The 113,962-nt window shown below is 42.4% G+C and overlaps 2 protein-coding genes across 3 annotated transcripts; one reads left to right on the forward strand and one right to left on the reverse strand.

Moving 5' to 3' along the window:
• The first annotated feature begins 22,095 nt into the window (after positions 1-22,095).
• Positions 22,096-55,955, forward strand: ASB2 (ankyrin repeat and SOCS box containing 2). Of its 2 annotated transcripts, XM_085317511.1 has the most exons (10): positions 22,097-22,441; positions 29,313-29,671; positions 31,268-31,372; positions 35,854-36,020; positions 36,704-36,859; positions 38,863-39,108; positions 41,528-41,699; positions 46,642-47,203; positions 49,966-50,119; positions 51,391-55,955. In XM_085317511.1, the coding sequence occupies exons 2-10, from the start codon at positions 29,427-29,429 to the stop codon at positions 51,525-51,527; spliced, it is 1,944 nt and encodes a 647-aa protein (XP_085173637.1). In that variant the 5' UTR covers positions 22,097-22,441; positions 29,313-29,426; the 3' UTR covers positions 51,528-55,955. The 2 variants fall into 2 exon arrangements, with proteins under 2 accessions (XP_085173638.1, XP_085173637.1); XM_085317512.1 differs by lacking the exon at positions 31,268-31,372 and having other exon boundaries at positions 22,096-22,441.
• A 2,247-nt stretch (positions 55,956-58,202) lies between these two features.
• Positions 58,203-59,078, reverse strand: FAM181A (family with sequence similarity 181 member A). The gene has a single exon (XM_085317652.1). It carries the CDS (start codon positions 59,076-59,078, stop codon positions 58,203-58,205), a length of 876 nt encoding a protein of 291 aa, XP_085173778.1.
• Between the last annotated feature and the right edge of the window lie 54,884 nt (positions 59,079-113,962).

Raw genomic sequence — 113,962 nt, forward strand, 5'->3', positions numbered from 1 at the left:
AAAAAAAAAAAAAAAAGATTAGGACTTACACTGGCAATGTTGTGAAAGGTGTTAGTGATTAATTTTGGTAGCACAATGCCAAAAACTCACRGGATTTGCATTAAAAAGATGCATTCCTGTACCTTATCCAGAAGGACAGCAGAGAGAGCCCACTTACCTGGTATCTGAAATTACCTTTCTCCTTGATTACTTCCAGCTGTTTGTTTTTCTTCTGTAATCTGCTGCGCTTCATCTAAAGCTCAGAAAGTTCATTCCTCAGCATCTGGACAAACAACACAGAAAATTTGGGCAAAACTGTGCTTCTCGCTTGCAGAAAGAAGGCCACCTGTAATAGCTTCTAGCTACAAAATGGCTTTTCAAGTCATTACAAGTGTCTTTGCAAATTACCCAAGACTCCTGCTTTCCTGGAGGAAAGCTCCTGGGATTGTGCCAGGACAGGCACAAGCTAGACTTGTTCATGAACACTGAGACTCTGTGATGGACTTTGCAGCCCCTTGTTAGGCCACGTTCTTCTCATTTATGCTGAGGTATCTCAGGCAACTCTAGTAACTCTACTCAGTGAGTACTGAGAGAAAGGGTGGTAAGAGGCACCTCGAGGAATACCTCCAAGGTGCAGTGCATTCTGGTGGGTGCCCCTTGAGCTGTGGCAGCCTTCTTGGGCAGTGATCTGGAGTATCAGATCCAGCTTGATCTAAGGAGACACGCTTTTGTGGGACAGCTTTYTCCTCTGAGTAAGGACACTGTTTCTTGATTTATCTCAATTAAAAAAAGAATAGCTAATTTACACAAAATACTGGGAGAAACCAGCTTCAGTAGCAACATTTTACAAACATGGCTCAAAATTAAGCTTCAGTCACTAGAACTGTGTATCACTGCAATCTGGATTGCACTTGGTCCCCTTCCAGGAACCCGCTTGATATCCATGGGAGATTTCCAGCAGGGAGCGAATCCAGGCTATACAATGGTCACTGACACTGCTCATTTGACAATACGGATTTTTCCAGCGTGTTTAAATGAGAGGGACTATATTTTATATTTATGATCAGTAATAATTGGAGAAACTTTCTCCTGTTCAGCTGTTACAAATGAATCTTATTCTAAGGCTTTCTTACAAGAGAATGACATTCAGCACCACAAAGAATTTGCTTTTTAGGTGGTGTAATGCTCTTGGCCTACATACTGCCCTATAAACTATAAATAACATGCTTAATAACATTACAGTTTTTGTGGTATCATGTTCCCATAGCAAGGCTTCAAGGTCATGGTGGCTTTTTTTGTAGTCATCTGACAGGATGACTAGATTATTTATCAAGTTCTGATTTGTAGCTGAGTGAGTCTCATGCTTCCTGATGATAGCTCTTACCATAGAGTCCTCAACATAATCCAAATAATCTGTAGGTCATAAGGAAAGTGGCTCACAAAGTGGWTACAGACGCAACCTATCACACACAATTTATTGTCTTCTCTTTGCATGTTATGGGCCAAGTCCATATATATACAGATATACAGATTTCCTCCTGAAGGATATGTTATTCTGACAGCTCACAGACCTCTGAAGAAGTACCTGCACCTTACAAAATCTATGAAGGACTAAGTCCTCTGCATGACAAACTAAGCTCACTGTTTTGGAAAATGATTCAAGATGACTAGTTAAAAGCGCTCATATCTTGGCACTCAACTTGTTCCCCTCTACCACATATTAGCAATAATGAATTTCAAAAATAGAAATTGGGAGTTCTTTTTACTCCTAAACATAGGAGCTTCACATTTTCATGATTATTTTTTCCTGCAGCTTTGAAGAGGCTTGAAACAGACTGCTTAGAAAACAAATACAAAAGAATCCAATATCTCCCCCCTACCTCAACAGTGGAGACTGCTACCTAATCTGCTGAGTCTAAACCATCAGCCAGTATGAGATATGAAAAAAATATGGAAATTGCTTCTGCTGATGGAGCTCTCACAAAAGGTAAACAACTCTGTTTATCTCAGAGAACGTGAAAAGGTAAGAAAACAAGCCAGCTGCAGTGATTTCATTCCAAGAATTCGTCTGGGCATGTTGGACTTCATACCTCTACAACTGAGGAACATTAAGCTTCCACACCCGTAACTTTTTTCATTGAGTAAAATACCCAAACTGTAAATCAATGAATGTGGAATGAGAACAGCTGATCTGAGGTGAGCCAAAGAGAAAGTTAATCTAATGTAAGATTTTATACCGAAGAGTGAAATAGTTTTTTAAGAGTCTGGTTGGAAAAAGAAAAAAAAAAAAAAAAAAAAAAAAAAAAAAAAAAAAAAAAAAAAAAAAAAAAAAAAAAAAAAAAAAAAAGAAGAAGAAGAAGAAGAAGAAAGAAAAAGTCTATGTGGAGAGTCTGTGTCCTCTAAGCAAGCTATTCCTTCAAGCAGACTTGACCACATTGTGAAAGAAAATCAGTGACTTTTCATGGCTCAAGGTCTAAATGTTGCCAAGAGATAAACTATTTATAGGCTAAACACCTGACTAGGTGTTAAATAGCTCTTAGTGATAAACCTTCTAGTGCAGAATTATCACTTCAGACAGACTGGACTAAAAAATCAAGACCTGGAATGCTTCAAATGATTCAGATAGGCTTAAGATGCACTTAAGAGAGTGTATTTTATGCATCTTCTGTAAGGAATGTGTAAATCAGCAGGATTAGAGACTTTGGAAATGTAATCTGTTACACAGCTAGGTCCTTTACCTGTATGCGAATAACACATCAGTAAATTCACTTAAACTCATCTAAGCATTCAAATAGAACACTAAAAAAAAACAAATGGATTTATCTATACCAAATACCTCTGCTGCAAGCTGTGCCTATGTTTTACAGCCTTCAGTGGGTGGTGGCCCCTTGGCTCTAACACAAATATTTACTTGACCCCAGTATATTTATTAAAAAAACAAGAGGAAGAAGCATCAAAGCTTGCTGGACTGACTTACTTGTTTGGAGAAGCTGACAGAGCATACTTGACCTTAGACATATCAGGGGGGAGTCAGGGTGCAGGACTGTATTCATTTTATAGTGTAATAAATGTTTCAACATATCRCAACCTCTTGGTTGCCTTTCATGATAGGGGTCACAACCAATTTGTTGAAAAACACGGAGCAATAAAACAGACTGGAGCCTCTCCTACTGCAACTCTAATCCTCTAATGAGTAAGTGGAGAGAAACAGGTTGTGTCATTCACAAGAAGGTTGATGCCTGAGTTCAGAGCTGTCTACCATCAAGCTGTTCCCATGCAAACATGTGCTCTGGTCCTGATTGGGCAAGCACTGCAGTCACCTGGAGATAAGTGCTATGGGCTAACTGTGTGTTTGTGTCTTCTGGAGAGAGAAGAGCTAATAAGGTCAATGGGCTACAACTTGTTCAGGAAGGTTTCTCAGGGTTGGTGCTACTTAGGCATGGTGTGGTTGTGTGGAGTCTCAAGCACAGCAGCGCTAATGGCCAGAGAAACAGGTGGGGCATGAGGCTCAGGGGGCTCATACAAGCTTTCAGTCCAGACCATACTTGTAGTAATGGTGTGGCAGGAGCCGTGCAAGCATCACTGCCCCCTTCCTCAGTTAGAGTAGCCCTGTTAATTGCAGTACATGGCTTATGTCTGGCAGATCTAGGAGCTCCCTGTGTAAGAGGACCATCTTAGACCCTTCCTTCAATAGCAAACAAGCTGAGCAAGGCAGAAATGAAATACACGTATGTTGAAACCCTCCAGCAGTGTAACATCTTGTCCTGAACGGACATTGTCATCAATAAATTGCTACAATGCCRGGCAGCTGCATTTTACTATCCCAGCTTATTTCATCCACAGGCACAGATTTACAGGTAAGTTTAAGAGGATTTTAGCCCCTAGCACTGGTATTACCTAATGAAGTGTGTTTTTCTGTTTCACAGCCATGTGGCTGTGTGGATCTCACAGTAAAATTGGGCTGCATTTAGCTTTATAGCTACTCTATAAAAGAAGTCCCTCTCCCTCATCTTATGTCTAGAGCTTGGTATTGCTGACTAGACAAACAGGCTTAGCCTGCTAAAGTGGGTTTGACTTACTCTCTGCTGTTCCCCAGGCAGATCAGTATCTGTCTGTGTGGAGAGGTGTGTTGGGAGTGTAACTGGCAGATATTTGGAGGCATGCTTGTTACTGATGGCTGCATTTACTGGCCCAAGGCTCAGGAGCAAAGGGAGTAAGTGACGGTTGCTGTTACTACAGCAAGAGAGCCAGCAGATGCATTAGAATAACGCTTAGTGTCAGGCAGCTTGTCGGTGGTTTTCAGTAGGAAATCATCATATACTTTATACTTAGCAACTTTCTTCTCTAACTTTTGCTGCCTGCAAAGAGAATGAAGAAATAAACTCGACTATTTTAAGTGAGTTAGTTCAAACAAATGAGAATGAAATATGTTGTTAAAAGGATTCTTCGATGTCAGAGGTGCTTTTAGTCATGTTCTACCACACAAAGGATTTCCACGATGTTGGCAGACTGTATAAAAATGAATATTTGAGGGGCAAATCTAGTAGTTCTTTGAGGAGGCAAATCAGCTTAGCCTCCTCCCAATGGCCTCCTGTAATAATAATAGTTACTATTATTCTACTATTATGCAGGAGAAGGATTTCCAGTATAGGTGGAGAAATATTAATGCCCTGTGATACTAGGAATTAATGAAATTTCATCCCAAATATTGTGTATAATGTTCATGAAAGGGGAACTCTGACCAAACAGGTGCAGGGAAGGATAGTTAAGTAGAGCAGGGGAACTGAGAGCTTGTCTGGGGACTAGAGGAACTTGGCTGGCTTAGCACTAGCATGAAAGTATCCAAGAGTGGATACCATTACTTTCTATAAATAAAGCAAGGGCATAACACCAGGGAGAAAGAAGAGCCAGTTAAGCTGAAGGACAGAGTTGGCAGCAAAAGAAGGGCCATGAATCAGGAGAACGTTTCCAATCAGAGAAGAGAGGTCCTGAACAATACATCATGGGTGTTGTGGAAGCCAGGGGCTAGAGCCGTGTTGGACACCATCCCTTTGTGCACCATCACTGCAAACTATAGCTTCTTGGATGCCCTCTAATGCTGGAGTGCCTGAATCACATAACACTCTCCTTGAAAGTTTCCTAGGCACTGTGAGATCAGCTTCCTCACATGCCCCGTGCTGCTCAGGCTGAGTGGATTTGCAGTGGGTTGCCAGGACTGACCCTCTGGCAATATTCAAGAGCCACTTCATTTTAAATACGGCAGAGGAGGGAGAGGCACTGCTCTACCACCCACATTTGTTTATAATGTCTTTATTAACAACCAGTGTACATAATGATGGCTAGCGCAGTTCTCCAGGAGCTGGAAGACCTGAGACTGTCTCCATTTTAGCTTATTACAGTACTCAGGTCACCAGCTCACCTCTGCCTGCCCCCACCAATTGTRGAAGAAATCTGAGCTCCCAAATCTCAAGTCTCCTTCGGCTGCTGATGCCTGCAGATCAAGATTTGCATTGCTTAACTCAGCAGTGCTGCAGCCCTATATTGTGTCTAGCCCAGTCTTCCTCACTCATTTAGACAGGTTTTGACATGTGTTGAACAGTGGCTACATATATCGTTTATTAACAGCAGGGGACAAGATTTAAAAATGCAGTGGGTCATTTTYAGAACCCTGCTGCTATTGTTAATAACATACTATCATGCTAATGTGTTTTATTAAGTGAATAATTGGAGCAAGGGAGACGCATGAAGTTGGACAGAGACAGTCTRGTGTGACACAATCTGATGTTGTAGCAAGGAGGCCCTTAACCCTTCCAGCCTTGTTGGGACTGCATCTCCATTTAGCCAGTAGTATATATGATATAGTAGCAGCAAACTGAGTTGCTGCCACTGCTAGTCTCTGTACTTGGAGGGGGTAAAACTTTAKAGAAGCCTCAGAGATTAGAACCAAAGCCAAAACCAGGTAACCATCAAAATGAGGTTAGGTAAAATGAAAACAGCAGTTGTTTGTAAATCATGTTGGAAGAGGAGTTCCCCGAGCTGTCTGTCACATACGTGACTCATTTTTTAAAGCTCTGCCACTGGCTTATTTATCTCTCTCTCTCTTTCATTTCATTCAGTGCTAGTTCTGCTTGCTACTYTTGGAATGCTTGTCTCCTCTGCACATCACTAGCCTTAAAAAACTTATCAAACCCAGTAGGGCATCTGGATAAACKGGAAAACAGATTAACTTGTACCCTGGGTATTTGTTTCTAGCAAATCTACAAGGTCTCAAACAGTTGAAGTGTCCACAATGAGAACAGAGCATGGGGAAAGATGCCCATGTGATAATTGGCCTCTGTGTCATTGCTGAATCCAATCCCAAGAACTTTACAGCCCGAACAGAAAGTTCCACTTCACTCTGTGGAGGTTGCAGCACTGACTCACAGGTCATGACAAAATGTGAAAATCACTCCTGCCACTGTATGCAGAATGTGTACTTGTGAGAGMGTACACACTATTAGCACTAGAAGAAAGACTATCATTTGCAGTTCTCTCTTTGCTACAGTAGACATAATCTGCTGCTCAAATGTCCCACTGATTGCACCATGCATGAAAGTGCAAATGCTCCACATGAACAGCCAGAGCAGTGACTGAGGGATGAACAAGGACCACACGCAGTCACTGGGACTCTGCTATCCGAGCGCAGAGCAAGAAAGGTGCTCACATCTTGTTGCTTGGAGGCTAGCTCTACTCTCTGCTAGGACACAGCTTCCATCTGCTCTTTAACTTGCATTCTGGCAATAAGCTTTGCAGTGACACGATCGACTTTGACTTCTCTCTTTAGAAGCAGAGTCTTCTGGAACATGTCTGTGCTGCTTTCCAGAGTCTTGCTGGGGTCCTACCAATGGAATTGGCTTTTCAAGTCAGAAAAGGCTTTCAGTGAATCCCCTTGAGCCTGCATAAAGCCATGGCAGAGTACAATAATATTTTATCTTAAAGCTGGGCAAAATCTCAAGTTCCACCTTCTTTACCACTACAGTACAGACATACATTTTAAGTGGTGGTGATTCCAAACCAGGACAGAAATGTGATAGTTTTAAGAGAAACTTCTCATATTGTCGAAGTAAACCATGCAACTTCCTTGGACTATWCTAGGAGTATCCATGACCCAGGGCTCTGTCCTGTCACAGCTCCCCCAGAAGCAAAAGCCGGGGAAACACTCATCAGTCAAGGAGCAGTTAAGCAGCAGTAAAGGGGATGACGGTTGTCTGGCCAGTACCCACCCTGTCATAACTGGTCAGGCTACCGAGACAGTTCCAGGTAACAGTCAAAACGAGACCAGGCAAAATAGAAACAGAATCCCTTGGAGTAACTGTCATCAGTGGTGCTGGCTGAAGAGTAGGAGGAGAGTCTTGCTGTTGGACACGTTGGGAAATGTCTGAACTGCAACCAACCTTTACTCATTGCTATCTGTAGTGGTTTTGGTGTGCACTGATTTAAATGACTAGTGAGTGATGAGTCCCTGACTCCTGTGGGACAAACTAGGTTAGAGAGGGACTTAACCTCTAGAAAAATCTAGTCTTGAGGTTTTCTTCTTTGGTTTCATTCCTAGTTTGTTACCATATTTTCATCACAAATAACTGCTTCTGGTTAGCTGTGTGTATACCAAAGTGCACATTTTTTAATGTATACTTTTTTTGTGAGTGAGGTGCATCTAYAAAAATGTGGCTCGGCTCAAATTTGAAACAGATAAATGTACTATTGAATCTACTATTTACTGTGGCTTCCTTCACTCATGGCACTGTCTCACCTCAGCCTTTAATACACAGTACTGAGATAATTTTCCTGAAGAGAGCCATGCTCTCACTTCTCTTGGGGCCTGAACTTGGTTCCATATGGTAACAGACAAATGGATAGAAATGTCTGATGTGAGCTTGGCTGACACATGTACTGTATAYTGGGAGAGCAGTATTTAGTTTTAAAGAGTGAAGATGTTGCTCTCATTTAAGGAGAGGATGAAGTTCCCTGAGAATCTCTGMCACACATGGGAATAGGTAACAAGATTTGCCCAACCTCACTGGTGATGGGGATGTAWATGAGACCTTCATCCTCTTCCTCTCTGGGAAAATACACCACAGTCAGTCAAGAGAAACATTTTTGTCCATCTAGACCAGGACTGCACAATGCAAGGAATGTTGTACTTGCACCAAAGCATTACCCAAACCCCGAGTTTCTTACTCAGCCATCACTTGTTCCTGATCTAATGAAATGGCCTGTGGCTTCAGCAAGCATTCTGTGTAAGGGAATATTTCATGAACTGAGCTGCTCTCTGTAAAGGTGCTTAAGAACAGCCTCAAGGCTTGCCCTGGCAAATATTTCTTCTGCRTGCCACTATGCAGAGCACTGCCAAGTTATGTTAACACCCTTCTTTGGGAATCCAAGGATATGCAGAAAAATCTGAATGTCAAGCAGGACTGCCAACCTTTCTGGTCTCATACTCACAGCTTTGGAGAGTCAGGAGTGCAAGAGCTCTCCTTCATTCCTTGGAGAGTACAGGCTGGAGATGACCATTTCTCCTTCCCTTCCCTGGGGACCAGAGAAAGGGACCAACCGGGTGTTAGTATTGTTCACAGTGTACAGATACAGGTCCCCTTGGTAATCTGAATTCCAGACCATGGCTCTCTCTGCTGGCTGCTGAGAACACCAATAAGGGGCAAGGTCATGGTGTCAGCCAGGAAATTAGTGAATAGCCATATTTTAAAAAGACCTATGTTACTTATTTGCCAGCAGAGATCAGGCAACAGCTTTCATCAGATTCTTCTAATAATATTTATAATTACTGAATTTTTGTTGAGATACAATTATTTACTTCTTTGGCCAAGTCATAAGCTCCGCAATGCTGATGTAAATTGAAGGGGAATCCATCACATTCAATGCATGTAAATTAGAGGAACCGAAGGCAGGGTGCATCTCCTTTTCTGTACTAGATTTATCATCAAAATAGTGAATGCAGTGACAGTTTGAAAAGTTCTTTATGAATTTATGAATTGATAACGAGAAAAGTTTAAATTCTGATTTTTGTAATGCTTGGTTGATTTCAAAGGAATTGCACTATATGGAAAACTTTATTGTATAATGCAAGGTCATTTCAGTGGGTATTTTTATTTTGACTTTTCTTTTAGATTCAAGATTAAGGTGAATGGAAACGAAATTGGAAATCTAATAGTTTTTATTAGATTTTGCTTACTTAAGAAAGACTGTGCTGCATGTTTATGAACAGATCAAGAATTTGTTCCTGGAATTAGGAACAATAATTAGGGGCATATCAGCTTGCAGTGATGAGAGCTTCTCCTAATATATTTCTTAACCCTGGTAAGGGTAATTATATGTGGTGCATTGTTATGGTATGTAATCACACAGCTCTGCTCGATAGCACATGATAGCAAAGATGAGAAAAGAGTAGAGAGAAAGAAAAAGGTCATTTTCGTTGTGTCAGCATCAGCACTTTCAATGCCAAAGGGATTTCGGTCTTCTCGGTGTTTCCAGAGATGACTGTACTTTGAAATGTTATGTGTACAGCATGCTCGGATGTCTTTGTATGCATGAGCAGGGCTCCCTGTGAGGACACAGTGGCCTAAAAACAGTAAGAGAATATGTAGCAGGCCTGTCTAGCTTCTTAACAAATGGACTGCAAAGATTATACTTCAGCATTTTACTTGGGGGCCAGGCAGCAAATGAACTGTATAATACTATATGATGGAGAAAGACATTTAGGAGGCAGACAGGTTTTCCAACAGGAAAGTTCCACCTACAAGGCACAAACAGAACAGCTTTTATATCATGCTTCCCTTTTAAGTTTAAAGTTCACACTTAAATCCTCAGATCTGATATTTTATAAATCCATGAGTTCAGATCCTAACAGGTGAGATCCACATATATTCATCAGTATAATCCGGAGTGTGATGCTCTGTTGAATGATTCCTTCTGTACGGGCAGATGCTAAAGAGCTCCTGAGGATTTCCTTCAGATAAAATTTTTCTTCAGATGAATCTCTGCAGAGATTAATATAGTGCTCATAACTGCCAGAGCTCTGGGGAAAGAACCTGAATAATTTTATATGTTTTACAGATGGGAAWATGAGACATAGACCCGGTTACCGATTTTCCAGTGTCCACAGAATAAAGCTGGTGGATACAAGATGAAAAAATGAGGTTTCTGTTGCAGGATTAGTCCCATTCAAAAGGTCTTAAGTGCTTTTATCCATTTGATTTGTTTATGGTTGTAAATTTTGGAAGTCCAGAGTCTCTTATTACAAGACTTTGAGGTCTTTGAGGGCAGGCTGCAAGAGAATGGTCTTGAAATGTGCAAAACTAGTGGGCATGTCCAGTATGTTGCTAATTCTTTTGAAGAGGTATTCTGTTAGGAAGAAATGCTGCCAAAATACACGAGAAGGACTGCACCTCTTTGATCTTTTGTGCCTTATTGAGAAAGCCCAAAGGCAAGTCATTTGGATATACAGCAGCTAGGTAGGTAGGTTTGGACAGTAGTTTAGATAAAGCAGATCGATGCATAGATGTGGTATGTAAATAGACAGCACAACGTTACAAATGTGATAGATGGATTAGATAGACTCACACATGAACAGCAGCTGCAAGTACTCAGTTTCCCTGATCTGTCCTAYRCTTTTTGGAGGGTTAGTCAACCAGYTGTGCACGTGTCACATTATGCATTGACTCCATATTATCTGCTATAAATTCTCCTTTTGAAATGATGAATCATCTCACTGCCTTCTACAGAYTCCCTTCCCCATTTTGCAAGAYRAATTTAAATTCAGCCAGGATGAGCTATCTATAAAAATGTAACAAACACGTAATATATTGTCAGCACCTACTAGCATTGTCTCAGTTCATTTTTATTTTCTRGGATGCCATACTTCAATTCACTGCCCTAAGAGAGAGCTGTTTTGTATGTATAAGAAAGTGACTACAAAGTCATTCCTCTTCTTATGTGAAATTCTTTAGAAACACTTCAGTTTCTGAGAATCCCCAACAAGCACATTTCCCATAAAGATTTCCTCTTAAGACTTTAAATTCAATGATATACTACAGGATTTGAAATCCTGTATTCACCCAACAGGGTCATAAAAACATTTCTTGCTGTTCTTCAACTGCAGTAAATATCTGGAATCATCATTTAAGATTGCTGGAGACCCCAATYTCTCCTGAGTTGGGAGCACAGTAGGAGTCTTTCCCTATATGCAGTGCTTTACACCCTAGGCCACATGTATTTCAATGACTCCTTCCTCAAAGAGTGGAAGCAGAGTCTGGAGAGAAGAGTTTCGGCAGGCCTTTGTCTGCAACAGCACTATCCAAAATATGACAGTTTGGTTAGATAGAAATTTCAAGGCAGATTGCAAATCTTCTGCAGATCTCCACTGCACAGCGAGGGAGCAGGGAGGTGAGCTTTGCATTGCTGCAGTGACCTTCCTGTCCACAGCTGCTGCCAGCATTCCCCTAGCAACCTTGGGCCGTGTCCGGGAAGGGGCAGCAGGACCGTCGATCACGGGCCTCAAGGCTTGCCCTGGCAAATATTTCTTCTGCATGCCACTATGCAGAGCGCTGCCAAGTTATGTTAACACCCTTCTTTGGGCACATTCTCCCTTCCTTGCTGCACATAACATCCCAAGATAAAATTTCAGACTGAAAGCCTCAAAATCAACTTCAAACTTTAATAATCCGTTCCCAAGATACCTTCAAGATACAAATGAGGCAAATAGAATTTGAGAGTTAGAGTTAGATTTCTTTGATTTTTCAGAAGCTGTTCAACTTGCCTTGTGTTGTCCTTCTCACACACTTCCAAGTCCCCTTTTCATGTCTGTGTGTATGTGTGTGTATATCCTGTTCTGTGTATGCAGAAAAATACAAACTATCTTCCTCAAACTATAATGCTCTCAACACAACTGTGATTGATTTGTATACCAAAGCTTTGTTTTCCTCTACAAAGTAAGCAAAACCTCCATCTAGTTATAAGTAGTTGTACTTGTAGTTTTAACTTATTTTGGTTCTCTGCTAAGGAAATCTTTATCATGATTTTTGTCCTGAGGATGTTTAGCCAATACAGAGCTGTGACCTGTCAATCTGTGATGACAAGAATATTCACCTCCTAAGACAAATTCTTTTTCTGCTCATGACAATTCAACCTAACAATTTGCATAATGCATACCTAATTTCTCTATGTCCCTGATGCTGTGCTCAGAAAGAGTAATGGACTCTATGCACAAATACGTCATTAAATCCTTTCCGGATCCGCTTACATCTATGACTGTCATTGTGATCAGCATACTGCCCTCACTTATACCAGATCAGTGGAGAGCTTTTTGCTGGTCTCCAAAGAGCCTGAAATCACATTGCATTTGTCTTTTACCAGACCTAGGATATTATTCTGAAGCTTAAAAAGAAAAAACATTCATATGGCAAGAAAAGACCTTCATATGGCAAGTCAATGTATGCAATTTGCATGCCRTATTATTTTTTTAAGTTAGGAGAGAGTTTCCAAAATCTTGATGGAACCTACATGCCCGCTCTGAAGTGCTATCTCTGAAGTACTTCTTGTGCTTTTAGATCTGAGCTGGGTCTCCTTTGGAAATAAATAGGCAGAGTTTCAGTAAAATTAGCAGGGATAGGCTAATTTCTAACAACTAAATGTCTGCTCATGCTTTACATAAATACAAATGAAAGACTGCATTTCCTGGTCTGGTCAGTTCATATTACACCATAAAGTAAAGAACCTAAGGATGGATTGAAAGTATGTGGAAGTAGAGTTTTTTTCTGTGTAGAGGAATACTTTGTCAGAAGAAAGCTGGCAGAAAGCCTGCAGCTTCTGTGATATTCACCCCAGCTACTCCCTTGGCACACTAATATATACCAGTAATGGATATGTCAGGTAAAGGACTTCCCCCTCTTCACCTGAACATAGTGGATTTCCTATAAGAGATCTGTATATGTGCACATGTACATGTGAACAGAGAGGATGTTTGTTTGTTTGTGTGTGTGTGTGTGTTGTATGATGATAGAGTCAAACGAGATGGTAATAGTTTGTTATAAATAATAATATGTAATTAAACTAGAGAAAAAAAGACCAGGTAATGCCTGGTTGATCAATTCTTTCTTTGAATATCTGTGTGTTTTATTTCAGTGTATTATGAGATCTTAGTGGTTTTTTCTGATTCTTTTGTCTTTGCTTCTTCTAGCGTAACACCATCAGCTCCTYTTATCCTGGACGAATATACCTGAGCATACCACTAAATGATATTGGCTGTCATGCTTTGTTATACAGATGTGATGCAGAGCAGAAAAAAACTGATACTGTGGCCAAACATGCGGTATGGATTATGGTTACAAAGATCAGTGATGAGCATAGCACCCTCCAATTACTCCATCAGTTTCTGCTAAATCTTTCTTTTCTTTTCTCTTCCCCTTCTCCTTTTTGGTTACGTTAAAAGAAAATAACATGGTTATGAAACACTCCACTCCTATTCACATCATAAGCACTGCACCAATAGCCAGAGATATTTCTTAATGTTGAAGTAAATTTATATAGACTGACTGCTTTTTTATGGCACAAGTGTTTTGACTCTAGGCAGACAAAAATGTGTCTAAGGCTCTGCTGGTGTCATGTGCTGCACAGCCTGCCCCAGCGAGTGTRCTGATATATTTATCAGAATTGCTCTCTGCAAACATGAAACTTTGATGCAGGTTATGAGATACGGGATTTTTTTCTTTCACTATTTTTTAAAGTTAACCACAAAGTTCCCTGTACAACTTGAACTCAGTATTTGAATGTTATTTCCTTGTTACTCAAAGCATGAAAAGCCAGTTTAGTATGTGCAGCCTTGCTGTCTTCTAATGACTGGCTCACAGTCATTGCTCCTGATGTTCAAAGCTGCATGTGTGGTTTTCTGCTGGTACACAGTAAGATGTTGTTAGAAGTTTGACAAGCCCAGAAATGTGCTATTTGGAGTTTGGGAAATTGTTGCTTCAAAATGTCATGGAAATAAAGAATTTAGCAAGATTCAAATTTGGGTTCAACATTACATGACAACAGGACTGTTCAGAAGTAATCAGAAAAATATTTGGAAAGGTTACAAAGTGCCAAGCTGTGAAGATTTAAACCAGTCATTTTCTGAGCTGGCAGGACTTCTCCAAGGGGAACAATTTATCCTGCCAGAAGTTTCTTGCAAATGCTCCTAAACCACCCACTGTCAGAGTCAGCCTATGGGGTCTACCTAAGCTAACCACTGGCCTGATTGATATTTACCTATTGAACAGCAGAAAATAAAAATAGGTCAGAGTTTAATCCATTATATGTAATTGTGAACATATCTAATGTAAATTAAATGCCATGTACAATCTCATTACTGAAAACAAAACCACTGTCATGAAAAATAGAATATGCCAAACAAGAAATGACTCATTCTTAGCAGCATTTTAATAACAATATCTGTGAAGCGCTGCATGCACTTACCTACACTTGCATATAGTGTGAGTAGTATAAGATGTCTGAACTTGTCTCACAATCGCAGGTTAAAAGCACCTCACTCATTAAGAGGAAAAAAATTGTGCTTTTAATGAGATTTAAGCATTTGTGAAAGATGCTCTGCAGTCATGCCCTGCTAGCAAAGAGTTTTTGTATCTGGAGAATAAGCACAAAGAGAACAGAACGACTTCCCTACACTGTGCCTCACTGTGGTCTCAAAAGACTGTCCCCTTCTGATGGTGGGAGAAGGTTATTTGGCTGAGGAAATAGTGCAGTGCCAGCTGCACTGTCCCTCATGTGATTATGCTGCCACCCAGACCTGGACTGAGACCACTTGCTTTCTCATCCACTATTGCACAACTGCCGTGCATCACCTCTTTCACTTGGGCTGGGCTAGTTTTGGCCTAGTGACCTAGGGAGCCAATTATATCCAGTTTCTAATCCCTTGAAACAAAACCCCTTCCTTTCTCAGCTGCTGCACCAAAGGAGTGAACCAAATTCCCCGCACTCCTACACTACTTGCTCTGTGAAAACTCAGAGTGCCTTGTGTGYTGTTAGCATATTTAATAATAGGTAGATTTGAACATTACTGTTGTTGGGTCCCCTCATGCAGAAGCATGGAGAGATGCTTAATGAAGAGCAGCATTCAGCATTTTCTATCTTGTCCTGGAGAGCCTTCCTCCACTGGTGGCCAGCAACATCGGCTCTGGTGACATGGGTTGACACAGGCCACTTGTACCAGCTGAAGATCTGTCATGATGTTTTCAGTATTGAGGAGTCACTGACACTGCTCCTGGCCACTTGGCGTGGTGTTGACTTGAAGGGCAGAAGGACAGAAGAGTTCAGAGCAGTGCTTCAGGAAGACCAGGAAGGAGAGCTCTGCACTGACAGCTCTTGCCCACGTGCAGCCAGGCACATCCAGAACTCATTCTTCAAGGCCTGCTGAAAACACCCTGCGCTTTCCTTTTGTGAAGAGTGGGACAAGATAAATGCCAAGGAATAAAACCTTGTCAGTAGCTCAAGCAGAGAAAATGTCATATTTATCATTACAGATCTGATTAACGTCAAGACAGTTTGACTGAAATTCAGCTCCTTACTCCAGCCTTCATTTGTGCTGTTGTGCTTGTTCTCACCTGTAAAGGTTTTAAACAGATTTTCTGTTTAACTTTGGGTTTTTTTTCACTTGTATAACAGTTTTTTTTTTTCTGTGTTTAGATTTTCCCTGGAGTTATGATCTCTAAACATGGATCAAGAAGCTAAACATGTTTAGTTTGGAGATAAATTTCTCCTTGCCTTGGCTATGCTCAGTGGTGTCACCTAGCCCTATTGTAATTAAGGAAACCACAAATGTAGCAAGCTATTTCTTAGTTGTGAAAGAACTTGTCTTTTTCTAGGCTTAGAGTAGGAATTTTAGCAGTCATTGAATTCAATTCGTGATGAAATCAGAGATCTTTCACTTCAATGGAAAAAACCCTCCACAAATCTTTTCACAGTTCCAATCTAATTTGCCTACTCATGTCCTTTTTTTAGGATGATCTATATTCTCATACATAAATGGTTAAGGGACAATAATTATTACTTAATACAACAAAAAATGAATACAGAAAAGAAAATGWTTTTTTCTGTCTTTCTGCTTTTAGTGGTGTCTCTTCCTTCAATATACTTGTGACTTCTATTATTGCGCTGTCTGCTTATCAGTTCAGTAAATAGAGTGGACAAATCTGCTGAATTAGTTAAGTATACAGCTATTTTTAACTGAGTTAAACATTACATGTTCATATGGCACGTTGTACAACAGATATATGCTAGTGTCATATGACATTCTGTCCAGACACTTGTCCTAAATTTAGCGTTAAATTTATCCTGAGAGATGTAGGGCAAACAGTCAAATGTCAGCCCTGCAAAACAAACCTATTGCATTATGATTTGAATTTAAAGGAGGCACACATATTCTGGTCCTCCCTCATGCATGCTCAAATCAGTTGGTCCAGGAAAACCAAGCTTTCCAGGTGCCTATATGAAGGATAGTTAATCTGATCAGCTCTTCAAATATTGTATTTATCACATTTGAATTTGATCACACTGCCAAAGCTGCATTGGGTAAATAGAGATAGTGGTGCAGTGTCCTTTAGCTCAGTCTGTCTAGTTCTTTCACTGATCTCATTTGCACAGTAACTGATCACCTGCCCATAGCTGAGACAGGATAGTGTCTCCAGTGCACAGCATAGTAGGCATCAATGTGGGTGACAGGATGTCCTCCTGCCTTTAGTTTCAGAGTCTGGTGGCAGTGAACCCTGCTGGGATAACTGGAGGCTGCTTCAGCCTTAGTTCCATGCCAGGCTTGAACACCTCTCTGGAATCAAAACCACCCTACCCACCTCTTCTCCCTGAAGCCTGTGCACAGGAAGGTCCTACTCTACCTCTCACTTACAGGTCAGTCCATAAAGCCTGTCAGCATTAGTTTAACTCTCAACTTGTGGAAATTCACAGCTGAGTTCCTTGAACACTCTTGTGCTTAAAGATATGAAAGTTTTTGCGAGGTGCTGAATTTAGATACAGATATCTCTTGGTTTTTGAGGCATATTTATCTGAGGGAACAGTAGAGCAAGGACAGATCGGTATTTAGAAGGCCTGCTGTTCTTGGTCATTAAGGGAAGGGAAGGACGACAATACAGCAGACCATATCGTGTACAACGCACACGATGGTTGGAAATGAGTGACAATCTTAAAAGAATTACAGAGGGTACCAGAGGAGCGCATCAAAAATCRTGAAGTAGGAGGTTGTTCAGAATTTAAATCAGCCTATGGGATTGAATGGAAAGATATATTCCCATTGTAGTTTTTTACAGACTACTTTAAAAAACTCTGTAGAAATGTTATTTCCCATCAAAATCTGTTTGACTTTTCCATCACTGCTGCTCTGAAATCACTATTTTTGCCAGTACCTTTGCTATTCACAGCAGACTGTCTCATGTTGGCGTTCTTATCCTCCTTCCCTCCCCAGAGCAACAGGGCTGCAGCAATATCTCTGAATTTTGTGTATTTTGTAAAGGTCAAGAAAAAGAACAAGCCTTTCGTTACAATTCTTACTAACACATTATAACAAAAAATAAATGATATTTGCACAGCAAAGTATAGCTAAAAGATAATGTTTATGCTTTCTCACTTCCTCCAAGGGACACGTATTTGTTTATATAGTCTCTGGGTTGCATTCACTTTGTATTAGCATTTCATGTTCTCCTCTGACTGATTCCTCTTTCAGTTTGAGTCAGTGGATGTGACCTTACGATGACATTTGCAGAGGGAGGCTGTGACTGCAATAACTGTAGGTTCTTCCAAAGCTCACTGGCAGGTCAGATCCAGGCTGAGTCATCAAATATCTGAAATGGGGCTTAGGAACCTGAATGCTAGCTGTTCCCATTTTTCCTCATGTCATGTCTCTAAAGGAATGAGAAGTCCATTCTGACTGTAACGAAGAGGTGAAAACTTTCTGTGAACAGCCATCATGCACACCTGTATATTGAGCCAAAGTCCACCCTGATTTGTGGGTGTGAATCAGGAGCTGTTAGAATGAGATAAATTCCTCCTGAAAGTGGAATTACGTTCTTAGTAGAGAAAACTTGAAACACCTACATCTTTGCAACACTTTAGGCAGCAGAGTAAGCAAGAAATAACGTATATTGCATTCCCTACCCCTGGGCATGCGTGACATTCTGCACCTTCKACTGTAGAAGTACCTCTGGCTCCTTGCCTCTTTCAGGGTATTGTGGCCAAAGCAATCATTAGTTCTTGCAAAGGAAATTGAAACCATCTTCCCCTGTGGGAATTCCATCTTCCTGTTATTTCAACATGGGTTGTATAGCAGGAGATATGGGAAGGGTTGCTTTTCATTCTGATACATGCATTTAATCTTCGGAAGTGTCTATTGGTAGCACAGCATGGCCCACACTGAATGTAAGGCAAAGCTTGAGGCCCTGCTCATTGGAATATGATTATAAAAGGTATAGAGTAGATGTGCCCTAGATCTATATTCTCAGTGAAATATACCACCTAAAATATATTGCTGTCTTTCTATAGTGAAAAAATTCGGAGAAGGTATAAGTAGCATGTGAACTGTTCCAGGTAACTGGTGCATAAAGTAGTATGTTGTTCTGTGACAAAGAATTGTGATGAATTGTGATATTTTCTGCTTTACGCAGGAGACACTAATGTCAACAGAAAACCTAATCTAACAGTGGTTGTGCAATTGCATAACACAGCAGGTCCTCTAGCTGCATCTTTTTGCATCTTCTATCTGGATATATTCAGTAGTGGCTGTATTCATATGCTTAAAAATTATTATGTATGAATTGAACCACATTAAATGTCCTGACACTGTTATTCTGTTGCAACTAATCAATATTTTCTTGCTTTCAGAACAATTCCCATGAGCCAAATGCTTGCATGCATCATCAGTAGTAATATGCTATCAGTGAGAATACAGTTTGTGGTAATGTCTCTTTTCACGTGCATTTCGTCATCAGGTGGCAGAAATATTGCCACCTTCGCACAGAGAATGAGTCTGTAACAAGCTCATTGGTCTCCTGGGTTGCATGAATTACCTCTATTTTTTCACCAGGCTTAGTTACCTGATACAGACACGTTTTAAAGCAAAGCAGTGCTGAAGAACTGAAGAGCTGCTTAATTCAAACCAATGGAAGTTGAGCTAGTGAACAAATACAGAAATGGAGCAAATGTTAAATGTGCTTTCCTCAACTGACTTCTGCTGGCTATTTTGAAGAAATATGAAGAATAAATAGAATCATACTGTGTGTTTAGCCATTTCTGTTTTTCCTGAGGTAATCCTCTTTTGTCTTCACTGAGATTCAACTCTCTCTTACTGTAACCTGTTTGTGAGTCCTGACTCCCCCATTAGTATAAGTTGGCTATCATCTCCATCATTTTCCAATTTAAGAGAAAGAAAGCAATTATTAACATTCAGTGCCTGACTTTGAAATCTGTAACAGAAAATGACATCAATTTATGTATTTATTTTTTCAGGTGACATCTTGTAATCTTGAATATCTTGGGATTAAGCTGAAGACACAAATCCATAACTGGCTGTGTCCCTTGGAAATATTAACAAGTCCGATGCAATACTAATAAATCATAATAATTATTATTATGCTTTGGATGTGTTGTAATAAAGCCACAACATTGTTTTATTGGAAAAAATGAACCCTCAAATGTATGACTTCATTCCTATATAGCAATATTTCTGTAATTAATATTTTAAACTTTGAGGTCTTCCTCTGAGGATACCAAAATATTTCATAGATATTAATTAAATAAGGTCTTATTAGTCAATCTCTGTCCATATAAGTAGTCTCACTGGCTTCCCATGTGCAAGGAATTTTGGACTCTTCTCTGAAGTTAATACATTTGATTATTTCACCAATGTGAAAAATGAGACACAGAGGAGTTAAATGATTTACTCAAGACAAAGGGGAGAGTTGGTGATATTTGAAAATAGATCTTCTGAAGCAGAGTCCTGTGTTTTCATCAGAAAATGATGCAGAAATATTTGTAGGAGCTTGAAGCAGATCAGATCCATGTTACTCATAGTGCTGCCATCCTCCAGCAATGAGCAGTTATGCTGCCAGGTGTGTCCAGTCTCATGCTCTGAGTGAGATGCTCGTGCAAAGAGCTCCTGCACGGTGGTGCTCTGTGGCTAGACTTCTCTCCCCCCTTGTCAGCTACAGCTGGCAGTCCTTACCCATGATCTGCCATCCTGTGGCATTTGGTTCGCTGAGACAAGGAGTAGGGAAGAGGCTACAGTACTGTGCTGTGCTGGGCATGTGCCAAAAAAGCCTGCACCCAAAGTAGACATCCAGCTGTGACATTTACCTCTTGGGGTGATGCCATATGTCCTATATGTCTCTCTACACATGCCCAAACATGGTGCTCTCAACTTGAATGGTCTGTTCTGGATGAAGCTGAAAAAAAGCAGGGCATGGCCCACACTTTACAATGACATGCTCCTCTCTTCTTGTGTGTCCCAGGACCAGAGTATCCTTCACAGTTTATGTGTGGGGAGGGTGGACTGGGCACTGGAAGGAAATCCATGAGTGTAGGAGGGATCGAACTGCAGTGTGCATGGTGTGAATGACATGGAGAACCACCTGCAATGTTCATAACAGCTGGCGAGTATCCTCTTTCTAAGCAAATAGTCCATCCTGGAAGACTTAGGCTCCCTCACCTTTGCAAGGTCTGAGTCTGAAGTATCACCTTTTTCCTTGATGTCAGTAGGACAGGGGAAATCATACAGGTCATAAGGGTGCCAAGGGTGTGGATCCAACGAGCAATTGCCAAGGGGCAAACATAAGAGTTAAATCAGGGAGATTTTTTACTCTTGTTCTTAAACCAAGGCTGTTACAATCTTAAAATATTTACAGGAAAAATAGCGCTGGGTATTGTTTAAAAGTCTTAGAGAGCTGACAGACGTGTTGTTGGGACATAAAGAGTTTCACACCCTCCTAGCAGTGACAACCAGGGTTCCTTTGCCTGCCACAGTCACTGCTGAATATCCATGCAGTTACAAAGAGCAGATCATTTAGTGGGCAGCAGAGAAGGTGGATGTGTGATATAACAGCCTGAGCAAGTTGGAGCAGGGAGCAGGCAGGGAGAGGGACTGATGCTGATCCTGAAAGACCCTAAAAGCAAAGCAAGTGAATTAGAAGAGATCATGTATTGGCAGTTGATGCGGTTCTGCTAATGAGCTCCCTTCAAGACTGCTCTTGCTAAGCCCTAGGTGGGGAGTGTTTATGCACTGACACTGCCAGGACAATCAGCCTGAGGCTGGACAAGGTATTCTGAAGCAAGAAGAGACTCATTAYGATCTGCAGTGTGTTCTCCTTATATGCATTGTTTTGCCGCTGGAATCAGTGAAGTAAGAGCTGGAGGAAAAAGTGTAGGCCTCATCTTGATTTCATTTTATGTTGTTCCCCCCATTCATTATATCAGCTGGACAATACATACTAACCTTTCCAAACTGAGTGTTATCCCCATGTTCCTGCTAATCCAACAGTGTCATTTCTTCTATACATGCCTGACTATTTTCTTCTAGCTCATCCCTGGGTCAGAGCTCTCTCTTCCCCGGCCAGCTAGCCCTGTACCAGATGTGGGAAGGATGGCTACCATTTCACATTTACRTCAAGCAGAACATAGGGTCTGTCTTTCATATTTACGTGTTATGAGAGCAGTTCTTTTCCGGTAGTAAGCCCTTACAAATACCACTTGGAACAGGTTCACAGCTGCTTTTGTCATCTTTCAGAATTCTGAAGTCCCACATTTGTAGCCTTAAAAATATATGAACTATTGTAAAGCATCAATAAATACCCATGGTAATGTTTGCCCTGTTTTGTTTGTTTTGTTTTTAACAAGCAGCAGCTACAGGAAAAGTAAACTGAACTCCTTTCTCCCTAATAAATAAAACTTTCCAGGACAACATCTTTTACTTCAAAATTATACAGTAATTTCTTTTTTATCCTTTAGGTTCCAGAAACATGGCCATATATGGTCTGCTTGTCAGGGACAATAAATAATGATGTAACAGAAAGGTCAGCTTTGTGTCATTTAGCTACAGGATGCTTGATGAAGTGAAGTTCTACAGATTAATGCAGCAAAGAAGAACTTTAGAATGGGTAAAAGTTTCTCCAGTGCATCTTCAAACAGGAAATCTGAGATTCAGAACAACTTATATTTTGGCTTGTATTCGCTGATCATGGGGTGATCCAGAAATAAACTCCAGGCTTCAAAGTGAGAGCGTTTTAAAGCCGTCCTGCAGTTGATCGAAGCATCCAGGCAAAGCAGGGAGATGAATACCAACGAGGATTTTCTGAATTAAGACTTAATCAAGGAGATAACTAATTTCAACAATATTAATAGCCTTTTTTTTCAGAACAAAAAGGTAATGCAAATGTGCATGTTTTGAACTTATTTTGCATTTTCAGTCTGCCAGTTTGCTGTGGCTGTGCAAATACTTATTCCTGTAGCAGTTTGTAACCTAAGACCCTAACATAGACTTTAGAGTTTTTGTGGTTTTGCTTTTGATTTTTTAAATAAGCCATAAAACACTTACTATTTAAAGTTAATTCTGGAATAGTTAAGCGGGAAATGTAGCTCCATCATTTCCTTATTTTTCTTTTGCTTTTAGGTGATGCTTATGTCTTCTTCCTTAGAACAGTTTGCTCAGAAATAATTGTTATTGTTGTTATGACATGCTAAGGTACAGTGAGTGTAGTGTGCAAGGTATGGTCTGAAGAAAAAAACGACAAAAGTAAATATGATTTCCTTCATTTAAAGCTTTCCATTCGGTACAACAGAAAGCTAACTGTTGTACTGCTAACTGTTACTGCTTTCTGAGAAGAAATAAAAGCATGCCAATATATACATTTGCAGTAAAGAATTTGTGCAGAATCATAATTCGATGGCATTATACAATATGCTGGACTGATAGGTGACCTGTTTTGACAGCTGGGGCTTGACAAGGGAATTTGTTTACTTGGAGGATTCCTTCAGGAGGACTAGCTTTTGCTTCCTTCAGCACTGRGCTATAACTTGACCAGTTTTCATAAGTTGCTAGTACAAAATATGTTTGTCTATTGCTGCAGCTTGACAGTATAAGGCGTTCTTCTAATGCCTCACTTCTGAYGGGCACTGAAAATCTTTCTGTTTTTCAAAGAATTGTCTACTTCTAAGCATACCTGGAAAACTGCAGAGATTTATCTTGAAACTGAGCTAAAATACAGCAAAAAGTCAGTATTTCAAGTGCTGTAAACTGGTCTAGTTTCCATTGCCAGCAGATCTGGCCTGAAAAGTACAGCAGTAAGGACTAAGTGGAAGTTTAAAGAGTTTCAGTTGTGTCCTGCTGTGTTCAGAAGTAAAGGCTAACATGTGGAGCAGTACCTGCAGAATCTGGGATTCAATTTTTTCTTAGAAAAGAAAATGGGAAAAAAGCAAATTGCTTCTCTTCTCTTTCCTTTGCAGTCTCTTAGCTACTTGTTTTTTTTTTAGAAATGTGGTTTATCGGACCCTGAGCCATAAATACTGAGGTTCTGTATTAAGTTACAAGCTGATCAGGGTAAACTGAGTGCTACAGCAGGCAAAGTCCCCAGCTCTKCTCCTTTAATGACCTTGTCACTCACCTGCCACCCTCCTCTGATGGGCAATAAGTAATTCTGCTAATTCTGCTGCCTGGGGTCTATTGAACATGGACAGGCAGCCGTGCTAAGCTTTTCTTTAAGGAAGTGCTATCAATAGGGACCAGTTGTTTCAGATGCTAATGGTATTGAATAGTGGTTCTGCATGTTCAAAGCCAGCTGTAATCCTTGTTGTTTATTTATGTTGCATCAGGGATCAGAGGCCCATTCTCCCAAACACTGTATGTTGACAGAGCTTGTAGTCCAAATATAATAGCAATGTAATTGTGCTTGTCTATGGATTTTACCACAATGTGAGTGGTTACTAGTAGTCACCGTGGTGAGTAGTACCTTTGCTTTCAGTGAGCTGCCAGGTAGAGCTGCTCATTAACGCAGGGAGAAGCACCACAGCCTGGCCCTGGCGCAAGAATTTGATTTCTTACCTTATGTTCTTGTCACTAAATGCAGCTAAGCCATCTGTGTRTGTCACAGGCCTGGTTTCTACATCTCAAATAAACAAACTCTCACTGAAATCGGGAGAGCGAAATTAAGAATCAAATGGGGATATTGTTTATGTGGAGAGAGCAGGATCGGGCCCTCTGTGGAAATGGTGATAAATTTAGATCCAGGAGACCTTATCAGACTGAGATATTAAATGGCAGCACAGACAGCAAAATGCTAAGATGAGTCTCTACCAARAGAGGTCGGTAATGAAGCAATTCAAATCTGAAGGCAAACCATTCTGTAAGGAGTAATATTAACACTGTAAGCACAGCTTTAAAATTCAGGTTCTGTTCTTAAGGGACAAGCAATKCTGTGTGTTATCTGCTTGGGAGAAGGGGCTCTTGGACTGCCAGAGAAATGCAAGGAACAGCCAGACATTAAAACCTCCCACAAAAGCCTGAAGTTAGAGAGAGCAGTTAACCCATCATTTAATTTGTAGATCTGATTCCTATATTTTAAACCTACAATAAGCAGGTTTAAAGACAGCAAACAGACAGGTTCATACTGAATTTAGAGACTGCTCTGGTTGGCTCTTACCTGAACTAGCTCAGCCATCCCTACAACCAAAGACTGATTTTTTTCACACCTTTCTTACAAAAGATGGAAAATATTTAGYTTATAGCACATTAGTCTAGTTAGCTTTTGTAAAGTCATGGTAAGTAATTCACCACTAACCTGGTGGCTCTGCCACCAGATYGTATTACCCTAGCCCTAGGGTGTCAGCTGAGCCAGGGTAGGTCTGTGTGACTGCAGCAGTGCCATGTAATAYGATCGAGCTTAGCCCACAATGAAAGAATGTTAAACTAAATCAGGTTACTTTGGATTAACCTCAAGCTAAGGGCATGCACTTGGTCCGCTAGAACAGCTCACCTGGCTCACAGTAACTTGTTGCAAAATAACTTAAATCTGTGCCTGAGCCCCRTGGCTCTATAGCTACAAAGAAAACCATTTCCAGGTGGAACGGAACRGTGCCAGGTCTGCTCTGCACATTGTCAGGGTGCTCTGTGCTGCAACACAAAGAGCTGTCATGCTTCTTGCCCTCGTAGCCTGATTCAGACACACCATGAATCTATTATCCATGTGACAGCACAGTTGACAAACGGAGCAGGTTTGAGCTTCTATTAGAGGAGTCTTGCTGATCCATCCCTCTGCCTAAGAAAACTGAGGCTGAATGAGGCAGAAGGGCTTGTTTTGGTATATTAAAATATGTCAGCAAATGAAGTGGGTAGATCACTCTGAGCAAGGGGAAACGGTGGGAAAAAAGAGAAAATGGATTTATCTGAGAGATGAGCTGCTTAACCAGAGAATGGTTTCAAACCAAACTTGTACTATCTCTGTTAGGGGTTGGGATAGACAAGGCTTTCAGCTGCTTAGGATGGGCCTAAAAGCTGCTAGAACCCCAAATATGACAGTCACAACCTCATTGGGGTTGCGTCAGTTAGAGGAGRAGAACTTAAAGCTTTCTCTATTTTGGGCCCCACAACATTTCTTCCCGCAGGATGAGTCAGTGGCAGGAGCTGCTGCCAGCACTGTTGTTTCTGCACTCCATGGGACTCCTGTCAAAATATTTAGATTAGTGAGGCTCACCAGTGTGTGGGGAAGGTTCTCCCATTCCTTTGCAAATGGGGGGAACCTGGTTAACCCATACAAAGAAGTGGAGGTGAAATAGAAATGATCCCAAAATCAAGATGTTCTTTTTCTCTCCTTATAGCTCAGTTAGGCATGAAGCAAAAGAAGGAGGGAGAGGAAGATGTCAGAAAATGTCCTTTATGCCTAGGTCCCTCAGGGAGGTAAGGAGCCACCTAAATCCATTAGCCCCTCTGYTGGAGTGAAGAGGAGCTGCAACGGCACTGGGTTCCTGTGCGCTCCTCAAAGGAGAGGGAAGGGACTTGGGCAACCGGCTTAAAGACAAAGTGAGGCTGGACCCGCTGTCCACTCTACTCCTGAGTAGCCATGAGCTAAAGAAGAGGGGTCTGCACCTTACACTCTATTGATACAGGTTCCTCTTGGAGAAGAGGGCCTTAGTCTCCACTCCCAGCTCCTYCTCCAAGGACTCTTTGTGCGTTTGCAATTACAGGCAAATACAACAAACTCATCAGCTCCTTTAGGAGCTCACAGATCCCTGYCTCCCCACTGACCACTTAGTTTAGGTCTCTGAGTCATCATCAGAGCAAGGTCCCTACATTTAGGCATTGCACTGTTGGGCACTGAAGACAAGCCATCCAATTCCAGCCCAATGGCTCCACACGTTCACAGCGTGCCAGTTACTTAGTAAGTACATAGGCTGACAGACTATAGAAGTGTTGCCTAGAATGCCAGGAACTGAGCAGGCAAGCAGCAGTAGAAGCTGCTGAGAAAATAAAGCCATGTCATGGGTCTTGGCTAGCCATGGGATGGAGTGCAACCAAGGAGAGGTACTGGAGGGGCTGGGGYGCAAAGAGTGGCCAGCAGTTCTGTTATCAGAGCTGTCAGCTCTTTTAAATGCCTTGGCTTATTTCCTTTGGATAGACAGGGATCACAGCATAGGCTTCAGATATGTGTGCGCTCATTGCAAAATACAATCAAAAGCAGCCTTGAAAGATCTGGCAAAAAWCAAAAAAACAAAACTGGTTGTATTGTTTACAGCAACAGAAGGTTTTACTTTGGCAATTTTCATGGCTGTAAAACATATAGTGTATTGTAAAGAGTAATAATGTTAATCTGAAATCTGCTGTGCTTCTCTTTAAAATCTGCTGAGCTCTTTCCATTTCCTCTGCAGTATGCTTGAAATCTGAAGTACAYGCAAGCAGTGCTAGTAGATGTAGTAGACACCACTATTTATGAAATGATATCTTTAAATCCAAGCTTCTTGCAGCTTGATTCAACTTCTTATGATTTCTTTAAACTTTAYATTAATAATTTTATTTTTAATTTTGGTTAAAGAAACAAATGTAAGTGTATTGGTGCATATAGATATGGCTCTGTTATCATTTGGGGGAATCACCATTTCCTGTACTGTCAGATACCATTTCCTCCATGTCAGGACTGTCTCTTGGCCATGTGCACAGTAGCCATGACTATTAGGGCATGATAATCTACTGGAGTGAGGCTCATGGCTTGCTAGACTCCCACCCACAGGGATATGATGAGCCAACCTTGTCATGCCACCACTGCTGATATGGATGCGATTCCCTGTGAGTCCAGCTCTCCATGAGACACTGGGAGCTAGAGGCAAAGCCCCAGCTGGTGGGAGAGYGCAGTTAAATGGGGAAGGAGAGCAGGGGGGGTAATTTTGTCAGCTGATGCTCTGGCCTGGTGGGTGGCAGCAACCAGTCTTGTGCAGCAGAGGAGATGGTTCCACAATTCTTGCATGTGAGCGAGGCTGGGAAGGCGGGCATTTTTCCGGGTACTTGTGGCAAGGCAAATTCTGCAGAGYTCTTGACGCCTGTGATTTTTTTGCAGATGTGCATATTCACAGCACTCCTCTGCAGAGCTATTTGTATCCTTATGGTGTCACGTAAAGTACCTGGCAAATGTCATTTTCAACCAGATGCCAGGAAAATCACGTGAATGTGATGCAACTGCTAGGACAGAAAGACGAAGTTGGAGAGCTTCGCCAGGGTGTGCTGTGCTGATGGCACGCTCTGTTCTGCCAAGCACTCAACCCCTTGCCTCCTCAAGCAGCACGCAGTGCCTTCACCCTGGTCCTGCAGGACATCCAGTAAACCAACCACCAAAGCAGCAAGTGCTGCTGGAGGACATAGTGGTCATGCTGGGGGACAACACGGCCAGCAGTTCCCTGGGGCCAGTGTTGGGGAGCTCCCCATGACAGCAGGACCAGGCCTCGCCACCAGGGCCTGTCCCACCTCCCCAAGGGAGTAGGGCACCAAGGAAGCCCGGGCAGCCCCAGCCCGGGGACCGCTCCGGCGACAGGGATRAGCCAAGGTCGGGCAGGGGCAGGGCTGGGGCAGGGCTGTAGCTGGCACAGCTACAATGTCATGGGGCAGGGTTAGCTGGCCCCGGGTAGGGCTGAGGTGGGGACCTGGGGCTGGGGGTGGGGGAGGCCTGGGGTGGGCAGGAACAGGGAGGCATCTTCCCATTTCCAGTCTAAACCATTCCATGGGCAGTTTGGATCCATTTCTTCTCATGCCAGCCCYCTCCTTTACACAGCTTTTCTTGCTCATTGATATGCTTGCAAAGAGAAAACTTATTCCTTCTTGGCTGCCATCTTCTTAGCAAACCAAGTCTTTCCATCTCCCCTCTTGAAATATTTGGCCCTTGACTCTTGGACGCTGGAGGCCAGAATTGYCCCTGGCCTGCAGATGAGATCATGCCAGAGCACTGTATGTTGCTGGTGCTAATACTTCCCTGTCCTTACTAGAACTACCATGGTATTTTGGATTGCCTTTRCTTTCTTTGAGTCCCTACTGCACTGAGGGTTCAGTCTGTGACTGCTGAATGTGCTCTGACATTTCCCGTCTTCTCTCATTTCCATCTCTGAAACTCCAGTTTTCAGAAGAGAGTCTTACTATGAGTCTTAAAACTGATGAACTTGAACTTTGTTCCGTGAAAAGCAAAAAATCAGAAGTGAAACTAAGTAGTGTCATGTTGCTCTTCTAGGCTAGTGGAACAAAGAAAGTCACTTCAAAGAACTTGCATGTTGCTAGTGAGATCTTCAGATAGTGTGAGAGAAACATCTCCATGAAGTTGCTTTACTCTGGCTAGGAACCTGCCCTTGCACAAAACAACCCTCTCCCTTTAATTTCCTGCAATTAAGTGGGAGAAATGAAAAAATAAGAGAGATGTGCATTTGTGTTCTCCTACAGAAATTAATTTCCAAGCTGTATCTCCTTAAACTGCTGGAGATTTCCTTTACTTATTTTTCTCCTGAACTGTGGCACAGAATAAGTAGATAAAAACTTGTCTTACTTCCTTGCAGCAGCCCCCTTCCCTTTGTAACCAACAGATAAACCAGTTACATCTATGTGACAGAAAGGAGTTAATTCATTAAGCTGATATGTAGATTTAATGTTCTCTCCATGGCGAAGGTCCTTCTTGGGAATTCTGGTGAGTCTAATCAAGAGAGATGAACAAGAACAAAAGACAGCTGCATTTCTTTGTTTTCCACATTTTGATTGTCACCATCTCCTTTTACAGCAAAGCAGACAAAAGAAAAGAAAAGAAAAGAAAAGAAAAGAAAAGAAAAGAAAAGAAAAGAAAAGAAAAGAAAAGAAAAGAAAAGAAAGGAAAAGAAAGGAAAAGAAAAGAGAAATGGCTACCACCGCAGCAAATACTCAAAGAGAAACGATCGGCTGCGAGGAATACAGTCTGTACAGTAGCCTGAGTGAGGACGAGCTTATAAAAATGGCCATACGGCAGAGCCTAGGGGAGGACCCTGCAGGGCAGTCAGCTGCCCAGAGTCACCAGAAGTCAATCGTGACGGCTCCCGGCGAGGCGGCAGCCCCCAGCCGCACCAGCAGCCACAACCCGCCCTACCAGATTTACCCCTGGCAAAGGTGAGTGAGCCTGAGTTTAGCCTGTCTCGGCAAACACGCTGCCCAGGAAGGGGCGGCCAGCCTCCCCTGCCAAAACACACGCTGCCTGTCTAGTTGTACCAAGTGGCTTCAAATAGTTCATCATTAGTTTGAAAGTCAGCTTCTGGTATACAGGCAATAAAGTCAGCGATTTGCCCCTTCACAGTAAAATGAGAATCTGCTCAAAGTTGTCTCTTCTAAGCAGCAAATAAAATAAGAAACTGGACAGTCCTACAAGCTTTCTTGACCTAAATAAGCCCTGTTGAAGTGAACRGCTCCTTTCTCCCTTGGGGACACACTGCACTCCTGGCTTGGGCTTAGCCAGAGAGGGAGCACAGGATTTATTATGGGAAAACGGAGAGAGGCTAAAAATGGCATATAAAACCGTGTGAGCTGACTATCTTCTAGATACTACAAACTTTAAAAGATRTAGTTATTTCAGATCAGCATCCGATCTGAAGCACAGTTGCTCTCGGCCAAGAGTAGCTCCAGTTATCAAAGTGTGGAGGCATCACCCTCCCCAGCGATACTGTGCTCAGGCTGTGAGTAACAGAGACCTGCTGACAGTTGCAAAACCAAACTTTTTTCTCCTTTCATTTTTAAAAAGGCAAAATTCTCAAGGTGGGGGAGGTTAGTAAGTCAAAGACAATAGAAAAATACCCTTTCAACCTTTGGATTTTTTTGTGATAATTGCGGAGTACCTGAGTTCTGTTCCTCCGTCCTTCTCATAACTCCACTGTCCTCACTACCTCACTACTGAAACCTCACTACCTGCAAATGTTTGATTTCCAAGGTCGGGAGACTTGGAACAATTTGATGAGCAGAAAGGATGCTTTATAGTTACCGGATAAAAGATGCTTTGCAGAACACAGTCCTGCTCTAACTAAAGGCTTCTCGGTGTAGTTACTGCACAGCTGTATCGTCAGCTCTGCTGTGGGGGTCTGACATGGGAGGAGAAGGGGCTACCCTGGCTGTTTGGTCTTGTCTTCCTTGGGGGTCCTTTGACACCTGCTATTTCAGCAGAAGACAGCATCTGCTCTTCTGCGCCTTAACCTGCCTCTGCCTCTGCCTCAGCCTCTGCCTCTGCCTCAGCCCAGCAGTTTTTGACCTCCCACTGGAGGGAAAGCCTTCGCAGAGTTTGTAGCTCCAAATATGTAGTGTTGCTGTAGTGCTGCTGCTACTGCCTGTGAGAGCTGTGGCTCGACATTGAGCTTGCACTCTGGATCCACCTCCACCCCCTCTTCTGACCTGCTTGCGTGACACTTGGAGAGGTGATGAATGTCACCTCGCCTCCTGCCTGCTTCCTGTGCGGTGGTGGCAGGGTTAACCTCACTGTTGTCTTATATGGTCATTTGAATCCCCTGACACTTCCTCAGAGGGCCAAAAATAATCTCCAGCTGAGAGAGCAGCTGAATCCAGCGCAGAGCAAGCCGTGGCCATCTGCTTTCATTCAAAGCCCTGACCAGCAGGCTTTCGCTCTCCCTCTCAGTGGGTGTGTGTCTGTTTCTGCCTCAACATGACCTGTTTCTCCTATTCGGAGTATTTCTCTTTATTTCATTCATGTCATCGCCACTCCAGACTGGCGGCCCACGCGAGAGGCCATGCTCAGACTTCCAGCTTGGGGGCAGCCTGGGGGGTCAGGCGAAGGTACGACGGCAGCCTGTTCAGCACGCGTCAGCCCATGTAAGTGCCTTGTTTTCCCTTTCYCGCTTTCCCCTGTGGTCAAAAGAAGCCTTGCCGCCCCCTGCCCTCCCTGTCAGCTCTTCTGGGCAGTGATGGTGTCTGGGGGGAAATGGTGGCATTTTGGATGTCATCCAAGGGATTTCATGAACTGCTCCGAGGGGTCTTGATGATACCTGCACTGCCCTCTCTTTGCCTTCCCTTTCATTYCTCCAGCCTCCCACCTGCCCCGAACCATTACGCTATCTCTTGTGRGCAACCCCACCTCCAAACCTCCCTTGTCCTCTTCTCCTCTTCCRCCCCTCTCCATCCCTCCAGTGCACATGTGCTGGGGACTCTGGGTCACTCGGTAGCTCTGAGGTGACAGGGGACAGCAGGGAAGAGATGGCTGTRTTGTGGTTTATTTATATAGGCTGGCTCCCATGTGGATACAGTAGATGAAACAGATGGGTGCCGTTTGTACTGAGCTGGTATTAAGTTCATAGTCCAGTGGAGGGGGTTGGTGAGGAAAACAAACATTTTATGACTGTGTATAAACAGGGTGAGAAAGTCCAGTCCTTCAAATTAATGTTTTATAAATGCTTCCAAGATGCTGTGACTGCTTCCTGGCACAGCAATACCTGCACTGGCCTGCTTCATTGAGAAAGGCTGCTGAGAAGCCACACTGTATTTTACCCAGCCAAGGGGAAACTAGTATGACAGAGTTCAACCCTCCTGGCCCTGTTTTGCCATTGGCAGAGACCATAAGTAAGCAGCTGTTGRTTGAGGAAAGCAGATAGGTGAGGGTTTGGGCTCTGCCTATATGTAGTATAAATGTCTGGACCCTGAAGGGTTTATTACAGCTCTCTGCCAGGCAGAGTAGATGTTGGCACCTGCCTTTAGGGTTGAAATGAGGGGTAAAAAGTGTCACAGGCAGAATTTCTCTGTGCCTTGCAGAAAACTTTCCTCTGCCTTTTTTGTCTTCCGGTTCAAACCCTCTTTGTTTTATCCGTCTTACAAATCTCTCCCTGAATGCATTGCTGTATTAACTACCACATCCTCAGTCTTCTTTCTTTCATCTCTCTCACCTCTATCTTCTCCCCCATCTCACCCTGTACCCTACACCCTGTGTTACTTGTACTCWGCCCTCCATGGTCTGCTGACATTGCCCTCACTGACATATGTGAAAACCTCTTTCTGCTGAAATGTGAGGATTCCCTCACCTCTGTCACTTGTCACCTCCCCTTGGCCCCACTGAAATCACATGCTCTCATTATGTGATCTGCACTCCTTTCGTGTGTCTCTCCTGCTCTGATTGTAATGACTGAAAAGTAGGCTTTTTCTTCTGCATCATACACCCCAACAGAGGTCAGTCCACAACAAGAATGATGCTGATAAACTACCCCTCCTCTGCTATCAGATGAGATCAGAAAAGTGGCTGGGAAGCCACAGGGGAACATGATGGCACAGCTGTTTTCTGGCACTGCTCTCAGAGCAAGGCAGGAGGTGATAGCTGACTTCACTCAGTGAGATGCTACTTCATGCTGTCTGCATCCCACCAAGCTGCCAGGAGAAGAAGGTGCTTCCTGAACCCTTCCATGCACCACTGAACCTCTTCTGCAGTGCTTAGAATTGACCCCACTATGTGCCTCTTTTGCAATGGGTATTTATGAGTCTGGCTACTGGCCTTTGAAATGCGTAACTCTTTTGATTAGCCTATAAAGTTATGATTTCATCAGAACTTCAGAATTCCTCCTTAGTCTTTATACTATTTTTTTCTATTTCCATTAAAATCCAAGCAGTAGAATGTGTTTTTATATACATACGTGTGTGTGTGCATTTATACATATTTATATAGATTGACTTTGAGACAGGCAAAAAGGAAGGATTTCACATGGAGACTCATTAAAMCTTCTGTGCTGATCTGGAATTTGCTTGGCTGAAGCATCTACAGCTGGGTCCAGCAAACCCTTTGTCTTCCTCAGGAATCATTTAAGGTCAAGGGGCCTAACAGAAGTTTACTTCATTCGGCATCTGAAGGCTCAAGTAGACCACTAACTGATTCTGCACACATTTTTAACCCTACCACAGAAATGCAGTATCCTCTGCTTTCGCTGGGGTCTCAGTTAATGTGATTTACTTTGCATTTGCTGTGTGCCAACAAAATGCAAACAGACTCCTGTCATATCCCACCTGGCATGCAGTAACTCATTAAACTCCAGTAACTCTATCATGTGCCCAAGTCCAGGGCTGCAGTACGCAGCCCTGTGTATGTAACACAAAACTTTGCATAGCACAACAGATGGTTTCAGAAGGCTTGTGCCAGAGGCTTTTAAAGATAAAGATCCTCCACCTCCTTCTCCTCTCCCAGCCAAATATACCAATTGTTACTRTTAACTGACTTTAATAAAACGCTGAATTTTAAGTGCCTATATAAAAATCTCTTATCTATAACTAACTAGCAACGTTACAGTCCCTTAGGTACCGTAAGTGGTATGGGGATACAATGAGGACCTCAGCCCTGCAGATGTCAGAAGGTCATTTGATTCCTTCTGACTGGGTGGTGGCCAGGAAGGCAGCTGTCTGCTCTAGCTGTTATCTCCTCAAGCAAATTGCCTGGCTTTGTGACCCATATCTCCCCCCATTCCAGTGTTGCTATTTTTATGACTCTGCTGTCTTGGGATCACTGCTTCCAGCTATAAAGAAGAAAGAACAAATAGTATGAAATAGTTTTTCACCTGGGAAATGCTGTTGTTTCCCATTATTTCTACTCATTGTGTTAATGGGCTTCCACTGCAAGCCCTGAGTTTGTCCTCAGAGAAGCAGCACGGTGACTTTTCTTTCAGTGCAAACATCAGCATTTATGGCAGCAGATTGGCTTGAATACTTCTGGGCAAGCTGAAATGAATGACTTCTGTGGCAGTTTCAGCCTGCTGATCCATTTAGCCTCTGCTGCCAGCCTACAGTGCTCCAGGAAGCTCCCTCAGCATGAGCCGAGCTGCTCTCCCAGTCTTTGTGCCCTTCTGCCATGTGCAGTCTCCTGCAAGGTGATGAAATCCAGTGCTATTCCTGTAACCTGCGCTAAACGCAGCGGTCATACCAATGAGCTGCTTTTTGGGGACCCCGCTACTGAGCTACTCACATTTTTGTGTCTCAGATCTCGCTCTGCTGTAACATTTTAGACCTTCTGTTATAATCAGAGTTTCTAGTTGTTCTCATTCTCACTGCTGTGACTTACTCATATGTTGAATTCCTGCCCTGCCAAAGCAAGTATTCTCTCTGRGACACTCACCTCCCTCATCTTTCCTCCTTTCCCCAATCTCTCTGCCTTCAAAACTGCAAGATTATCTCTTCAGAGTTAATTCAGCCACAAACTATGTTTTCAACATCCTTGTGTCCTCTGTCTCTAAAAATACAGCCCACCTCAGGCAGAGGTTTGCTGGGTTCAGAGGGATCATCACTGGCTAACATGAGCTGCTTCACACCGTGGCACCTGATTCCAGCTGTGTTTCCAGAGCCCTCTCACTGATGTTGTCATTCAGGGTGCTGCTACCTTGGCTAAGAGGTTTGCAGGRGTGGGCTTGTTGAACAGCTAACAGGTCAGCTCCCAAGCCGGCATCCAGAAAAAGACCAGATTTTCAGGTGTCCAGCACCTAGTAGGTCTTGTTGTGACACTGGACACATTTTCAAAGGTCTAGAATGTCCAAAGCATTTATCATTTCTGAAAATTTGGGTGCTTGATACTGAAATAATAGCTGGGGATCTCTAGGGTATAGTCATTAAGAGTGTCTCAGAATTTTGTTTCAGTAGATAGCTTTTTCTTTTTTATCGTCCCTGGCCAAAGAAAAGAGGGCCCAGACTAACACCGTAACATTTACAAGTTCCAACTAGAGTTCTCCTTTCTTGATAGCTGTTTCTCCTAACTTCTCATAAAAGAAATAGGAAGTATCTCTGAAACATCAGAACAAGACTTATTCAGAATTTCTGCTTTAGAGCTCAGCTATCTGCAGATTAAAGCTAAYGTTTCTTCAGTGGTGAAAAGGCGCAATTCTTCTCCAAGTTTATCATCTTGTTTATGAGATCTAACATGGAATCACCTTACCACATTTGACAGCAAATGGCAATGTGATGTGATYTTCAACATTGTGGACACTCATGGTAGTGTACAGAGCAAGGCTAGTGTTAGTCTTACCCAACTCTAGATTTTTAAAAGGTAAATATTTATGTAAATATTTATGATAGCCACGCCTACACTTTCTTTACATTTAGTGTAGAAAGATCCATACCTCCAGAGAGTGCTTCCTCTGATCCACYGTGACTGGTTAAATTAGGGTAGATAGATTTTACCTCTAGTGACAACTGTAGCTAGATGAGCTAGGGCCAAAAAAGCTGTCATATAGGCTGTAGAGGTTCATTGTTTTTTGTCTAATGATGCTGTGCTRTTGCTCTAAAAAACTCCTCAGTAATGAAGGTAGCAGTAATCAATTTTCAACCTTGTTTTAAAGAGAACTTGACCCAGTAGTGGCAGCAATCAAGGATGGAGATGAAAAAGCAGTATGTAACATGATGAAATCGGGAAAAGACCTTTCTGAACCTAATAAGGATGGCTGGATACCCCTCCATGAAGCTGCATATTATGGCCAAGTGGGTTGCCTGAGCCTGTTGCAAAAAGGTTAGTGAAATTAGAATTAATTAATTGATTGTAAAATGGATAAGAACAATATGAATAAATCAAAAAGCAGAATAGCACCATCTCAGCCTGAATCTGAGTCCTTGTGTGAAGTTCTTTTTTCAGCCTCTGTGTGTGTACATTAATGCCACCCTCTCTTCGAAGACGTATTCCCAGACTGAAGCCTGTAAAAGTTAGCATATTCAGGATAAAYTGCAATCTGTACGAAACTGCACAGATCCTGCCAGGCTCTGGATTTCTCACAGTAAAGGCTTGTAGCTTGATCCCCAGCTGTTGTAAACTGCTAGGCTGCCACAGCAGGCAGCAGAATTACTTCTGTTCCCACTAACTGAAGATCCATCCCAGCCCCTCTTTGCCAGTGACGGAAGGAGGTTAGCTGTCATATTCTGCTTCAGATTGCTACTGAAGACCAYTTACTCAGCAGCTTTTTGCATCGCTAATGGTAATAGATGAACATTAAAATCTAAACCAGTGGCTAATCTGATTTAGATTAAGTTCAGCTCAGCATTTATTCTTAACTTAGTTTCCTGACTAAAAAGGAAAAAGAAAGAAGAAATAAACAACAAAAACTCACCTAAAACTCTAAGGATAACGAAAAGTGATTGTGCTTCAAATACTTGCATACTACATGCCRCAATGATTGTGGGCTGGTGGTTTCTTGACAGCATACCCTGGCACGATTGACCAGCGCACTCTCAATGAGGAGACGGCACTGTACCTGGCCACAAGCCAGGGCAACCTGGACTGTCTCCTCACCCTGCTGCAGGCTGGAGCTGAGCCTGACATCTCCAACAAGGCCAGAGAAACGCCACTCTACAAAGGTGAGTGGCCAAGCTCCCAGAGATGCTGAGCTCTCCTGGTGCCATCAGAGGAGAGCTGCTAGTGCTTAGAGAATTAGCCCCACRTAGCTCTCCTCAGATGTGGTAGGCACACTAGGTCTTGCATACAAAGACTTAAATTCAGCAGTTAGCTCTCATTTCGTACAGGTAGGCATGCATCTCCTACATCTGACTTACTGTGGCACAGCTTCTCTTCCCATCTGCACCAGGGGCATTGGTGCCTGCCACATGTGGGGCTGAGGGTGGGAGGTGGGATGCTCAGGGGAGTCCTCAGCACAGGGTTCACATGGATCCCTGCAGACTGTCTCAAACTTTGGGGAAGCAGAAAGCTGGGTAGTACAGGAATATGTATGCCTTTTTAAACAGTAGGTCCTAAGTAACTGTTAGATGTGGGAGTATAGTAAGTGTAGACATATTGGTGATTCATATAGTGAGTGGGACAGGCCAGGCTATGCACTATTGCAGATGCATAATGCTATAAACAACTCAGTGAGGTAGATAATGTATTTATCATGGATATATTACATTGCTGCCAGTGAAAGAGAACACTTTCTCTAGCAGAACAGCATTAAATCCATAGTATCTGAAAGGTTCAGGGAAGGCAATGATCCCTYATATCTTTATGTCCATCTGCCTTTCACTGACTACTCTCCATAAGGCAATTTTTAGTGCTCTAACTTTACATTAAAAAGCACACATTACTGGCTTACACAATAATTTTTCCATAAGCTTCAGATGCCTGGAATTATAGATGCTCAGTTTAATATGCCTGATTTTAAAATGTCTGGCTTATATATAGTCTGCCACAGAAAATTTTTTCCAACATGAATTAAACACAGTAGCAGTGATCTTAACAATAATAATGGTAATWATGAAAATATGAAAGCACCCTTTAGCCAGAGAAAAATGTTACTGAGAATGTGCTGATCTCGATACAAAATTTTCTGGTCTATCCTCTAATAAAGAGTGAAAAGTTGTAATGACAAATTAGTCATCTTTTGTATGTAAGCAAATTGAACTCTGCAGAGCTGTTGTGCATAGGTAGTTATAGCAGTGTCTGGCTGGATAGTTTGCTTTCAGAACATGTTAGTGACACTCATGTATGGGAGAAGAAGCCATGGGAATATCTTAAGGGAAGAACCAACACTGAAAGGCAGCATTTCTATGAGAAAAAAAACTATTATTAAAAAAAACCCAAACAATTGCTATAGACTGGCCTCTCTCACTGTGCATTGTACAGCATATGCTAATTGGATGTTGTAAAAATGGCTACTTATTCTAGAGGCTTTTGATTTGCCATGGTGACACAGTAAAAGTGTGCAGAGGGCTTCATGACTTTGGATGCAAAAAGCAAGGGAACAGATTAATAATAAAAAATACTTACATATCAATAAAATTTAGCTTAGGGTGGTCCTGAGTTGTGAACTGTGGCAGACTGGGAGAGTCCTACAAGCTCACTCCATTCTTACATTCTAAGGATCCTTTGCTAGCCACTGCTTGTCTGGTCTTTTTGTATTTTCTTGACTCTGGAGCTTTATTTGCAGTTCAAGGCAGCAAGATACAGRGTCAGTTTGCACAGAATTTGGACAGAGAGTCTTTAAGTCATATGCTTTATGCGACATATTCATTCTGCATGAATATCTCCTGTACTTCATCACCTCCCTGTGTCACAGTGATACCCAGTTAGTACAAAGGTGCTGGGCTGCATCTCTCTCTGTATCAGGCTTGGTTCAGTATGGTGCATGACAATTAGCCTCCCCTAGGTCCCAGCTGAAGACTGATTTTTCTGCTACATGCTTTGCCTGCCCCTAACACYGTTATTTGACTGCAGCTTTGGCTCTCATATCGGACTAGATGGATCTTTGTTTTAATTCAGTATGGCCACGTTGTATTATATTACRTTTTGCTACATGAGATAGTTGCTTGGAATACTCAGAATATATGCAAAAGCTTGTCCTAGATCTCTTCCCTTTCTCTCAAAACAGCCTGCGAGCGCAAGAATGCAGAGGCTGCAAGACTCCTGGTGCAGTACAATGCTGATACCAACCATCGTTGCAATAGAGGATGGACTGCTCTCCATGAGGCTGTCTCCCGAAATGACCTGGAGATTATTGATATTCTTGTGAAAGGAGGTGCCAAAATTGAGTCCACAAATGCCTATGGAATCACTTCTTTGTTTGTGGCAGCTGAGAGTGGGCAGCTGGATGCTCTAAGATACCTGGCAAAATGTGGTGAGTACTGTCATGCAATCAACACGCCTTTACTCATTTCATCCTTAATATTCCAAAGTGCCAGTTAATTCTGCATGCCTCATTTTTTCAATCTCTGGAGACAAGGCTTAGCCAGAAGAGATGAGGAGCCCCCATTGCTCCGGAAGGCCAGATTGCATAGGGTCTTTGAGAGAGTATGGACTAGACACATAAGTTTCTTCAGCATCCATTAGTGGCCACTCACTTTGTGAATTAGTTTGGTGCTCTGTATTGACTGGCAGCTTTCAAAATTCATATGACTGCACACATATAGCCTAATTCAGTATGGCCAAGTTATATAGCCTAAAATCCAGTCAATTTTAAAAGACAATGTAGGTAGTAATAGCTGGCAGAAGTAGAACATTAGCCAACCCCATTTGCTCATGAACATGCGCAAAGATGGGCAAGGTTAGTTTTCCTGCCCTAATGAATCCTGACGAGAATAAAGAACTGCTGTCGTTAACAGTTTACACCAAGGAGAAGCAGACTCGCTCTTCCTCATGTGTATGCRTGTTCAAACATATAAGCAGAGCGAATTCGATTCTAGTTTATATTAAACCCATCTTATACTGCTCCAGTCTTATAAAACAGCTTTAAAATAAGCACAATATAATTTGCTACCATTCTGAGGCCTATTTTTGTTCTCAGTGTGGCATAATATTCTCTACATAGGTGAATATGCCTGTGAAATGAGACCAAAACAACAATGAAGATAAGAAAAACTTCTCAAGTAATTAGTATCTGCAAAAAAAGATAGGAGAATTGGGGAAGAAAAAATGCTGTCCACCATCCAGCTAGCATTGTCAAGTCAGTTTTATATGACTAGTTAGTCCATCAGACTGCCTATGATTTTGAAAATGAAGCTGAAATGTGGTTTGTGTTTCAAGTTAGATTAATATTAGGATTTCTTTAAAGTTCAATTTTGAGAAAAATACACAAGAGAAAATCCAATAAAACTGTCCAAATGTTTCAAGCCCTCAAAAGCTCCTCTGGGAGTACAGGGAATGATATCATTGCATTGTTTATGGTGAGCAATGTTCATCATAAAAAAGGTTTCTTTTCCATTTCTTTTTCATTAAGAACATAGTCCTGTGTTATGTTTTGTCACTGCAGTTCTCCTGATGTTTCTAACTACAATATCTTCAAAGGGCCAAATACAACACAGATGTTTCAATCTGGAGTGAGAGCCCAGGGATATGTTCTCCTTGGCAGGGAGTTTTTGTGATCAAACAGGAGACTAATTGGCTCTTTTATTGGAGTTAGAAGCAGAACTCCAGTAAACTGTCATTCCCATTTAGGATACACAAAGAGCAGCCTTCCTGAGGACAGAATGCTAGAGTATATTAAAGCTAAAAACCTAGGCTTTCAGGCTTTAAATTTCTAGTACAGAAAAAGTTAGAATTCGAAAATATTTGTGGATAAAAGTATTAGGGCTTAGTTTACTCTTGCTAATTGTTTATTAAGCTATATACTCACTAGAGCTCAAGAAAAATCCCCCAAATAAGCCAGTAGCTCATTAACATTATTTATCCTTTTTTGGGGGTAAAATTGAACATTTGGAGCCTAATTTGAAGCCTGATGAAATTAAGACATACAGCCTCACAAGTTTTGAAATGAAATATTCTTTGACTAAATCATGCTTGAATAAAAGCAGCATTCAGAGCAACTTCTAGATACTGAATTCTTTGCTTGGTATTATGAGAATGTCTTGTTATAGAATCTTATTTTAGCCTGGATATGTGCTACAATTAAAATATAATATAAATAGTATAAATGTATTTATAATATACATATATATATATTATAAATAGTGTATATAAACACACATTTTATATATACATATATAAAATATTATTATAGAATAAGTTCCTTTGGAGGGGTCCTATTAAAATCATTTGGTCCCACCTCCTGCTGAAGAATAGTGTATATTCACACAGTAAATGTATAAATACTAATGAGATTATTGTGTCTTTTAAAAAGGCAGCGTTATATGAAGAACTACACTCTATCATATTTTAAAGCTTTTGCCTTTGAGATATAGTTGAATGGAGCCTGGATTCGTAACTGCTAGCTAATGGTTGACCTGCTGTGGTTTTTTTATCCTGTGGCTACCTCCCCTTTCCAGGAGTGTATTGGCACTTTATCACATTGTTTTCCCCCAAAGAGAATGATTGCCCTAATACATGTTCCCTTATAAAATTCACATCATAGTAAAAGGTACTGGAGATCTAAAATGTAACTGTATCAATTTTTTATTTTGATATGATAGGACCTCATTCACATCTCCTTCTGGTACGTTCTGTAGCTCCAGTGCTGTGGAGACTTACATTGTTCGTTCAAAATATGTTGCTTCTGTCTGATTTTAACCTTTTAGTGCTACAAAGCTTTCCTTTCTTCCCAGGTGCTGATATAAATACTCAAGCCAGTGATAAAGCCTCTGCTCTTTATGAAGCCTGTAAAAATGGACATGTACGTATTGTGGAGTTTCTCTTGTCCCAGGGAGCAGATGCTAACAAAGCCAATAAAGACGGCCTGTTACCTCTTCATATAGCAGCCAAAAAAGGCATTTGCGAGTAAGTTTGGGTTCATTTCATAGTTTGACTTTTTAGACAAGAATCCAGAGTCCTTATGAATAAGAAAGTATCAGGTCCCATATCTAAGCATTGTGAGTGGGGGAGCTGCCAGCTGAAAACTCGCCTTTCCATTTTCAGAGCTTGGGTTTGAAATTCTAAAGTGAACAAAGTGTGTTTGTGGAATGGGATAGGACAGGACAGGATGGGATGGGATAGGATGGGCAGGGCAGGGTAGTACTGTAGGGTGCAAGATTCTTCTAGTTTTGCCAAAATATCATTTATTAGGGCTAAATAACCCCATGTACCTTGGAAGTCTATTAAACTGTGCTCCACRAAACATATTTCAGATGGAATAAAAGCATCCATGTGGAGGGTTAATGCTSAATAGCTATCACAGCATAGCTCAGTTTGCAACCATTTTCCTACCTAAACAAGCCCATAGTGATTCTTCTATACAAGCAGAACATGCTGCATCCATCTCTGGGATGTTCAGGGTTTTTCTTAGAAATAGTTCARCTGCTGACAGCAGGAAGTATTTAGGTGAATCCCTAAGGCATTTGTGAGACCATTKCTAGAATATGGTGTCCAGTTCTGAAACGCTCCTTTCAGAAGGCTGTCAAGAAATTGGAAAGACTTCAGAAAAGAAGTAGAAGAATAATTCAAGGTCTAGAAGATACACTTTATTAGAGAGTGATTAAATGACTCTTAAATGTAGGAGACAAATGCATAAAGAGATCCACGGATTAGTTTCTAAAATTAGATGTGTTTGGGATAGAACTGAGCACTCACATTAAACAGTGAGACAAGTAACTAATGAAAAAAATAACCAGCAAATGGGTAGATTTATCAGTCTTTTGAATTAGAGGTGTTTCTAGGAGGAGGAGGAACTCCACAGCCTGTGAAGGTATACGTTTAGAAGATGCCACCTAGGGATGTGATTATAGCTCTATAATGTCAGTAGTTTTTGCCTAGCTCTTCCAAGAACTGATAGGTACTGCCATTACAGCATGCTTCTGAGCCTGAGCTCCTGAGTACATGCTTCTGATCCTAGGGAAAATTTAACATCCTGCCTTTAACTCCTTGCTGCTGGAAGGGCCAGTGGCTTATAGACATCTGTGAAAAACAGTCACAACTCTGATTGCAGTGAGAGACCCCTTTCACRATCATGGTAGACTCTTCTGACAATATTTTTTCTGTCAAAATCCTAACAGCAATAGTAGAATGAGAGAGTGTATCTAGCTGCAAAGACTGTGTCTGGATATTAAAACTGTCTTTGCAAAAAACTGCTGGAGCAGATTCTTATGTATTTAGCAATGTTTGAGGAATGAAAACTTTTGACAGCACTATACCTTTCCATAGTATTTTTTCTCCAAGTTTCAGTCTACTTGAGAATCCTAATTAAGCTTCTCAAATCACTTAGATAGACCTGAGGATATTTATTTTCTGTAACTGGACTAGACCTGCTTCTCTATGGAAGCTGTATGTTCCAGAGGGCAGCCCAGTGTGAGTTTATGTAAAGGATTTATACACTTCTAGCATGTGTGTAAAGGCCTTGCATAGACTTATACAAGCATAATTCAAAATTTTCTCTGGGGTTTGAGTTACAAAGACATTCTCTTGAAAACAAGCACAGTTTAGATAATAAATAGGCCAGATACAGAGCCCAGCTATAGTCACTCACTTTCAAAGAAGTTAATCCAAAAGTACAAAACATTGATCTGAATCCAATTTGTGTATAAAGCCTAGACCAGCWCTCTGAATCTACTCCTCCCCTTTGCTCAGTACCTCCACACCACAGTATGAAATCAAATTTAAATAGAAACTCTGTAACCTGAGTCCATCCCTATGTTATGAAAGAAAGGGCTTGATTCAGATCTCACATCAATTGCTGGCAATAGTCAGCAGCATAGATGAGACCAGAATTAAGCCTGAAGCCTGAGTTCCTTCGCATGTAAAAGATTGAAAACATTTTTTTAAATTGTAACTGCTGAAAACTGAATTGAAAAAAAACAGGTCTTTCATGCGGCTAGAACCAAATATTTATCTAGATGACAAAACTTTAACCCAATTGACTGATCATTCTTAATTCCTTTGGTATTCAGTAAAATAACACCCTTCGTAGTGACCTCCCTTTGTATTCCTGCAGATTTAATACGTAATTCAGCAGGAATTCCATGCTTCAACTTTWTGCCAGAGCATGAAGTCTCCCTACCATCAAAGAGCCAAGAATGTGGTTCCAAAGCTCAACTGTCAACTCTTGTTGCTTGGTGTTTGTTTATTTTAAATGACACCTTGTGAATACTGACATGGAATTCATAAGGTTCATCTCATCCAGTGTAGGAAGGATAATAGTGAGCATTTAACCCCTTTCCTCTTGGAACTGATGAGCTGAGAAGGGAAGACATTATCTGTGAAGTGTGAGCAGATTTATTAAGTAAAAACAAGTCAATAATATCTTGACTCACTCATGCAAAGATACTCTGCCTCCTTCATGTAATTTCTAGCAAATAGAAGTCACAGAAGCAAGTGTCAAGGATATAGGGAAATGTAGCAGCATTTCAAATGTGTTTATGAGGCTTAGCCCCATGACAAAAGTGGGTTTTGACCTGGCTTATTCTGCTTTTGCTGCTTTCTCTTGAGCTGCCTTCTCCCTCCAGACAGGCAGTAGAGACTGCAGTTGTGGAGGCACCATATAATTGCATCAGTCCTCTTTGGAAGATGAGAAAGAAAAGAACAAAAGGAATAAAATTTTGAGGAAGAAAATTAAGCTGCTAATACAAATTTGATTCTTTCTGCTTTACCTCCAAAAAYAAATCTAGGTTGCAGGGGTTGTACCAAGGTCTGGGATATTGCAGCATTTGGATGCAGAGCCTTAGTGTGACACTCCTGCAGTAAGGTTCAGATCCTTCTTGCAAATAGAAATGAGGCAGTGCCTCTTTAATCAGATGTGAAGAGCTGGCTGGCACATATATGTTCAGGAGGGAAATAACAAAACAGACCCTTAAATCTTCAAAAACAGTAGATCGTGAGATGGCTGATGTTGACACTTGGCATGGTGTCCTCACAGCGCTTTGTGCCCTTTTCGCTATTATGGCTCTTACAGAACAATTGCTAATGGTGGAAAGTAGCCAGTTCACCAGGATCCAAGCCTCTTGCTCCCTGGTGAGTATCACAGCACTGGAAGATCAATAAGGCTTCTTGGAGAAAAATCCCGTGCTTCATTTCCCGAGATACTTACATAAGGATAAAACCTCTTTTGTTTAAGAATGAGATACAGAAGTAACTTAGAGACATCAACGGTCCATCATGTAAATGAGAACATAGTTCTGTAACATGTTATGCATCTTAAAATCTCATTTCAGCTCCTGCGAGCTTTGGAGGATCAGTCTTTTTCAGGACCATTCAGTACATCACAGGCGAAGCTTGCACTGATAGTAGTGCTTATATTTTGCTTAGTTCATTATGTAAATGTTTGAGGGCAAGTGTTGAGACTGGCCATTACAGTCAAACTCAAGACATCTAGCACTATAAAAGAAACACAGTGCATATTCAGGAAACTGAGCTTTGCACGTTTGTGTATTTGAAGACCTGTTGCCTGCTATATAGAGGAGTCTGTGTGGAAGGTGGAGGAGGAGGTGTGCTCATCTTGCTGGTTCCAAGAAATTGCCTTTTTAGGGGTCTGTCTCTCTCTCCACAGGCATCATATAGRGAGCATAGCAATCTTCTGGGTCAGTAGTGACACTCAATTTGAATGTTACCTGATCTCTTTCTGGATCTAGCTTAAAGTGACTTGTCTTTTAYAGAATCAACCTAGTCCCTTGACTAAAATACGCAACCTTATGAGCAGCAAATGAAGATTAAGCCCATGGGTTTAGTTATTCAGCTCCAGTGACACCTACAATGGCATCAAAATGATCATGGATTTTTGTCTGCAGGGTCACTGTACTTCACATTTTTGAACATCACATTATATAATGAGAGCAGCTCAATTTACCTTACTGCATTTAAGGCCACGTAACACTTTCCCATACATTCCCTGGTTCCTGGAGTTTAGAACTTGGCTGAACATTTTTTATCTCTGGGCTAACGCATGGCAACTGGCCTGGAAAATATTTTTATTTCTTTTTCTCCCTTTTCTTAATTGTCTTTTTGGCTCCCCACAATCTGAAATGGACATTGATAGYCCTGTGGATTTGCCACAGCCAAAAGGCAGGCGGTGAAGGCCTCTAGGAGACGGCTCAGTTCAGAGTAAAAACTGAATTGTAAAATCTGGCAGGGAGGCCTGGAAACCAAATATATAGCTGATCCTAKCTAAGTCTCACAGAGGAGGTTTTGGTTTCATCCCCTTTATAGTCTCAGGCATCTTGTTACAGTAGTGACATATGAGGCTTACCAATGTCTTGGGTTTATGTTGTCCCCACCTAGCAGCAGAGCAAGCCTGACGGAGGTGGAGAGACATCTTTTCTCTGCCAGCAGGTCTGTATGCACATCAGGTCTGGAACAGTGAGCCCATTCCTCCACTCTTGTCCATAGCACGAAGGTGGAGATGCAGAACATTTGGGAGAGCCTGGCAGGGTGTCTGTCATTTTTTAACTGCCACTTGAGTTTTGGCCTATGAGTGACTACAGGGTAGACGAGGTGTCAGCATGCCTCCTCTTCCATCGTAACTGCCTTTATCCCTGCCTTTACCTTACAGAAACTGAGAGATCATTTCAAACAATTTGTTCCTCCCTGCAGGGGAGGTCACATAGCCCGTTTTCTGCAAGGCAAGAGCATACATAAAGTTGTTGACAGGTTCCAAGTTCATGCCCTGATTTACCTCAGAGCGAATTGTCTCTCTGCCTGAGTTAACAGGCTCTTTCTTACGGTTACAACCGTACAGCTACAATTTGCAGCAGGTTCCCTAAAGCTCACAGCTCCTCCCTGACTCTCCRCTCGGCAGGATTGTCTCCATGCTGATCCCCGTAACCAGCCGCACTCGTGTCAAGCGCAGCGGCATCAGTCCCCTGCATTTAGCAGCTGAGCGCAACAACGACGACATCTTGGAAGAGCTGATCGACGCGGGCTACGATGTGAACAGTGCCCTCTCCCAGGAGCGCTCCTGCCTTTACGARGACAGACGCACCACCCCCCTTTATTTTGCCGTCTTTAACAACAACATCTATGCCACAGAGCTCTTGCTGCAGGCTGGAGCCAACCCCAACGTTGACCTCATCAACCCATTACTTATCTCCATTCGCCACGGCTGCCTAAAGACTATGAAACTGCTTCTTGACCATGGAGCAAACATTAATGCCTACATTTCAAGCCATCCYACCACGTTTCCAGCTACCATCATGTTCTCAATGAAGTACCTTTCTGTGATGAAATACCTCCTGGATCTGGGCTGTGATGCAGTTTCCTGTTTTGAGTGTCGGTAYGGAAATGGCCCACATCCTGTGTTAAATTACAGGAGGGACAGACTTAACGATCCTCAGCAGTCCAAAGAGCCAACTGTAGTACAGGTAAGCATTGCCTAATTTACCTACAGTACTTCTGAAGACTTATCTTACCAATGAGTTTTGCTATATTAATGTATTTCTTCTCTCAATTTTCCTGTGAGAAAAGGATGGAAGTTTCATGAGTTTTTTCATAATTCCTGTGTTCCAAAAGACTTACCTGGGAAACAAAAGAGCTGTCTTCTCCTTGAGAGGATTTGTTGAAAAAAAAATTCTCAAGGACACCATATTTTTGTCAGAAAAAAGGAATAAAATATAATATCCCCAATTCTTGAGCCATGATACARTACAACATAGAGTGGGCAGAGGGCTGGAATCGCAGGAGAAAGTTTGTTTGTAGCCCTCTGTGATATCTCATCCACACAAAACAGTTCTGTTTTTCACCTGTAAAAACACAGTATTTCCCTCTGGGTCTCAGCTAACACTATTTCTTAGTGCTTATCAAAACACGGAACCATTTGCCCAGAAGTATGCGGCTTTTGCAGACTTCACCTCATAGGTCAGACAATATGAGACAGAGATAGCAAAAGCTGTGTAAAATTACTTGCACCTGCAGGAAAAGAGAGATCAGTGAGGGACAAATACATATAGAACTGAAAAAGCAATTCCTTCCTTCTAAGAAATGTTATTTTAAATTTGCTTCCAATGACTAGGGTGGCTAATAAAAGTAAGGCTTATATGGTGTAGCTTAAYGATACGTTTGTGAAGGTTTATATTCTGAAATACAGAGGATCATGTGAAATTGTAACCTTCTCCCCACAAAAGATGTATGTTTCTTATTTTCTCATATCAGATTACATAAAGATAATAAGTTGGAATGATTACTCTTTGTAAAGGCTATGAGCTACTGGAAGTGAATTTGAAAATTCGTAACTATAAACCATTACTGTTTTTACTTAATTAGTGTTTCTTAGGGAAAGTGAACCCATAGAAACGGTCTCTGTCTCACTCCACATTTCCCAAATTGCAGTTTTCAAACAATGAACACAGGGAATCAAGTATCCTACTGCCACGAGAGGGCATTCAGGGGCCTACTGAGACTGCAGGCAAAATATGTCCCAGGACTAAAGTCATTTTGTCTCTGAGAATCCCGTTGTATGTAGTTGCAGGTTTGCATTGTTTTGTTTTGTTTTGCTTCATTTCCTGCAACAAGTTTTGGAATTTTTATTCTGGAAAATGTTTTTGTAGACTGAGCTTGTGTGTAGAGAAGAGAGAAATGGACAGGTAAGCCGTCTAGTAGAGACAAGAACAGAAAAACAGTAAGACTCGGTGTTTTATTRCCCTACACCTGTGTCCTCATTTAAACTCAGCAGAGTAGCTTTACTGCTTGGAGGTGGTAGTGCAGCCCCCCTGCTTTGCACATTCTATGGTAGCTGCATGGCAACAGCAGGTGCACTGAGGAATCAGGCCTGTATATGCCAAATTGAACTTTCAATAATCAGTCCAAGTAGGAAACTGGGTTGTCCACTGGGATCCTCCCAGAGTTTCATTTTCCTTGGAAACACTACATGGGAATGCTTAGGGAGACAAAGCCAGAAGAATAGTAAACACCTCTGTGGAGGCTCTCAATTTAAATAAAATGGCCTTATAATATTCTGCAGCTTTATTCTTCTCTAGGTAAGCTAATATCATTTTACTTCTGAATGAGAGTATCCACACAAGGGCTTAATGCATTTTGAGTTAGGGCTCATGCAAATACAATCAAATATGATCTAGTTACAAGAGCTTAAACTGAAAGAGGTTTAAGCTGGTGCCATTTCTTTCCCATTTGGGGTAGGCTCAGAGTGTGCCTGCTGACAGTGTCAGTGACTAAGCTGATGGATGGTACTTAAATCACTGTAATTCAATGGGGTTCAGCCATGTGCCWGAGTTCTTGTGTGCGGTGTGATTTAATTCATCTTAACTTTCCTGACTGCTCCGATACAGATCAGTCACAGATACCATCATCATATGCAGCACCCTAGTAGAGAGAGATGAAGCTGTCTAGTATAATACACATATTTAGACTAAAGTGGAAAGATAAACCACTGTTTTTTTAAAATGAGATGGCTTAAAGTCAGTCTTTTAAGTCTGTTTTTCAGTATCGATGAAAGCAGCCCTCCACGCAAAGCCTCTCAGTACTCTGCAGCTCTCACTTGTGGCAACAGAAGTTTTGCCTGATCCAGGACCGAGTAAAGGAGGTATCTTTGCTCCATGTTAGGACCAGTGTGAGTGAAACTGCCTGGGATTCATCTCCCAGACTCATTTCTAGCAAGGTGTTTGATGCCCAAAAGCTGCACATACCAGTGGGTTCACTAGAGCAAGGAGGTGCTGTGCTCTGCCAAATCTCCTGTTTCCCCAGAGCCTCCTTTGCACACAGTTGCCCCATGGATGCCCTCCGAAGAAGGAACCCAGCACACTCAGTTGCAGCCCCCTGTGCTGTGTGAGCCCTACAGCAGCTCCCGCACCAGCATGGGGTGGAGCCAGTAGTGCTGCTCTGCCCTCCCATTTGCACGGGAGAAGGACTGTCAGATCCCTGTGAACAATCCAGCATCCTTTCTATTCTCCGGAGCCAGAACTCCACCAGGGTTTTGTCTTCTCCTCCTGTGGTGGTAAAGGGGAATTCTGCCCTCAGTCTCAAAAAAAAGGCTTTAGTAGAAGTTTTCTGAGGAAAAAATCGGAATTGCCCTCATGTCTGGTAGCAAGGTGGGACAACCAAAGCAGCTGGGGCTGTCGCTGTTGTTAGTTTCGTCTCTCACTGACTGTGGTGACTCTTTTTTTTGTTGAAGTTTTGTGACATGGTGTCTGCTCCAGAGATGAGTCGTTGGGCCGGGCCTATTATCGATGTTCTCCTGGATTATGTGGGTAACRTGCAGCTTTGTTCCCGGCTGAAGGAGCACATAGACAGCTATGAGGACTGGGCTGTCATTAAAGAAAAAGCAGGTATGGTCACCCAGGGAAGAATCTTGCGCAGACTCCCACTGCTGGATTCAAAGCCTCAGTCATCATCTCTTTTAATTTCCTTTCTTTCTGTTGAAAAATCCTATAGGTTTTTAACCTAATTTCTACAGAACCATGCTTGATTCATCTCTGTTAAACTCTGTAGGATTTCCCCACAGAGACTAGATTACATTTGGGTCAGGTATGAGGTAGTAGAAGTTGCTGAGTTGCCGTTGACTCTGTGATGTTAAATTTATGCTAGCTGAGGATTTGACTCACTGGGAATTAATCTTGCCAGTGTAGGAAGGCTCATTTGGGTGAACCTGGGGTGCAGTCAAATTAGAGCAGGTGAGTAACATCTCCACACTGGCTCAGCAGGCACTAGTGGCCTTAAAACAACCACTAATACTCTGCACTTCTAAAAGAGCRTTTTCCACAGGGATCCAAAGTCTTTCATAGACATTGTCAGAGCAAGTTCCTCAGCACCCAGCTGAACTGCAAAAATATTAAACTTATTTTCAGTGAGGAGGATGAATACAGTGAAGCAGCTTGCTTAAATCTTCACAGGGAAGCCTGTTGCTGAGTTTGATATGGGATGCAGTATCCCAGCCTCCAGCCCCGCTTCCTTCCTTAGGAAGGCTGCCATGGAGGCCAGAAAAGGAAAAGACTTGTTTTTCATTCCGCCTTCTCCTCCCATTTTCCTCTGCTTAATATTTTTCTCCCCATCTTCCTTCTCAGCTGTGTTTCCCATGGGGCAGCTCCCACGCTAGCCACACTGGCAAGCCATTGCTCCTGGCACTTTGCACAGCGGGACTTTAYGTGGCACTGGCTCTCTGTCACAAGGCTTCCTCCTCGCCCCTTTRCCTCTGCCCCCACGTTTACAAATCTCCCTCTTTCTTTTCTCCTGAGGCAATTCTCTCAGGCCCTCCCAGCACCCTGAGGCTGGCGTGGTGCGTGGCAGAGGGGAAGCGAAGGAGGTGAGAGGAAATCCTGCCAGTGCAAAAACCAGAACAATTCTGTATCTTCGTTTGCTTCCCCAAAACCATCTGTAAAGGTCCTTTCATGTTCCCCTTCCTACCCTTTGTGGCCTGTGTGGATGTGCTGTGGCAGGACTCCTTTCTAATCAAGCTGCGTCAGCATGCTGGCTGCAGGCAGTGATTCACTGCCAGTAATGTTCCCCCAGCCTTGGTGTGCTTGCCACTGACCAGGCCAAACTGAGCTGTTGCCCTCGAGTTTAAGTTGTTTTGTTTGTATCTCTGACCTGTCTCTTTCAGAGCCCCCAAGACCTCTTGCCCATCTTTGCCGCATCAAGGTCCGAAGCTTGGTTGGAAAAAATCGCATTAAGCTTATTGACACCTTGCCTCTCCCAGACAGACTGATTCGATACTTACAGCATGATTACACGCAGTGACCTTGGGCAAACCAGACACACAGCAGCTTCCCAGCATGGCACCCAGCATCATCGCAGTGGAAATGGCATGGCAATGGCACACATGCTGCATGGTCGGGAGGAACTGCTGCTGACCTTGGTCAAGTGGCCTCCAATTACCCAGCTAAAGCAAATACACTTCTGGAGCCAGAATGAGAACAAACTGAAACAGTGTGCTAAATACAGAACTATCACTGGTTTTTCCAAGAGCAAACTTTTACGATTCACCTCAGAACTTTGTCTGCGAAGAAAGGGAAATGAAAACCAGCACTGAAAGATGAGTAGTGCTGACACAAGTTTCAATGAGGAACTAAAAGGTATTCTGGGGTCTGGTGGAACTTAGAGTCCTTCCTGTGATCAGTATTCAGAAATCATCAAGAATCACAGTATTTGGAAAAACAATCACATTTCACTCACTGACTGAGATTTTTCTTTTAATTTCTATTCTGTCGTTTAGATTTCTGCTCAATGTGCTTGTTACTAATTCTCTGATACTTTGACACCATCTTGCTAACACTTTTACTTTCCTTTTTTTTGACCTTTCTTTTTGAATAGAGAATTTGATTTCTGAACATCAAAGCTCAGAATTTCTAAATAGATTCTTGTTCCCTCAACACAGTACCGTGTAAATATTAGGGGAAATCCAGAAGTCCTGGTTCCTTTAAAAGTCAAGGGAAGATTTATTTAAGAAGGATGTAAGAACTGTATTTATGCATAGAAAATACAGTTCATATTGCATTTTGTTTGCAAGAAGTAGGTGAAATTGTATTGGAGAGAATTTTCTAGACTGGGGATTTGAAAGCAACTCTGAGCTCGTTTTTGGGGTGTAAATTAGAAGTAGCTGCACTGAAAACAGTAGCTTTACTCTGCCTTGAAGCTGGTGTCAGAAAAGAATGAAGCCCTAGAGGAACATGAACTGACAGTGACGCAGTGAGAGAGGCAAGGTACATAGGGATATGCAGCCTTGTTAAACCAGCTTTATTTGTTGCTATGYTATATCTTACTGTCCCCACAAAACCCAGCCTCTCTTACCTCCTTGGACCACTGTGACTATGACAATACTATTACTGGAAGACAGATTATTTCAAAATGATGAAACTCAAACCCAAAATTAGCATTCTAAAGCCTTATTCARGTGCCTAAACAAGGTGAAGTTGCTTGCACCAGATGTAGTTCTGCTGAAGCCCACGGGACCACATTTGGTGTCAGATATTACTGAGGTAGAATAAAAGCCTTATTCAGCCCTGACTTTCCTGACTTTGGAAGTTCAGAGTATCTCTTAGCTCCCTTTGACACTAATGAAAATTATTATCTCAGCTTCTTTGAAAATTAGGTCACCTATTTACAGCTAARATCCACAACTGATTTATGGCAGCTTAACAAGTCACCATCTATCAGCTGAACTGCTATAATTGTCCGTGAAATTCTCTTATTGAGGTTTTTAACAAGTCACATTCTCTCGCAGCTGGGGAGGCTGAGGAGCTCATGAACAGTTATTGGCAGTGACAGCTCCACTGACAGGTGTGACTTGTGGAACCACTGTGATCTGATGTGTGCCTCAGTCCTAGTCAGAYACCTAAGTAACGATGGAAGAATCAAAATTTGGCACCATATCTTTGCAGATCTCGTGCTAGTAGCACACCAGTCCTTATCTTAGATAACAAAGGAGCTGCACACTATGGTTTGGTAGGATTTCCACCAGAAGTTTGACAGACATGTTTTCCGTATTGGGTGGTGTACCATACATGGAATCAGGCAGAACTTTAAGTAGAGAAAATATGTTGCACTGAGTTTTCTTTGTGTAGAGTTTCACACCTTAACACAGGATTAAAACTGTGTTGCACACATGCAGACCTATTTGGGCATAGAAGTTTAGATTGTGAAATGGATTGGTGTGAAAAGTGTTTAGCACTTGTAGAATAGCATGAAAGCAGAAGCAGAAATGGTTACAGCTAACTGTGCTCTACCTATAGCTGTCTCCTTCTCAAGTACAAAAGTAATTGAAAAACCAACACAGTTTCAATTCAGACTGAACTGTGATCTTCTTGCAAAGCCTTGGAAAGTCAGGTGAGATTTCTCCACTGTTGAAATTTTGTCCAGCAACTTCCCTTATTACCAGTTTGGGATCTGCCTCCTTGTCCCGAAGCATGAACCTCAGCAGTCTTTCATGGTGGGAGGGAGGTGCTCAGAGGGGAGCCGTGCTGTCTCCTCATCCAGTCCCATGGTGGGCTCAGTCCTGTGGCACATGGGCACTCWGTCAGGCCTCATAGATGGAGCTTCCCAGTCACACTGGTTAAGAACTGGCCATCAGTGCCCTCAGTACTGAGAACAGCTGCCTGAATGGGCCACTAAAACTCTCTCCTGGGTTTTGGGAGACTGTCCCTGCAGACCAACTCTTTAGAAAATATGTTCATATTTCAAACAAAAAGAAAAAAGGAAAAGAAAGGTACCTTTATTCCCTACGTGCTGTGCTGCCTAGAAAAGACTGTCCCAGGCCACCCCTGGCACCTCACAGCACTGAGCAGTGCAGCTCTCCCAAGCTGTGATCGTGGAAATGCCTTCTGAACCACACCAGCGATCTGCTCCAGGCTAATAAAATACTGAGTGGAAGGAAAGGGAACGGGGATTGGAATTCTTTAGGCCAGTATTGCCTGGCAGAGACTATGTCCTTAAGCATTCGTTTGGTGTGCAGTGACAGCCTTGGAGACTGCTGGCTGATAGAAGGTTTTAAAATCACCATTTGCATGTACACACCACAAGGATGTTTCCCAAGCTGAAAATTTCCCCTGAACCAAAATCAGATACAAAAGTCTCACAAATCACTTTTTTTTTTTAATTTCCTTGGAAAGTTGAAACTGGGTTTGGGTGGAGCAAACACACAAAGTCCATTTCTTCAGCCAAGGAATATTCATGTCTATTGGGAAAGCCATGTTCTGGTAGCTCTAAAACATTTGTCCTGACCAGGAGTATCACTGAGCTGGAGAGTGCTAATCTGCTATGGAAGTACCACAACTGTGAGAATAAAGGCACACTTTGCACAGAAACTGTGGAAAAATGAGTCTGTAAGTGGGTGAAAGTAGTAATTACAATATTATTATATCCTTTCTGCTTGATCCTTACTGAAAACCTTTACACCATCAGTTTACATTTATTTGCACTGAAAAAGAGCTGGCTACCTCTTACACACTGACCGCTGACGGTATTTCATGTGTGATACTGAATCTGCACAAATTCGATGTGAATTTAATACGTCTGTCTAGAAGTTACTGTGAAATGGCAAATACCAAACAACCCAAACAAACAAGGCTTTGTAACCAGATCAGTACTTCCAGTGCAGGGTAAAGTGGTTTGTTTTTACTCAGCATGGTAGATTTCTTCAGAGATTTTGACTTTTTCTGAAATGTCCTAGGAGTATTTCATGACCAGGTTACTGTACATTTTTTTTTTTACTGCAACATGTGCAATTCACTTTATATTCTTGTGCACTTTTTTGATTTTTTATTTTATTTTGTATGAAAGCCTTTTCATTCACCTTCCCTTCCCATTATTTATAAAAGCTATTGTGGTGTTAACAGTTTAAATTTGCATTGTTGTAGTAAATAGCAGCTCTCAAATGTTATATTTCCATCTTTCAAAGTATGAGTAAACAAGTAGATTTTGTCCTGAATAGCCACACTAAATAACTTCACAAAAAATAGCCAGGAAAAGTCTGAATCAGTCCAACCTTGAACAATTAATAATTTTGAAGTAATCATCTCAGGGGTGAGAGAGCAGGTTTAGCTCAGTTGTTTAGAGTATGGTGCTAATAATGCCAAGGTTGTGGGTTTGATCCCCGTATGGGCCACTCATCTGAGGGTTGGACTGGATGATCTCCAGAGGTCCCTTCCAACCTTACCAGTTCTATGATTCTATGAACAGCAAGCATTATGAGCAAGACAGAGTTGCAGTTCCTTGTAAGTCTTTTGGAAAGCCTCACGCATCCTCATTCAGTGATTTCAATTACCCTTAAAAATTGTCTTCTGTTCATTTGCATTTTACTTCACTGTTGCTCTAGTTCTTAGCTACACCAGAGCTCTACCAAAGGCCTAGAGTCTGTCTTGGGCTGATGAGGCAAGTCTTATTTCCTGAAGATTGTAAGGATTTTAGAATGTAACATCTGTCTGAATCTGAGGGTAAGTATATAAATATCTGTGTGTTGAAGGTCATTTGGAGCATTTTAGTTCAACCCTTCCTCTTAAAAACATATTATTCTACTACATGTAAAGCATAGAGCCACACACCTTCAAAATAATACAGAGTTTAAAAGAAGAAAAAGCAAAACACAGCATTTAATTTCAAAAAGGTTGAAGCTTGGTTTGAACTTCCTTCTTTTTCTGGATTCCCTCAGAAATAAAATTTCTGCAGAAACTATATACTTTTGCAACTATTTCAATTTCTATGGAAATCTGTACTCTGGTGTCATATGTGGCACTTCCAAGTTTCTCTCCTAAACTCAGCCAGAAACGCTCACCCACAGCAATCGCTGCACTACCTGTGGGCTGTTGCGTGACCTGCTCGGCTCACCCACTGGAAATCCAGAGCGATGCCAAGGATGCTGCTGAGCCGTGACGCCACTGAGACAGAGTTCATCTGTATTACAACAGAGACATGGGGCTATGTGTGTGAGAAAATGTTGCTGTTACCAGGTAAAGAAGTCCCTTGCACATAGCTCTACAAATTCAGAGCCATAATTCTCCCACTGAATTAAAAGGGAGTGCCACCTTTGATTTCTGTTAGAGTAAGGGAGGGATAGAGTGTCCTCTTTCCCTTTCCTTCCCCCCACAAAATACAAAAATCTTATGTGCACCTCTAGGTCAAGTGCTAACTGGATGTCCCTGCCCCTTAGACCTGCTCTTCGCTAGCCTGCACATTGCATGTTGTTGCAGGCATGTGCTACCACAGCCGTTTCCTGCCATCTCTCTCCTGTAGGAGTGATCTACACAGGCTTGATACACATATTAAGTGCTGGTACCAGAGAGAAGGCAGTAAAAACCATTTCTGTGGTTACTTTTGGCCTGCTAGACTAGCACATTGCAGCCATTGCTTTCAGGTAGGTAAACAAGGGTGTGATTCAGTGAGAGATTTAGGAAGAGTAAGATACTTTTGGCCAGAGGGCAGTGTATATATCCTAACTAATGTTGTAACTCCGTTATGTAATGCCAAGCCCCATCAGAAGATCCAAAGCTACACTTTAGAAGGCTTAAAATGTTAATTTTCTTATGACTGCACTGTCCTCGAAAGAAGCTAAGCCCGTTTTCCCCTAGCGAGCTGCACTAGCTGGGGAGCGCACTGATCGAGGCTGCCTTCTGCTGCACCCGGGGAGAAGTTCCCATTAACTCCGGTGGGAGGTGGCTCAGGCCCTGAAAGATCAGAGCCCATTCTCTGATCAGAGCCCTTTTTCCCTCCCATTATATACTTCTCTTGACTTCAGTGATTTACAGTATTTACAATATAAATGAATGGATTTGTAAGCCTGCAATAATAAACTGTTCAGAGCTCATGTTCTGTGACTGAGCACTGCATTCTCCACGGGCTTTAGCAATGTTTAACTTGAGAATACCCACTATTAGCTTTTCTAAAGCAGCTTCATTAAAGTAATTGAGAAAACACTTTGTAGTCAAATATTGTGATTTTATCGTAAAATCAGGCAAAATAAAAGATCTCTTCTGCTAGTCAGAAGTCAAGGCAAGCTATGCTATGCACTTTTCTATTATATTTTAAATTTTTGTATTCAGCAAATGACATGATTTGTCATTTGTGCTTTTGACACTCAGAAATTAATTCTGTTTTCATTTGCAGCAGTCTAACACTAACTAATTTCCCAGCCTCAGAAGAGTTGTTGTTGATCTATAGCACTCTGAATGGGCAGAGATTTCAGCCCTCATATCTAACCACTGCTTAAAAATAAAATCTGCATCTACTTAGCAGGACAAAAATAAGCAGACTTCATTTGCAGAATGACTAGGATAAAATTATCTCCTTTCTTCCTTCTTTTTTTTTTTAATTCTCTCAATATTTACATGTAAGAAGAGCTTAAATCAATTTACAAATATGGTTTCTACATTAAATACTGTCCTTCCAGTCTCTTGGATGCCAAAGGAAGTGACCCGAGTATCTTGACTTCCCTGGAATTAAAGCACAAAAACTGTTTGAATGGGTTTAATTCATTTCATTTCACTGCTGTGGCTGCAGGGCAGCCCCAGAAAGATGTTCCCACATGGAGGAGGTCTCCTAGGTGTTACAAGTGCAGATTATGAATGGCTCTTAGCCCAACTCGCCATGGCTCAAACAATGCGCTTCCATAAAAGAGGCCTGATTTGCCTTGCACTTCATGCCACTGGCTTCATGAGGCTTATTCCTGATTTACACCCGTGTAGCAAGAGGAGAATCCAGCCCAGATAGATTCATAGCCGTTGTTTAACTCACCCCAGCCTGTGCGAGAGGAACCCCGCGCAACCGCTGCCGTCTCTCGACAGAAACCACCCTCATTTCCCGCGCACCGCTCCGCACTTCGACTCGCTCGCGCCCACGTCTGACATTACACTTCCATTCATTTTACGGAGCTACTGTATTCAAAGTCACACACACACACCCCCGGCTCCTTCCCACCACCCCCAGCTAAATATAGCCAAAAACATTGAAAATAGGAGGGGGCAGAGCAGGCTTAGTGGGGATGGGTTTCAAAACCACGGGCCGGTAGAGTTTCTGCCCCGTGCTGTCCGCCTCCTTGCAGAAGTGCTGGATCTCCGCGGGCAGCGCCGCGCTTTTCCGCCACAGCCCCAGGCCCGGGAAGGGCGACGGCGGTAGCGCCCCCGGGGTTTGGTACAGCGGCTGCCCGGGGCACTGGAAGGGGCAGCAGGTCCAGGTGGCCACCTGGCCGGACATGGGTGGCCCCGGCGCCTTGGCAGGGTCCTTCTCGCTGCCACGCTGCACGGGCTCAGAGGGGCTCTCCGGGCCGGCAGCCTCYGGGCTCCTTCTGTTTTTCTTCCCCTCGTAAGGAAGAGGGTCTCCGGAGCTGGGGAGCCCGTCCAGGCCCGTGGGAAAGCTCCTGGCCGGCAGGCTCTGCGCTGGCCGGGGCTCTTCCCAGAAGGAGGCAGGCAGCTGTCTCTTCCTCATCGGCACCTGGTCCGGCCTGGTGGGCTCGGAGTTTGGCTCCTGCAAAACCTGCTCCCCAGAGAAGGTCTCCTCCACCTCAGCCGTCCTCAGCTCCTTCTCGGCGGCAGCTCTGCAGTGGCTGGAGTCCACCGCCTCGGGCTGGGAGCTGCGACTCCTGTCCTCTGCGCCCCGCTTCACGCTGCACTCCACGGATTTGCTGGGGTGGCACCGTGGGATCCTGGAGTATTTCTGGGAAAATCTTTTGAGCTGTTTCTGCAAATATTTTCTGTGGTCAACTGACCGGCGGCAAGGAGCGGATTTATCCAGAGCTGCTTTGATGTCACTCGAGGCCAGATTGACGAAATTCAGGAGGGTTTTTACCTCGCTGTCTGATGCCATTTCACAGAATGCAGCTTGCAGAGATTTCCATTAAAAGTTTATAGTCCCTCTCTTCCAACTTTGGCAAATCTGTGAAACACGATGGGCAGATTTAGAGTGCGAAGCATCAAAAAGCATCAAGCAAATTGGGGTAGGGTGGTGGGAAGAAACATGTCAAACTYCTCAACTAAACAAACAAGTCGTCAGCTCGCTCCTGTGCAGGTAAACTTTGCAAGCGTTGCCCCGCGCTCGCAGCCCGGCGTCCCCGGCATCGCTGCCCGGGCGCACGCAGATGCGGGGATTGGCTTGCTCGTGCCGGAGAGCCCAACGCTTAATCTTGTTAGATAACGCTCAAATCGCACGCGGAAGCCTCGGCAGCAATTCCCGTGTCCCCGTAGCTAAGCACACACACTCACCCGGGCGCGCAGGAGGTTGTCTCACCCGCGCCGGCTGCTACTGTAGCACTGCTGAGATGAGCCCCCTTCCCCGGCTAATCTTGTTACGCAGGTTATACACTACCAACCTTTACAGAAGCAGCCGGAGCCTGCGAGTGTTTAGAAGCAGTTTAGCAAGCACTTGAGTAAGCTGAATGAATATCGACTCCGTCTAGTTCGGGGGCTTTCTCAGGCCAATCAGAAGCCACTTTGCCAAATACAAAGCATCCCAATCAGGCATTAGCCTCCCCGTTCTCACATTCTTTGCCATCACAAATTGTTGCCATGGGGACGGCCACAGAAAGACAGCTAATAAATACAATCATTTCCCTGCGATTTCTACCATTCTCCCCTATCCTCTTCACCCCTACTAAGGCTTTTTCTTTTTTCTTTTTTTCTTTCTTTTTTTTTTTTTAAAAAAAAAGACAATCCAAAGAGAAAATGCTGATGATGAGCTAAGAAACCTTAGACACCCTATTCTCTGCACTCCCCAAAGCTGTCTAGGGGCTGATACTAACCATGCTTCATTGGCACAGGACAATGTAATACAGGGGACCAGGCTAGCCTACTTTTAACCGTTCCCCATCACAGCTCTTTTTTTTTTTTTTTTTTAAGAGGAGGATGATGTCAGAAAAAGGTAGGAAAGGAACAAATCTCTAAAGAGATGTGCAGATATCCATGGAAAGGGAGCTTGAGCGCTCAAGAATCTTGTCTTTATGTTTGCCCCCTCAATTGAGTTACACAAAAGCTGAATTACCCATTCAAACTACCCGGACAAAAGGATGGAGTTGGATAGTACTCTTGCATCTGTAGTCAAACAGTTAGAGACTTAAATCGAGTCGTCATGATGGAGAAAGAGTTAGACAAAGCCCATAGAATTGCCATCAGCAAACATTTTCCTGTGTCATATTAGTGGGTCTCCATGACTCCCCCTGGCCTGGGGACAATAGCACAAGTTTGCACACTCGACTACTGTCACCCTGCCAACGCTGGCAAGGAGCAGAAACAGGACAATCCTTTAAGGGGAAAGCATGCCCGCTGCAGGGAAGGTAAGAAGAGAGTGAAGCAAAGGCGTGTGAAATGCTAATTGAGCTGCTTCCTTTACTGATCTAGAGTTATGCGAGTCCTCCGCCTTCTCGCAGGGTTGTCCTAAGGGGTGGCAATAACTTAATAGCACAGTAAAACCAGGAGTCCCACGATGCATACCCTCTCGTCTGGCAGGAGAGCAGGAGGCCTGTCCCTGGTGCACACAGGGCATGCCAGYGATGCAGAGCTCGTGACAGCCTGCCTGCCAGCCCCAACACCCACTGCCTCACCGCAGGCCAGAGCACATGGGGACTCCATCGTCGGTCTTGCTTTCCAGCCTCCGACAGCCTGCAGTGCCTCGGAGATGCAAAGAGCTGTAAGGGTCCCAAGTCTCGTGCATCTTCAGAGAGATGCATACAGACTCTGGGGCCAAACACACACACATATCACTGCGGGGAAAGCAGCATCAGAAATCCTGCCCACCTCCGTTAAGCAGGCAAAAGCTGCATTGCTGATGTGTGGCCTCAAAGGCCTGAGCACAAAAGCCTGCCAACAACCGCATTTTATACCTGTTTTACATTGCTTCTCTTACTCTGGCGTTCCTTAGAGCAGGACAATGATCCAGACTGGCCATTATATGACACTCTGCAGCTCAGCAGAGCTCAGCAGGCTGTGCAAGGCCTTAGGGATGACTCCTCAGTGGCCCATACTGGTAGGCCCGGTGCTGTTGTCCTTATTCATGTTGTTTCTCCCCGTCTGGTCTGAGCTACGTGTGATGACTCCAGTGCTCAGGGTGTTTCCAGTCTAGGTGGACTCTCCAGAGCCCCAACATCATGTGACAGGAGGCGCTGCAAAGCCTTTACATTGATGCACACTGTGACATTGCTGCTGATTGGCCACACCAGATCCGTCTCTCTCATAGTGTGGATGTGCAAGCACTGAGATTAGTTTTGCAACCTTTTCGTGGCGATTAGCTTCACAAGAAGAGTAGAAAATCCTGAGGCCGCCTTGCTCCTGGCTGAAGGAGCAGGTAAAGCTGACAGAGCAAGAAGGCCAGCCAGAAAGCTTTTCCTCAGCTGATGAGGACACTAGGGTTTCTTTTCTCATAATTTCTATTCCACAAGCATTTCCTTCCCTGGGAGACCTAGTGTAGCTAACTCTGTGCCTGCTGCACCCTCCATCAAGTGCATTACACCATCATGCAAATCTCTTTGCAATCTTCTCCCTTTCATTCATTTTTTTCTGGGTAGTTTCCAGACAACTGCTTGAGCAGTTTCCTCATACTCTAAGCAGAGCCTGATCTGTCCGTGCCTCACCAATGCCTGATGCAGTTTCCTCTTATGCAGCTGAAGCTACATTGAGAAGTTTTTGTCTGGCTAATTTAAATAACTACCCCTTGAAGGGATCATATCATCGTTTGAAGAAACAAACTGCCTCCTGTGCTTGAAGAGCATTTGAACCCTGCCTAGACACCACGTTGCACAATGCAATCTCCTGATAGACAAGCTTGTTGGTTACTCAAGGGTGCAGAAAGAAGGCAGAGATGTGAGATGATTGTCTAGGAGGAAAGGAATGTCTCAGGATGTTGATAAACTGTCTTCAGAGGGCTGGGAAACCCATGTCATATCCTATGAGATGCTATATCTGCCTGTGGCTCCTGAGCTGGGCTCTGGGTCTGACAGCTGGGAGCTCAGTAAGGCTGAAGAGGGTGGATGTGGCTCATCAGTCCATGAGAATTTGTACAAGCTCAAGAGAAGGGAAACCTTGGCTCCCCTCTCCGGCACACCCTCTGCAAGCCTTTTCCCACCCTTAGACCTGGCCAAGCCCATCCCCTCCAGAGACCACTTCCCTGGGGCACTACTCCCATGGGCATCACACTCCTGCAGGTCTGTCATCTGCCCCAGCTGCAATTCCTCCCTGGGGTGGCAGCAGAGGCCGAATCCCAGCCCAGCCCTCTATTTCCCAGCCTGTGTGTAGTCCCTCGCCAAGTGCCCAATGTTAGGATCTGGCTTTGGCTGTTCCTGTTTCCCCCCTGCCCTGCAGCCACCGCAGAGGAAAGCCCTCAATGGGAAGGCTGCGCTCGCCACTCCGGCATCCTGTTCCCCTGCAGCTGGATGACAACAGGGAACCGAGGCGGAATGAACCAGCGAGCAGGATTTGAAAAACAGAGCAACCCACCCTTTCAAGGTCAGACTCAGGTTGAGCTGCACAGGGTTTTCTCTAAGAGGCCACCGGAGCCCTTTTGTTCCTCTCTGCTCTCGCCATGTTCATCCCAATGTACATGTGAAAGGAACAATTAACAATAGGGCACTCCTCTCCGAGGATCCAATGCACTTTGAAGTGTCCACCAACCAAAGGCTCGAGAATGATACATCATTTTCCACTGTGAACGTGTCAAACAAGTACAGCAATTGAAAAAATGTCTCCACATGCCTTCCCAGCATGCAGACAGGGACCAGCTGGAGAGCTACTTCATATCTGACATGTCACCCCCTGACAGCTGTCTTCCAGGGAATTTTTGGTATGTGAAGTTTTGTATTTTCTCTCTTTTGTTAAGTAGCACACTAGATTAAATTTGTATGCTTTAAGGCTGTAGCCAGGCCTCTGCTGAACATGCAGCATTTCCTTAAAGACTGAATAAAGGAGAGAGAAAAGAAGATTTTCTTAGACAAAAATACCTGGGAAGGTTTTTTTAAAGTGTCGCTCATTGTAAATGATGTCAGCCTTTAGCCATTTCTACACCAAAACTTCCCACTGCTTATTTCCACAGTCAGGGTCCCTTTCAGCAAAGTTATTCCAGCATCACTCTGACTTGAAGTACGTGAACAGACCCGGTAAATTCAATACATGTCATTAAATGGGGTAGTGACCTCTAAGCAGTGAGTGTACCTAGCGRGTCTAATAACATGAATGTGCAAATCACCAGTGTTATTTTTAATAGTCTATAAAGGAAAGAGCAGCTTAGTGAACAGCTAGGCAGTATAGAGACTGTACAGAAGTCACTGTTTTGACGTTAGTATAATCAAGATTTCTTTTTCTCCTATAAAAAGCACTGACTTTCAGCCCTGGCCTGAGGAATATGTGCTGTCATTTGTTTACCTCACTGATAAAAAACAGACTAGTGCACATCACAGCGTTGCTAAACTCTGCAGGCAGAGATGGGTGGGGGTCCGAGCTGCCGGTGGGGGTCTGGTTGGTATCAGTGCAGTGCTGTCCCGATATCAATATATTGCACATCATTATAGCTGCCCTTGCCTGTGCCACATGCCAGAGGGTAAGACCTCCATGGGACACGCAGGGCAGGGCATCAGGCAGGGAGGTAAAAACTGGGCTCTCTTCTGGCAAGTAGCTGGAACGTGAGCACTGAAGTCAGCTCTAACTGGCTTCTCGCCACTCCTTGACTGGGGGTGAGCAGGGTGAGTAGTATCTACATGTCTGAGGTGCACGTCTGTACAGAAAGTGCTGTGATCCTCAACTCTTCTTCAGGAGTGTTAACTAAGGAACTTTTGTTAGTAAAAAAAAGGGGGGGGGGAAAGGCTTTCACGTTTTTAGCTAAAAGGTAAGATTTCTTAACAATGGTCAAAACGTTTTCTTTAGAAATTCCCCTGAGGTTTCACTTCTTTGGGTTTTCAAGGAGAGGGGAGGTGAGTCAAAGTGAAGCAAAGATAAGAGAGAAAAYTCTCATTTTTGGTTGCATACACCAGCGATGTCTAATGGTTTTCCCTTTGTCTCTCAAAATGGACACAAAGGCTGTAAGGAAATTTTAAACTTGGAATCCTTCAGATAACATGTGAGAGCTGTTCCTCAGGGCTCCTGAGGTTTAGGCATTTTGTTGACAGTGCCACAAGAAGTGGAAGCATGTTAATAACRTGCTGATAGCACAAAAATGGAGGGTATTATTAAGCATCATCCTGGAAGAACAGGCARCAGGAAAGGACAGAAATGTTATAATGCTGGGCCAAGCACCTCAGGGATCGRTAGCAAGAATTCCTGCCATGAGGAGAGAGATCACCACTGGGAAAYGAGAAGGGGAAAACAGGCCATAGGATGACAGTGAGCCACCAGARGAGGCAACATGGAAAATGCAGAAGTGTACTAGCACCATTATGCAGGACACTGCTAAGCCTTTTTCTGGAATATTACGTATAATTCAAAAAAGATAAATCTAAAATGAAGGAAAGGCAGAGAAGGGCTGCTGGAGTGTCTACTAGGGTGTGGATACTCTCTTGCATGAGGAGAATAAGAGAGATGAGTTTGCTTCCTTTAGCAAAGCCAAGGCTCACAGACTGCTCACTGTCAGCTGGCCAGGGATGGAAACTTCACCTAGATAAAGTAAAATGCAGGAAGAGRAGTGTAAAGTAGTCCATGACTATTTTTTGTCCAGAAAGTGGTTTCTGAAAGCCAGAGGAGTGTCTCTCACATGCTCCCTCAATCTTTCTCCTCATTAACCCCTTACTTTCCAGTCAATCTGATCTTCCTGGGACTCTGGGACATGTCCCATAGAGGGGCATAACCCCAAGTGGGCACTGCTAGCATTCAGGTCTTCAAGAGGTCATCTGCTAGACTCAAAACCTCAGTCTGAGACTTGAGCCTGCCCACCCTAGGATCTACAGAAACATGTTGAAAGGGAGAAAAACTTATTTGACTTCCATAAATATTTCTGAGGATGAAATTCCTTTGTCAAGAAGCTGACATTGGCAAAACAAGCAGCCTGATTCCCAATTTGAGGACCTGAAGGACCTCTGGGACAGGTGACCACAGTCCCTGCTGACAGAACTTGAGAGATGGCTGAAGATGTGCGTATGGTGGTTGCTGACAGACTCCCTGCGTGCCTCCCTGTCATACACCAATACACAGACTCTCAGTGTGAGAGCAGCAGGTTTCACACCCTGGTACTAAGGGCTGGATCCTTCACATCCTGTTCCTGCCCTGAATCTGCACTCGGCATGGAAAAGGAGGGAGAATATGGGATTTCTCCCCAGACCCGCACTGCCTGGTGGTCCCCTTTGCTCTCACTCCTTGCCTCCTTGCTGGAACAACACCTCTTCTCCCAGGAGAAGAGCAACCTGGTGTTCCCACAAGATGAAGCTTTGACTCTTTTCCTCTTTTTATTTTTTTTTTCTCTTAATAACCTACTTTGACATGAGTGACATCCCCTCTTTGCTTCCAAGCCCCAATTTTCTGCACTTGGGGAGAGACTTTGAGCAGGCACTAAGTGCAGATGCCGTGCAGAGGGAGGGCAAGAAGGAGCGACAGTGAGGAGGGGGGCCGTTGCTACCCAGCAGCCTGCCATTCAGGCAGATGGTGGAAGGGTTTGATATGAATAGCTCCTGTCAGTCTCATAGAGCGAACTTTACAATTGTGCTACGTGTTGGACTGCACGTGACTAATGCCATTCTTCTGCAGGCTGCAGGCAGGGCACAGCTGGTTCTTTAAGGGAAATTTTGTTTTTCTGGGCAGAAAAAAAAAACAAACTATTACAAGGTCGTGGCAGGAAAAGAGTCTGTATCCAATATTACACTACATAATTAGATATGATCAAAGCCCATGCTGCCTTTCACTGTCTTTCTTTCTGGTAAATCAGATAATATTTAAAAATGAGCCTGGACCTGGTTTGGTCCTTCTGGAGGTTTAAATCCTCTGTTTCTCAACACAGTAGGTATGCTCTGAACAGCAGCAGTAAGGCCAAATATAGATTTCTTTACATAATTCTGGAGTAATTCAGTATTTCAAGATAAGTGATGAGCTGAGTGCCAGATACTACAGGTAGCTTCTGTTAAAGAGAAATAATTCTGCAAAAAGGATGTAAAAAMAATACAGACATGAATATGCGCATTTGAATAGCTGAAGACTCTCTTTCAGAAGCTGCAAAAAAAGGAAATGCACAGTGAGCTCTGGATGGGACATGAACCTTGGTCTCAAGTCTACAGCGCAGAGAAGCTATGCCAGAGCAGAAATGAAGTGCCTGTCCTGGACATCTTTCAGCCGTTCTATTTGTTCGGCCAGGACTTCTCCTAACATTGCTTCACCCGGACATTTCTGCAATAAAATCACTGCCAGGCACTTAAGGTTGAGGTTCTAGCCACAAACAAATGTAGTACGATTGCTGCACCCCCCTTTCCATGGTGGGGGTGAGCATGCCACTACCCTGCAATCAAGGCTGAGACGCAGCACGAGGGCMATAGCTAAGGCCACACAAGGTGGTGGGACGATGTGTGGGCAGCCCACATGGATGCTGACTTGCTTTGCCTCGAACCAGCTCCCTGCAGAGGTTGTGGGGGGAAATGAGCTTGTGCCTGGAAATGGGGCTGGTTTCTGTGGGAGGCACTGGTGCAGTTAAACCATCTCCATTTCCCTGTGCCTGTCTTGTCTTTGCACAATGCAGATATATCTTTTCAATGCCTCAACTGCAGTTTTGTTCCCCAGGGCTGATTTGTCACCTGATCTGAGCAGAGTCTTGCTGATTTGCACTAGCAGAAAACATGGTACTTTGGGATGCATGGGGCTTTGGTGGGATAGGCATGGATGCATTTTTAATAGTTTTGTGATGCAATTTCTTTTAAACGAGAATTTTAAAAAACCTTGCAAGACAGTAAGGCCAAACTTGGCAAATACTTCAGCTAAGGTGMTGCCTGAGAGTCCTCCCAGGTGGCAAGCACCTGGCAATGGCAGGCTGGCCGTAGAGCTGCTTGAGCATCTGTGGATGCCTCAGCCTCACAAGTGCCATGTGAGGAGCTGAAGAGCTGCCAGCCGAGGAGGGCAGCTCCCCAGGAGAGGGAACAACTACCATGCTAATCAGCAAAGTGTGTGGTTCTCCTCAATGCTTGCTGCTGCTATCTGCACAGTGCTGAAGGTGCCCTCCTTGGCCTAGGCTGCTGAATGTGTGCCCCTTGCACTGGGCATCTCGGTCTGAGTCCCACTAATGCCTAGGTTGGTCCCTCACTGCGATATGGTTGACTCACAAGTTGATTCTCATTTGTACCTGCAGCTCTGGCTGTATTGCACAGTGCATATGTGCTTTGACTCTTGTAGTCTCACGCTTTTATCGATGATCCAAGGCAGCATTGCTCCCAACTGGCTGCCCTTGACCATTGGTGCTGCTGGGGCAGAAGTTGCTGAGGGGCAGCATGTTCCTGCTTTGTAGCTGCCTTAATTCCCAGGCTGCTCTAGAAGATGAGCTCCTCTTCTGCAGGCAGGCTGAATGAGGCTTTGAGAGAAGGAAGCATGTGCTCTTGAAAATCTGCCACCCCTTCACAGCTGGGCTGAGGGGAGGCCACGGGGGGCTGTCCTGGTGACTCCTCACCCCAAGGGGACCTGGTGCCAGGGAAGGAGCAGGGAGAGCCAAAAGCCAGGCAGCCAATGCAGCTATCCCTGGCAGGCCCCGAGGGTCCTCCCCCTGCACCTGGTGCTGCAGGGAAAAGTAAACCATCGGCAAGGGTTCATGTTGTTGTCGCCACTTCACAAATGGTTAAAGGKATAGTTATATGAGAGAAAAAAGAGGCATTGCCGAGGCGGTGCTGGGTATGAGCGACCCGCTGTGCCTGCGCTGCGCAGGGCAGGGGGAAGAGCGCGAAGCTGCCGGCAGCGGCTGAACCAGAGCAGCCCCGATGTCGGTGCCAGGACTGTAAAAGCACCTGACCCTCCAACGGCTTAATGTCCACGCGGTCATGCCCGGTGGCACGAGTGGCCGCCCAGAGAYTGGCACACGGTCAGTATCCCTGGCTCTAGCTGTTTATATAAACTGCAGTTACTACCTCACGGTGCTGGGGGATGACAGTCGTGGGCATTTAGCATGTCGGCTCTTCAGGGCCTGGGGCTATCTGAAGGAGCAGGGAAACCTCCTCTCTCAGGGTTATTTGTCTCTGCAATGTTTTAACACACCTGCTGACTGCTGGACGGGAAGGACGGCGTTCATGCAAGCCAAGCCACCACGCTGGCAGGGCCAGGAGTCACGCTGGAGAGCATAACACCCAGAGAGCAGTGCTCCATCTCTCCTGCACCAACCCGTTTTCCAAGTTAGGATCTCACTCCTGTTACATCCACCAGCTCATTGAAGGTCTGTTATTTGAGAAAATACTCCCCTTTCCACAAAAACTACAGCATTATGGATGCTCCCACATGAGAACGATGAATAATGCTCTGCCTTTCCTTCACTCCAGGAAAGGTCAGTGTAGCATTTAAAACTGCTGTTACCTTTATCATAGTTTTAAGCACTATTTGAATTTTGCTCACATTGATGTGGAAACAGCCATCTTACAGTCTCAGGGCCTTTTCTGCACATTCTCAGACCTGGCAAAGTGGATATTGGAATAGGGAGCATTCATTATTCTAGAATAATTTCTGAGCAATACTGTCACTCATGAAAGAAACACGGGAAGAAATGTAACCCCTTTTTTTTAGCAGGGAAATGCCCAAGATTTATTCTTTTGTGGGCTGTATCAGAAGCAGTGTTCAAAACCAACCATCAGGCTACAGGAAAAGAAATAACACTATGTCACAAACTCTAGAAAGAAGTCCTGTTCTAGAAATCATATTCCAGTGTGTTTTTCAGAGCAGAGAGAAGGGCATCCCTTTTATAAGGTAATCCTGGCTACCATTTGCTCTTGGAAGTTGCCCACCTTTGCATTATCCTTCGGAAAAAAATGATTTCACAGCAACTATCATTCCCGTGACATCAGTGTGTGTATCCCGGCCATGTTAACTGCCTTGTTCTTGCCAAAAAGCCAGGTGCTTGGGACCATGATGCAGAAAGTCTGCAGTTCCCCTGGAGTCCCCTGGGAGCTGAGGGCCACCAGGGAGGCCGGTAGGATTTGGGTGACACCTGAGCCACTGCTCAGCCTGCGACTAGCTGTTGACTTTGACATTAAGGCACCACTAGAGCGCACTGTGGGAACCAAGTTGAGGCTATTTATGCTACAGACTTGCTAAAGTTTACGCTGTTTGTTTTCATCTTTGCTATAATCCCTCAGCACTGCTCTCTGGGCAGAAGCAGTCAAAGAAATGATATTACTGTGCCCAGAAAAKCCAACATTGATGTTTTAAAAATTATATATATAACAAATCCAGTGGGAGTTTGGAGAAAAAAATCCCTTACTCTCTTTGCACCCCTTCCCTGTAATGTCAGAATGCATTTAGGAGGTATTCTCCTGATACAGTACTACTTATTAAAGGATACATAATACAAGAAGCCATAGTAGGCAAACAAATGTCTATTATTCAAGAATATCTCATGGATGCAGAACATGAGTGAGCAAAACCCCGGGCACCCTCAAAGCCCYTGAATTCAAAGGGCCCACGTGTGCTCAACCCCATCCAGGAGATGCTTATGTCCAGCTATTTTGGTCCAACCCCGCATTTCTAAAGCATCAGGAAGAGTTTCAAATGAAAATGGGATTTTCTGTACATATTGCAGTGCAGATATTGAATAAATCATAAAGCCAACATTAAGAAAGGCATTGATTATTAGTACCTGTTTCTCTGCTGGATTTCAGGTGTGTGCTATTGCAATTCGGAGCTCCCTACTCCCACTGAAAYCAAACTTTAGCTGGACACCGATTTATACAGGTGCCAAATTAGKTTCTCCATGAATCTGCTGTTAAAAACACAAGAACCAGGTGCATGGAGGGGATTAGCACTGTGCTTGTTTGGGATACCATAGCACACTCAGCACAGTGTTGATGTCTGCTAGCAGTCTATGTGGATGTCGATGGGAGGCAGGAGGGTCTGGTACATGCTTCTGCAGAGTGTAAAGATCCTAGAACAGGAGAGCAATGTGAAGAAATAAACAATGTATTTGTGAAYGTTTATTGGCCCTAACAGAGCTTGTTCAACCATCCTTTCAAAGTGAATGCTAGTAATGAAACAAAATGAATATTTTATTTGTCTATCACAAATAGCAATAAGAAGAGCTTGTCCACGTTGAGTGATCAAGCCAATTTTTGTAAGTCTGATGCTAAGTGTATCATTTTTCTTCTTTTCTTTCTGCCCCCAATGCACAGGAGAGGCTGTCACTGTTACACAAGATAGATCCTTGCGTCATGCAGCCGGACATGTGCATACGCTGTGCCAGAGTCCATGAGTACTGGGGAACCTSGTCAGATCTATCACAGAGTCTGTAGAAATCTGTCCAGATTTATAATGTGTTAACAGTTTGTAGGGTGAGAGTTCACTCACAAAATCCTGTAATCAGTGGCTAATACTCAGTAAGAAGTGTTTGTACCTGTTTCTAACAGTAGCTTGAATGTCCATTACTTGCAGTGTGATTTTCACCTCAGCAAAGAAATCTAATAAAAGGGAGCTTTTAYACCTAAAATAGATAGTCAGAATTTGTATTCTTTTTTCCATAAAGTATACTGCAGAGGTGGGCTGTAAGGACAGACAGTGAGTACACTGTAAGTGAGGATCTCTCCTTCAAGACAGTGATGCAAGCAATGCTTAGGCTCAGCTTTGTTTTTTCCTCAGCTTAGCAGTAGGGCATCAACTGCTCATAAAAACTACATCTATTTTAAATGCCTGAGCCTGGCTCTATTAAATGAACTGGTCTGTTGGGTAAAAACTCAGACATGTAAGTACTTTCCTGAACTGAAGGAATAGGTATAAGCTGACTCCTCTTTAGCTCGTGTGTGCCATGTAGAGAAGCAGTTATCAAGCTCAGCTGGCGAACAGGAACATCTCAGACTACAGAATTCATTCTTGTGTCTGAGCTGCCCACGCAAAGTTAAGGGTTGACAAATCTGAAGATTAGAGCTTGACTTTGCCATAGAATTTATGTATGACCTAATTGCGTTATGTCTCATTTTCTCCTTTGTGAAGATTTTAATAAAGAAATGTCTTTTTCTCCTATTTACATTACACTATCTTTGGTGCAGGGGTTTTCTCTTACCATTCTGTGTTTGCACAGTGACTAATACAGTAAAGTCTTTGAAGACTGTTGCAATAGTGGYGTTGGACTGAATGTGTGTTACCTTACTCTTTGAATGTGGTTGTTATGTCAAGACCCATAAGCTGAATCTTGATGTTCCACCAGACACTTCATCCCAGTAATCACAGGCTTATAAAATATTTCCATCCACAAGCATTGCTGTGATATACCCTTACATGTGGGATTTATAACTACTTTTCTGCTTTTATTTATCAACCCAGACAAAGGTCATGGAATGAAATGGGCTTCTATTAGCTTCCAAATTACATCACTCAGCAGGGGGACAAACAAAAACCCATGTGTGCTGGTTAGGTCCCCCTTCAGCCTCTACTTCTTTTTGGACAATTGCTCTACAGTGTCACATGCTAAACACAATGCTAAATCCAACACTCTGGGTTTGAAATGCTATATATTTAAAACAGTTCTCCAGTAATAACTAACAGAATTTAAATTTGAGATACTGAAGGGGACTCAAAACATGAGCTGGACAAATTAACCTAGGTCAAACAGCTTAAGCCAGATGTATAGGGCCTTTCATTTGGAAGTTAGTTTTGTTAGAGGATGCAAAAGTTTGAAATTTTCTGACAAGAGAGTCCTTTCACCTGCAAGAGTTGGAATCTTGGTAGCTGGATGGCCAATACCTCAGAAACAGGCAAGGCCTCACATCACCCTCTGCGAACTTCTTTGGTCTGTCAAAGAGAAGCACTGACAACCTCTGAAAGGCAGGCAGGCCCTTCTGGGTRCGTGGGTCAGTATCAAAGTGCGAGGACCTGGTGGCATGCATCCACACGTGCTGAAGGAACTCAAACATGAGATCTCTGAGCTACCAGCAGTGTTGTGTAACCTACCTCTGACACCAGTCTCCACCCCAAGGAACAGAAGCTGATTAATGTACTCAGGAATAGCTACTTGCACGAATAGCAGAAAGTGGAGTTCCCCAAGGACTTATGCCGAGGTTGGGGCTGTTCATCATCTTTATATGTGATACATAAAAGAGAGTGAATAGTGGCAAAGTTTACAGATGATACAAAATTTTTCATGATAATCAAAGCTAAAGCTGGCTGTTGCAGAAGGAGCTCATAATACCAACTGACAGTGAAGTGTCAGAGGAAATTCAGTATTGACAAGTGCAAAGTAAGGCACTTAGGGAAAAAATAACTCTGCTTATACATCTGAGGAGATGGGCTCTAGATAGTAACACTTAAAAAGGAGATCTTGGGTAACTGAAACAGAGGTATGTTTCTGAAAACATCACTCACTGCCCTGCAACAGTCAAAAGACAAATTGCGTRGTAGGAATTACTGGGAGAGGAGTAGAAAGCAGAGCAGAAAACAGTATTATAACACCGCATATAATATTTGCACACCTTTGAATACCAGTTATAATTTTGTTCTCCTTATCTCCAAAATAAGCTAGGTAGCAACGATGATCAGAGGATTGGAACAGTTTCTGTAGGAGGAAAGACTAAATTAGAATTTTTCAACATGGAGGAAAAACAGCCTAAGCGGATATAAGTGTACAAAATCATCAGTGACATAGGGAAGGTAAAAAGGGCAAGGTTATTTTCTGTTTCTGCAAGAGTCGGGGTAACTCATTAAATTATCATATAATAGACTTAACCATAAAGATGTATTGCATCATTTCTTTCTTGCTGGTTTTTGGACTGCATCAAGGATTCAGGTGCACCAGGACAGTGTTGCAGTGTCTGCATTCAGGGCTGACTGTGGGGTCTGAGACTTGAACAAAGTAGGCTGCCATTGAGGGCAGCCCATGGCTGGGGGCAGTGCAGCAGCTGTGGTCCCACAGGCAGGAGCAGCCTAGTTCTGTGTTCACGGACAGCACAAGCTCAGTTTTGCTTAGTTTGGTGCAGAGTCTTGAGCTGCACTGCCTAGTTTGCAAACATGGGGAGTCATGTTCCCATAGGAACTAAAAAGCAATGCGATAGGGCTGTTTCTGCTGTCCTATTTTATTCACACAGATTTCACAACCACATTTGAGGTCACATTTGATACATAGACAAAAGCCAAAGAAGATCTTGAGAGTTCCCAAGAGCCATATCAAATTCTTGGTCCTGTTTCCTTTCCCCTTCCCCAGCCCCACAAGCGTTCACATACTGCAGTGAAGTGTTTAGTAGGAAAAGTTTGGTTGCTCTCTGCTCCAAATGGCTCTGCTTTGATAAACGCAGCAGGACTGATCTGTGCTGTGCATCCCTTAACTGTGTTATGATTATAATCCTCCCTGGAACAGAACATTTACATTCCACTGACCTAGTTGAAAAAATGCATTAATTTTAATTTATGTAAAATTCTCCCAATAAAAGAGTGAGAGGAGAGAAGCAATGTCTTCTTTGCAGTCCCTGCCTGCTTGGAGCTAGAAGTGAAGTCCAACTTATTAATCAGGATTTTGAAAAATGGTGAAGCATTTCTATGGTAGGTTCTTCATGCAAATCCAGATATAACATTATTACCTCCCTTTTTAACTCACTGGAGTCATGAATAAAAAACATGGCATCAAGCTGTCAGGTGCCCACTGCAGCCCTGCCCCTCTTGGGGTGCTGGGGCAGTGGCACCTGAGCGGTCAGGAATATGAGTGAAAGCAACTGCTCCACTCAGCCTCCTCAGAAGCCTGAATGAGAATTTAAATGATCAGTTCAGAAATGCGCTGGTTCAGGATCCAGACTTTGCCCCAAGTTCTTATCCTGCAGCAAAAATACCAAAACGCAGGTTATTTCTCATACATTGTTCCCTGCACACAGGGCCCTTTCTCTTTTGAACCCTCTTGGTTCAAGATCATTTCTGTTATAACTCCAGGATTAAGAAAAAACTTCCCTTGTAGGTGCAAGTAAGTGTCCATGACTAATGGAGATTCCTCCGGGGTGAACTTGATCCGATGGGACAGAGCTTTCAGGAGGGCATTGCCTGCCTCTCTTGGGACATGACATATTTTATTTATTGTCAATATCTTTAGTTTACAGTGAAGCCCKTTTCATATTGAAACTATGCTCACTGCATATGGAAATGAGATGGTGTATTCTCAATGAGGATCTGAATTTGCTTATCTACAGCAATTTAAGGACCACGTTCATACAGCTGAAGAAGGGCAGTCCTTACACCAGTCTACAGCTGCTCAGAGCGATACAGTATCGTAAAATGCAGACAGCAATTTGTGACAAAATAGAAAGCTTTTTTCAGTCAAAAAGCAGTCATTTTGTACTTCTAATATAAATGCCTCCTTCACAACATAAAAATACTACAGAAAGAAACTTTTCCCTGTTTTCTGATAAATGGATATCAGCAACATAAGAGGTACARTATCAGTCAGATATAAATAATGTAAGGAAAGTGGGAGGATTATTGTCCACAGAAGGAGGTCCCCATCAGCTCTATTTCCAAAGATTTATGGAAGTGGTAATAGTACTACTATTGGTAGTAAAACCGGCAGTATTAATTTCAACATTGAAACACAATCATCAGCTTTTCAGGCCTTGATAACTCGTAAGTCATCAGATCTCCTTCCAAACAAGTATGCACCCTCACAAACTTGTCTTTTTCTGCAGCTGGACTTTGACAAGACTCTTGAAACAAATGTTTCAAGAGAAAGGGGTATGCAGTGATACAGCTTCTCTAAAGAAAAAGCAAAGAGAAATAAATGAGTAACACCAATGAACCAATGTGCATCTCTCTGTACCATTTAAGATTTGGAAAACTCTGGCAGAACAGAAGGAAACTCTCCACCAATCATTCTTCCAGATATGGAAGCCCACAGAGTTGGTCACTAGCATGAGTAGCCAGGCCTCCATAAAGCCAGTCTATAAGCACAAATTTTCTTTAACACAACCTTTATTTTCCATGGAAATTTTCATGACTTTCAGAAGTCTGATTTATGTATAGTTTGTTATTGTTATCAATCCTTTTTGTTTTCAGAATTAATACCATGTTAAAGACTGTCATTCTTCAATGTCACTGTAAGGGCAAAGTTGACATGAAATGATTTCTGACAGAGAATATTTTTTCTTCTAGTATTTTGAGTGCATCTGATGTTTCATGTAATCTAGTGCCATATTGCATCCAGATGCAAGCTAGGAAAAGTAGCACAGGTATCTGCGTCCCACCTCTGTCATGAGGTAGAATTGCTACAAATAGGGGTGGCTGCAGTGCCATGGGGACCAGGCACTGTTCCCAGTGCAGGGGATTGTTAGCAACCAGTGCTAACAATTCAGCAGACCACAGTGGGGATGATGCGACATGTGTATTGACAAGTGATAGACCTCTCATGAGTYTGACAAGGTTTATTGTAACAGCTGAATTGGCTTATAAGCATGGTGTGACCCCAGAACATCTAGGAATAAAAGTGGTTCCCTCACAACTATTGTTGTTCAGGTTTTGTGGGCCACCTTTAGGATAGACTCCAGTTGAATGCTACCAAGGGTTTCTGACATGGTACCCTAACTGGCTTGATGTAGAAGCATTAATCTCTCCCTTTTATTTTTATTCTGTTAATTTATACTTATGAAAGCATGCAAGTCAGAAATTCCTTGAGACTAAAATAAAGCCCCTTTTGCTTCTGAAAGTTGCTCGTTCCCGTTAATTATCCAGTTATGATTTCCTGGATGGTTGATGTAGCCTATATTCCAGCCATTGGGTTAATTCATTTTGTGTCAGTTCAGCTGGGTCACATTGTGTCATTTGCACTTCTTGATCGGGTGAATGAAACCTTTCGAATGGGATGTAGCAAGTAATGAATACCCCATTCATGCATTAGAGTAATTCTTGGTTTTGTGTGTGACTGGCTACACAAACAAGATTATATCCACACCAGTGCAGCCAGCCACCATGAGGTGAATGCAGCATGCCAGCTGCACAGGGAATAAATGGGGTTTGAAAATGTCATTGCAGGCCTGGCCAAAATGCTTTTAATAAACATTCCCCATTTATAACGATTTTCGGGGGGGGGGGGGGAAGTGGCCCTGCAAAATGATCGGCATTATAGTCTGCTTTTTATTTAACAGGGACTTTTTAAAACCTTTTAATCACATATTATCACAAGTGCAATTAATTTAATTTTKTTATCTGAACTCCTTTCCCAGAAATAGCTGCTAGCAAAAAATGAGTAAAAAGGAAGAAAAACACAGGCATACGCTGATCCAATAAAATTCAACAAATTCAGAAGGGTTTCTTTTCGTAAAATTGCTTTCGTGTTTTAATCCATCAGCATGCTCGTCAACCACTCAGCATTAGTTTTGCGACTGTAGTACACAGAAGCCTTGACATAGCAGGACATCATTGTCTTTTGCTTTAGTCTTCCATCTGGGATGAGTTTCAGTGATGAAAATTTATTTCTCCGACTGTTGTAAAAGGAGAAGAGTTTTCTACAAACATGCGAAGTAGTAACTAGCGTAGGAATCCGGAACAGCGGTGATTCCATCAGCATTTGGGGGTTTACCCAAATATTTACAGATTCTGCGTGCAGTGTGCAAGCAGACCTAATCACCARTACAAAAGGCCTATCAGCCTGGTGTTTAGAAACCAGAGTGAGCATTACGACTCTGAATGCCTGCTGGCTCTGCAGTGATTGCTTGGTAGCAGGAATATTGATTTGTAGGTAGAAGATTTGGACAATCCTTTTCCAAGAAGGCTCACAAGAAAAATAATTTCTGATTCGGAGCTATTTTACATGAAAGAACATTGTGCTTTGTTTACTTGCATCTTACATCASAAACTGAATGGTTTTCCCTGAGAAGCAGCATTTGCCGCTCGTCACACTGTTATACTTGAAGCAGATGGAAGCAAGACAGAAGTCTGCAGGAAAAACAAGGCTGATACAGTTAAAAAAGCAGATAAGCTTTTGGACACACAGATAATTCTTCAGGTCTGAAAGAGACATCAAAATTTATGCTAAGTTTAATTTAGTTATGATAATTAATTAAACAACTCAGCCAACTGATTATGAGAGAAGGACGGTTGGTTTTGGTGGAGCAAGAGGACACCTGATAAAGTCCTGCAGCACGAAGTGTAATTGCTACCTTCTCAGGATCGCTGTCAGGGAGAGAGAGGAATTATAATATATGGCAAAGCGGATATCTTTGCTGAGTTGATAATATTTATTATCTAGTACAGCCATGAATTTGTGAGGTAGATGAACTAACTTGTTGCATGCACATTATCTACTAGTAAAGAGAAAAATGGACCAGATCCTTATCAGTGTGACATCAAGCAGATTATGTTAAATTCATCGGGTCAATGAAATACATCCAAGCTGTCTGACATGTCTCATATTCTGGGATGTTTATTCAAAACAAGGTTATGGGCCAAAATTGAAGTTGAGTGGGATTGTAAGTGATTCAGTTAGGAGCTTGCTACAAGAACAAACACAATAAACCTCCAGTGAGTAGAGCTGTTTGTCCGTGTGTTTCAGGCCCTTCAGCACTTATGTCCATTAGTGAGTCTCCTTCAGCTCAGGGTGAGCTACCACAAAAACCTCAACATCTCTGTGCCAGGGCCCTTTGCTCACTCTTTCTGACTCCCCTCCACTGTCTTGTACCAGTTCTACTTTCTTTATGGGTCCTTCATGTCTTTTTATTTGGCTCTGTCACAGATTTATATTATTTTCATCATTATCTTGCAAACAGTTTTTATTTGGAGGTAGAGAAAAGTAAGCTCTTTCACCCATATGTTTGTCTTGCTAATGGGAATTATCTGAATAGAAAATGAGCATAAGCAACACTCATTTACCATGAAAAAAAGCAAGCTGGAAAGTGTCAGAGAGATGCAATGAATGAACTTCTCTTGCTAATGGCTGACTGGTCTTGTTATTAATATAGATATAATGATGTTAAGCTTCTCTATTAAGTCAGCAGACCSAGGCTATTGGTTACACTTCATTTCTAAGAAACAGGCCCATTTTTCAATTATATAGTAATTCTCAGTGCCTTTAAGTGCTTGGAAAATGAAAGAAGTTCAAGAACATCTTGCTGATGATGCTATAAACTTTCTCTCAAACAAAAAAATCAGTTCAAAAAGGCCAGAGATGATGGCTAGTCATTCACTTCTTTCCTCGTGCCAGGTGAAAGGRAAAAAAGTCATTATATGCATGCAGTTTGGGAACCAAAGTTGTTGATAGGTAAAACTGAAAGTAAGTGAAGKTCATGCTAAGGCTACAGCGCAAGATCTCTGCATAAAGTCTCTTCCAGAGCCCTCCAAACACTGATTTACTTGAGCACGGTCAGCAGTCACATTTTGGTGTGCAGCCACAATCTGGGAGTACCTGGTGGGGTGAGGAAGACGGGTGCTAAAGCAGCTTTTTCCTTTCCTCATGCGTCCATGCTCCAGTGTCAACATCATGTCCAGTTTTAGTTCCCTGCCTGTTCCTTGGGGCGCGTGTCACCTGGTGCTGGCCACCAAAGAGGAGCAGGGCTGCAGCAGCAGTCACATGTCCCAAGTGCTGGGAAATACRGCTACCCCAAGGGTGGTGTTGGATAGTGATGAAAGCAAAATACAGCCCATATTATTAATATCTGGATTGCTTTGTATATACACACTGTATGCATCTAAGCACTCAGCCTCGCCCATGTCTCAGCTTTCAAATGCAGCCCATCTGCCTTGTGAGGACCCTTCAAGAGGGAGGCAGAGTTTTCTTCCCTCTGCATACTTGTCTTCATCTGTTCAATTTAACGACGTTCTGATGCCTAGGAGCTGGGAGTTCCAGGGCTCGAGTATTCTGTATTCTGTATTCTCATGCCTGGAAATCCTGTGCGAAGGAAATAGTTAATCTTTGCCTCAGCGGGTGAAATGTGAAAGCGGAGGGAACAGCTGGCTCTGATTTAACGCGCAAAGACAAATGTAACAGTGGTTGGCAGGTGGAGAGCATTTCCCTTGCCAGCACCCTCGCTTAGCCRTTGGTTGGGGGCACCAGACCACACACAAAGCCTTGCTGGGATTCCTCAGTCCTCTTGGACACATATATTATGGGAATATCAAGGGACGCTCGCCTTTCCCTCTTGCTGATTTAGGAGTCCTGGTCCAGATCTGCAAAGTCATTGCCTTACTCTCATTTAATTTCAGTATCTGCAGCTCCCCAAATACTTTAACTTTTTTCTCTCAGCTAAAACCTAGGACACCTTAACTGCTACAAATCCCTTAGGTAGCCCTGTGGCCACTGTCTAGAGTTACCACCAGAAAAGACTTCTGCCTCTTCTGACCCTTGTGATACCAGTTCTCCTCTTCCTCATGCAGTAAAAGTGATGTCTTGTTCTGCTGCCCTTTGGCTACTCTGGAGATCTTCATCTGGTAGAGCTGAAACGCTTGTAAAAGTGCCCTCATTACAAGTTGCCCATATTCTTGAGCAAGAGATCTCTGTTGTTATCTGATTATCTGATTGAAGCCAGGCTAAAGTAAAACACAAATGATTTATTCATGGCTGCAAAATAAATAACAAAATTAGGATGCTTGCAAAAGATGTAGGTGAAGAAGAGAAAGAAAAACTTTACCTAATCTACTTATGCTAAGATTAAATCGAGTTTTTTTTTTTCTAATATCTGTCTAGAGATATCAGCCAATCTCTAGTACCTTTTGCTCCGCTAGATGACCTTAAAGGTTCATGTCCTTTTTTTCCACCTGAGATTGAGCCATTTGGCAACCATTTCCCACGTACGCTGTAGCAGTGTTCAGCTGTGATACCCGTGTAAATGGACACAAAAGAGAGTAGCCAGTTCTGAGCACATGGCAAGGGCAGTAGCTTCACAACCCCCACTTAGCCCTGTTTGATTCCAGAGTTAAATCAAGATGCAGACCCTTAAGTCTCTCATCCATCTGTGACACAGCTCCCTCAGGAACAGTTTGTCCTCCCCAGTCCATGTGGACACCCTTACTCCATGAGCTGATGCTGGGAAGACTCAGGTCAGCAGTATCTTCCAGACCTGAAGAAGAAATGAAATGAAACATTGAACTATTTGTAAGTGCAATGGGGCTCAGTCCCTCCACCACTCCTCTTTCTTACACCCCACAACAGCTCTTCCCTTTAGGTCATACAAAATCCGCAGGGAACACAGAGGAAAACTTTCAGGGCAGCTTACTGACTTGCACAGCTCGGCACCTGCGCTTTAACACCTGGGGCTCTTGGAAATACTATAGTTAAAGCATGGCAGCTTGATGGTAAGATAAAATGGAAATAATTTATTGAAATAATCTGGAAAGATTATTGAAAATACAATCTGTGGGCAAAGTAAGGACATTCTGCACGGCCTATTTCAGGGCASGGATGAACACAGGCCTCTTTGCCAGGATTTGCACCAGTGTTGCAGTTTGGCATCAGTCTCATAGACAGGAATGTGTGGCTACCACTTGTCCCCAGATCAGAGCTTAGCACTCCAAGGAGGCTGTCCARCCTATGAGCATGGGCTGTATCTGATTGGGAGTGTAATGCTCTCCAGGATCCCTGTTGCATACACCTCAGTTCAGGATCCCTGCTGTTGGAGAGAATGGGCCGAGGTGTGCTGGGACRACAGAGACTGCTCGCCCTTTGTACACAGGGACAACTGTGAGAGCAGTTAGTTCATATGAATTTCAGATCCTTGTAATGATGCCAACATCAGAGAGACTTGCTTGGCTTTGTTGAGCTGAGTAAGTGATGGTCAGTCTAATGAAAGTTTCCTCGGGACACTACTAAGAATTGCACCCACTCTGCAGGATGTAAAATGCTAATAACATGCAGGAAGACAGTCTCACATTGACAAGCAGTTTCTTTTATTGAGGCAGATCCACTGATTTTTCTGCATCAGTACTGCTGTAAATGCCTGCATATCACTTGCTCCAAGACACATGCGAGCCCCTGAGAGAGAGGGGGGATGATTTTGCCTCCTAGCCAGGAAAGGATGAAGTGCTACTTGCTGGTTCTCACTGAGATGAATCCTCTTCTTAGTGCCCTGCTGGAGGTGCTGAGCTCTGCTGCTGAGCACTAGGAAGTAATCCCATGGGAATAGTAAATGACCCCATGGTAACAGGGCAAAAGTGTGGGAAAAAGAGCAGAGCTGCTTTTCCCAGCCCTTAGATCTCTGAGAGTCAGAGGAGCAGAAGAAAAGACTTTATATCTCCAGAGTTCAACCCCAGGTTCACAAGCGATCTGTATATTTGCACTTTACCCTCATCTGTCCAGGACAGCCATGAGGTTTCCAAAGATAAAACTGTGCTTACTCCCATTCAATCCAGGAGAAAGAGGCTGAACTTTGAGAAACTGTTGGATGAGCCACAGGTTTAAACTCAAAACWGATCCAGTTGCACAGTGTGTCCTTCAAGTACTTACTCTTTGTAAATATTCACTGCAAGTAGAAAATTAAATATTGGCTCTAAAATATTAGAGAAACCCAAGTGGTCACTTGTGACTGCTGATCAGACAGAGGCAGTTCAGGTTCACTCTCCAGTTCTCCCTCACATCATATTACTCCGTGGAGACAGCTCGGCTTCCACCGGCACAGCAGTAGTGACTCACTGTTCCCATTGCGGTCAGGGACAGAGCCTGTGACACAGGCTATATTCCCATGTTTCCTGGGTGTTCATGTCTACTGACTTGCACACAGAGTCTTGAAATGTGCTCACAGGCATGAGCAGTCCTTCACCTGGGGTCTGGCTTCATGGGGCTTCTTTTGATATGAAACCTGGTTGCTGGCAGCAGAGTTTGTTGATCAGCTGATGAATCTTCCTATTTTTCTGTGTGTGTGTAGGTGTGTGTGCGTGCGTGCGTGTGTGTGTGTGCACGTGTGCATGCATGCTCAGGTATGTATGTTCATGTGCAAGAGAGAGAGAGAGAGAGAGAGAGAATGCTGAACATCTCTGGCATTCCTAAAGCAGAGTGCTGCAGAGAACAGCCAGTGACATTTCCCCTCCTTGATTAGAAAGAAGAAGCCTTTTGAATTTGAGAGTGACTGATATCCCTGACCTTTTCCTCTTAGAACTAGAGGACGGACTTCAAAATGCTCTCCATCTGCATCTGGGGACACTCAGCGAGCTGAGCCGCTCTTGGAAACTGGGCTTGAAAGGATTTCACTTCCAGTGAACTTGGTTCAGGGTCAAGAACTTACCCTGTCAAGGGATGGAAAATGGGAATTTGCTTATTCAAAGTCAAAAAGGAGAGGTGAAGAACAGCAGGGAGTTGAGGCAGAAGGACCAGACATGGACTGGAGGCTCCAGGGGCTCCCTGAAGTGCAGCTCAGTAACAGCAGGAGGAATGGCCAGGTGGAGGAGTCCGGCAAGGAGGAGTACTGCTCAGGCACTTCACAAGGAGGTGCTTCATTTCAGCGTGGAGCTTGTTGCCTCCAAGCACGCCTTGTGCTGGCTATTTGTAGTAGGTTATGTTTCACCCACTTGGGGCTGGAGATCCAGTTCTTTGAACAGCTCGTCTCACTGATGGACTAAAATCCCAATAGCTGCCATGAGGGTTTGGAAAGCTGAAGCCATGTTTTGCAGAGTCAGGAAACTGTGCCCTGCATGAGACTGGGGAGGAATCGGACTACTCAACACAGGAAATTAAGGTGCTTCTTTAGCACAAATGAAAAAGCACATGGAGATATGTTATCTCTGTGCATGAACTTAGAAAAACAGTATGCACAATTAAAGAAGGGAGCGAGTGTGTTTTAATCACAGTTAAAGGACTCTTTCCTAGTTTCCTATGTAAATAACAGATATCTGACAGACTGTGGTCTGATCCTGGTTTCTTGCAGTACATAGTAATGCCAGGACTGTTGCCTACGCCCTTATCTAAATCACAGTGAGAAAAAATGCTCGATTAATTTGGGGGAATGACAAAAAATCACAAACAAAGAGTCACACAAGATGATCATAGCATTCTTACRATCAGAGAGAACCTTACAAGACTCAAAATTAAGATGCTACAGAAAAGTTTTTATTTTCTGGCCAACATAAAAATGTCTGCCCATTGCTATGASTTATTATTACAGTTATCATCATTAATTTTAGAGAGGATGTAGGAGTAAGACTAAAAACAAGTCTTAGGGTTTTTTTCCAGTCTACAGGGTATATTGGAAGTCCTGAGGAGAATTATGGACCTGTATGCATGAATTAAATTAGATTGAAGATTTTTTGGTTTTGTTTTTGGCCTTCTTTAACGTACTTCCTTTTGTGTGTATGTACTTTACAAGCTAGAGCTCTGCAGCTGTAGGCACTGTGAAAAATCCACCAAAGAAACTTTCTTAAATACATGCATTAGAAACTAGTCCTGAGGCTCATCTGTGACTGTTGTACCTACTTAGGCAGTGTTTGAAGAGCTTTCAGATCGTAATGTATTCATGCACCCTACTTCATCTAAATACATGGCAACTCCATTTTTCAGTGCATAATCTTGAGCTCTAGCATTTCATTTTGCATATCAAACAGAGAGGTATTCGAGATCAATCTTTTCCCGTTTACACTGCCATTGCAAGAGAATGACAACTTCCGCTTTAATAAACTCACACAAGGCTGGCACCTCCAGGTGGACTATTCGGCGCGCAAGCAGCATCCAAGGGAATACTCTCGGGACACACAGGTAAGAATGACTGCCGTGCAGAGCCAGCCTGTGCCGGCAGTGCAGCAGAGGGGCAGGTGCTCCTCAGAGTGAGTGCTTACCGGGGCCCCTCTCCGCTGGCTGCTCTGCACAGGTCTCTGCCACGGCAGGGGGGCATTCTTGGCTGTATCRCTCGTGCCCTTCATTCATCCATCCATCCACCTGTCAATCTCACAAAAACAGAGAAATAGATGACAGATAATTTAGTCCAGATAATGAAATGGCTCATCTTCAGAATGCTGGAAAAAATGACTTTTCGAAGCTTGGCRGGGTGTGTATTGATACGTGCATTAGTCACTGAGGTTCACTGCAAATAATGGCTCCTGTTTCCACTGAGCTTCCCATCTGRCTGCTTGTTATGCAAATACTTCTCTTTCAGCTCCATCACTTTCTTGTCCAAGGTGGACCCTAATATGCCCCCAAAACCCTGCATGCTATTCCCTCAGTTGAGTGGTTGAGTAGCTAGGAAAATGTCCCTGAATCAGAGGAGGATCCTTACATGAATGCAGAAAAACACAAACTGTATGCAGATTCTTTCTTTGTGTTATTACTTTATCTATTTTCATCTGTACATCTTGATATCCGTATCTATATCTGTAAATAATAAAGGGTCCGAAAGCTTTTAAAAAACAAATCCTACCAAATCTCCCCAAACAATTAGTTTCCTCTCTCCTAATCAGTCAGCAAACAGACAGGGCACTGCCTGCTCATAACCTTTATTTTCTAAGTATATTTAGACTGAAGTTTTTAATCACACTCTGCCCATCACAAGCCTGACTCGGTGAGCAGCGCAGGATCTGTGATCCCTGCTCACAGCTCRGGGCTCTACAGCATGCTGGCTGCGTGGCTGCCACTGCGGTGGGATGGGTCGGGTGGCATGTGGCTCTCTGAGCGTGGTGGTGATGGCAATAAGGAGCACTAGGCCCTGATTGCCTCTGGCAGTCCACTTGAGAGCAAGACCAAAGTTCACTGTGATCCTTACTGAAACCTCAGTGAGGTGAGTAATCAAAACCAGCTAAAAAAAACCTCACTCAAAGACCAAGGCAAGTGTTTTGCCCCCAAGGAAATGGTCCTGCAGTATTCTGGGGTTGCCCAGCTGGTGTTAATAGCACTAGTTCAAGAAAGATTTTTTAACCGAAGAATTAAGGAACAAGGATATTCTGCCACACATAGAGCACCCATTGCACACAAGGGTGCCACCTGGCTCCTCAGCTCAGATCAGATAGCATCTGTCCAGGCACGTCCATCTGGAAAGAACCAAGACATGGACCCCCACCACAACTCAAGACACGTCATCATGAGAGGGATGCAGGGAATGCACTGACACATCCTTTCTGCACATGTGGCCCATTGCCAATGAACTATGGCAAGAGGGACCTGGTAGAAAGGCTTGTCTCTCCTGTCTGCTCACTCCCTTACACCCAGCTCAGTAAGATGGATCTGCTGCCACAGCCCRTGCCTTGGTGACAACACAATGATGGATAATAAGTACATGAATCTTTAGTGCTTTCTGTTAAAAAAATCTGTGTGAAAGTATATATTTCTATTCTCARGAAGCAGGAAACACTTCCTTCCAGTCTCTCTTCTAAGTGTAATGGCCTAAATTTGCCACTTGGTCTGTACTCTGGTTGCCTCTTCTCTAAAAGATAACGTCCTTTCACAACCCTGCTCCACTCACCTTCCCTGACACTTCCCCTTTCATGTAATTAAATAATAACGGACTAATGAAACATGGCATGAGGGTAAGTGCCTAAAAGATTTACCTTTGTATCTTCATTTAAAACATTTTAGTATCAGCTGGCAATTTCCAGACAACAGGGTAATTTATTTCAATGATTTATGTGGAAAAATAAGACATTCCACAATACCTCAAAGATGCCTCCTGGAGCGTGGCTATCGCTGGCTAACACTGCCTCTGGGAGTCCGAGGTATTCATCTGCACCTTGTACTTCATATATCTGGGGGGGGGGGGTGATTATCCCTTGATAACAATACCCCTTGCCAGGAATTTTAAACAATTCTACTTAAACAAATAAGAATCTGCATGAGAAAATTTCAAAGGCAGAGTGTACAAGAACAAATGGGGAAAGAATTACTTCAACAACGCTCAACATTGGAAAATGAAATGACAAGGGAAAAAGAAAACAAACATAGTAAACCTAGGAAAACCTTTCTCCAGACTAAAAACAGAAAAAACATATTTAGGAACTTTAGAGTAAAGATTTTTTAGGACCTGATTAGTCTGTAGGAACAATCAGACACTAGACATGCTACCCCATTAAAGCCTTCAGAAACAGGAGAAACAAGCATTGATTGAGAGTAGTTCTGCAGAAAGTACATTTTTGCACCATAAAAGAGTGGAAAGCTATTTTGCAAAAACAAACATAACCAACTTAAAGGATTTCAAACGCCTCTTAAACTGCCTGGTTTATCTATTTGCATAGAAATATTGCCAGTTAAACAAGATTGCAGCATATTAAAGGCTGGCTTAAACCTGAGCCCAGTTCTATTATTGCATTTCTGAAGAACTTCAGTGAGAAGTGCAGCATGGTCTTCCCTGGACTCTGAGTGAAGCACACCCTCCTCTCCCCCCCCATATTACTGTGATTTGCAGTTCTAGAAGTCTGTAAACCTGGTGGCACTGCACACAGATCAAACAGGGGAGGCTGTGCTGGACAAGACTGAGCATCTACAGCACTGCAGTCACGTGAGCAAGCCATGGAAGTGATGTCCTGAGCCCTGCTGAAAAGGGGCCATACTAGCACAGTGATACTGCTTCTAGGACTGAAGTCAGTATCTCCAAACAGGTCTTCTCCACATTTTGTCGGGATGTTTTCTCCTCTTCTCATTTGCAGGGGATAGAGCTAGTCTCAGGCTGACAATGTAAGTTCAAGCACTCATCTTTGGAAGAAGTGGGTTCCAGGGGCTCATCAGGACGCAATGTCCATAGATTCACCCTACCTGACAAGCTGAGTTTAAACTATCATCATGAGCTTTGGGAAGTTCGCAGAGGAGGCTGGATCCAAGAATCCAACTCCCACTATCTTCAGCTCTGTTGCAAATGCCCTCCTAATGTCCAAAACATGGCATACACTGATGTTAACTTCCTTGTCTGTGAGCACAGGACTGAGCGGACTTTGAGATTGATCCTCACATGATTTACGAGTCGCTCAGCAGGAGTCAACACAAGTGTTCAGTATTTTCTCCATTACAGAGACAGGGCACAGGAGCACAGTGTGGTGCACTGGCTTGCCTGGATCTGTGCAGGAGGGCTGTCACTCTGCCATTCACACCCAAAGCACTGGGGAGCTCTCCCACTCACATGCAAATATGTGTGTGTGCATCTAATCTGCTTGCAGTGAAACCTCAAACACTATGTCAGCTTTGGATGAAGATTATTCTACTCTCCTCTACAAATATACATTTTCGACCCTCATTTTTTAAAGTCAACAGGTGAGATGAAGRTTGTCAATTAAGACCTTCAGTAGCTGGCTGCTACTTTATTTAGGCCCTGAGCATGTGCCCCTGCTGTACAAGAGCGACAGATAACAGACACTCCTGTCTTGCATGAGGCAATGTGTATTTTGCATGGCATTGATTGCCTGGGCTGCCAGTCCACTCRAAGTAGAGCAAAGATATGGGAGGGAGCACTCAGCATTGCTTTGCTTTTGCAACCTGAGGCAGCTAGCAAGGCAATACAAGTGGTAGAAGATTTGCCAAGTATTAGAAAGCATTTCTGTCTATTACGTAGGCAGACTCCCAAGACTAAATCAAAAGATATTTTCTCCCAGTGACCRGAGGGCCATTTAAGCGCTACACAGAGCACTGCACAGAGTAAATCAGCAGATGCACTACCTACCTCAAATTCTACATGAGTAGGGGATCTCCCAGGCCAAGGACAGAAAACATCAAGCCAAGGAGGGTCTGTCCTTGCTCTACCTCTCTCTACTAATTCAATGGGATTGCCAAAAGTTTACCTTTGTAACCTGATCTGTCCAAGCCCTGCTGGTACTGTTTGTGGAATAATGTGCCTTAAGATTATGCTGCAAACWGTATCTGCTTTCCCCTTGGCCAATTTCTTTTCTGTATCTCCAGGACATTTCAACTAAAGCAGCAGCAGTAACCATACAAGACAATGTTCATTTCACAGGGCAGCTGCTGAAGAGAGGAAAATTTAAATAACCTTTCTTACTGGCCTGGGACTTCGGCTCTGAAGTACTCTCAAGATTCAGACATTTGTTTTCATTACACTCAGCAACGTATTCCACTAGGGAAGGTCTCCTCAAAAGCAATGTTTTCTTCAGACTTTTCAGCTTTGGTGAAGCTGTGATTTTTTGATAAACAAAAATTTAGCTCAGACATAACCACTACTTATTCATTGGRATAGCAGCTACCACCTCAGTCCCCCGTGTCCCAAGCCAATGCTTCAAGCATCGGGTGGTAAAATCAGTCTCTGTTTCACTCCCTAGCTCAACAAGCCAAATTACTGGACCATTGGGCTCACGGGACTGCTTTGGCTCCCCAGGAGCAGGGCTACATGTTTGGCTCTGTTACATCCCAAAGGAATGATCTCACTCTTACGGGTAAATGAAAATGGTTTTGTCACCAGTGCAAGCTAGTGCAGGTCCTTGTCAGTTAAAGAAGCCACTCCAATAAACAAGAGTTGCAGTTCACCTATATTACTTGTAATTTTGTAAGAAATGAAAAMTCTAAATAAGCTCTGAATTCCCTTGCACAGATTCTTTGACTGCAGTCAGGCTGCAGTGTTACTTGAATCAAATCAGCAAAGGACCATCAAAGCACACAAGATGAAGTGCTAAAATAGTAGAGGTACCTGACATTTCAGGACCGTTTTCCTGATAAGATCTCAGTGCACAGCACAGGCAGGAATGAGTGAGAAACTCACAGACCCTGTGAGTATCTAGATAAGCCTRTCTCTCTCACAAAGTCAGGATTTGCGTGCAATTATCATGTTACAGTAATGGTAGGTGATATTTGCTGCCAGGTATTGACTTTTAAATCACCTCTTCTGCAGGAGTTTTTATTCTTTGTATACAGATGGGAAGGACAAACACTAGGAGGTGAAGTGATTTGTACAGATTATATCTGCTACTATGGAAAGAAGCAACAAACAAAAACCGCATAATTTGATTCCCAGGCTTACACTCTGGCCATGGGTCTTTACTCTCCATTAGTGTCATTCCTCAAATGTACAGCTGAAAGGGAAGGCGGTTGAGGTAGGGAGAGCTATATTGTCTTCTTATCATAAATTTTTCTGATAACAAGGCGACTTTGTYTTGAAAAGCAAACTCTACCCCTAATTATTGCTCAAAAATCCCAAGGGTACATGTCAATWTTTAGAAGTGTGTTGTTCACTATGCCAAGGAGAGGGCTGAAAATTAGGTATTTCTCATTGGGGCACAAGTGTCCCATAAGAGCCTTGGAGGAAATTTCCCRACTTGTTTGCAGAGAGCACGTAACAAAACTATACCGAGATCCTGTGGCATGGTTGCTGCAGAGGCAGCCAGCTACAATCACACCTCTGGTCTCTCCCAGGTTTATATCCCCTCATATTACAATGAAACGTGTACGTTTGAGAGAAAGATGTTTGTACCTGTTTGCACATCTTAATTTGCACCAGTCATTCCTCCTGGGATGAGTGAGAAGAGTGAGACTTTTGTTACTGATTTTAGGCTTTTTGCATAAGGGTATTCAGAATTTATTCAGAGTTTTTCTTTCTTACAAGAGCTATTACAGGTAATATAGGCTGGATTCCCTCAAAGTAATTCACCTGGCAACCTCTGTCTCTCTGGAGTCCGATTCCCTTCTCACTCACACAGCTTCAAATCCAGACTGATGTCTTTGAAGTCAGAGGAGTTTCAGTAAAAAAAATGTGAAGCAAAGGAAGAATTGGTCTCTGTGTAAATAGAGACTCCCCAGGCGGCCTGATCCTGCTCCAGTTGATTTAGTGGGTGTTTTCCCACTGAGTATAGTAAGAGCAGGAAGGGCCATTTCATTCAGTTAGCTTATCCTTGCAATCAGCTCTTCTGCTGACTCAGTAGGAACAGCTCCGTAGAAGTTGTTAGCCTTCAGCGCCAAAAGATTTGGGGTTTGATCTTGTGTGTGATAGTGCAACTCAGAAATAATCTAAACAAATAGGTGAAATCCAAGTTAGGTCCATTATTTGCTGCAATAAATAACTGGGTTATTTGTCATCAAAACAGTAATTGCCATTTTAGAGCTTGAATTATGCAAATCACTAGCAATAAAATATCATTAGGCCTCCAGCTGGAAGTTTGATAACTGATGTGCAGCCTGAAATATTAATTGTTACAATTAAAAGGTAAATAATATTTTGAGGGAGTATCCTTAGGACAACTCTGGCTAGGCATAGAAAAAAAGTTAATGAATAAGCGTCAAATGCGAAATAAGCAGAGAAAGGAATTGACCTCTTTTTTGACAAAATACATTGACTTGGGCACAAAAATAGAATAATACTGTCAAGAGGACAGATAGAAGTCTGTAGTTCTGGAAAAGAGTATCTTAGGTGATGGAAGGGCTCAGGCTTGTTGATGCCTGTAGGTGTGTCATATTCATATATAGAATCTATCACTTTTACTTTACATCTTTTTTTTTTTTTAACAAACACAAAAGCTTTTTTTTACCTCTTTAAATAGAACTAGTCTTTTGTCTGAAAAGACTAATAACTGAAGGAAACCTCAATGATATCTTAGAGTCTGTCCGGGCTGTGGAGAAGGGGCAGAGATTAAAACCAGAATAATGATTTACGGAGCTAAAAGTGCTGGGTTGCTTTTCTTTACGAAAGTAGCTGACTTATCATGCTTTAACACACCGTATTCTACAAAATAAGGCAGCTTCCTCTCACCTTGCTATCTCTAAGCATAGATAATACAGGCAATAGTGGCTCCAAAAGCCCACTCACATGATCTAAATTCTGTGGCATACCATGTTTGCCTTGACCAAAACCAGCAGAAAGTCAGGAATGAAGCCAGTTTCATTCCTGAAGATAGAGTGTTCCTGACGGCAGAGTGTAAACTGGTATGACCACCAAAGGAAAGCCTAGCTAGAAAGTATTTAGTAAATTCATACCTACAAAAAAATTATAAAATAGCTCTGACCTTACCTTCCAAGAAGATAGAGTCCAGTCTGGAAGGAAAGCTTACACTTACAGATTTTCTTGAGCTTCTGTTGACAAATTGCTGAAATCATCACCTTCAATAACAGATCTTCTGTCTATAACAGAGAGGCGAATCGCTTATGATAGCTTTGAGCAATTCTATAATTCGTATCTTTTTCAAGTCTGAGAAGAAATTCTTCAGAGTGTATTTTATCTCTGTATTTCCCTCTGTATCACTAAAGAGGGTATTTGGCTTTAGCATATCTTCTGACTTCTTGAATTCAGGAAGTTATCCTTTCCAAACAGCATGTTCCAGAGTTCATTGTATTCTGCGTTGCTCTACACAGATCTTTGAGAGCTGGCCACAGGAAGGGCCAAGGTGGATGAAGGTCATAGAGATCTGCAAGATATCGATAGCTTCAGCTATTTTGTTAGCACATATTACATGAAGCAGAATTTGTATTTAATATTCTTTTGCTGTTCTCACACCAAAGGGCTAAATTATGCCACCTATATGTGTAAGAAGCTTTTGGGTTATCTTTCTGATGCAAATTGTATCACTTAGCATTATCCACCGATTAACTGTAGTTTGAGAAGCACAGCAGATGCTGTGGAAAGCCTTTATGTCCATTCTCTCCTCTTCTTCCTCCTCAGAGAACACAATCCAAGTAAATAAAATAGAAATAGTCCCAAAGTGAATTCAAGTTCACATGTAGCTCTAGGATGAAATCAGTCTGGGTTTCAAAAAATTGTAAGGTATTTAGGTTCAAATGAAACTGAGATTAAAGGTCTGAATATGCCCAGCACATGGCACATGGAGCGTGGGACAGGTAGAGACAGGACACTTACTTCCTGCTTCTCTCAGTGCTTTGTGGCATGTTGGCTCCTGATGGCATGTCCAGCCTGAGACATTGCAATGGGACAGGGAGGCAATTGCCCTCAGGGCTGGAGAAGAGGTCCTGGCACTCCCCAGTTCGGTAGTATCAGTGTAGCCTAAGTAGTCACAGAATTGTCTGAACCTTAACAGGAACTGGACACCTTACTGCCTACCAACAGAGCTGAAGAGGTGAGGCTGAAGTTAATCATCAAGTTAATGCAGCTTGACGGTCTGCTGAAGTCAATGGGAGCCTTTCCATTGACTTCAGTAGACCTTGGCTCAGGACACAGTCCTGAGAGACACAGTTTCACTGCGACAGCCCACATTAAGCAATGTTTGTTGATGCCCCACATGATAGTAAAGATGTAATGACCATTTAGGCCCCCAGGAGCAGTGACTTCCATATAAGTGGAACCATGCTTCTGAGAAGAGCTCACAGCACAACCGAAGGCTCATGATCATTGTACTCTGGGCATATAAGGACTCTTTTTCAGCACATACATTCTCTTCTCCTCAATAAATTCCTAGATTTAGAACAGTATGTCATTTCATTTAACAGGCGCTTCAGGTCCATTAGAAGACAACACAGTGTGAGATTTGTCCTCAGCTCTCATTGCACAATGCAGAATAAGTTTAATTTGATTGTGGCAACATGCCGACAATGCCAAGGTTAATGAATTAAAGATGTATAGCACAGGATGCTTAATGAAGTCAAATTATGAGCAACTGTTTTATAAGGTGGCATTTAATATTAATAATACTCATTACAAAGTAACTTCTCTACCCACCTCTCACTGGGCATTTGTAGAAATGCACAGCAATTCAAAACACAAATGAGTTAAGAGAAAGCAAATACTCAAAAGCATCATCAGTCAAGTACAGTATTATTTATAGCTTTTAAGGAGTAGGGATGGCAACATATGCAGGGAAAGAGGGAACAATAACACAARCCTTTTAAATCTTATTTTCAGAATGCAGATAGACCATCTTCTTCTTTGCACCTGTGTTAAATCTCAGCAAACTCCCTTCACTGCAAGTTCAAGTCTCTGTATATCTATACTACAGCCTGGAACTGTTGTCTAAAATTATCAATTCAAGTAATGGTTCTGGAGCAGATCTTGTTATCTAGTCAGATGAATTATGAGATAAAACCTCTCCAGAAGTCCACTGAGGGCACTTCCTCAAAGTAATAATATTACCATATGGTAGAACATCTGAGACAAAGAGCTATTCCCTCAAGAAGGAATGAAATAGCCTTTTCACACAGTCCCATCTATCCCTCTGAAAGTGTAAAGTTTTGTCAAATTCAGTTCTTAACTCATGGAAACTAAGGAACATATGAGTACATAGCCCTCTCCTTATTCCTCATAAACAGCTTACAACATCCTAATGGGATGACAACCTGGCTAAGATTGGCCTTGGCCACACATCAAAGGGTAGGGTGTGAAAAGCAGCTGCCAGAGTTAGAATAATCAATGAAGACTCTTTCTCTTTGCCAAAAAGACTATTGATTCTCTATACCTGCTTCTATAATTTGGCTGACAGGTTTTTAGGATAGCAAGAATTTCAGCTAACAACAACGCTGCTTCAGCCAGTTGTTCTTAATAACCCTGCCAAGGGAAGAAGATTTATAGTCAGGTGCTGAACAAGGCAAGAGGCTTTTTTTAATGTAAGCACATATCTCAGGACAATTTGGTTGTGCATCAGCTGTCTCACATTCTTTTCCACAACGTTGCAAGAACACAGTCTCTCTAAAGTGTTTGATGGTTAAGAGATGATATAGGCACACAGGATGCGTGGAAATATACAGGACTGGTTGCTGCTGCTATGTGTTCTCTCACATAGGAGCAACTATCAGACAGCGTGAGTTCTTAAATCATGACCTTCTAGACTGAGGGCTAATCCTTTTCTTCTTGAAGTTAATTAGAAGGTCTTGTTGATCTATAGGGAGATTACTTACTTACCATAGTCAAGATTTGGTCCTTAGCATATCCTCTTTCACTAAGGCCATAAGCTTGTTAGGCTTATTCCTGCGCGAACATATTCTTCTTTAAAATTAATAACTTGGTCCTTCCACGTGACCTCTCTCCTTTGTCAGATTGTATATACCTCGGCCTCCTGCTTCAGCTACACTGCAAAATCTGGCATGATGTACTGGAAAATAAAGGCAACAAAGTAAAAATTGGAATGAAAGTGACTGTTTGGATTCTTACTGCTGCTGTAGAGTATAAGGCAAAGGAAGGAATAAGTCATGCTGAATACAGGATAGCTCTGATCTGCTATTTTTTTAAATTAAACCTTTATTCCCCTGAGCTTGTGAGCACAAAGTGTGATTTTTTTGCATATTTCCTTAATGCACTCCCCTATATCCCTTACCTTCATGCACCCTCTGTCCTCCAGAGGCCATTTAGGTGGAACTAACAGCCAGCAGAAAGCACTTTGCTGGCTGATAGTTTGGACTTTACAAAGCTGTAGTGGAAAGTACAGAAAACATAACCAGCAGAAATAGGCTGATGTCTGAGATATCTGAAGTATCCACATATGCTTGATGTTGTGACTTTATGATTATGATGATGCCACAAGATGGAAGTAAGTGTTGGTCAAGATTTGCCATCAAAAAGAAGCAGAGAAGCAAGAGCTTCTTTCATTTGCTTCTGTTTTGTTTTCCTTTTGTAATTCACCTTTCAGTAAAACACACAGGTGGAAGTCATGTTTATTTTGATCTCTAAGTCTTAGCTATTTATTGGGCAACATCAGGCAGGCATTGTTTGGAGGACTTTCAAAAAATAAAAGTCTCCCTTTGGTCTTCTTCAGTGTATTTTCACGCTGGAACATGAAGTCACCGTCCTTGACACAAAAACATAGCAATCTTGTCGGAAACTTTACCCATCTTGGATTCTGGAAGGGCACTGAAATAAAAGTGAGCTTTAAACTCAGAGACTACAAAGCAGGCCTCGTTTGTTTTCAAGCCAGATTGAAGTCCCCCAAGACACACCATGCTGCGGTGGGAGAGTTCTGTCACAGACACGTTTCCACGCTGGAATTTGCTGAAAAATACTCACAGAAAGTGCTGATAGGTTTCTTCCAGGCAGGAACCAATTATAAAAGAAAGGCCATTTTTTCCATTAAGTAAAAATCTAATGTTTGGCTATTCTCCTGTATGTACAATACAGAAGTTATCCTATTTTAATAGGTGGGAATAGAGCCTAAATTGTGCCTGAGCCTGACAGGACTAAGCAGATATTTCTCCCTTCTTCTCACCCAGAACCCTTAGCCCAGTATATTAAAAATAACAACACTGTTCTAAAAGATTTGACAGTCTAAATATTGGATTCTGGCTCATAGGACACAGTTCACATTCAACCTTAGGAGGCCTGTGGTAGGAAATATTAAATACATCAATTAGGAATGAGATGGAGCAGTCCCCTAGGGACCTTTGCTCTCTGATGTTCTCACTGCCACTGGAAGAATAAATAAATGCGAAGCCTGTCATCTTAGCTAATAACTCCCAGAGATAGAGGTTACAATTACGCAATGGGAGTCAGCCCACATTTCAACAATATTTTACTATTAAATTTGCCTTCTTGAAAGGCTTTTTATGACTGCAAGAGAAAAAGAAGTGACAGACTCAAAGCATATGGCCCAGCAATCTGGATTTCATGAAGGCCAGCAATGACCAAGCACAGAAGAATTTTGTATTTATTATGTACCAATATTTCTTCTTTGGAGGGGGATATGAATCAGAATTGTCAATGCTATAGAAAATACAGATGTCCCCTGACCAGGCAATGTCCTGAACTGCATGTAACTCTCTGAGGAGTCGTCAGAGGCCAGGTTACTCCAGCATGGAGGAGCCAGAAAAACGGTGACTGCCCCATGACAACAGACCTCACACGAGACGTTTGAGCCAGCTCTCCTTCTGYGAAGATGTTCATTGTGTCATAGCCTTATTTTGTTGCAGTTTTGATCACTGCTTTTTGAACATTCAACCTAATCCCTCCTAGTAAAACATTGGAATTCTCACAAGTATATGAAGGAAAGAGACTGTTATCTGAAGAAAATATCCTAACTTATACCCACAAGGCATGGCCCCCCCCCARTAGTAAGATTACATTACCTGCCAGTAGGACCAATTACTCTGTAGGATGATCCTTCTCACTAACAATCTCAAAGATACTCGGACTCCAAAAGCTTTACACTAAACTTCTCCTCTTGAACAGTCCAGTGAGACCAAAAGGCTTGATCCACTACTATTTTACTCTACTTCTTTGCCAAATAGATTTGGTAAATCCATAGACTTTCATGGACCTTAAATCAGAACAACAAAGTAGTGAATCAACCCTCTAAATCAAACCAAATCACATTGCTAAGCCTAGCATTTGGTATTGTGAAGAGCCCATTGTCATCTGTAAGGCTTGGCGTGGTGAGAAGCAAAAAGTCTAAAAGGACATTTTTAGGTGCTCCAAACCTCGTATTTAGGTAAATGCAAACAAAAGTAATGATCTTGAGATTTTTCTTTAAGTGGAACTAAATTTCATGTATGCTCCCAGAAGATGACATATACGTTAATGTGGCTTCAGAGAGACAGAATATTTAGGGTGGAAATTTTGCTGATCAGAAAGTCAGGAAAGGAAATTAGAGCTGGTGCCTGCAAGATTAGGAAGGGCAAAACGTTAAAAATGTTTAAATGCTTCTCAGGGTTGTCTATATAAGCATGAATCAAAGTTAACCAAAAAGGCAGCCAGCGCCGGAGTCATTAGTGCCAGTTACTTGTTCAAGGGGTTAAGAAAGAGCAACGGAAATTAATGATTTGGGGCTTTTATAATGCAGCAAGAATGAATGAGCCATGGAGCTGGTTAGAACAGCCAGTATGATGGATACACTGGGAGGTTAGTTTATCCAAGAAAGGAGAAACTACAGTTTTCTTACAGAGGTTTTATTCTTTACCAACATCATATGTCTTCTATTAATTTTTCAAGTAAAAAAGGAGTTGAATATTTCTCTATAGACCTAACTGCAGCAGAAATAAATAGAAGGACAGCCTTACAGCGCACAGGAATTTCCTTTAATTGCCCTATTAGGGCAGATTTACAGTCTCTTTACAACACAGAAGCAACCAGAGAAGTCCAAGTCTGAGGATCTGACCCCTCACTTGAAAAATAAAATCAGAAAAAACATAAATGAAGTTATAACACTTCTCTGCCACCTTTTCCATTTGCAGTCCTCAGTGTTTTGGGATCATTAACTTAGTTCAGCTCCCAGGAGAGCTACATTGCTTTTCCCCTACTCTGTTTTATGGGTGAAGAAACAACACAGAGGTGAAATGCCTTTCTCAAGGTCACATACAGCCTAGCTCATAACCACGGCTTCTACATGCCTGCTTGTATCACTAGATTACCGCGAGAAGTTAGCATGATAGTTCCCAGTATGAAATGATCCCCTGAGAATGAAATGTGTAATCCATAAAATACACAGTATATTACATCTGGTTACTTTTAAAGTACATCATTAAATAAAATATTTTCAGTGAGCAATTTAAATAGTTCATAATTTGTAATATTACTTCATGGCAAGGTAGTTTTTTGAAGTCAAATGACTTAACTTCAAACAAGAGGTTGAGCCTATGATTCATTGAAGGGTTTATCTCTGTCAGATTTGCAGTTACACATATTAAAAATTGATCCACTAATTTATATATTGCTGAAGTTATCACAATTATAAATTCTGAACACTTACTGAGCTCATGGTGCAGTAATACTAATTTTAAGATACCAATATTTAGAACAACCTTTCCTTCTGCATTGAAATACGTCTTCCCTGCAGCCTGAAACTTCAACCTCTGATTTATTTCCCCTTCATAAACCACATATGCCTGTGTTTCACTTGTGTGTTTTAGAGATCTCTAAGAAATGGTAACTTTCTTTTTCTTTTCTTCAATTAATGGTTGCTTTTGAAATCACTTTAAGTGCACAAAATGCTTGTTTCTTTGTTTACATATCTCTACTACAAACATGGAAACATCAGTCCAATAAATTGGTTGTAGGGTTGTTACCATGTTCAGGTGTCTGATTTAGGGTGTCTTAGAAGAGCCTGATGCTAAAGGTGGATTTTCAGCATGCTAGGCTTTTCAAAATGATGAAGTCCGTTTAAGTACACAGTATGTGTGTCTCCGTATTTAAGCAGACACTGCACCAGCTATCTTTCTAGGAGGTTCAAAACCAGACAAAAACTAAAACTGGCCTTGAGCAGGAGCCCCACGTTCAAATGGTCTTGAGCTTTTAAAATGTGTGAACGTGGTTTCTGGTGTGAATGTTCCGCACCGCAGCTGAATGGAATCAAGATTCAAGGTCCCAAAGCCTGAATTTTGGAGAGAGGGGAGCTCACGCCTTCCATCCCAGCTGGCTGTTATGGTGTCTGGTGATGCAGTGCTCCCTGGGACACCTCCTAGGCCACAGCTTCTCCCGTGCCAAAGAAGGAGTRTTGTCCACTCAAGCATCCTCTGTGGAAGCTGAGATTTTTCTCTTGCTGCAAATTCCTCCCACTCTTGCTTCTCCTACCTGCTCATCACAAAGCTTCAGATTTTTCTCATTCCTGAATCTGTTTTAAAAACTCTTTTTTTCTAATGGTGTATATTCAGCACTCACCTGATAGGAGAGTCTACCCAAGATTTATGAGAAAGCTGCTTTAAGACCACATGGTAATAAATTCTCCTTAATCCCAAATACATATGTGATACAGAACAGGGCTCACAATAAGTTTTATAGAGAGCATTAGTGTCAACAATTTAAAGAGAATTTAAAAAGAAAAATAATATTCCATCCTCAAGGAAAAATCCAAACAGTGCCTAAGACTAAAAGTAGCATTTCTATAGGGAATTGCTTATGAAAGATATTTTTAGTTCAAAACAAAGAAATCACTAGGCACTGAAAAAAGGATTATGGTGATCAAAAATAGTCTTCTGAAATATCAGAATCTGAAGAAAAGCTCCAGTAAAAGCCACAGATGAAAGGGAGGTAAGCAAGCTCAAGTGCAGGAGAAAATCCATTTTCCATTTGCCAGCAAAAATTGTTTGTGATCAGACTCCAGAATAAGGCAGATGCTACATGCGGTTGAGAACGTTTGAAAATGGACTTGTAACTATGATCCATAACAATGCTAGATTTATTGACCACCTGGGGTGAAAACAGACCTTTTGCAGCAAATCCTCAGCTTTCCATTTGTGAAGTAGCTCCTGTGTCATTTTCACAATTTTCAAGAAGAAGTGATTAACCAAGACCCCAGTGCTGCTCCACTCCTGCCCGCTTACCAATCAGTGCAGTGTTAATAAGATGCCAGGTGAGACTGCTGAACCTCCCATCGAGCTATTGAAAGCAACTGAGCCTGCTAAAAATATTTAGAGAGATTTATTTGATTTCTCCACATGATGTCCTCTATCATTTATCATTTCAGCTCCTGCTTACTCTGTTTTCTGCTTTGTTTTATTTTAGAAGGATATCTTTCTTTCCTGGCTTTTGCTGTAAGTACATCAGAGACTTGCAACTTTGATTTTTATCACTGCAGTCAGTCCCAGGTTTAGCTGTTTGTTCCATTTGGTAAACTAGGAGACTTCTCCAGTGGTTCTGGCAAGCACAGAGAGGCTGAGATTTTATACATCTCAAATGTGTATGTACAGAACAGTAGGGTTACAGCGTTCTGTTCTAAGCATGCATATATAGTGTGCACAAATACTCACGCATGTGAATGGGCACCGTGCTGGGGTAAGCAGAGGATTGATTCTTGTTCTTCTGATCTGCAAAGAGGTCGGCTCTGTTTTACTAAACGACAGTGAAACAAACCCCTCATCTAATGGTTATTTGATTTGATCCAACCATGAAATCTGAAAGCAAAATCAAACATAACATTTTGGAATATTTGTCAAAAGCGGTTGAAGGAATGAATATCTGGGAAAAAAATCTGTTTTTCTCCAATATTTCATTACCCGAGGTCAGAGACAATACAAGTTTATGAAATAAAAATACCATCAGGTTTCTATTGCATTCTCATGACAAAGAAAAGTGATATGTTAAGTTTACTTGAAAACTTATGCTTAGTTAGCAATCTAATAGAAGTCTAGTAAGTGTAACAACAGCTCTATGGACTTATTGGATGCTGGGTACATAGTAAAAGTAAATACTTTTACATGAAAACATGTTGGAATCAGTACAAACCTAAAGAAATAAAAAAAACAAAATATACAGATGAGCATACAAATAGGGGATGAAGTTACTCTTATGGATGAGCCAGAATTGGATCTCATGACATTTGCTAAGCAAGGTAACATARTACCTTAGTTTCTGACACAAAGTGCATTTCTAACCAGATGGCAGAACTGAGTACAGCACAAGTGCAAGGAATAGATTGGTTGATAACAGAGAACAAAATTAAGATTTTGCCATACAGTAAGTCCAAAAATAGTATCCTGTGGCAAAGCCAGACTAATATGTTAGTGCGTGTCCTGCTACCTCACAGATGATGTTGAAACAAAGAAATAGGTGGATTCATTTGGATAGAGGAAAATAATCTGAGGATGTAAGTAGTCAGACTGGTAAAGAATTGGTGTAAAACACAAAGCATAAATGATGTTCATAAAATTCTTTTTGGTGAATGGACTAATCATCATATTGGAATATATCCTGAAGTTTTAATAATGTGAACATTAAGTGCATAAAGTTAAGCATGCATTGAAGTTTTTCAAGGATCAGGACCTTAAATACTGGTATTTCAAAACATTCATCAGCTAACTCTTCTGTTTTTTCAAAATTTCCCTCCAGATTCTCAAGTGCCTGACCATTTTTCTCAGAGTACAATGAAAAGCAATTTGCTGTGCAAAATGGCATATGTTTCTATTAAAATCTTTTAGTGCCATGCACATCTGATGTCCACGTGATGTTGGAAAACAAAATTATAGCAGTGAATTTGAGAGGACTAAGATCCTCCAGGCGCTCTGTTAGTTTGGACATCTGAAGCTTTGAGTGCTTGAAGAGGCCTGATTTTCAGAGAGAAAGTTCTCAGCCCTTTCTGGTGTTCAGATACCTGTATGTTGTCATAGGTTTGGCACTCAACAGTGTTGCTCAAAATTGTTAGCTGTCTGTGGAAATCTTGACACTTATATGTGGAGAACCATTTTTTAGGAGACTTTTATATAGATAAGTAYATCAACATATTAATAAATAACTATTATATCAATACATAGCTCTTCTCTCATACAAAAGGGTGCTGTGGACATGCTATATTAGTCTCCTCTGAGCCTGTTTGAAAGAAATACAGAGAGTTCTGGGGACTTGATGAGGTGAGTAGATTATTATTACACAGAAGAGGAGATTAAGAGCTTGTGGAAAGAGGTAGGGGTTGAGCAATCCTGGAAAGGGATACCTGGGATAGAAAACCTGAACAGAACAATTTTGAGAATMTTTTAAAGAGAATCTTATTGTGACTGTCTTTGGTAATCCAGGGGCAGCAACGTTTTGAGCTTGACACATTGCTGGGGTTGTAAAATATATAGGGGGCTGATCARGTGTGTTTATCTTCTAAAATAAAAAGTAGATGGTTTTGAATGAAAGTAGATACATGCACAGATAGAGTTTAATTTTTTGATAAACYCAAGAGAAGGGAGCATAAGTTGATTTCTGGTGATATTGCCTGTCCTGTATATTACTTACTGCACTTTTATTTCTCAGCCCTAGTTTCATGGGAATTAACGCCAGGCAGAAATTAAATGGGAACTTTTAAAATGTTTAGGCAAACTTAATGAGCCCCTAGCTAGTAACAGGACATTTTCTTCTGAAAATGATTTATCTCTTCTCTGTGGCTGGAGCAATAAATACCCTGCAAATAAATGCCATACTCCCTCATAAAATAAAATCTGCATTAATCTCAACTATCAGAGAAAACTATAAATTGAATGCAAGTGAAACAGTAAAGACACTTTGAAAACAAGAGCTACATCACAAGGAATGCAGCCCTGGGCAGACATCATGACAAAACTGGTGAGGGTCAGCAGTGGAGAGGCCCTGGAGAACTGACTCTCAGGTCACCTTAGACGGTTTGAACACGAAACTGCACATTTCCATGAGCCAAGTGCAGATCCCACAGACCACTGCAGAGAACAATTATCTCCAGTTCAGATTAGAGATCAGTAGAAAAACTGAACTTTTTGTCACCAATAAGGTACACATTGGAGAGAAGAAAGGGGAACCTGGAGAACTTGGCAGAGGCTTTAAATTTTAACACCTGRTATTATCAGCCCTTTGGGAGAATTTCATTATTTAAATCTTCTATAAATAACTGGTTCTAAATCTTCTTGCTTGGGTTAAAGGTCAATATTGTTCTTTTCAGGCTGGCCAGTTTGGTCAGAGGACCCTCCAACATAACCAAACATACAGGGTTCTTTGCAACCAGTGCCTCCCACTGATGTCAATGGGATGGCATGGAAGAATAAGGATTTTTTTTCAAATTTGGGGACTAAAGGTAAAACAAAGGGAATTAATGTAGAGTATATTGATAGTTCAGAATTTTTGGGTGACTGTTTTTTACTAGATTACCAACTATGGTGAAATTCCTACAGTTTTCTCAGCCTGGATATATTCTTTCCATCAAAGAATGTTGCATACATTTATCTGTAGGTACATGGCTTCCTAAATCCTATGGATGATACACAAGTTCAGTGTTAAATAAACATTTATAAACCCTACTGGACTGACATATAAATGAGCCTCATTTGCTACTAGATTTGCAGCACTCAGATACTCTGTGCTCCAAATCAGTTCTGGGCAAATTCCATTCCTGCAGCTCACCCATTTTTCTATTACAGCTAATCCAATTAYCTCAGACTCTTATCTTCCTATCAGTGAGCACATATGTCATTTTCCTCATGCAAGTCATCTTGTAGGAAAGTTAATGAGCGTATTTATGTGAGGAAAGTTATGAACCATAGTGTTTAAGGATGTAGGAGTTTATTACCTTTCTGGAAAKCAAGGCAACACACTGATGGACAGGATGGATGCACACAATTTGAACAAATGAAAGGGAAACCTGAATGAGTGTCCAAAAAAGGCTAATTCTCACCCTTGGCTCAAACAAGAAATAGTATACTCAAATAAAAGTGTACTTGAGAGTAAATGATCGTCAAATTGGAGAAAGCTTTTGGACAGAACTGTCCCCCCTTTCCTGAAGGTCCCCACACAGCCATGCAGGGCGCCAGGTGTTGCTGGTGAAGACCTTCCTGCCTGCAGAGGCCTGCAGGCTCTACTGSAGCTCAGCAGAATAGTCTGAGTTTGTATTTGTGCATTCTCCTCTTGAATCAGATCAAATCTACAATAAATTTATTAAGTTAGAGAAGAGAAAAAATGTAAAACTTATTCAGAGAAAAAGAAAATCTATCTTTTTCTTTTCACCTAGTTTTTGTAACTAGTTACCTAGTTACAGAAACGTGTTCAAACTGTGGCAGGTAGGGATATTAGCAAAAGTTAAGGTGCCTGCAAGTCCGTATACGCAGATGGCCCGTCGCACTCGAGTTATGCCACTGAAGCCWGGGTACAAAAATGCATCTGGACAGTCAGTAGTCTTCCAGCAAAGGAAGAATCATTCTGTGGCAATTATTGTCTTTCTGCAGCTGTGTGGTGGTTTATTTTCCCTGTCTGGCAGTGGCAAGTTCAGCTTCCAGAATCAGAGAAATGGAATCCAATAGCTGCTCATATTGACAGCAGTGCTTGGGAAGAAGCCTGATGACTGAGTTACATTCAAAAAGATGGGAAGGACAAGGCCTGTATTAGCTGAGCGCTTATCATATTCCARCACCACAAAACAGGAGAGAAGAGGAATAATACACATTTTAAACAGTACTGCCAAAGCCAGTCAAAAACAGTGCAGCAGCAGGAGCAGCTGCCCTAACACTCTGGAGCCACTGCCCGGCTGAACCACTGGCACCAGTAAGGGAGTGGAGCAGGGAAAAGTATGTCAGATGGGGGACAGGAGGAGAATCAGCATGGGGTAACTGCTAGGGCAAAGGAGGAGGAAAAAAGGGGGAAGAGAACCAGTCTGTTTGCTCTGGAACTCAAATCTGCTCATAGCTAAATAGCTATGTGTGGGATTGTTAGCATAGCTAATGTCAGATTATTCCAGCAAAAATGAGCATTACAGGAATATATGTAAGAGCTGGATATGGGAAGGGAAAAACAGCATTCTGATAAAACAGCTTTGATGTAAGCAAAGGTATTGAGTAAAAACATTCATTCGCTCAAGCAAGAAATCATTTAATCTATTAAAAAAAAACATAATGAAAGAAGTCATTGTGTATACTGTCTTCAAGAACATATTTACCCTCCCATTAAGGGGACATGTTGCAAAGACTTTTAAAAGGCAGAGGTCTTGCATTACGGAAAGCAGTGTGGCAGCAACAGGTTCTGGTCGGGTAGGTCCTAACTCTAGTCAGATCCCTTTCTGAAAGCCATGAAGGGAACAGGCTCCCACCTGCACTGTCCAGTGTACCATGGCAGCATCGCATTCCTACACTGCTGGACAGACATGCAGACCCAGACCCTGTATTTCAGTTTACTGGACAGTGCTCTAAAGGCACACAGGCTGCATTGCAAACCCTGTCCCACACCYGGGAGTCTGGAGGACTGTCGCTCTCATCTGTCAGATTTATGTAATGGAAATCAGAAAAGAGCATGTTTCCAAGACAGATGAAATGGTCCTTTGCAAAAKAAGATATTTTAAAGACAGAATCACTGACCAATTTCCATTAATTCTTGCATTTTATGCTCCCTCATTGATTGCCTGTTCTGTTCTTTAAGATTGTAGGTGCACTGGGACAGCACTGCCTATTCCTCAGTATTTGCCCAGTGCCTTATTACATGAAACTACAACACAAGACCATCCCTAGGCTCTGCTGTCATAAGCRCAGGGAAATAATATTCATTTCAGACAGATATATAGTATACCTACTATAGCTTTGGATACGAAGAAAGCAAAARGGATGCAGATGTCAGAAATAGGGAAATATTTCCTCTGATTATAGGTTTCCTCTCTGCTTATTAGAAACAATTGTCAGCTATTGCTGACAATAGGTTACCCATAAGTATATCAAGATTACTCATCACCAAGTTAGCTGCAAGGTGATCCACAGTTGCTACTGTAATTTAGGTTTAGACTTATTACAGCAGCACAAGTCAGAAGGATTAAACGARAAGGAAGGTATATTGAATACAGGAAAATATTATATGCAAATTGTGGTTATTCATGACTGAGTCACAAAAAATATGTATTCAAAATCTGTCATGATTTAAAGTTCTGACAATACAATGCTTTGCATTTATGTAATGACTCTCATCGGAGGATCTCAAAGTGCTTGGGAGGCACTGAGATGAGTGCAAAATAATGTCACTCTCACAAGGGGTCTTTGGGTGCATTTTGCTTCAAATCAGCAGCTGGTGGGGGGTGGTGATGCACTTSGGAATTAAAATAATGAAGAAGCCAGGGGGCATAGGAAGTGCTAATACAGTCCTGGCAGTCAGCARAAGAAGATTGAACCTTCAAACACAGGGACAGATGAAGCAGTGTGAGGGGACACAAGTGATGCAAGCAGTACCGCGGTGATAGCATGGCCATTGATCGTTGTCTCCTGGGGGCAAACCTCACCAATGAATGTTTCTGATGCCGTCTCTGTTAGGAGAGCATTGCRCCTGGGAAAGCTGTTACATATTACCACTACCAGAGATCAGGTAACATTGCCTTGATTATCTCTTAGTAACACCCGTACACCTGTTTTCTTCCTCCACTGCAGAACCGTACCGTTAGAGAAATGGATGGCCAGGTTCCCCAACAAAACAGTGGCTCCTGGGGGGTTCCAAGACATTAGAAGCAGCTGGAAAAGAAAACTGCAAAATTTAAAAAAGATCATACACACTCTTCCCCCTCCTTCCGCACAGATTTTGCACTAACTAACAAGCAAAAATTGGAAAAGATAAAAGCAGTAACATTCAACACCTAGCCTACTTTGAAATGAAAACCATTGCAAAAATATGGCATAAGGTGATCCTTGGTGGTCTGGGGATCAAGACTGACAAAGATGGATCCGGTCCATCTTCTTGTTTCCAAATAGGTTCAACCTCTGCTGATCCTGATAGACACACATTTTAATATCCTTAAAAACACCCAGGGTTTTTTTCTTCTATCTAGTACATGCATTTGTTAAAATGAAATAGGAAAAATGGACAGATCTGGGATTTGAATGTTTCCAATACTCAGAATAGAGTAATATCATTTTAAAAAGCTGAGAAGGGAACTGAGATTTTATTTGTGGGAGATAGCAGCCAACTGGATTGGAGTACACTCTTCCTGGTGACATCAGACATAGATGACGCAAAAGACTTACAGAGATGTGATAACCTGGAAAAGCCCAGAAGCCACTGACAAACTGATGGATCTTCCTTCCTGGCTGCAGACAGAACTGCAGTATATCTTCAGTAGAGATGGGATGTATTGGATAGTTCTGAATTAATCTTTAAAGGAGAGGCTTGCATTGCAAATCAACTGGAGACTGTTGGGAGAACTGGGAGTTGCTGTCAGTAACGCCACTGGGAGCATCAGTACTTGTCCAAGGGCAGAATTTGGYTCTTAGTGTCCAAATGTCATAGAGAGACTCTCCATTAACGCTAGTGCTCTCTGATTGCAGCAGATAAAAATGGTGAGCTCTGCTGCAGGTGGTGTCTTTGTAATAGTCTCCTACTAGCTATGGCTAATAACCAATCAATACCTCTTGTTAGGAGACAGATGGCCTCATTAGAGTCAGAGCTGTTCAGTCTGGCTCTTAACTTCTAACCTTGGCCAACATAAAATATTCACCAAAATTCTGTGTTAGACATGGACACAAGCTCATATTTCATTCCCCAACATTAACAAATGTTAAGTTGCTACACTGTATATCATATCACGCTTCAGCAAAATGGATGCTACAGTTAAAGAATATTATATGTACAGATAATATATATATAGTGCATATTATATATATATATATATATACATATATATATATATATATATATATAGTGATGTAACAGTATAATGAATCTTTGTAACAGTATAATGAATCTTTACAGAAATTCACCATGGAGCTTATGAGAGAGCAAAGAAAAACAAAATTAACTCAGGGTGTGTTTCTACTAATGTTTAGTTACAATTAATACCACCCTCATGATTCCTCCTGAAACTGAGGTCAGGTGCAACTCACCATGCTTGAGCGGAATTTAGTTTGGCAGAATTTAGGCCTTGTTTTGCTAAATGATAAAAAGCCCCCGTGTTGGCTGCCCAAAGGGTTGTGGGTTTGCATGCTTGCTGTAGACTGGTGTGAATGTTCATGATAAGGTTTCTCTGCAGAGGAGCCCCCAAACCAGGCTCCCAGGGCAGCAGCTGACTAGTAGCTGATGGGAAGGGAAGCCACCAGGGATGGGATTCATAGGGCAGGCTGTTTATGYGCACATTCAAACTATGGCTGCACATGTACTGAGCAATCAGTTTTCGTTCAGCAGTTCTCATAGGAGCACGTTCCTGCTCTTCCCTGCGTACATGCTGCCCCTTCATGCCTACATCCAAGCATCTCAAAATCTTCCTGACTGCACTTACAGGGCTGGGGTGAGGAATGGTGAATGTAAGTACGGGCACACGTGTTACAAAGTCACTTTCTTTTCTCCTTTCAATAAATGTCCATGTGCACATTTATTGAAGTGTAGATGTACACTCCTCTTGCCCTCTCCTCCCCCCACCCCGTGATATTCCTCTCAGTTCTCCTTACAAAATGGGATAGTGTAGGATTTGCACAAGATTTTCACTATCAGTGCTCTCTCCAAAAAGGTATAGGTCTGGTRTGCCCTAGCAGTAGATGAACTGAAGGAGGCAGATCACTGAGATTAATTTTCTATCCTTTCCTTCCCAAGCTTTTGTTCACAACTAGTGAATGCGGTGGCATTTTATTACTCAGCAGTCTTCAGTGAATGCAGTCACCCCCTCCTTCCCTCACCCATATTAGACGCTTGCTTGCCAAGTCACCTGCTTGGCTTTGTGGGCAGATTTTGATCRCTTTCCACTCACCTGTAATGGAAATGGCAGTTTCCTGGCCATAAATTAAGTCCTCACACTTATTCTCCCATACACAAACATAGGCAGATAGGCGCTAAATCAAAATGGAAGGATTGCTGTCATCAAATTACAGATGAATCCCACTGACCAACATAATCAGGAAAAAGAATGGTGAGAAACTATTTACAAAGCTGGCTTTCAGTTGAGTGTTTTTGATGACTTTTATTAATTATTGAATAATTTCATACATTATTCAAGCTTTTCCTGCAGTTTCTCCCATCATCAAAACCCCTCAAGAACTAGAATCAATCAGGCAGCACATTGTGCTCCTGCCTTCTGTGTAAGTGGTGGGCTCACCTGCAGGGAGACAGGGACCCTCTGGGTGTTACAGCTCTGCTCTGCTGGCCACTCTTTCTCCTGCTAACTTCTGTTTGGAGCAATCCTGCCTGAGAAGTTCTCGGACTATTTCCAGGCACTCTTCTGACCTCAGGGCAAAGGTCTGCRTTAAAATGCAGAAGATACAAGCCAACCCTGACCTCTTTCACTGCACCTCCCCAGAGGATTTTGAAGGCTGCTCCTCAGCATCTTACCCGAGTGTCCTGCCCAAGTAGCCTCCGTTCTGGAAGCTAGATGGCTGGGGTGGTCCAACCATGGTGACAGATCAGACAGCCAGTCCCTGACTGTCTGATCTGCAGACTGACAGCTTTTTAAAATCTCATTCCTAATTTTTCAGATTATAAATAGAGGTAACAGGTGATAGAGATACAGGGCATAAAGAGAAATCCATTTTCTATCAAAAGGACCATATTTAAAACATTTTTTGACTAAACATTGTCCAGCTTATGGATCTACAGACAAAGTTTTTAGTCACCAGAGCAATTCAGGCATATTTGTGCTGAGAATAGAAACTCTTGCACTCATAGTTTTAGGGAAGATTCTGACTCTTGGTGTTCACTAAACAGGCAATCAAAAAAAGATTTCACAAATTTTGACTTCAGCTTTCTTTTGATTAGATCAGTGCCTTTAGCACCTTAACCAAAATATTCAGAGGTTTCTACATGCAGGAGGAGTTAAAAAGAAGTCACATCACTGATACTTTTCCCTAGAAATTGTAATTCTGTCCTTGCCCTTCTGCTGGAAATACTTACACTCTTGGAAGCTTATTCACACTAATCCTTGTCGTCTATCCATTTCCATAGTAGTCTGGGCAATTATAGTTATTCTACTGTAGTTACTCTACTACCTGAAGGGTGGTAGAGAAACACATCCTTAATAGTTGTATGGAATAAATTTTTCTAGGACTTACTAAAGATTGACAAAAAATTRTCATCTGGTTGGATATTTTTCAGTGAAGCAGCTACTGGTCATAGGGTACTAGACAGTTGTACTGGATTCCACATCAAAGCTGACGAGGAATTCTACCCAAAACTGTGTAACCRGCCCTGTGTTTTACATCAGACCTGCAAGAGAGTGAAATGGAGTCCAAGAATAAATGTGAAGGAAATGTCTTTATGCAATCTCTGGTATGTTCAAATAACAAGTATATAATCTGTAAAATATCTGCAAACATCTGTAAAAACAGGTGAAACATAAGCAGTAATAAACACAGAGTGTAAGAATTGACATGGCACTGAAGTGAATCCTGCAAACTGAAATTTATTCATTATGATAGTCATAATGGACCAAGGAGGTAGTATTTGTAAGGGGAAGGAAGGTGTTATATGTCCTATAGATATAGCTGAAAGAAACAGACATATTTGCGAGCATGTAAGGCCTTCCTCACATCTGGGACTTTCCCAGACACTTTTAACATATAATACCATACATTTTTCCTTTACATTGATGGATAAAGATGATAAATGATATTTCATCATTTATAAATAAACGATGCTGCTGTGCAAATCCATTTGCTGAAGAAAACAAATCGTGACAAATGACTGAAAGTGAGTAAGCAGGAGGCCTGTTTGTCACCGAACRCAGTATTTTAGAGCTAGAAAACTGAAAAGGTAAAAACGGCCTTACTTAATGTATAGCCATAACAGAGGCCATTTCTAGTCATGAGTACAAATCTACAGTGTCCTATAATTTAAGGTGCTGGAACACAACCTGAAGATTACATGATACAGTCTTATGTGTTGCTCCTAATTCGCCCCTCCTTTGAACTGTCACAGATCCATTGATCTGGGTGAAAGTATTCCTGAGCTATACCAACGGAAGGGAGACACCTTGCCTTTGGTTTCCAGTTATAGGACCGGAACCCAATTTTATCTAGGCAAAAACTTGAACGCTTTAAAACTTTAAATCTGCTTCCAGTATTTGATTAACTAAATCCACTTCCAGTATTTGATTAACTCTTAATTCAAAAATAACAATAATTTTTTAAAAGCCCAATTGTATTAAAAATTTATTCTAGATGTGTTCTGGTTGGGAATCTTTTCCCACTAAACTGGAATCACAGAAAAACTGAATGATCAAGTCTTTTAAAATAAAATCTGTTATTTATATGTGTAAACACTGCTACATTGTCTTAGGGTTATTTTGTGTTGAGTAAAATACTTGGATCATCAAGAGCAAACTCAACCCTTTACCCCCCAAAATTACCTGAGATAGTGTCTGAATAACTGCAAATTCCTCCAATTTTTGGTAGTGTTGTGACCTTTATTAGTTTGTGGATGCCTAAAGATTCCCCTATGGGTTCCGGATTCCCAGATAGAGAATTTAAATTTACAGACAATAAATTTGCTATTCACATGTTGAAGCACTGCTTTATATAGATGGAGCAATAAAAATATTTTTAAAATAATATCAATAGTAATATTTTCAGTATGATCAAATGTTCAAAGTAAGGCAATAATGTGACTTTAGCAGTCTGTTGATGGTATTCTAGGATCAACATTAGRAATGAGAATTGAGAGAGACAGCAGGAGGCTTTGAATTTGCAGTGCTGAAATGTTTTCTGTTTGTGTCTTGGCTAGTGTTTCACCAGGTCTAAGACTCTACTTGAGCTYGTTGACTTGCATCCAGAAATGTCATTAGCAAAAAAGGCTTAAATGGATTCTTCCAAAGCCTGACTAACCACAAAGCCCCGTCCTGAGAAGTGGTCGCCCTCACTTCCTTTGCTTCTGTCTCCCACTAAAAGCCCATTTGAATGTATCAGAAGATGTAGGAACAAATTCTACCTAAAGTCAGATTGGTGAAAATCTATTGATTTTAATGAAGGTTTGACAAATCAGCTTGGAATAGAACCTTCTCCTAGGTCCTCTGAACACTTGAATACATATTGTAGAATCAGTCTATAGCAACAAAATAGCCTCTTCTTAGAATTCATTATAACCRTYAYAGCTACTTAGATTAAGGAGTAYGGATAATGTTTGCTTGTATAGCTAATCAGCGCTGCAGTCCCTATAATGTTTCCTGAGTAGTGACCATATTAGTGTTAATCATGATTGTTCTTATTATCAGAATTTGTTAAAGAAAAAGAGCAAACAAGATAAACTAATTTCCACTTTGATAATCAAACCAAATATGAAAGGAAAAATAATAACCGTCATTATTCTATTGAGTGTTAATAAGTATGTTAAAGTACTTTAAATTTTCCAGAGACAACTGCACTGCACCGCACTGCTAGTGCAGTCTTTTTCTGAAAACAAACAAAAAAAATCTGTTCGAATAGCTTAAGATTTTTTTATGAGCCATGGCACTTAGCTCTTATAAAGTACTTTTCCTCTCCAGAGCACTGTGCCATAACCCAGGTCTGCGGCGCTCGCACGACTAAATGCCGATCAGGCATTGCTTTTGATTACTGTGCTGTGCTAAATATGTCTTGGAAGTCAGGACTCCTTTACTACCTCAGCCACCAAACACACCACAGCCTTCAAGTAGCTAGATTTGGATATGCCATTTTTAACAGGTGAGAAAACTGGTGCAGATAATTTAAAAAATAAGTCCAAGGTAACACAGGGAATCATGGTTAGAAGTAGGATTGCAGCTCAGGAAAGTTCGGTTCTGGTTCAGCAGTCAAACTTGTTGCCAATGWCCATCTCAACATTTAAGTAGTGTGACTGCTGCAGAAAAATCATCATGTACTTCCTTGTAACCATCCTGCTGATAYAAAACACTTAATGTGCTTTAAGCAAAACATATATAAAGTCTGCCATTGGTTTAGGGTCTGCAGTTTTATAAGCATATCCTCTTTCAAAGTGGGAAATATTCCTGGACCCCTATTTTTCTCTCTGTAGGATCCGCAGAATAGAAGTCAATGAAATTAATGAAAAGCACTGGCACCATGTGGACAAGAACCGGGCACATGTTTAGCACTTTCTTCAGCCATTCAGTTTAAGGGAAATACTGCTGCATGTGCACAGAATGACTGGGGCCAGGGCTGGAGACTSAATTTAATGCATCTGCAGCCCAGGCATTTCACTGAGGGAGCTGACCCTTACCAGTCCAAAACAGAAAAGATGCCCGCTACCTGGGCCAAACTCAGATCTTGTTTACACTGCAACAATATCCTGCGCTGCACTTACTTCTGTACAACTGCAAAYGGAGTTTGGCTCTGTGTCCTCCAATCCCCAGTTTGTCTTTGAACCAAAGGAACAACACTGAGACACTCTTAGACACTGGAACTTGGGCAGTTGCTAATGGCTGGAAAATCTACAGTTCTTTTGACATTAAGTCATTGTAAACACTGAAAGAAAAGAAATCTGTGTTGCATTTTTTTTCGGTGTACAACGCCTAAAGCCTTATCTCTCATTCTGTCAGGAACCAAGAACTATGTATACAGATGGTGCAATTTATTATGTTCTGTACTGTGACCAAGTGCTGAAATACCTTCAGGAAATCACCAGAAAGCCTGAAAAGCTTTGCTGTCTCTTGTGACTCCAGCTCAGTAAAACTATAATTGAACGAGCACAATATATTAAGCACTGTATGTTACACAGTAGACTGACAGAAAAGGACTTCATCTTTTTCAGCATCATTACAGAAAATATATTTGCTGTACAATTACTGTCTGTACTCAAGGTCGTAATGTCTCTATCTCTCTGTACTCTGCCCTTACAAACCCACACAATGGGGTTTACAAATAAATGCATAGCCACAATGGGCCAAGTACAACTCAAGTGTAACTCTGCTAAATTTTAGTATGCTGTTCACATTTGTAAGATATTGCTGGGCCTAACTGCCCTCACATTTAAACCAGTGCCAGTCAGGACAGTAATGAACGGAGTTACATAGGGGTAATGGTGGTGTGAAAAGAGAATTTTAGCTCTTTTTTTGGAAGAAGGGCTCACATATCTTCATTCCTGCTTCATTGAGCAGATTTTTATGACACAATTCTGCTTAACTTGGCTGAGTGGGTGCCAGAAATACAGATACAGACTAAAATCAGTATCCCACACTCATTTATCTCTGAGCATGAAATATAAAGCTTGGGTCTAACATTTTTTTTGAACCCATTTGTTTATTTCTTCCAAAGTGCTGAAAACAGGACCCCTATGCCATTCACCCAACAAAGGATCTGTATTTGCGCTTTTGCATACAGCCAGTCCAACCTGCAGCAATGGCCACCATTCACAGAGCAGTGGTTTTGCTCATTAGCTGCTTCACGGAAAACAAACCCATCTTCATCTTTGGTTTTCTGCACGGTTTCCTCTCTGTAAAGACACAAGAACGTGGTGCCCTTATAATAAGGGATCCTTTATCCACTTCCCTGCAAGAGCTGTTAAATATCTCAGGGTGCTTCACTGTCACTAAGCACGAATGTCGCATCCCACCAAACACGGCTGGGGAAACGGAGCCCACAAGTTGCGCCTGTCACAGGGCAAGCATCACGCTGGGGGGGGG

This window comes from Rhea americana, unplaced genomic scaffold, assembly GCF_003343005.1.
Source record: "Rhea americana isolate MKP2758 unplaced genomic scaffold, rheAme1 scaffold_5, whole genome shotgun sequence".
NCBI classification, from domain to species: Eukaryota; Metazoa; Chordata; class Aves; order Rheiformes; family Rheidae; genus Rhea; species Rhea americana.